This window comes from Pseudoliparis swirei, chromosome 4 (genome assembly GCF_029220125.1).
Source record: "Pseudoliparis swirei isolate HS2019 ecotype Mariana Trench chromosome 4, NWPU_hadal_v1, whole genome shotgun sequence".
Taxonomy (NCBI): domain Eukaryota; kingdom Metazoa; phylum Chordata; class Actinopteri; order Perciformes; family Liparidae; genus Pseudoliparis; species Pseudoliparis swirei.
The window spans coordinates 15,215,031-15,331,107 of NC_079391.1; the positions used below are offsets into that span (position 1 = coordinate 15,215,031).

The following is a 116,077-nucleotide window of genomic DNA, read 5'->3' on the forward strand; positions in this document are numbered from 1 at the left end:
TGCGAGAGAGAAAATGTGCGACAGATCGCTGCATGGGGAGAGCCGGGGGAGGGGGGATGAAAGGAAAAGATCTGCAGCGGGCAAATTTCCATTCTCCCAAAGTCTGGATTAAAAAATAGACAAGAGACAAACATCACCCTGCCCAACAGTTACATCACAATGACCCTCATAACATAATTCGCTCGCAGGACTCTGCGTCTCTTATTAGATCGTTCTCATCACGATGACCAGCGTCCTCTACACTATAATCTATCGAGAAATATTGTTTTTTTGTTTACATCTCGCGTCCGATTATGTCAAATGTAGTCGGTATCTAATGGTCAGGAGTTGGTCACTGAACAGGTATGTGAAATAAACTTGGGACTACATGTTCAACAGTAAAAGATGAAAGGGCACCCTCTGGTGTTGAAAATACGGGCTTCTCAAGAAGCTCACAGACTCATCGCCAAACATTTATTTAGGCTAAATGACAGCGTAATCCTTGATTCAACTATTAAATAAGTCAACAAATGACACCTGAACTCAAAATGTTCACCAAACTATTTGCAGGTGCAAATCAAAACGTTATCCAGTGAGAAAGGGACTAATCATTTTTGTGTGAATGTGTTCTGTGTGTCAACTTCCCTTTCCCTAAACAGTCAAGTTCAGGTTAATTATCCAATGTTTTATAGAAATGAATGAATTAAATACTACATACAGCGCGTTCATTTTAACCAAAAATCTTCCACCTCGTTCCAAACAACACAATAAGAGACAGTTGTGAATGCAGTAAACAAAGTGCTGCTACATTTTAATATTTAATCCATTTCACAAATGAAAATACCACATGACTGTTTTTAATTTGTAAGTTTCAGTTCCAGCTTTGTTTAATCCGTCACTAGAAAAGTTTTAGGTAAACAAAATCCTGATTTCTCCCTTCAAGAACTTTTAGGAATCACAAAATGCGTGAAGGTCGATAGACTCTCGACCTCTGATATTCAGCACAAGTGGCATTTTTCGTGCACACATTTTGACAGTTATCCCATTCAAATGCGCGGTATAAATAAAACCTGTTCTTCTTACATTCGCTTTACAGTTTAGATTTATTTATGTAAGTAAGTCTTGCGTTCAGAGACCAGGAAGGGACAAGGCTGTGTTTTTAAATTGCAGACCAATTTAGACCTACTAAACTCCTGATTTAACACCAGTGTTTACATTATGAATACTTCAGATGTAATAAGTTGTTGCAGCACGTCCACAGCATTTAGCAGCACTGATTTAATGTCCTTATAACGGAGACCAATCTCAACATAACATTTTATGAACCTCGCAGACTGGTCTGCTCCATAATTGAGATCCTTTGTTTTTTTACTTAACATTTTTTGCAAGGATCTCACAAAACTACTGCAAGTCTTCCTGGGCTCCGTCCTTCTGATTTTGCACCGTTTTCTCTAATAAATTCTGTCAGCATACTAAGCATCCCCAACTCTATTCACAACTGAAAGGTAGCGGAGGTCTGTGACATTGCGTTGTAAATGAAAGTGTTGTTGAAGGGCACAAACTGGTGGCTGATGATCTTGATGGCCTCTTGAGCAGCAGATCCTACAGAAAACATTGAAACAGAACATATTAACATCAACATCTCAGATTCAGGAGCACTGTTTAGGTGAGACATGCTGTGTCTTAGGTTCATTCATTTATGAAGAGAGATACAATACTACCTCCCAAAAATGCTGCAACTGTGTGTGGCTCTGCTGCACCATATCGACAGCTGCAGATGGGGTAATACAAAATATGGTCATTATTATATGTCAGAGTCTTAATCCCTCTAACCAGTAAATCCAACAGCGGCTGTAACTCACAACTCATGAATGTAATCATCTTTGATGTTGACGTTGAGGCTGTACTCCTGCAGGAAGCTGTTCACACAGAGCTTCAGTTTGCTGATGTCGTCCTCCACCTGGTAGTTATAAACTCCTGGTAAGAGAGGACATGTGGTGAAAGGTGAAAGATGGGGGGGGGAGGGGGGGGAGAGAATTTAGTCCAATTAAATAATTGTGTTTCTGTATCGTGGCATTAGGAGGAATGACCTACAGTAAAACAGACATTCATTAAAACGTGTTTGGAGTTTCCTATATGCCTTTGGGCAAACTCCAAACATGTTTCTCTTTTGTGGAGCAACACTTTTCCCATTTTAGGCAAACATGAATCCAATGGTGCTCTGTGGGATGTTCAAAGTGTCTGGTATCTTGAACCCAACCCTGATCTGCATTTCTCAAGAACTTTGTCCCTGCGCTGTTTGGAGAGCTCCTTGGTCTTCATGGTGCCGCTTGCTGAGAGCTGTTCACTCTTTTACAGCCGCAGCACGTGTACCGAGATCACGCGACAATTCGATGGCACACAGGTGGACTTCATTAGAACTAATTCCGTGACTTCAGATTATGTTTAGGGCCATCATAGCAAAGGGGGTGAATACATAGTCAATCTTACAATTTTGGGAGCGTGAGTACTTTAGCAAGGAACCACACACAAATTGCAGGATAAATTTAGACTGATATTTAGAATTTTTTTAAGAAAGATGTGTATAAACCTTGGCTTTACCTGGGTAGCGGGAGTGCTGCTGATAGAAGCGATCCACAGAGCGGAGCATGAGGTAGAAGACCATCTCGCTATCTGGATTGTCCATGCTTGAGGCTGAGGACACACAACCATTGTTAATAGGCAAATCATTTAGTGAATAAACTAAACTAAACTGTTTAATAAGAGAGTAAATAAACATCCAACTTACTGATTTCATCTTTATTTACTGAATCCACACTATATTCTTCAGCCAGAGATCTGCAGCGCACCACTCTCAGAAAGGATGAATTCTTACCTAGACACCGACACCGACAGTTAGCAATGTCCTTATTGGAGGAGCAGCAATAGAGCATATTATGTTCTACTTGTATGCAGAGTGAGTCATCTTGAGTCCAGAAGGGACATACGGCGACAGGATCGCACGCCTTAAACTCTCCATGTTTGGAGAAATTAAAACATTGACATGACAGGCACGGTGCTTTGAAGAGCTGCTAAAGTCGTAACGCACGCGGGAGGCAGTTGTGATTCACGCAGTATACCAAATTGTGTACACACGTTTGTCTAAAAAATAAATCCTCAGTGGGTCCGTTTATATGCATACACCAATTACCATGAATAATTGGCTCAGGCGGTGTACTTAAAGCCTGCATTATTTGAAGTAGAGATTTATTTTCCCCAATGTACCCAAGTACTCTGCATCTCAATATCAAATATGTCTAAAAAGCACTCGTATGTCGTATAGAGAGCATATTGCATTAATCAGGTGGAGATCATATTTGTGTGCATGTAAATAAACCCGCTAAATAATAACAACATATATACTTTTTAATACTTACAGAACATTTTGATGTCCTTCTCAGAGATGCTCTCTGGTGGCTGGTGGAAAGTAAAAGTAAGTTCAGTGGAACTCCCTTTTACTCAAATACATTGTGTCAGTACCACAAGGCCGTGAACAGAGTATTTCAGGGCAAAATGGAAAAATGCTATCATAATGTAATATGACCACGGCTGCATGCTGGACACAAAGAACTGCAATAATAGCCAGTTGCGTTGTAGGGGCAGGTTTTTCAAGCATTTTCTCTTGACCACCATTTGATGGATATATGTCCATATATTAACCCTCCAACAGTAATATGGTCACATTGTTGAACAAAAAAATGTTGAGTAGACATTAATTGATTGAAATAAGCCCTGTATTGTTTCACACCAACTTAAACTTTATTCAGCGACAGGGGAATAACTTACCTTTCCAATAGACTGCAATAGACATTCTACATGTTTAGAAACAGCTGATGCATCCTGCATGGCCTTTTCCCTGTAACTGAAATAAAACACAGAAATGAACAACAAAACAAAAACACAAACCTACATTATCAAATCATGAGCTGTTCGAAGGGCACTGAATCATATCAGAGAATTTGTCGGTGTACTTTTCTGTTGCTTATGTGCATTTTGCAAATCCATCTCCAGTTAGCGGCCATATGTTTCACACTTACACGTTCTGAAGGTTGATGAACTTCTGAGAGTCTGCGATCATATCTGGGATGGTTCCCCGTACAGGGAGGCTACCATTGCCTTGGTTGAGAGTAAACTCCTTGACAGCTCGCAGCATCACCCAGAAGGACGGGGTCTGGTTAACACACACAAACAAACACAAGACTCCACAATTCAAAATAGTTTCAAAAACTACAATGTGTGTATTGTGATTTAAAGTCGACAAGAAAAAGTAAAAACCTGGGATGTGATGTCGTTACACTCCTCACTATTGAAGAGGTCTTCAACAGTACTAGGAATCTGCGGAAAACAAGAGACGTTACACGAGAGGAGTCTCACTAGACTCGACTGTCAACGGTTACACGCTAGAAAACGGACTGATTGGGGCATGAAAGGTGAGATGTGTTGAATGGGACACAACCAAGAGTATTTAAGATGTGGTACCTTGGTTGGATTTAAAGCAGTATTGACATTCTTGATGGCTTCTTCAAAGTTTTCCTCATCCTCTGGACCACCGTTCTCCTTCTTCCGGATGCCTGAAGGAACACGCATCACACAGTCACATCCCACAGCCAAGTCCCTGAGCTTATAGGCAAATACAATCCGGAGGTTCACAGATACCGTCACGGATTAACTGTCTGAAGGCCTCTTTTTCCTTGTAATTTTTCGGTGGTTGGCGGTTGTGCTACAATGACAAAAAATAGTGACATTTTATTTTACAGCAACACATACAAAAGCAGTGTGGTAATCAGTGATTGAGTATTTGGCAGACATCGTGGCACTGGGGAGGCCAAATAAAACGTGCTGTACCTCACTGAGCCATCTGTCCAGGTGCTTGGCAACAATGATGATCCACGGTGTGTGACTGTGATCCTGCAGATTAAATAAAGCATGAAGTACTATCAGTTGTGTGAAATGAAGTTTAAACAGACTCAATTCTATGAAACAAATGAGCTGAACGTAAAGTACTCGCCTTCTTGTCCATGCTGTCGAGGTCGTAGGACTGAATGTGGTTCTTTAATTCGGCAAAAGGCTGGTGTAACCTCAGGTCCTCCAAGGCATTGTCTGGATGGGATTCAATCACTGAAGAGAAAAGCATTTATTGTTGCTGTTGTTAAGGCTTTAAGTATCTTTATTGCTTCTATTATAGTGCTTATTAGTTTTGCTTTTAAAAACGTAAATGTTGTGATGAAAAGAAAAAGAAAATAAGTTTATTTCTGTTTCCTGTTCTTCGTGATGTTCTTTCATTTTTTTACTTCTAATTTTACATATCAACTATGAGCCAAAGTGAAATGACCAGGAACCAAAAAGTATGGACGATGTGAATACTTTGTTAGACTACACAGGGTAACTTATGACATGTTATTTATCACAGTAATGCATTTGCAATTTCATGAGTCCATGCTAAAACTGTGAACTGAAAGCATTAACCCTGTATCAATTATACCAGTTAAAAAAAGTATTGAATGTGTTACAGTGTCATAATATGAGAAGTGATACCAAGTGAATTGCTGTTGAACTAACCTGAATGCTCCTGCACCACCAGTCTCATGTAGCCGATCAGGCCGTAGCTTTTACACACTAGGAAAGGTACAGAGGCACTCCACAGAACGGAGTCCAGTCTCAAACATATGCTGTTGGATGTCAGAGAAAATATGACAAGTTTATTAGACTGAAGAGAAAGCAATAACAAACTAAGCCAATTTAACAGTAGAAAAAAAATTCTTGACTAACATTAGTTGAACTTATACATGCATCTTATTTGTAAATTTCTGCCAATTAATCCCCCTAAATCCTAGACACTGTTCCTTTAACATCAAACTCAGCCAAAGTGCTTAAGACTCCATCCATGATGGACATTAAGATATTTCTTTGAAATTATACTAAACATTTTAATTCAGCATACTAAAGGTTCTGACAATAAAAGTTGAGTGAAGACCTTACCTTTCTGGCAACTGGACCCCAATGACTATAGTAAACCTGTTGAAAAACTCTGGATTGTTGTCCAGAAGCTTGTTTGGACTCTGCGGATGGGACACAAGATACAGAGGGATCCATGACTATCAGAGCAGTGACACTGATCAATTCATTTACATATTTACACAACACATGCAGTATTCAGAGGCTGCACGTTGGTGTGGTCCCACAGTCCAAAGACATGCAGCTTAGATTAATTGATGACTCTAAATTGCCTGTCTGTGTGAATGTGTGTGAGAATAGTCGTCTGTCTCTCCATGTCAGCCCTGAGATAGTCTGGCGACCTGTCCAAGGTGAACCCTGCCTTCGCTTAATGTCAGCATTAAAGATAATGGCTGGATGGATGTAGTATTCATAGATCTACTTTTAAGTAATGAAAAATAACCCTGTTTGTGCTCTCTTAGAGTTGTACAGATTATACACTCGGTTGAATATTGAATACCATTTTAACATGTGTTTAATATTGTCATTGGTATGATATTTAAAAAAAAGTGTGTTTTCAGTTCATACTGAAACATTAAAACATCATGCCAAACCTTAAACAATACCAACCTCCTCAACAAAGTTTCCAGAGACATCACTGTTAAGTTCTTGAAGCAGCTCAGTGGCAGCCTGCGCTCTGTTCTGCAACATTAAAACAGGTCAAAGGCGGCTTCATGAATAACCAACGAGGAGAGATGCAAGATGGACAATAGGACGGGTATTTGTGCATCTGGGTGGGCACTAACGCAATATAATTTACTTCAGCAAAACATACCTTTCCAATGCTCTTGTTGCTCAGGAAAAAACTGCAAGACAAAATCAATAGGGTCAACCATCAACACACAACATATTAAAATTCAAGTTTAGGTCAACTTTTAAAAAAACAATACTGTCTTACTTGTTTCCCACATCTTCCCCAGAAACGGTGTGTCCATCGACTATGGTGAATGCTCCAATACCTGGCAAAGAGATTCATGAATTAAATCAGAAGGATGCTTTTCACCAGCTCCTGCAGCAGCATCACAGCCACATCTGTATCACCTGGAAGTACTAGATTCTTCAGTATTTCCGTCCCAGTCGCAGTGGCATTGATGAGACACACGTGTGCACTCTCCAATGATTCTTGACCATGGTCACCCCACAGTCTGAAACACAACAAGGACATGTGTTGCCACCTAGTGATACAATTCACCCTGAACCGCTGTAAACACACCTAGCAAGGTGCACTGCATAGAGCTTCTACAGCATTAGACTACCAGTGTTACACGTGTAGAACTATCCAACACAGCGAGTGGAGGGTCGCAGCATGTCATGGCACACGCTGGCAAGCGAGCGACCACCAAACTAAAGTTAATTGCATTCGCCTGCCAGCTAACGTGCTAGCTCACCGATGCTGTATTCTAAATAACGCAAGGAGCGAGCTAATGCTGGCTAACGTCGGCACTCGTGAATGTCGCTACCGGGACCTCTCAAATGGAAAGCCGCAGGACATTTTGATAAAGGAAAAATAAACCTACGATTAAGTTTCAATGTACCTGAGTTGCCTGTCGTATTTCTGCTCTTTGGAGGCTTTGGTAGCTGCCATGGTATATGTTCAATGAGTGGAGTCTACGGATGCATTTTAACTTCCTCAATGGCAGATTCGACACAAACATACCAGTGTTAAAATCCGGATGCGCACTTTCGACACAAATTCTCATCCATATTTGGAGACTTTGACTGGCATTCAAGTTCAATTAGAATATAAACATTGTGTTAATAAAAAGGGAAGAGAAACAGCAAATCCTGACATTGAAAAGTTAGATCCAGAGACTTTTACAACCATTTAGCCTTCACATCCTCCCAGGAGTACAGGTTGTCCCATTTGAGAACCACTGTTTTCAAGGGTAGGCTACGATCAAAGATTTAAAACAGCCGCACAAAACAACGACGAAAATAATATAATTATGAATAAATAGTATTAAAGCAGATACTGTTCGGTTATATGACCATTAAACGTGTATTTGGTTGTTTTGTGTCATTTTTCTCTATAAACCTGTAGGCTATCTCTAATCCGTGATATGATGATTGTGTCTAATTAGTAGCTGATCAAATATTGAATTCTGATTTTAGTACAGACAATACATTATAAAATATCATAATTGTAATTATCCTTAAAGGGCTGACCTAATGCAGATACACTTTAAAACCTCAGACAGGTATACCTGTGTGTGCGTGTGTGCGTGTGTCCGTGCGTGTGCGTGTGTGAGTGTGCGCGTCTGTGTGAAGGGGCGTGTCACAAAAGGGATAATTGGTGTTCCCTTCGGCTACTACATAAACTCCATTCATAGCTGCATGGTCTGATATCCCAGTCCCCCCTCCACCTGCGCACCGGAGCGCAGAAGTCCATCGCTGTTGGTCAGAATCCGCTTCCAGGGACAATGACAGGGAATCTGTGGGGATATGGAAAAGAGGACGGTAAGATCTCTCAGCATGCTTGTTTCTTGACTGCTTACCCATAGATCTATAGGGGAGGTAATTATTCCCCTTCTATCCAACAATAACATACACGATTACTGGAGATTATTTTCGTTGCGGGCCATAGAGGAGCAACGCTGTTAATGCGAGATTATAGCCACAAGCTTAAAGGGATGCCTCCTTTTCAATGAATCTCTCTGGAGCTACCTGCTGTCACTTTAACTACTTTAAACTGGCTTTCCAGCCGATTCGCACGGAATGCTGAGGGCGAGACATTGCGTTGCATCAGTGTCAAGGCCAATGTAAGGCGAGTTGCTCCACTTGCCGTGGCAGGTCATTGTTTGGTGTGGAAGAGTCTCGAGTCAATTGATCACAGACTTATATTTTTTTATTTTTTGTAGTCTTCATTTTTTCCTACCGGCAATTTATTGCTCTAGAAACGGATCTTGATCAGTTGGTGCATGGTTTACAAACTATTTTAAAGAGCTGTGTGAGCTTAGAAAACAAAATGGTACTCTATTATATGCTTCCAAATTAATTTCATTTTTGTATCTTTGGGACTCAGTAAATCTGTGTTTAAAGAAAACAAATGGACCTGATCTTTACAAGTAAGCTGAAGTGTGTAATTGTGGTTGTAAAAATGATCTGTTTTCTCATGCTGGTCATATTTCTTGATAAGGTCCTTCTGTGTGGCACAAAAACTACCCCGTCGCCCAGGGGGACCGGCAGTCTCCCATTGACATTGTACCCAATCAGACTTCACATGACCCCAGTCTGGGTCCTGTCGTCCTGAACTACGACCATTGTACCTCCATCAAAATCGCCAACAATGGACACTCTGTTGTTGTGGACTTTGAGGACTCGGATGACCGCTCAGGTGAGACAAATCTGGTCTTTAACAATTATTTTTCTCTTCTAAGAAAGCAGAAATCCCACCAACAAAATGCAACTAATCCGCTCCAATGCACTCTGCTTTTAGAGCTGCATGCACAATCTCCAGAGGTCACTCTTGGGTCTGAATGTGGTGAACAAATTAAATGACAATAAAAACAGAAATGTGAATGGTTAGTAACATATTGGCAGAGTTTGATATGACCTATATCTGCATTACAAAATGTACTGTAATATTTACATATAACACTCAAAGGGATAATCTGGTATCTGTTGTCTGTCACATGCGGTGCAAATCTGCACTAAACAAACCTACTTGAAATGTAGGCTTAGCTTGGTTCTTTAAAAAAAAGTGCAAACCATGTGCATAACTTACCATAATCAAAGGTTACAAATAAACCCCTGATTATGCTGCAGGGAAATGCAGCCAGCAGTTAACTGTATGAGCATCTGTCTGCTGGACAAGAGATAATAACCTCAGGTGATCTCAATGGTTATTATGACCCCTTTTGCTTTTATCACTGGGTGGATCCATGTTAACCACCCCGTTATTAACATGAAAGATAAGCTCAGAAATGTTGGGCTGTTTGGCTCAGACGGTTTCCTCAGAGTAAGCAAGTCACTAACGCCGAAAGTAATTAATGAAGGTGGAGACCTGGAGGGAAAGTAATGCCTGTCTCAGCACTTCTCCGTTTCTTGAAATGAGGAGACCAAATCCCCTAAACCTGCAGTTGCCAGTCTGGGTCAACACGCGCATGTATTCACATGGGACTGTCACTGTTCTTTTGGTAAGAAAAGGAGGATCAAATAAAATGATAAAAAGTCTCCAAACTGTATATTTGTATAAAGTGTATTAATATATTATGTTGCAAGCTCAAAGATTTGTCTCAATGTTAGAATAACAAATATCACAAAGGTGATTTATAATTAAATGCATTTCTCTCAGATATTAATGTTGGCTTTTACAATAATCCAAAATGTAAAGCTAAAAGTAGATTTAACCTTGCCTTATTTATCATAGGATCGTCTATTTGTGTCCAACTAAAGCTTGTGCCACAGAGCTCTGATGATGGATTTGTTGGTGAAGCAGGTGGTCTTTCTGTCTCAGCTTGGAGTTATAATTTGACTGAAGTCTGCTGGGTTGACTCATCCTGCAGTCGTACCAAGCTCACACGGGATGCTCTGTGGAGCTTTTAGCTGGAAAGCATTTTGTCTAACACCCACATACAGTAGAGGTGTGTGTGGGTGAATGCTGAACCTTTAAACATTTTTTTTTAAATTTTCATCTCATCTCCTACAGTGATCCGGGGAGGCCCTCTTGACAACCCCTACAGGCTGAAACAGTTTCACTTCCACTGGGGCGTAAAGGGCTGCCACGGCTCTGAGCACACTGTCGCAGGAAATAGCTATGCTTCTGAGGTTGGTGTCCTTATACGTCACTGTCATTTAATCACAGAAATGAGGTATATGTGGTAACATATTTTGGTATAAAAGAAATGCTATATGTGACTTGATTTAATATATTTAATTATAAAAGTTCCGTTTATGTCTCTTATTTGTCCCTCTAGCTTCATTTAGTCCACTGGAATGCTGTCAAGTACACAACGTGTGGGGAGGCGGCAACAGCTCCTGATGGCCTCGCTGTCCTCGGCATCTTTTTACAAGTACGATCTTTCACTTAAGTGCCATCCAATTTTCTATTCATATGCCCCTTCCCACAACATTTTGTATTCGTGTAGCCATTTTAGTTTATTTTTTAGGTCATGGCAATTTGAACAGTCAAAGGCAATATGATGTGTTGTCGAGCAACTCCTCTATTCAGAATTTATTTCCTAACTTTTCACCATTACCTTTTTTTTGCACCGATTACTCTGCTGCCATGCTGTTCGCATAAATAATGCATAAGTGCGAACAGCATGGCAGCATAGTAATCGGATTAAATTACCATTTTCCCGTACTCCACATCTTAAATTGCTGACAACTCTCTCAGATGTGGCAGGTGTTTTCATAAGGTTGTAGGTCATGAGAAGTTATCAGTCACAATGCTGCGTTCAGCTGTAGTGCTCTTATTATCAGTGTTGTGGTGCTGCAACCTATGTTTTAGATGCGTTTCAGGTTCGACAGAAATGAAGAGTTGTGATTTTATTATATACATCTAAATATGTTGTATTGATTCCTTCTGAATGTCACAAATTCAATTCTAAAGCCATCTCGGTTGTTACGTAAGACAGGTGACGACCATAGATGGCTCAACATGATGACAGACGCTCTGTACACGGTGAAGTTTAAGGTGAGCACTACACTAGATTTTATTAATTGTAATTAATGTGTGGTTTATGACCTGCTCTCAGCGTCATGGCTGCTCTCTAAAAGCTGTTGTCTTTTTATTTCTGTTACAGGGCAGTGCTGCAGATTTCAAAGGTTTCAACCCCAAGTGCCTCCTGCCGAGCAGCCTCCACTATTGGACCTACCTGGGATCCCTGACCACACCCCCCCTGCACGAGAGCGTCATTTGGATCGTTGTGAAGGATCCAATCACAGTGTCGGAAAAACAGGTGTGTATGGGTTGCAAGCATGTTCCTTAATTAAATAATTGGCAGAGTCTCAGAGTGTAGTACTCACTGTAGTAGTTTATATTTCAGGTCATGTGACTCAGTCATTCATACACAAGATTAACCACAATCCAGTAGCGGGGAAACCCCTCTGGCACAAGCTCTATTTCCTTGTCTACAAGTTTCTAAAAGTTCTATACAAGTTTAAAACATCTCTTTTTTTAAAAATGACTGATAATGACCTAATTTTATCTTAATACCTCTTTCGAGTATTTATTTTATTTTAGTTGTAGCCAATAATCTGCACCCATATTTCTCTAATTTTCTCTTCAAATGTTCAGTTTTTAAATGTATAAGGCAGAAGTTTGTACCTGAAGACGTGTACTGTTTGTTAGAGGTTGCTACAGTTGATCAGCCAGTTGTGACATTCTTGTTTCCTGGCCTGCATAATGTTTGGCTCTGCGCCACTCGGCTGGAAGCATCCACTGCCTCTTGTCTGTCAAGCCAAAATTGAGCATCGGTATGCTGTGTTTGACTAGTTGTGGGGGTGGGTTTCCCTCTATGCTGTAGCCTATCCAGATATTTACTAAGCATGATGCTTTATTTAGAGACAGGAGCTAGTGTCATTCATGAGGGATGTCGTGTGTAGGGTTGATTTGTTTTTATCCTCCTGTCTTTTGCACTGCATTTAATCATAAAGTTTAGGTCTGGTAACTCCAGGTTGACTCGTTAAGCTGACTAACCGGATATCTGCAGCACATGCCTCCCAGGTCACTGAGCTGGCCCTGGGGTGACTGCTGCCAGCCTTTGGCTTATACTCACACACATTTTAAACTCAAGGACTGTACATGAGGAATCGTAAGTTTTAATGAAGGTGTCCCCTAGGGTGTAGCCATGAGCGCTCTGTCTGGAAACTAATGTCTGTAGCATAGCTGGGGGTGAGGCTTAAGCAACTGGCCTCACAACCTATGACTCCAGTCTCAAGCTTTTGATCCCCTCCAGCGGATTATCCTGATGGATGGAGGGCTGGATGTGTGCAGGGCTTTCATTAAGAAATGCTTGCATGGAGACCCAGCAGGGAAAATCCCTTGCATAACAGGGTATTTTGTTTTTAATTTCCCCTCATAGAGCTGAAAAGGCAAAGGAGGCTTAATGTGGGGCTAGTTTTTAAATTTTAAAAGGGGCATAAAGAATATATCTGATAATATTCAATGAAGGTATGGTACCAATAAATGTGTTTTACATTTTGTTATTTTAATGGGATTTGTTGATAATAAGGTACAGTCTCACCAGTGTCTGTTAGGTGGTAATGTTTTCCACAACAAATGTAATTATTTGCAAAAATATTTGTCTGTCTCTCCACTATAGCTGGGCAAGTTAAGAACTCTTCTGTTCACCGGAGAGGAAGAGGATCAGAGGACACGCATGGAAAACAACTTCAGGCCTCCCCAGCTTCTCAAAGGCAGGCGTGTGCGTTCCTCCAATTAATGTGACCTCGAGAGATCTGATGTCGTAGGCGACAAAGGTTTTTCTTATTTTTAACTGTAAATGAATTGATTTGATTGTATTTTATTATCTCATGGTAGCTTGTCTTGATTTCTGATCTACTTTGCACAGAAGTGTAATTCTCATTGTTGCCAGCACATTGACACACGTGTCCCTCTTCTGGTCAGACGCTTCAGTGACATATGTTTTTAGGGAAACAAAAGAGATGTCATGAAGCAATGTAAAATTATCTCTTTGAAAGGTTTGTTATTTGACTGTTCTGTTTTATTTGGTGATATTTTCACATTATGACGCGCTATATGTTAATACAGATTTGAATGTGTTACAAAAGCAAGCTCTTGTAAGCTGCTACCATATGTAACTATTGTATTGCAGAGTAGTATCATACCACTCTGCCTCGGCCTCCTCACCGATCCTGATTGAGCCTCTGTTGATGCAGCCCATTTTACTGGTGGCTTTCCAGTCCCTGGGGTCGTAGATCCCTTGTAGTCCAACAATCCCAACTGAAGGTGCTCCGTTTGGCCATGACTTAGGGTGTGAAAGTCTCTGGTCCTTTAGAGCTCAAGAGACTTGAGATATCTGTCTCTGGGAGATAATTATTTTTTTTGTTAAATATGGAGAGCTTGCTAAAATAATGTGTTCAAAGCGATTTCTCATTTGGGATTTATTATTTATCTCTTTCAGCTTTAATGAGATACCATGTGAATTCAATATTTGAATCAAACTTGAAATCTTTGGCTTCAAACTGCATCTTGCAGATGCGCTGCATTCCCCCGTGCTGTGTTTCTACTACAAAGGATATGAGGCGATTCACATAGTTATCAACAGCTAACCTCTGGAGCTGCTCTTGTAAGAGAAAGGCATGCCTATTCCAGGATGTAACTGCTTGGTGTCTCTTGTGAGACTTGTGGCAACTTTGTCTAAAGGCAGGTCTTTATTCAGATATAGATCTAGATTTTATTAATGTACACATAAACGTGTTCACATACAATAGCTGACCCTTGTCCCTGTTATCTACAATAGGATTTGAACCAATGAGTCATTCAAGCAAATGTTTAAACTCACTAATCAGAAGTAGCCATACTGGGCTCAAGGTAATTAGTAGCCAGGTTTTAGCCCAGGGGGATGAGGGGCGAAGAGATGGAACATGGACTGTTCAGTCAATTATTTACTAACTATTTCAATTGAGCTGGTTTTATCTATCCCTTTCAGAATGCTAGGGTGTTCTATAGTTTATAATATCAAGAGACTAAAATTATCATGAATGCAAATGGCTTTGGCTGTAATGTGGAGGGAGGCCATTACACCCATTTGATCCTCTTCCTATGCTTCTATCTTGGTTTTCTGAATGGGGCAAAAGGAGAAAGAATGTCCTTGTATCAATAAAGTGTCTTATATGATATTGCAATAAATAATATGTTGATTATCATTTATCTCTGACCCACTTAAATAAGATACTTAAATGAACAACTTTGTGTCAATGAATATGCCAATGTAATTGTATTTATTCTCAGTTTCCCCATGAACAAATAATAATGAATTGAAGTCTGTGGTTACAATATGTGTCCAGCTGATGGCCACATGGTCTATTTGCAAACTAAAATCCTAGATATATATTTGTATCCATGTTTTGAATGATAATTGTTAGAAAATATGAATGGTTAATAAATTTACATCAACTATCAATCTGAACTAGCCTGAGTTTTCAAAAATGTAGGCCAGATCTAACTCAAATAAACCTCAGAATACAGACTTGTGCATAAAACCTAGTAACACACCATATATGCAATTACATTTTGAACACATTTTATTAGAAAACAGGTGAGTTTACGACCACCTGTGTTATCCTGACACTTTAATATTTACTGTCTTTTACAGACACATTTTAAATGCAAATTAAAATCGGATTGATTTGTGTCGATAGCACACTCCTCCTGTAGGTGGCGCCATCTGCTGTGACACATGCAGCGGGAAATCTGCTCTCTCTGTTATCAGACACATGGATGACATTTTATTTTTTTTAAAGCAAAAAATAAACCACAGGCATCTTGGATGCATGGAAATAGCTTAATGTGGAAATGATGTATTTGGTAGAAAATGGCTGACACACAGCTTACATCCAAAGAGAGGTCATATGATTTGCTATCAGTAACACTTGACCTTGCATTTGTCTGTCCTTCCTGCAACTATGTAAGTTTTGTCTGGATCAAGAGCTTGCATTACTCCGTCTGGTTTCATTATAGCTGATGGCTGTAGAAAAAAAATCTGTTTCCGGTTAATGAATGTAAGTGGGTGTGAGTGAAGTATATTTAACACATATTTTCAAATAATCCTTCCAAAATAGCATCGGGGAGCTTTATTGGGACTGAGAATACCGGAGCGGGCACATCATCCTCAGCCACAATCGATGTGCCATGAAATATAATATCAGTCAGGCCTCAGAAATAGTCAGTCACGTGTATTTTTAGCATCAGGATATCTACTTGCTTGTTGTAGTGATTTTCCCTAGACACAGTAACATTTGAGCAACTATGAAATATAGACCTGCAGGACAATCGAGCTGCAGAGAAAGTGACTGGTCAGACAGAAGAATGCCGGTTTTGAGATAATGGCAAGATGATCAATGTGTTTTTTTTTTAAATATCAGGGCTTAGCTCACATGAAGTAACGAAGTAAAACATTTGGACCTCTGCTGCTTCGTGTGGACCCCTAACCATATGGCGGGGGAACAATGAAATTCTCTAGAGCTCTTTTTAAGTGACGCTAAATTCTAATTAGATTTTATTTGACAGTCATGAATCTGGAAATACCCAAACTCCATGTTCCACTAATACCACACTCACTCCTTTGTCTGAACCAGTATCTAACCTTCTAATCTCACACTTTTTATGACGCCACCGTCTGCACAGACTCCGTCACTTCTTCCGGTTTTTCAAAAATGGGACTCTCTGCTCCTACATCTTTTTAAGTTTTCCAATATTGTCAAGGACAGAGGCTCTATCTGGCAATCAAGGGACAAGAACAACGATGCAGTTGCCATGGATACAAACAGCCCATGTAGCACAACACAATTGTTGGCCAGCTCATATCTCCCCTACTTGTCTATGAGCCGGTGATCCATCGCCATCACCCTGTCAGAAAATATAACCATACTACAAATATATCTGACCTTTTTTCCCCCTAAACACCTCCCTGGTGACAAGTGTGTTTCTCTATTCATTAGGCGGCTTTTTTTAGCAGCAGGTAATCTATTTTTCAGTGAACATACCTGTGATGTCCAACTAATTATATCAAAACACGCGCACACACACACCACATGTCTTTCCTAGATGCTGATGTTTTGCCTTCACCCAGGATCATGGTCGGGTTTTAAGGTTCAATTGTAACAACTATATACATCTTTTATGGGTCATGTATATACACCAAATACCATTAAGGGTGTCGGGCAGTGGCCTTGGTTCAGAGTGGATTATAAATCACAGCAGAGGAGAAGAGATGAGGTCCTTCTCTTGGGCACTCTGTTGGCGGTCTGTTATGATAATCAAAGAAAACAGAGCCTCTCGGCCGTGGGAGAGGAGTCGTGATCTATACACTTGGCTGTCAACTCATATATTATAAAGGCTTTGATCTATGGACTATTTTTTCAGCCATATCTGTAAGCTCCCTCTGGCCTTGGTTTTGGATGTTTGGCCTTATCTGTAATACACTTGTAAACGTTGACTGAGACGCTGACGTTCAGTTTGTGAGGTACGACAGTCATACCCTGACCCCTGACATCTGATCTTGACAGTGTGGGTTTACAGCATTGAGTCATGATATATTCTGAGTGGGCAACAGACACCTATAAGGTCTTCGGGGAAATCGTGTGACTTTACACGGTGACTCTTTAAGTCCCTTGAGTCAATCCAAGACCTCACTGTTTGCAGGGTGTCTATAGCAACACACACAGTCGCTGCATCACGGCTCAACCCCTGTTTATTTCATACACCTCTGGTTAAAATCACTGCCTGACACATTTGGCTTGCTGAATAGATACATAATACTAACTGCAGTTAGTGATTTATATCCAGGCTGATGAGAGTTGATATGAACCAATGTTCACAGATATACAAGAGTTGAAATTGGTTAGCTAGCCGGTCGCTTGGCAAACCGTTTCCAGTACTGAGTCGATTAGATTTAGATTGGATTAGATTTGACTTTATTTATCCCCAGGGGAAAATTTCTTGAAGCAGTAGCAAACATGTTTACATTTTTAAGGGATCTTTTTATGTCACCATTGTATGTAGATTAGTTTTAATGGTGTATACCATCAAGTTGACACATTGTTTAAACGTCATTACAATGCCACCGTCAACCATTTATTGTGAATGACTGTTGATCATTAGACAGTAGGTTTTAATAAGTGGGACATCTCAGAGAATTTTTAATAACTATAAGCCAGTGAGGCTGATTTACGCACAGTGATGCTTTGAGCTAAATCTTTGCACGTTAAAGTAATCATAGTGACATTGCCAAGATGCTCATGTTTTGTGGGTAACATTCACCAGATTCATCATATTACTTTTTAGCATGCCAACATTTGATAATGAGAGCTGAACACAGACCACAGCTTAGGCTGATGAAGTTATCATTATCTTTTGCATATATCATGAACCAAATAATTTGACAAATTGAAATGTTGACCTAATGGTGGTGCTAGAGGAAAAGTTATGGGACTAATTAATTAGTATGACTAAGTCATCCTGAGGGGAAGATGAATGGGTGCACCAGATTCCGGCAATACATCTTCCGAGGACCATTTATATCTTTACAAAATTTGGCCATTCATCCAAGTTTTTGAGGTATTCCAGTCTGAAGCAAAAGTGAGAGACAGACCGACATTGTGATTCATAGAGTCGTACTGCAAGCTTGGCTAATGATACATGTTTCAATTCTTCAAACACTGCTTCAATATAACAAAGAAAGTAGAAAAGGACACATTAGTTTAATGTGAGAGCTTTTTTATTTCTGGTTTATGTCATAAATGTTCAAGTTAAATGAAGTCAAGTGTATGTATTTGTTCCATGAAATTCAGAACAAGAATCATTTATTTAAGTTCAATTGAAGTGAAGCTATTCAAGTGAACGTGTCCAAAGCTTTTTTTAAATGTACTCCCCAGACAGACTGATTAAAGAGTGATCTGACAAATTAATGGGTCTGACTGGGATACACCCTTGTGATCATCACTCTGGATTGTCTCCAAAAACATCACAAGCCTTTGGCAGGTTTGATCCATCCCGCATCTGCTATCTCCTACAATTCCCACGACCAACCACCACCGACACATTCAAGTCAAAGGGGTCAGCCATGCACCCAGAAGCGTCACAAGTTTCCAAGATCCCTATCCCCAAGTCCACTGGGTCAGAAATAGTCCCTGTTAGCCTTTTATAAATCAGAGTGTTTCTATAAATAGCCTTTGGCTGACCATAAACCTGGGCTGAAGCCACATCACCCTATCTTTAGCTTTATTTATGTCCTGGTGTTGACAGCGCCACTTGCAAAGCTTTCCAGTCACCGTTCAATCGGCCACATGTGTGCCGAGCCCTCGGCCCGATGTTGGAAAGCACCGTGGAGTAAAAACGGTAATCAGTGGGCCTACAGTCCCGGCCGGCCTGAATCCCTTACAGAAACAAACCGCCTAACAGCTGCTGAGTTAACGGCTTGATGATTCTTGCCCTCAGATTCTTTCCATCCACTTAGTGTTTATGGAGCTCTCATCTGATGACAGATAAGCATGTCCACTATTGTGAAATGATGATTCGCTCTCTGTCACATGAGAAGAACTATTGTTACATGAGGGGTGCATACAATAGAAGGACCTATAACTGTGGTTTTCTTTGACTAATGTTACTTACTTACTTATCTCTTTGATCCATTGCATACAAACTCATACTCATACTCTTCCATTGAGAGCCCAGTCCGTCATGGGGATAACGTGACTGACTGAGGCACGTTATAGCTTAGTTATAGCTTAGTTTATTTCACAAAATAAGACGTGACAAGAGGAATGGATGAATCAGACAAAAATGAAATGCAGAGGAGTCCAGGGAGAGAACAAAGGACCTGAAGTAGACAATAACACACAGTTTAAGTGAATGGAAAAATGATATTCCAAATGTTAAACAAGGTAGTTAGATGAGTCATTCATTGTCTTTCACTTTTTTTTCTTGGTATTATTTAGTCAATTAAGCCCCGAGTTCCCTGTGGCCATGAAAACTATAACGAACAACGACTGCAGTGCATAAAAGGCAGAAAAACACGCTGTACAATCTACAGAATATATTAGAATGGACACAATGCCACAAAGTAACGCATATGAAGTATGACCTCGACAACCTGGCAGAGATGTCAGTTCATGGCAACATCCTGATGTTCAATACAGACAAACAAATTAAATTTTATTTCATTATTTAAATAATAAATGGAAGAATGCATTGCATTTGTGGTGCTAGCTCTTAAACATAACAACTTAATATTGTATGCCTCACCTGTATATCCACAGACAACATTAATGTGGTAATGAAAGACATAATCCTACTGCAAGAAACAAAACAATATTGTTAATTGGCCAGCAAACATATTTTAGGACTAGTAGACTGGGCTTAATGAGTCTGATAAGCATATCGGGTTTGTTCTAAGCTCCATCATGTTTTGGGTTGGATGGATGGAATGATGGCTATTGAATTTGTTTTGTGAAGTCAGTATCCTAAATATTTATATATGTAGATGCTGCATTCGTGGCATGGAGTAAAGAAATAAGTACGTTCGGAAATATTTAATAACTAGGGATGTTTCTCCAAAAATATTTTTATTAAAGTTGGAGGGGAGGAAAAAAGAGCGAAGCTAAGAACTAAAGATTACGATCTTCCCTCAAAAGTGCTGGACAAACACATAATTAAGATGCACCTGTAAACAAACTGCTCAAACTCTTTTGGGAGTCTGGAATCCATCATCTCTGTTCTGTGCACCTCACACGAAAGGAAACTGAGGAAGACTGTGTGTGTGTCACCTCTCCTCCTCAACCTTTCCTCTTCTTCCTCTCTCTTCCTAACCCCTCTCTCATGTGTTTTGGCGAGAATACTTCAGAGCAGTGTTTGCCCACACAAGGACAGCAAGGTTTCATACCACTCAAGTTTTAGTTCATGACTGATGGCTGAGGCCACATTCAGAGTGAACAGAGACAGTGTAGGTGGAAACTGTGTGTGTGTGTGTGTGTGTCACCTTGTCTTTTGTCTGTGTGCTTGATAATCTCTTCACAAGACCACAGCCATGTTACACTAAAAGCTAAGAGCCTCAAAATGCGGGGGCTGCATGTCTTAATGTACGAAGAGTGGCTGTTGCCTTTTTTCGGCGTCTCCGTGAAATCATTATTTTAGCCCATGCGGTGAATCACTGGTCATTCTTTCTATTTATAATCCCTTAATGAATAAGGCATTGTAACTGCGTGGAGTCTGAGGGACGCAATCATGCAGATGGAGACGTGTCAGAGCTGGTAGATGATGTGCGTGGGATGAGTGATTGGAAAATGTTTTGATGTAGTTGTGTTGTGTTTCTGCTGCTGCCACTATCAGGAGATATGTGTGGGGATAATCTGCCGTGGCTTTCCTCTTTATTACAAGTCTTGCTCTTGAGGTGAGACTCAGTTTCCAATGTCAAGAATGAACAGACAACATGGACGAGACGGGGAACAAATCTCCATCTGCTGATGAAGATCATGTGGTCCGCCAGAAAGCTCAAGAATAGCTACTGACTGGATTTTTAAATGTTTTTATTAAATATGCAATGTTCATCAGTAGAATATTCAGCATCAAGTGACATTTAAATATTATAAAGTGGAATTTTACCAAAGTGAAAAGATACACAACGACCGCATATGTTACCATAGAAACGGGTAGCTGGGTAATTCAATCAAGAAGAGGGAGAGAAATAGAGGATGAGGAAAAGAAAGATAATTTTCATCTCCTTTGTTTCCTTTTCATGTCAGACTCTTTAACATTATCCTCAACATGTAGAGCGTGTTAGAAGAGTTTGTCATGATGCTTTCATCAGCACCTTTTGGATATATCATTCACCTCTGTACTGATCCCTGAAACAAACCTTTTGTGAGCCTCTCTTTCACGGTCCTCTCCAGTTATAGAGCACACTTTGCTCTGTGCCTCCATCACTTCCACATGGCTTTTTCACAAGTGTGGTGTGGAATATATTAAAGCAATAATAATACATAATGTTTTTGTTCTGTTGTCACGCAGTTTCATGAATTGAGTTGTCATAAATTCGTTAAAGGACAAGTCTGGGGATATGATATATTTTTTCAATGGTCACCAAATCACAGGAAATGTATCAAACTGAAAATTAACTGATCCAAGAGTAGCCAAGGTCTGGTTAAGGGGAGCTGCTTTATGGGTACTACATGGAAGGTAGAGCAACTCATCTATTAATCTGAAAATGGGGGGTTTGATCCTCCAGTCAAGGTGTCCTTGGGCAAGAGGTTGTATTCCAAACTGAGATTATTTGCAATCGGTGAATGTGTGTGCGCTTTGAGGGGTCGGAAGACTAGAGAGGCGCTATCTATAGGAAGTTTATAAATATCTTTATATATATATATATCTCTATATATATATAGAGATATATATATACAGTATATATGTATATATATATATATACATATATTGTTGAGCTATTGCTATAAATAATCCCCACCAAATCCTGAGCTGAAAATAGTCCACTTTATTATTCCTGTCTGAGAGAGTTTGCTAAAAACTACAGGGCCAGGCTATTTTAGGAACTATAAATGAACGTATATACAGTATTAATGAGTAATTCTTAGAAGAATAACAAAAGTTTAGATTAGTGACAATATTAAAATTGAAGCACCTGCATATGCATACTATGGTCAAACTCACCATGTAAACACATATGCAGGTATATTCTTTTTTAAATAGAGTCAATAATCACAGATCAGAAATGATGATGATTTCGCATGTTACTGATGTGTTTATTAGTCAGTGTAGTCATGTTATGTCAATTCTCTGAGAGGAATTGTTACAGAGTGGGAGATTTCATTAGTACAACTGATTAATATACTATCGATAATTGAAGATGGAAGGGAGGGGAGGCAGTGGGGTGCAGATGGGGTTGAATTATTCATGTGTTTGTGGTTAAATAAAGAAAATTATTACATTACATATTTTGGAAGAAATTAGTTGAAACAAATCCAATTAAATCATTTCTAAACTGTTTGTGTGAACACCTAATTCCTCATGAATTAATGAAACTATCAAAGAACTTTAATGAAGCATGAATAATAGTTCTGCAAACCATGATGATTGACTGTACTACTGACCCATCAATGAGCACCTTTGAAACCCCACATGTTAGGGGGCGAGAGCAGTGTTTTCACAGTGCAGCGTGACAGTCTGGTATGCTTTCATGTGTGTATATTCCAGCTGCTTCTGCAAATTGTTCATTTCCAGCTTCCTGTCTTGATGGCCTGACATGTAAAAGGGATTGCAGTCTCTGAAATGCCATAAATAGAAAGAATGACGCAAATACTCTGTCAAATGTCCATTTTATGTGACAAGCAGTTTTAACTCTTTTCCTGTCCAGGATATCAAATTACTGCATTGAACGAATAATAGAAAATAAGAGACATAACTGTAACCCTGGTTTTTTAAAGGGCTTTATCTCTAGACATTTCAATTATCATGTGTCCCAACAAGCAGTTCTGCCGCAAACAAAACCTTTGTTGTAACGTTAAACATCATTATTATGCTTTTTACAAGGGACACTGTCAAAATAGAGCATATCATCTTGCAAATGTTTAACATTTTAAGAGGATATAAAGGAGTTAAGAATCAAGATGTATAGATATATATATGTTTTATTTAAAGGTGCAATCTGGGATTAGAGTACAACAATAATTTGTTCAATTTCAGATAATATTTCTTCAGGATACCCAATAGTTGTCCGTTCCGTGTGTGCGCTGAAAAGAAAATCTTGTGTTTATACATGGATCTGGGTCTGTAAATTAGAAAAACAAACGATATAATAAAACTCCATTACAAGCAAATGTAACTTCGGTAACATGATGTAAGAATAGATAGCTAAAAGTCCTTTAAGTATCAAAAGTACAAATCCTTATAAAATGCCTGAGCATGTTGCGTGAATCTCAAAGTTTCTCCCAGATTGACTGTTAAATGATGTTCCCGTAAATGTGGACAGCTGGAGCACATCAGTCACAATGATGCAACATAACGCATGCCTGACTTTTGTCGCTGTTATGCAGAGCCAGTGAATCAGTTTATGATACAAATGGAAAGCCCTAACAGCCGCTGAACTTTCCCTACTGCCAGTAATTGCAGGTCGTTTTTATTAGCCAAACATAATTTACCGAAAGAGCAGGAGATGCTGGAACAACTAAGAGCGAGTGCATGCTGTAGATCTTTTTTTGCAGCATTTCTTGAGATCATTTCAAAGGGAGAATGTCCAAGATTAGTCCCCTAATAACAGGAAACAGACATCCTCAATGCTCCTCTGCCTTTTCAGTGTGCGTTTGTATTACACACATTGTATGCTCATAACACCCTCACTGGCATGAAAAAAGATAATGAAAAGATTATTGCCTCCAAATTAATTGTGATCAAAGATGTTGCAATCAAAATTCCCTTGAGCACTGTATATTCTATACTCTGTACCTCTGTGATGTATGGACATATGACAAATCACTCTCTGACAGACAATGAACAGGTCTCTGACAGAGACCTTGTCCTCGGCCTCTGATTAGATTTGTATCGTGACAAATACAAATAGGAATGTTGTGCCAAAACTCTTCCAAACCCACAAGACATGATGCCCAACCTGATTAAATATGTATCACAGTGGGCCAGTTTCTAATGTTTGTTGTTATGTAACCTACAGTGGACTTCTGCCTGATGAACAAAGGAAAAAAAACAAATAGAGGTTAAGTTGTTGCAGCTTTTAGGCATTAATTGTGGGGGCTCGCTGTGCTGATATTAAGCATCAAGTTGTCACTTTTATGTACCAGGTGATTGTGGATGGAAGTCCTTCAAGGTATTACAATGTCTACTCTATTGTATCTTTCCAGTGATTTGGCAGCAGGAGCTGTTGAGTGTTTTTTTGTCTACCCAAAACAAAACATTGTGATCCACTTTTGGGCCGAAAAAGCTATTTCTGGTGGTGTCTTTTGGTTACAGCTTAGTAAGTATGCATATATATTTATCTAAACCACATTCATGTCTGCACACTATAAATGAAGCTGGAGTCAGCAGCTGGTTAGCTTCGCATTAAGACCCAGAGTGAAGATAAAAAATAGCCCAGTGCAAAAAACCACAAGTAGTAAACAATGATTAACCAAACAAGACACAATGTGTTAATTGTGGAGAATTAGCTAGTAATGGACATGGATTTTCTCCTATTTGGAGACAAAGACTAGCTATTTCCCCTTTTTTCCAATCTTTGTACGAAGCTACCCTGCTGCTGGCATTAGCTTCATAATTAACGTACCGATAGAAGAGTGGTAGCGTGTATGAAACTTCTCGCGACGTGACAGCAAATACATTTCCCCCACTTGCTAAGGAAAGAAAAAGCTGGAAACCCAAGACTGGAATATCAACACCTGATGAAGCTAGATGGTTTGTAAACAATTGTCAATTTTTATATCCAGCAGGTAATAACATTTAGCAGTCAGTTGGAGTCCATGTGAGCCCATATGCAAGTGAAGGGGCGAGAACACATTTGCAGCATTCATAAAGAGTTGTAATTTGGTGAACTTTCAGCACCATGCCGGCCCCACAGGCGATGCCTTTGTGCGACCTTCCCTTTGTGTGTCATATTTAGTGTCCTGCAGCTGTTCCTACACACAGCAAGCCCTTGACAGCGGTAAATGGGAAAACTGTCAAATTTGGAGACAAAGTGAAACTACACGATCTTAAAAACAAGCTAAAAATAGACAACGCTGTGGGGAAACTCGGAAAACAGAGAATAGGGATTAGGAAAAATACTTGTCTGTGCCGGTAACCAAGTAATGGAAAACCGGCCAGTCGCTTGGGGAGAACCGCAACTGCTTCCTTGTTCCTGTCCCTGAGCGGCCGTCCATATCTGGTGAATTATCTCTCATTTCCAAAGCTACTTGGAGTGATTGGAAACCTCGCCCCATGTCTCTCTGTGGCCCTGCACCCCAAATCGGTCATCTGAACTATCTCTGTCCTAGATCCCAAATGTAACGCTTGACCCCATGTCACAAGCTAATCCCTTCCCTTCTGCTCGCTCAGCTCCTTAGTCTGCTTTTCGGATTCTTGGAGCTGTGTTGCATTGATTGGAACAGCTCGTCGGAGATATAAATAGCCACATATAAATAGGCAATGGGTGTGTATCATACCATCAGCATTGTGTGTATATTTAGTGAGTCATTGTACATACACATGTATTTGTAACAGTGAATATGTAAATGTAGTTATTTTTAGATAGTTACACCTCATTTCAGCTCCATTATAAGCAACTGAACATGTGGTTGTTTGTGGTCTACAAACCTAGGAGATACAAAATGAAATACAGTTATATAAAAATAAAAAGACAGCTGCTAACCTTCACACAGATGAGGCCTGCTCCTGTGTATGTCATCGTCTTTTGAAATCTGTGATTCTTTACTATATTAAAAAATAATACCTGACCATATGTTTGCTAATCTATTACACATTATACAGTACAATATCTACATTTAAATTATGGTGATAGCTAATTACATAACATTAATATAGTTGTAGGTATTCAGTTTGGGTTAATGGGCCTTTTTCATAGAAAACTGAACCGTGACATGTCATAGTAGGAAAAGCATATTCATGAGCTGAATAATGGTTCTCTTTTAGGGGGAGAAGGATTAATATGCAGTCATGTCAGTCAGCATTTGTTGTATCCGGTAACTAAGAGCAACAGAAACTGGACCAAATGTAGACAGAAGAGGAGGCAGCAGGAGGATTTTGGTGATTTATTAAAGAATGTGGTTTACAAACTGGAAGTCCACAGGTGGTTAGACAATGGCAGTCAAGTAACAAGTAGGCTAGTGGGTCACAGGTAGGACAACAGGGAAATCCAAAAGACTGGCAGCAGGGAATAAACTAGCAGTGCAGAGTACTGGGAGAACTTGAAACAAGGACGTTGCTTACTGGGTCAGACTCTGACAACCTGACACTGAGACAAGGGAAACACACTCACTAAATACACAAGGAATCGAATGCAGGTGTGGAGGAAAATGTGCAGGTAAGAAAGAAAGATAGGAAGTCAAACAAGAAAAGACACGAGAGGAGAGGACTTTCCAACAAAAACAGAAAACAAACTATAGCAAAAATCCGAGGACCTTGAAAGATTTGAGTTTATGTTCAAGTGTCGGTTAATTAAAGGGCTGTCATATTGCCTTTAGAGCTACATTGACAGTGCTGTTGCATAATCATCTTATCTAGTTAATTTGTTTGTATACAGTAAACATCCAGCAGAAATGGATCAATGTTTCTGTCCAACATGTACACATCCTTCGTCTCCAGCGACTCCGGAGATAAACACCTTACTTAGTCTTTATTCTTCTTTTTTTTCTTCCTTGGGAACTATGAATTAAAATATTACATCTATATACTTTTCACAAAGAATATTGAATTATTAACTATAAATGTTGGATTAATTTAAATAAAAGGAAACATAATGTAAAAAAAGTGTTTAGCCTCCGATTTATTGGTCTCACAGTCATGATTTGATTTGACTGCACCTTTTCTTCTCCAAAAAGCCGATGTATCAAAAAATATCGATCAAAAGGGATGAGCACTTATTTAAAATTAACTAAACTTTTGTCACTGCAAGCTAATGGATGACTATGTAACATCTATTCAATTTGTGAAGCTTTGTCTATTGTGAATGAGTCGTGATTAGTTCATTGGACACGGCCGGGTCGTATTTATAGCAACACTTTGGTCTGAATATAGCTTGGCCTGCCTGTGAGGTCGTCTAGGTCAGCAATTATAAAGCCTTAATCACAGAGACTGGAGCGCTCTGCTCATGCAATTACAAACACAGGACCATTTCAGGCTGTCTCATTAGATTAAAAGACTTGTTTGGTTTGTATTGTGGAAGCTGGTAGAAAACAATGTGAAGTGAATGAATGGAGCCATTGCTGCAGCACAGTTTATTGACACTTACAGTATACTTGGATGCAAGGATAAAAGAAGCGAAGTATAGATATGAAGTTCAATTTAATTATGCAGTTATCGGGCTTGCAACATGTTTGCATTGTTAATGTTGGTGGCAAATTAGATTAAACCCATTTACAGGTATATTTCTTCTGATTTATGCTTTTACAATAATATTTTTGAAACAATTCATCCTAATTAGGGATCAAGGCGATGCAATCATATTTAAATGACCAGTTGTGTTTCACATATAAGTATAACAGAAACATGGAGTTTAAATGTTGTATTTATATTTGGGCCAAGATTAGAGAAATAGGGATTTTGAGAATAAAGTTAAAATATTCAGGTTACAAAATTGAAAAACAATGTACTGACTCATCACTTATGACCAACGAGAAGTGTGTGGCCATGTTTAAGTATGCAGAGATTCTTCCCTCTGCTTCTAATGTCTTATTGTTGTTGTTTTCGGGCTTCAACCTTGATAAACATTTAGCAATCAGGTTCAAAAATATTAGGACTTTCTTTTACAAAAAATGTTACTTGATTTGCCAAATACAGCAACTTTTCTTCCAGTAATATTATGCTTTTATTCTCACAATCTAAATCTGAAACATCATCCTACTCTGTTGTAGTGAAAAGGTAGCATTTGAAACAAATGAACAGGTCTACAGCAATAAAAAAATGACAAACTTTAAACACAAGTCAACTTCATTTCCCAGGCACAGGCCTAAGCACTAAACATGCATTCCAATAATCTGAACAATATCTCGTAATTTTGCTGAGTGTACAACTGAACTTTGATCCAATAACTGAAATATACATTCATTTTCAGACATCGTTACATGGGTCCAGTTGGCTGAGATCGTGATTCTATCATCCCAGTTAGATTTACATCTTCAGGGGAATTTGCTCCTGGTTAGTTTTGCTCGGCCGTTTGGGGTTCTGGTAGGAGAGTCTCAAAAACACAACGATGAGAATAGTCCCTGGAATTGAAAACAAAAAAACACAAAGACAATCAACAGAATTGCAATGTTATTGTACAATTGCCCTGTAGAGTCCAACAGATATGCCTGAACACACATGAATGATATGTCTCAGAGGCAGTAAACCCTCTCTGCTTACCGATGACTCCAAAGGTGCCGAGCAGAATTCCCACTGCAGACTGAATCGTTGGCATGCCCTGCAACTGCTTGGCAGCGATTTTGCAGTTCCCTCGTACGTTGCAGGGACACACTGTCACTAACAGGTGAGGAACATGGGGAAACAAAAACAACTCACAGATCAAGTTTTTTTTTAACATCACACAACATATTAGTTGTGACTACACAGAAAAAGAGGAAATGTTGCGTTGTGTTTATGGTTGATGTTCGGCTCAGGAGCTATAAACAATTTGACTGCAATAAACACTGCTCAACTTAGGATATATTTGAGAATGATTAGAATTATTCATATACATGTTGCAGTGGACAGGTGAAAGGTGTTGACGGTTTATCTGCCCATACATACACTACTGTTCAAAAGTTTGGGGTCATCCAGACAATTTCGTGTCTTCCATGAAAACTCACTTTTATTTATCAAATGAATTGAAAATTGAATAGAAAATATAGTCAAGACATTGACAAGGTTAGAAATAATGATTAATATTTGAAGTATTAATTTTGTTCTTCAAACTTCAAGCTCAAAGGAAGGCCAGTTGTATAGCTTATATCACCAGCATAACTGTTTTCAGCTGTGCTAACATAATTGCACAAGGGTTTTCTAATCAGATATTAGTCATCTAAGGCGATTAGCAAACACAATGTACCATTATAACACTGGAGTGATAGTTGATGGAAATGGGCCTCTATACACCTATGGAGATATTTCATTAGAAACCAGACGTTTCCACCTAGAATAGTCATTTACCACATTAACAATGTATAGTGTGTATTTTTGATTAATGTTATCTTTATTGAGAAAACAGTTCTTTTCTTTGAAAAATAAAGACATTTCTAAGTGACCCCAAACTTTTGAACGGTAGTGTATATGTCTTGTTACTTCCAGTGCCAGAGGCCCAACGGTCCCTGGTTCCCCCTAATGCGTCAACGGCCTCAGTTGGGACAGAGTTGCTCCGATATTCACAACATTTGGTGTCCACATTGCTCTCATCATTTTGGATATATTTCACTCAGCTTTCCTCAATTCTACCAAATCGGCTCAATCGAACATTTTCAATTTTGTTTGCAACATGTTCATTTTGTTCAAACTTCTCCTTGAAGATTCATCAGATTTGTTTCAAATTTGGTTACTATAACCAAATGTCTAAAAAGAGAATATTGTATTCAGGAACTGTGTCCGTGGTTATTGAAACCCTTTGTTTCAGCTCATTTTCTCTCTCTGTTAATGTCCTTGTTGGGCAGTGAATGCATGTGTTAGGATTCTGGTGGATTGATCATGTTGGGCTCTTAGATTGTTTACTTTATGTGCTATAATTTTGGATTTGAGTGGTTACATTCGCTCAAAAGAGTTGTGCTTTGTCTTGTAGTGGCACTTCACATTTCCACATCTGATAATTGCCTCGGACATATGAGACATACTGGTCCTGAACTGCCCAAAGGAAGAATGAACATATAAGAGTCGGTTCATTCTTGTTTACGGCTCTGGTTTTGCTGTCCACATTTCTCTTTTTGGAGAACGCCATGTGAAATAACTTCTCTGAGTCTGACGTACGTACTTCTCCAACTATTTGGTCTCTCGCCTTGTCTATCCAGTCCACTCAAGTCGTGACACACAGAATACACATATTTTAATTTGCAAGTAAGATGATATACAATGGATGAAACTGGTCGGTGTGTTTCCTGGACTGCTGAACGAGTGCGGCAAAGGCTAGAAAAGCTACGAATGTTCAAATAGAACGATCATCAAAATGTAATAATTCTCAATTATCTATTGGTTTTAGGTCCGGATCCGGATACAGTGACCTCTGTCATAGATCCTGTGACGATACGCCATTTTAGACACTTTGCAAGTCAGCTTTTGTGTGTTTGAGGAACAGCGTTGTCATGGTGAGGCGGGCAATTGGCTCGGCCATGTCCAATCTGCACCAAAGCCCTGACGACATCTACATGGCCATGTTCAGGAAATCAGCCTTAAGTGAAATAGGAAGTGGTTAAAATGTGTAATACACAGTGTTTGAAGGTCATGAACATGCACAGCTGCGTTAACCAGCACCCTGCAATTACTCTGCATGTGCACAGAGGTTCACAGGCATACGATTCTTTGCTGCTTACTGCTTTATTATATACGACAGGATTTCATATTGAAGGTGAGTGACAACCGAAGCTGAATTGAATGGCAAAACAAAAGGAAAACTACATGAGTTTACTCTGCACACTTACACCCATTATTCCCTTCACCACATATGTGTTGTTTTGTGCTATGTATATCAGGTGTCAGCTGACTGGACCGGGCAGAGCCCAGTCTTAAGAGAGCTGTGTAATCACAAGCCTGGAAAAATCATTGTACAGCTCCATTGCATCATTATAAAACCATAACAGTGCTAGCACAAGCTGGCACACACAAGGGTTGATTCGTATTGATTGTTCCAATGCTCTTGTCCCATAACCTCCCTGTATTTGCATTAGCTTATCAGCAGGAGAGTCGACATTACCTGGCAAGTTTATGAAGGTGCTCCTGGGAGGAGAGCTGCTGTCAGAGATGGTAAAGGGCACAGTGTAGACCTCAGGGGCCAGGTACTGTATGTTTAAGGACAGGTTGGTGTGAGTATCTGAAAGACAAAACACAAAAAATATTTCCTATAAAAAATGAACTTCAGATAAAACATTGTCCCATTTTTCTTGAATGACGAAGTAAAGGTTGTCAAAGGTCATGTCTAAATAATTTCCTTTTTAAAACATTTTTATTACATTTAATTATCAGCTAATTTAACTTCCAAAAGTCTCCAAATTCACAACTTCAATCTGTTGTACTTTTTGTTGACGGATAAATAAATAAGTGCATCCTCCCTGGTAGATTGAGAAACATGCACTCTGTAACAATATTGTTCAATATTTTTCTGCACATAAGGTGAAAAAGCATCCCTTCCTGTGCAGCAAGACAATTGAGTACCACTTCTGCTGCAGTTCACAGATCAGTCAATCCTGAAAAGGTTTAATATAAGCTTACATCCGATATGCATTGATTAACACTATTTTACCATTTCTACTCGCACAAAAACCAAGCAAAACAGCATACAACTACAACACAGTGAACCAGAGAGACCGATGGCTGAGTGGTCTGGAGTGTATAAGTCTTTATCTTATCTCTAGATCTGTTTAAAATACACATCTGGCTGCATGACGCAAATGCCCTGTCCCTGAAAGAGAAATGTTGTATCAAGTTGTTTGAACCCTTATCTGGGGGTCCTAAACTACACACTGGCACCTCACCATCGTTCCCCTTCATGTTCCATTTGTCAGTCAGGGGAAATCAAGTTGTGCAGGCTGTTAATTGATTCTCTATCTGCACTTCTTCTCCTCTGCTCTGACATGTTCACAGGTCCAATCAGTGACCAGCTACCTAACCAGAACTATTTTCGGTGATAGTGATACCAAAAAGGTATTTTCACATTATCGTGCTATCAAATGCGATACTTTAAGACTCCATGTTTCACAGTTCTCTCTTTGCAGCTGTGAAGAGCTATTACGAGGGGAGGTAAGTGGAATAAAAGCATGCTGCCTCTTTAACTGAATTCTGCATTGAAAAGAACTGCCAATTATTTAAACATGGTACATTAGAGTCTCTGAAAGACTTTAGATGAATGGCCATGACACACTCACACACAACCTTGTACTTCTATCTTTGTGAGGACACTGACTATGTTTACATTCAGCAAATATTCCGACATTATTCCTACTAAGCTAATGAAAATTAATATTCCAACAATCTTCTTGTTAATATGCAGCCACATATACTCCATAATGTAAACACTGTTCGACTGTGCTAACACAGTCACTCTCTTTCATTCCTTCCACAACCTATTTCAAAAGGTTGACATTTTTTCATGTGTACATATCCAAAAACCTGTTAATATCCAAGTCTTTCGTAATGTTTAAAAGTCGGTGTGTTTCTCATTCGGACCCAAAATGTGAGCTTTTCCTTTTGGCATGCAAACTGTTGGAAGTTGGTTTGTGTACTGTACACAGACAGAGCTGACCTTAAACAGGCAATTACAGTAAAAACTCCCATTCAGATGCATATTCCGAATGTGCTGTCCAAAGAATGTTCCTAAAAACTGCATATTATCAACATATCCCACATGTTTTAATCGTAAAAAGTAAAATTCCCTTGACATGACCCATAACTAATACTATCATATTTGTAATGACATTATAATATCGATGTGCATGAAGACAAAGTCTTTCAAAGTGGTCTGCAAAGAATTGACCTAAACATTTTTTTTTGCATTTTAGCCGTTCTGGTTCCTCGTATCCAAGTCAATATTTCAAATGTATTTCTCTTTTGATGCCTGAAATAAGGTCTGTGGTACACACAAAGTAAAGAGATTCCTTTACATTAAATATATCAGTAGATAACCCTCTTCTGACCCCTTGGCAGTTGCTAACTATTGGCTGAATGAGACGACTAAAGGTCATCCTGCCATACGCAAATCCACCTAGAGCTTATAGTGTTGATGTGAAGTCATGCAACCATGGTGGAGTTCATTTATAGCCTCACGTTTGTTTTGTACTTCTGCCGATAGCATTCATGCTTCAAAGAGTGCGGTGTTCATTTGTCAGCATTATATCGCTGAACAAAATCTGTCAGTATCATTAACTTGTTTTTGCCACATAAATTATGTTCTGCAATAATCCAACGTCCAAAGAAAAAATCCCATTGCCTTATTGTCGAGGGAACCGGTGTGATGCTAACCCTAGGGTTGGCCTACAAAAACACATCATCCGTGCAGCATTCTGTTGCCATAATGCATTCCCGAGCCTCTCAGCCGAACCTTCACCATTCCAATTAAATACATGACCGCATCCCTTTCCCCAACCAACCACACACAAGTTCTTCTTCGCATGAGAGGTTGTGGTTGTCTCACGCAAACTCTGCACCTCGACAGCAGACATCACACTGGCACAAGTACACACTTTATTGGTACGACCATTACTGGCTGCGACCAGGTGCAGAGCTTTCTAGGAGATTCTTCTTATAGCCTCCATTAGCTGGCAGGAACCCAGCGATGACGGCAAAGAAATTACACAGAAGATATAATTACAGCTCGGCTCAATCAATACTAACAGGAACAGGGGAGTGAAAGAGGGAGATTACAAAAAACCTGAGAGGGAAGTGGCTGAGCTGTTTGAATGACTGAAAGAAAGACGCCATTGCAGTAAGTAGTTGGCATTAAATGAGTACCAGCGGTTTACAACAGCAAAATAAGTATAATTACATTCCACCTTCCTTCCCAGATCGGACCGGCGAAATTATCCAGGGAGAAACCGGAACAGAGCAATTTGCACATCTTCAGAACTATCTTCCCTCATTGATGCGATATTGCCTATTTTAAGTCAGTAACTCAAACATGTAGCACATTGTGACAAACTCAGTGTCCACAGGCCTCTGTTGCCTGGTGACATCAACCTGTCCTCTCCAATAAATGAACTTCCTTACTCACAAGGCCCTTTTTTTTAAACAGGCGGATTATTAGCAAAATGGAGATGACAGTTTACTTGTTCCATACCAGAAGACACCATTTTCACATGTCCAACTTAAACCATCTCAAACTACAAGATAATCTAAAAAGGTTTCTTCATATTGTCGTAATAACATGATTTGATGGAGTATTTGTACTAGATTTTAAGATTCTATGATTTTGGCTGATACTTACTATTAGGCAGCAGGCTTGAAGCCGGCTGTCTTTGTGGCCGTGTTGGCACCCAGAATTAGAGTACTTGGGCATAACTGATGCTTGAAACACCCAAATGATAATTGAAACACATTATCATAAAAGCATACACTTTGAATAATGACTACAAATACATCTCAGCTTGTTTACCCACCAAATCAATAGCTTAGGATAGTCTCTTCTAACAATGCCACCTAATGACTAACACTGCGTGCCGTGGGGCGGCCATGTTCAACAAGTCTACATTCGGCTCACCATTAATAGGTGTAAGCTTCCAGTTACGACGGACTGTGGCATCGCTGCGCAGGGAGAAGTTCAGTCGTCCTCCATGCTGTGGCCCATCACTGTCCCGTGAGGCCAGCACCAGAGCTTGGTCCTCCCAGCGAGGCGTACACAGGTACTTCCAGGAATAGTCTCCCACCAGTACTGGACTGTTGTCGTTCACATCCAGGATTTGGACCGTCACCAGGGTGGACGCAGACAAGGATGAGTTTCCTGAGAGGAACACCAGAGATGTGGAAAAGATGTGAGCCCAAACAAATATATATGAGGGGCTGCAACTTGACTGCTAGTAGTCTTGTGTTTTATTTTGGGGATAGTAGGACACCAGCTCAGTACATTTTAACCTTCCTTGCTTGTTGTTTGGGTCATTTTTCGGTTCTATTGCACTCAGTGCTTTCTCTTGATCTCACTCTTTAGCAACTATGTCTCTTCTTTTACATCTGTATTCTAAAGACTGTAAGATTATTCAATAGAAAAAAGAATAAATCGGGACTAATGGCCTTTTCACATTTAAGATAACATCTAGCTGAATTGTTAATTAATTTGAAATGAAGTATTCATGAAACACTTGTGTGGCATTTATAATCATGAAAACCAACTTACGGCCATCCACTGCAATGACCTCCATGGTGTACGTGCTGTTCTCCTCTCTGTCCAAGGCCTGCACAGTCTTTAGTTCACCAGAATACTTTCCTATTGAGAAATATTTCTTGGTGTCCCCTTGAAGAGAATATCTGCAAAAGAAACATGTGCAACTCTGTAAAATTAGAACTGTGAAAGTAGATCATTTTTCCGACAGCATTGATCAGTTAAGGCTTACCTGATTGGGTGAGAATCAGGGTCGTAGCCTCTGATGGTGGCGATAACCCGTCCTGGTTCCTCGCCCTCTCTGACAGTCACATCATAATGGCTTTGAGACAAGATAGGGCCTTCATTCACATCGTCGACATAGATGGAGACTGTTGCCGTGGATGCTGGGCCGTAACGACCACGGACCAGAGCCACTGGGTTCTGAGCACTGATCACGAGGATATACTCACTCTCACGCTCAAAGTCCAAGACCTGTGGAACCATACGTACACACACACACACACACACACACACACACACACACACACACACACACAGACACATATATGCACACGCGCACACTTCTTATCTTACTTCCAAGCAAACTTGTTTTACTGCCAAAGTATGTTCTGCATTTACAATAAGAGACAGAAACTGGTCACAGAAATATGAGCTTATTAATTCTCTGTGTCACGAATGAAACATTTTCCATGACGATGGACTTAAAACAACTGCTACTGTGTGTGACAATAAAATAAAGAACACAGGTTATGGTCAATACACTGTTCGGAAGATTTGGATGAACATAGAAGATAAATAAAATCATGTTTACATTGCAAGGTATTCAATATATACATTATTGATTGTAAAAGAAACACACATAATATAAACTAATATTTAACAATAAAACACAATCATCAATATTTGAGGCCAGTGTTTTGAAGCACAATTGGAGTAGCAGATTCCATGTGATAGGATTACTTTAATCTGGACACCAACAATAATAAGTGTGAACTGTTGACTTTGTTTAAGGATTAAACATGTGTGTTTTCACAGTGGAGACAGAGAAAGATGAACTGCAATTAAAATAGTGTTGACATTGCAGTGAGCTATTTTAATACTTGTAATACATTTAAAGATTTTACAGATTCTAAGAGCAAATAAATACCAAAAAAAATGGCAAAGAGATCATTAATTTCTAATGTATTTGATTATATGAATGCTTTTTTTTTTAATACTGCTGTCAGATTTGACCAATAAATGGGTTCAGTCTGCTCATGAAACAAAATGTTATTAAACCAGCGCTGCGCGACATCACGCTGCAGGCAGGAGTGCGTCTCTGTTGCCAGGGAGAAGAAAGGCAGACCTTGGAGGGTGTTTGAGTACATGCGGTTGATTGGAAATGATGCATCAAACTACTCAGCGCACCAGAACATGTGCGTGGACTCACTCGAGGCCAAATCTGAGCCATTATATTACCCATTGTCTTCACATGGTGATACTATTTTTAACTTGTTCATATTTTACCTCAAAATACAGTGGACACACTGTTATCAACCTTCCCTCACCTGTACGGCACTCAATATTTTCAGAAAGTAACTCTAATTGTTTTGTTTTAAGTATTATTCGGATTGTTCTTATATTTGTACTGATCATTATTGTACTCTTTTTTTTTCTTCAAACTGCAATAAAAGATTGTTTTGGCTAGTCGGGGGAAGCAAAAACAAGCTGTGAACACAAATCTGCCTTCTCATCACGTTTTAAGTTAAAACTTGTTGCATATTTAAACTGTGTATGGAGCATTTATGATTAACGAGACATGTTTCTGGACACCTGGTGGTGAGAGTGAACCAAAACAATAGAATTGTGGTTTAGAAAATCAAAACAATGTACCGAACCTCCATAAACTTCAGTTGATAACAACCCCAATACATCCTTTATTTTTGAATTTCTGCAGTTTTCTTACATTACAGCAAAATATTTCACTTTAAACTGATGACTCACAACTGTAGTTAGTAATGGATGAATATGTATTAGGATTTTTTCTCGTAATAACTTTGAATTTACTAATCACTGGTATATAATACATTAACCTGATTAATTAAACTTCTACAATGAGCTCCATTTAATTTTAACTTCAAATAATTAGTATTTTCTTGAACAAAATGGTTTTATATTTCACGTAAGGTGCTGTTCTCCTCATACTTCTCTTCCACCGGTTCATGATGCATTCACCTCAATCGGCAGCCTCTAGCCTGTGTGGTAAACCTTCATTAGTGGCTGCTCACAGTCTAATTATCCAATTGGGCTGTGAACAGTCTGTAATTCCTAATAATGAAATGTTTCAGGACCTGACTTCACGCTGAAGCTCAAGTGCATTTTAATCCACTGGAGCTTTTATTTGTGCTGGAATTTAAGCTTCTTCTTTTTCAAAAGAAAGCTAAATAAACAACATTATCCTTGAGTTAGTTGAGATGACTCACAAGATCTTTAAACCCAGCTGCTCAAAGAGACGCAGCTGAATCTGTCTAAATAATAAAAACAAAAATAAAAGTCCTTGTGTGTTAGTTAATCTGAAATAAAACATGAACCATTTTTAGCTTTTAGATATCTCCTGCTTGATCTCAGCAGAGCATGTGCAGCTCAGCTCAATCACATTTGTCAACTCCCACAGAAAGGTTGAAAATAATAGACTGTCTCCTGCTTGGCCCACTTACAGAGAGCGGACCATAAGTACACACGCACGCACACAAACACACACACACACAAACACACACACACACACACACTCAAACATACACACACCCCACACACACACAGAGATAGGCACACGCTCTTTCCCTCGTGAATCCCAAAACATTTTCTTCTAGATCATGCGGGGCGGGCGAAGGCTGATTCACATTACATTACATGACATGTCATTTAGCAGACGCTTTGATCCAAAGTGACTTACAATAAGTGCATTCAACCATGAGGACAAACTCAGAACAACTAGAATCAGGAAAGTAACATTTCTTCAAGAAAGCCAAACTACACAAATACTATAAGTAATACCATAAGCAATACCATAAATAATACCATAAGTAAGTGCCATTCAAGTGCCACTGAAGTGCTAATCGGATTTTATTCCAGGTATAGTTGGAAAAGATGTGTTTTTAGTTTGCGGCGTAAGATGTAGAGACTTCCTGCTGTCCTGATGTCAGTGGGGAGCTATACCCCCATCACTGAGGAGCCAGGACAGCAAACAGTCTGGAATTTGTCGATTGGTTAGCTCGGAATGACGAAGTCACAAGTCGATTTGGTGTTGCCGAGCGGAGTGAACGTGATGGGGTGGAAGGCTTGACCACGTCCTGGATGTAGACGGAGTAGTGTGGGTGAATTTAGGCTGAAGACCAGTCGAGCTGCTGCATTCTGGATGAGCTGCAGAGGTCGGATGGCCTTAGCGGGTAGACCAGCCAGGAGGAAGTTACAGTCGTCTAGGCGTGAAATGGCCAGAGGCTGGACCAGAACCTGTGTCGCCTTCTGAGTAAGAAGAGGACGTATTCTCCTGATGTTGTGCAGCATGTACCTACAGGAACGTGTTGTCGCAGTGATGTTGGCAGTCAGGAGAGTTGACTGTTGAGGGTCACCCCGAGGTTCCTGGCAGTCAGGGTAGGGGCCAACACAGAGTTGTTGAAAGTGGTCGTGAGGTTATGGATGGGAGAGCCTCACACGAGGACAGGAGAGACTATTGGGCCAAAACATTCCACTGTCATCTGGACTCTTTTTTAAATTTGAGGCATGTCAGGCTGAAGTATTGACGCATTGGAATATTATTTTCCAACCTTTCTGTCGGTGCCTCACACATACGGACTGTGATATTAAAACTGTCCTCGAAAACATGACTTGAGTTAAATGTAACAGGTATTTTGACACACCTAGCTACTGAAGGATCTCTTAGGACCGCATAAACACCGTGGACAACCACAGACCATTGTTCCAAAAATCACACCCCAAACAGGATAAAGAAAACAATTAACATATGTTTAATTTGGACCTGATGTGAGTGTTAAGCTGATGTTTGAATATGTGTAAATAATCAATGAGGTGGTCAATTGTGTGGGTTTAGAAGTCGGCGTGTGGTCTGTGTTGAGTACCTTTGAAAGGATGAGGGAAACCTCATTGGTCTGCTTGTCTGTCATCAATGTAAAGACCTCCTCTTCGTTTCCAGACTCTAACTGGTAGTCCACCTGCCAGCTGTCTCCTCCTCGGACATCTGCATCCCCAGCCAGCACAGCTGTTACAGTGGTGCCCACTGCAGCGTCCTCTGGAATGTGAAAGGGCCCATACTGGTGGGGAGGAGACCGGACATATATGATTACCCAGAAGACACCATTCATTTGTGACACTGTTAAAATCCACTGAAGAGGGCAAATGTATAGTCATAATGTATAATACAATTGAATAAACTTGGCAAAATTGAGATGTAAACTCAAATCAAACCTCTATGAGAGGCAACTCCTCAAGGAAAATCAAATGGAAAAAATAAGGTGAGGAAACAGGAATATTTCATTATCATGTTAATAAAGCAAATCACAAAGTTCCATCATCATCACTATTCATAATACTGTGATTGATCTTTGATCTTTGTTGTAATCATCATAGTCATTCTTATGAAACATACATTATTGGTTTATTGCAACCTACCTATGCTGACTTTCTGGCACAATATTGATCCAGATATAATGATTTTGTTTTAAATATGATGAGAAAATATATAAAAATATTCCTTTCCAATCCATAAACACACCATTTTTTTTAGTTAAACACACTGATATATACTGGAGGCAGGTTTAAAGTTAAACAAGACACAATTTATTCTTAACTGGCTCTGCATTAACAGTGGTATTAAATATTTGATCATCAAAATAAATGAATCAATAAATGTAAATGCTGCCAGAGTTCCATTGATGATGTTGCATTGTTGTGGTCGCCGTTAAAAGTAATAGCTGACCAAATATGTCGTGACAGTATATGTGACTAGTATAGTATATATATAGTATATAGTATATATATATAGTATATAGTAGTAGTATATAACCCCCACCTTTGGGGTGGAGGTGGGGAGGGGAGAGGGGGGAGTGGCAGCTCTGTATGTTAATGACAGCTCTGTATGTTAATGTGTGTGTGTGTGTATGTTTTGGGTGCTCATGCACGCGCTTTAGTTTGCAGGGTGTGGGGGCTGTTTGGGGCTGCCTTTATTTACACCGTTGAAATATCTAATAATAGTGTGCCTACTCCTAGTTAAGTGATAAAAACCTTGTATTCCCTTTTCTATTATTTTACACTGTTGAAATATCTAATAATAGTGTGCCTACTCCTAACTAGGCAATAAAAAACCATGTATTCCCTTTTCTATTATTTTACACAATTGAGGAAAAAAAAGGCCATGGGAAAAAAACCTTAATTTTGTTATTTATTTTTAAAATGTAAACATATTAAGCGGTTATATGCAGTTAAGACACCAATGCATGTAGTCCATGCAATGTTTTTAGTGAATTAACTTAATAAAATGAACAGTATGTGGTTTGTATGTGTTGTTTTAGGCTTTTATAAGTCCTTTTCCTGGGCTTTTATTATCGATATAGGGGTGTTTTTTCGAGGGAGGAGGAGGAGGTGTAGGAGGGGAGGGGATATTAAATAAGTATATATAATAAAAGTGTTAAAAGGGGTATGTTATTTGAATGGGCTGTTGTTTTAGGCTTTTATAAGTCCTTTTCCTGTGCCTTTATTATCGATATATGGCTGTTTTTGAGAATTAGTAGCAGGGTGGCCTAAACCTTGGGGGGAAAGACAGTGGTCTGGCCTAACAAACCCTGTAAAGGAACAAGTTTGTTAATAAAATCACGTTTTATACATAATGACATTTATCCAGTTGGTGGGTTGACATTTGTCAACTCCAGCTGATGCCTTAGAAATCATTTTATTTTAATTTAAATGATTCAGTGACACTTTTAAGTATTTAAATATCTAATAATAGTGTGCAGAGTGTCTCCTTCTCTAGAGTGTCCCTTCTGTTGTTTGGATCACTGTCTATTCTCTGTCTTCTTTTTCTTTGCTCCTCCACTGACAGTTTGCATCTAGCCATGTCTGCCTACAGTACAGATAAAAGCAATACATATAAATTAACATTTGTGTTGATCATTTATTTTATGCCAGTCAGTCAGTTTTGTATAAGTAGTATGCCGCTTTATATATTCGGTTACATTTTATAAAGACATGCAATTCATTTCATAATGATATTTATTTATTTATTACATTTTTAATGACTTTTCTTTGCAATTAGAGCCTATGAGCTCTTGCAGAGGACATGTTAATTTGCATGTACTTTCTAGGGCAATGCATGCACTTGGTCAGAGGGCTATGAACATATATAAATATAGAAAAAACAAACTACATTGGTGTAGTTACGTTTTTCATGTTGATCTTTTAAAGTCTATTTCAATTCATTTATTTCTGGATATTCAAGACAAGCTTTGTATTTCAGTGAAATGTATGGCCAGTGTGTGTGTGTGTGTTTGTGGTATTTTCTTCCTGAACTTTGGAAAATATTTTAAACTTTAAAACCTTGTTTATCCTTCCTCAATAAAAATAACATTGCATGTGGTTGCTGACGCCATCTGATCAGTTTAAAAGTTGGAAGAATGTTGGCTTTTAAACATGTACACTTGCAGACACTAGCCCCTTCAAACAGGCTGACGGGGCTGACAGGCACATTAGAAAAGTGAAGGCCTGGAATGCCACATTTTCCTCAGATGTCACTAGAGATAATACGACTCGCTTGCTGTCCCCCTCTCTTCCAATAGTTACACCCCTTAGATAGAAGGGATGTCCGATGGCTGCTATAGGTTTCGCAATGTGCTGGTTGTCCTCTTGTAAAGGGGTCCCTAAAAAATGCTGCGATAGTCACACCCTCGTCTCTGATAGGCCTGGTGCTTGCTTTTGTAGCCAATCAAAACACTCCCTCTTTAACGATTACTTCTGACACCATCAAACAGGATAAGAAACATTCTCATCTAAAAAACTAGACAGTTTTAAAGAAGGTTCGCGTGGTATACAATAAACGTCGGGTATTACGCGATTACACCCACTCTCCCATATGGCTACTGATATAGCGCAGGGTTTTGACGCTCGTTTTCAACATCCCTTCAGTTTGGTCGTTAGTGGCCCTTCAAATTGTGGAAAGACATTTTTTGTCAAGGATATTATTGCCAACGCTGAGAGGGTTATTTCACATCATTTTGAAAACGTTGTTTACATCTACTCCTGTTGGCAGCCTCTATATGATCAACTCCTGCAGATACGAAACATCAACTTTGTAAATGGCTTACCAGAGTCTCTGTGCGATGACGTATTACTACCACCAGCCAAAAACAACCTACTCATTATAGACGATTTGATGAATGATGCAAGTAATAACATCGAGGTTCAAAATGTTTTTACTAAATATGTACATCATAGAAATCTCAGTTGTATATATTTAGTGCAAAATTTATTTATTCAGGGTAAGGTTAGTCGAACTATTAGTTTAAACACCAACTATCTTGTTTTGTTTAAAAATCCGCTGGATAAATGTCAGATTCTGTTATTGGCCAGACAAATGTTTCTAGGTAATACAAAACATTTTTTAGAGGCGTTTAATGATGCGACACACCCGGCCTACGGTTATCTACTCATAGATTATAAAGCCATGACCCCTGAACACTTGAGACTCAGAACGTCTGTGTTGTCAGAACAACCGGTTGTGTATATCGCTAAAAAGCAAAAGAGATAATGTCTCAGCGCATGCAGAGGAATCTAGCACTGCTCGAGTTGATATATGAATCACCACCTAAGGTGCGGAGAGTCATTCAGTGTCCGATCCAGTTGATACTGAGATCGGGTCTGACTGAAATAATATCGGCATTATAATTATTATAACTGAACATCTCTGGACGAGCAGACAGAATTTATGCTTAATGTATTGAAGAAAATACTAAAGTTCATGGTTCTTTCTCGAAATGTTGATGTTTGGTGGTGGTGAAGATCGGATATGACTGAGTAATGCCAACGCTGATTTTGTCAACGCCCTTTGTGAGATCACCCTCAATGTGTTGAGAGGTAATATCCCCCTGACTAACAAACAATACACTCTCTCTTGAAGAAGAAGAACCTTATTAGACTGGTGGCCGCCAAAAAGGATAAACTCACAAACAAGAAAAAGACGTTCAATCAGACCGGCGGCTTTTTATTCCCTCTGTTAGGGGCTGCTATTCCTTTTATAATTAGCCTTATTAACAGGGGCAAGTGAGTAAAACCCAAAAGATGGACCATACCCAGAAAATTTTTCTGGTGCCACAGCATCAAATGGACTCTTTAAAACCCTCTCTGCATGACCAGCGACCTGGCTCTATAAGACAATCTGTGGAAAACGACCTTGATAGAGCCATGAGTGATGTATTAAAACAACCCGATACAGACATGTATGAGAAAGCTAAAAAATATTCAGGTATTTTACAAAGATACTTGGCGGTTGTGAGACAAGGGGAACGAGAGAAGAATGTCTTGACGCTGTCATTACCTCTGGGCGAGAGTCATGAAGGCTCGAGTCTCATCGTCTCAAAAGAGGCACAGGATACTTATGCCGATGCCCCTAAAAAGGATCTGATTTTGGGGCATGTTATAAAGCACATGCCTAAAAATAGTAAAAAACATGCTGAATGTATTTTGGATACTTTAACCAACTCAAACACTGCTGTATCCTGGACAGATAGGGGAGAGCTTATCATCAATAAGCAACTGGTTAGAGGTTCACACCTGTATGATTTGGTGAGAAGTGTCACTGCAGCCCATAATGTTTTAGACAGTTCTAGACCACCTGGGTGGTCGGTTTTTTAAAAAACACTCGCATGATTAAATGTGCCACTATCGGCCATCCCCAACACGCTGGTCCGCAAGGCTGTTGCAGAAAATAAGATGTATGGTTCTGCTGACTTTAAGGCCATTGCTACAGACACCCGTACACCCACAAAGCAGAGAGGAGTTGTAGATAGTAAACACTTTAAGACCCCCAAATCCTCAAAGTCTTAAACCCATAGGATTGTTAATCCGTGGATGACCTTTTAAGTTTTTTTCTCATAACCATAACCGTCTTTTCTAACCCTTCTTTTTGTTTAATTTTTAACTCTTGTTCTTTTTTACTATTTTATTTTGTATTCTTTTTTACTCTGAATGTATAACTGTGACCAACTGAATGTATTTCTATGAACTCATTAATGATGCCTGTACTTTTATGACTACATGAAGGTATTTCTCTGACCCCAGTAGTACCTCTGTTGTTTTTTACCATGCTACATCATTAAATGTTGTCAATTGTTTTATCATGAACTGCCTTACCCCATGTTGTGAATAAACTGATAATCATTTTTGAAACAAAACTGATATCCATTCTCATTTTTTAAATTAAAAAAAAAAAGTATATCATCGTACATTACAACTGCTTACGAACACTGTACACATGAAAAAGAATCGCCACAACACTCTGTAGGCCTGATTTTGTTAACAACGACTGCTGGACAATATTTTCTGTTGAATAATGTGCACGTTTAATTTGATAATTGAGAGCTGATGACCTCTCTGTGTGACATCCCAGATGGCTTTGATTCCCATCAAGCTGCTCACTCAAAGAGTTGAGAGCTTATGACCTCACAAATGGATTTGATTCCATCAAAGTCACAGAGTTTATTGCTCCTCCTATTTGATTTAGAGGTCACTGAGCCTTTGACTAAAACTCATTGGTTGAGAGCTGATGACCTCGCTGTATGACATCACAGATGCGGCTTTGATCCCTTCAAACTGCTCACTAAAAGAGAGCTGATGTCATTAGTGACATCACACTACTCACTCTCAGAGTGTGTAAATAGACCCAAATCATCAGGTTCAGAGAGCAGGACGAGAGACGCCCAACGCAGGGACAGACGATCGCTTCAACGTCAAGGCCGGCATTATTGTGGCTTGTCACGCAACGGTCAAACTAGCATTGGCTGCAACGTTCTTTTTCCCTTTCGTTTCAGTGTTGAGAGCAGGACGAATGACTCTCCTTGCAGAGACTGGACGCGGTCTGCATTTTGTCCCTTTCATTTCAGGTTCTGATAGAGCATGCATGGACGAGCGACGCCCAACGCAGGGACAGAAGATCACTCAACACTAATAAGTAGATCAAGCAAGATGTTTTCTTGTCAAATATATCAAGTTACTACATGTTATAATACTTTTGTTAGGAAAATTATGTTTTTAGTTCCAGGAAAAGCCATTCAATTATCAAAGTGAACATGCACATTATTCAACAGAAAATATTGTCCAGCAGTCGTTGTTAACAAAATCAGGCCTACAGAGTGTTGTGGCGATTCTTTTTCATGTGTACAGTGTTCGTAAGCAGTTGTAATGTACTATGATATACTTTTTTTTTTTAAATTTAAAAAATGAGAATGGATATCAGTTTTGTTTCAAAAATGATTATCAGTTTATTCACAACATGGGGTAAGGCAGTTCATGATAAAACATTTGACAACATTTAATGATGTAGCATGGTAAAAAACAACAGAGGTACTACTGGGGTCATAGAAATACCTTCATGTAGTCATAAAAGTACAGGCATCATTAATGAGTTCATAGAAATACATTCAGTTGTTCACAGTTATACATTCAGAGTAAAAAAGAATACAAAATAAAATAGTAAAAAAGAACAAGAGTTAAAAATTAAACAAAAAGAAGGGTTAGAAAAGACGGTTATGGTTATGAGAAAAAAACTTAAAAGGTCATCCACGGATTAACAATCCTATGGGCTTTAGACTTTGAGGATTTGGGGGTCTTAAAGTGTTTACTATCTACAACTCCTCTCTGCTTTGTGGGTGTACGGGTGTCTGTAGCAATGGCCTTAAAGTCAGCAGAACCATACATCTTATTTTCTGCAACAGCCTTGCGGACCAGCGTGTTGGGGATGGCCGATAGAGGCACATTTAATCCTGCGAGTGTTTTTTTTTTAACCGACCACCCAGGTGGTCTAGAACTGTCTAAAACATTATGGGCTGCAGTGACACTTCTCACCAAATCATACAGGTGTGAACCTCTAACCAGTTGCTTATTGATGATAAGCTCTCCCCTATCTGTCCAGGATACAGCATTGTTTGAGTTGGTTAAAGTATCCAAAATACATTCAGCAAGTTTTTTACTATTTTTAGGCATGTGCTTTATAACATGCCCCAAAATCAGATCCTTTTTAGGGGCATCAGCATAAGTATCCTGTGCCTCTTTTGAGACGATGAGACTCGAGCCTTCATGACTCTCGCCCGGAGGTTAAAAACATTGCATGGACTACATGCATTGGTGTCTTAACTGCATATAACCGCTTAATATGTTTACATTTTAAAAATAAATAACAAAATTAAGGTTTTTTCCCATCGCCTTTTTTCCCCTCAATTGTGTAAAATAATAGAAAAGGGAATACATGGTTTTTTATTGCCTAGTTAGGAGTAGGCACACTATTATTAGATATTTCAATGGTGTAAAATAATAGAAAAGGGAATACAAGGTTTTTATCACTTAACTTGGAGTAGGCACACTATTATTAGATATTTCAACGGTGTAAATAAAGGCAGCCCCCACACCCTGCAAACTAAAGCGCATGCATGAGCACCCAAAACACACACACACACGCACACACACACAGACATTAACATACAGAGCTGCCACCCCCTCCCCCCACTCCCCCCTCTCCCCTCCCCACCTCCCCGCCCTCCCCACCTCCCCCCCCAAAGGTGGGGGTTATATACTACTTATAGTATATATGTATATATTATAGAAATATAGTATATAGTATGTGAGTGTATTGTTCACCCCCTCTTGCCCTCTTGGTCTTAGCTAACCTTTATTCACACACTATGTGTGTTTAGACAGCCGTGTAATCTGCCACTCACAGATGTCCTCGAGTAAAGCAGCCATTCCTCTGATCTGGCTGCCCCATCCACAGAGTCGCTGAACCGAGCCCTATCACCACTCGCCTCCCACAACACTGCCCCCCCCCCCTCCCCCACACACACACACCCCAATCCACCCACACCACTCCTTGTGCCGCTGCCTTAACATCACCATGGAAAAAGCTGCACTTCTCAGGCGTGACCTGCTCAAGAGCATTTTCCACCTCTCTCTGGGTGTATGTGGTTGTGTATATGTGTATATGTGTGTGTGTGTGTGTGTGTGTGGCCATTATCTGAGCGAGTGCATACATTTGTTACAGCTTGAAATTAGCTTTCAGCTTTCATGCTTGAACTATATTTGTTAAAATCTTAAAATGTCCAATTCTACCAGAAAGATGTTATACAGATGAAATATATTTGCTGTATCAATCTGTATTCAACACGACTGTCTCCTGTGATTGGTCCGTATAATATATGCCAAAGCTCTACAGGCAATTTAAAATGTTAAATTGAAAGGTGATACCTTTTCTCCCTGCTGAAAATATAATGTTCCGTCACAGCTCACAATGTCTGAGCAGCCTTTCATGTCAACGTGGTTCTGAGAGAACAGCCAGAGACGGGTTCCCCATTATCACAGTGTGATGGCTCTCCCACGTAACTCCCAACCCTCGGGACTTTTTTCTCTTCCATTATGGGGCACGTGTGGGTGGAAAATGAGGGGATTGTACTTCCTATCTTTAGAACATGTGTCATTCATTCCAGCAGCTACGTTAAAACGAGGGACACCACTGCCACATTTCAAGCATGAAGCACAGATATTGGCGGAATTCCCGAAGAGGATATAGTATTGCAAATAAAATAATGAAATATAAATGGATGCAAACCAAAACCTAAGTAATTAATTATTGTATTAACATAATTGATAATCTTTCTTTTGTTGTTATTTATGCATGCTAATATTGTATTAGATGACTGAATGTAGAGAGAAATAAGACATGAGGGCATGAGAGACAGCTTGGGGAAATGGCAAAAGAGAGAGAGAGAGAGAAGGACATGGAGCACATGTCCCTGTCCAAAAGTCAACGAGGGATTTTGGACTGTGGTTAGCGCCACACAAGAACCCCTCTATCTTAAACACCCAAAGTCAATTTGGGTGGGGGTAAAGACTCAACTCATGAATAGGGTTCAAAGGTCACTACAGCTGCTGTTTTTTGGATTGAAAAAAACCTTCTCTAGTGACTTTTAAAGCAGAAAGTGTATGTTCATTTCTTTTTATATATTTGGCCACGTTAAGTACAGTAAGATGCTGAAATAGCTGTGATGCTGACACATTATTGACATTTAGCAGTGTTGTGGCGTCATGATGTAGTGTGACTATATTCTAAACCAATGAGTGGAAACTCCTTTCAAAAGAAAGCTCAATCATATTAAACTCAGAACACAGTCCACGTTGAGTACAAAGAACTGAATAAAACTCCTCCAATAACATGATGGTGCCATTGCTATAAACCTGAGATTAGAGGGCATATCTAGTTCCCCGCCAGGAAGATTAGATCAGTGACCAGCAGAGCGGATTCACAGTCACCAGTCCAATAGCCACTTACGATGGCCTGTGATGTTTGGCCTGTCTTTTAAAAAAAAGTGTTGTTCACCGTGTTTTGAGCAGACGGTTGCACCAGAACAGTTTCTGTCTAAACATGTGTTCTCGTACCTCGTGTTGGGAGAAGAGTGGTGGGTTGTTGTTCTCATCCTGTACCGTCACGACCAGGGTGCATGAACTGTTTAGACCTGTCAGGGACATCACCACAGCTTGTCAGTGACTCAGGGACAGCACATCACACACATAAATAAGAAATGCTCAAGGAACAGCCAGAACCTCATCTTGCCTCCATCACCACCTGACCATCTGTCACCCCAGAGGCCAGCATACATGCATCTCTGGGAAAAAACTAAACTAAAAACTAATAGCCTTTGTTTGATAACAGTTATGAAAGCTGCACCGTTTACACATCTGTATATTATGTTACTCCCCAAAGTGACTGCTTTATTTGTTTTTTTTATCACTGATTTGTTTTCTCTCTCTTCTCTTAACTGTCACCGCAAAGTCCTGTCGGCATGTAGTTAGAGCTTCCTCAGCTTCTAGACTGTGACGTATTCCCCAGTACAACAGAATATTTGAGCGTTGTACATTTACAAGAGGGGTTTAAATGAAACCCTTTACATTTGATTGCACTCCGAAAAAGGGGGCGGGTGGGATTTGAATAAACTGCTCCACACACAACTCCCTTGTCATTAAAAGTTGAGATGGATGTCGTAATATAATTGGTTGTTATTAACTACTAATTGTACTACTTGTCTTAGAAGAAGAAAATATTGTATTTTAATGTAAAGATACAAAGAAATAGTTTTCTTTCATTTTTTGCATGTATTGTTAAAAAAGTGCACACAATGAGCGTCAATGTGATCTAAAATGGTCAAAGAGGCACTTTTCATTTAATTTAAACTTTAAGGATAATGTTCTCTGAAATATTTTGCTGCTAAATTGGCAAGTATTTCTTTATTGTGATATGATTTAATGGGTACTGTGATTGGCAATGTAGTCTTTGCCAACAGTTAATTACAGGGATTATGATGGGAAATATGTCTCTGTAATCTCCCAACATGATATCCTACCTCAGCAACAGGAAAGTCAGTTGAAATGGCATGTAAGCCTTTCTGTGAGACTCATTGAGGTTGCAAGAAGAAAAATCACAACAAGAAGAAGGCTGTATTTTGCATTGCTCTAAAGTCACCTTTAGCATCCTCAGCAGTGATGGTGAGAGTGTATTGAGGCGCCGTTCCCTCCATACTGTCTGCTTGGACAGAGATGACACCTGAGTCACGGTCCACTCGGAAGAGGGCGCGAGGACTCTCTGGAATTTGACCGACTAAACGGTAGAATATCCGCACGTTGTCCGTCTTGGGATCGTCGTTATCGGCCGCCTGCACTGTCAGGATTTCAGTCCCTGGGGAAACAAACACCAGTAAAGAACAGCCCCGAAAGACAAGTGTATCGATACGATTCAGAGCCATCAGATCTCTTCAGACGCAATCATACCATACAGTTTTCTTTTAAATGTTTAATAACTTCACATTCTAATTTAGCCTCTCGTAGTTTCTGTAATGCAGCCGTAGAACGTACAATGTTTTTTCTCTCTGCAATAAGTTACGCACTGAATGGGGATAAGAAGAATATAAAGCTAGTATTCTCATTTAATCCTCACTTGGTATTTCTATTTAGATTAACAGATTGTCTTGTCAATTCTTTTTCCCAGAATCAAGCGTAAAGCATGAACAAAAAAGCTTTCATGCCGGGCGGGGCCTGATATGTCAAAACACACCATGTGCCTTTTATGAGCGAGGGTGCTTTCCCCGCTGTCCTGGCAAAAATCCCAATCTCCTTTCCTAAAAGGTATCTGGCACTCTCACCTCGTCCATCACTACAATGTCCCTTCCAGCCAGTGTTTCCTCTACCTTGTTGTGAACCAAGATTCCCACTACGGAGTAAATGTAACCAAGGATTATTCTGAGGTCTCATTGTGTTATTTTCTAATGATCCCTACCTTCATCAGGACTTGTAAATATGAAAAAACAATAGTGAAACTATGTTGAGTAGTATTATATGATGAGTATATCGAGGGGACCACAGTATTTATACAAGGAAACATTTTGACTATTGACATGTTAGTTTTGCTTTGGGTTTTAGCTTGAACTCCTCTGTAATACATATACACCTGTAGCACATGTGAGAGAAAAATAGACTGTTTACGAAACATTTTCCAAATACTCTTTGAGACTACTAAATTATAGATAGAAAAAGCTAAACATATCTGTTACCTCGAGTGGACAGTTCCTTTACCACAGTATGGTACTGTGCCTGTGGGAAGGTGGGTCTGTTATCATTGGCGTCGCCCACCATCACCCTCAATTCCACAGGCTTGGCAATTTCTCTGCCATCTGGACGCTCAACCACAATGCTGATCTGGAACTGACAAGGCAAAAAGAGACACAATGTCTGCCTCTAACTATCAAAGAAACAAAGTGGTTAGACATATCTGCCTTTTAACCAGTGCACGGTGCTCCCCTCCTCATTGCATGATGGGATAGGATCCTGCAATGGAGGAAAGCCCCCCTGCTGCCAGAAGTGCAGAATGATGGGCACAACGCTTACGATGTGAAAAGGCACCATCAGCAGTATCACTCATGAAGAATACAGCCTGAGTGATGGAGCTGTATTCAGAAAAGATAAGTTTGGCAGCTCTTTAATACCTCCACAGACTATCAATCAAGTATGCATCTGAAACCTCTATAATGTCTGCACTTTTCAATTAAGTGGTCTCTCAAGAAGACAGATGATGCATGTGTCAAAACACCAATCACGTCCACCGATGAAGCTCAGCCTCTCTTGAGTCCAGTGAGCTATTCAAAGCCCTCAGGAGAGGAAGTTGTAAGCAAAACTCTAAAAAATGCAAACAATTTATGCTATTTCATTTGTAATAAATATATTGTGGTTGGCTTTAGTTCATGGGGAGAGTGGTGGTCCTGTAACCACGAGGCAGCTGGTTCAACCCCCGCTCTCCCCATTGTCGCATGTTGAAGTGTCCTTGAGCAAGACACTTTTGAGCAAGATTTGAGTAGTTTGCTTTATTACCTTTGTCTGTTTTAAAAATGTTCAGTGCTCAGCTTTATTGCAATAATTAGTACCAGCTTACCTTTAATTATAAAATCATTAGTAATATGAGATCATTTAAATAGGATGAAATAGTTAGTGCCATTGAATCTGTCACTTTGTATTGTTCTTCTTCAGCACTTTGAATTCACTAAAATTCACTGAAAATAATAAAAAAGGAAAATTAAATCGACATAAAATGATTTAAAAATAATAACAGATCAGGTGTGAATCTGATGGTTTTCATAGTGAGGACTTTGTGAGAGCCAGAAAATAACGAACTTTTAATTTAGAGCAAACTGTATATTGAGATTATAGTACAAACACAATGTGTGTGAGTTAAAATATAGAATTAAACCTGCGTGTGTCTCTCTTAAAGGAACAGTGTAGCACCTGCAGCCCTAATGTTTTGACGCTTTAACCAATAACCATAAACTGCCATGTATTATTATGCTGGATATGTTTAGCTTGCAGTTATACAGACCTGGTCCTGTGTCTCTCTGTCCAGAGGAGCGTTGAGATAAATGACTCCTCCTCTGCTGATGGTGAAGAGCATCTCTGGAAACTCCCCCTCCAGACTGTACTCTGCCTGGCTCCCACTCCATTTGACCTACATACACACACAGACACAACAACAAAAAATCTGAGTATATTTTTTTATTTAATTTGAATATATATAAACTTGGTAAAATATATAAAATATATATTTTTTCTTCCAAGCCGGGGACAGCCTCGGTCGGAAGCCTTAAGTTGCCCGGTCTATTCTCGGAAACCTGATATCTCAGGAACGCCTTGATTAGATTCTGGTGGTCAAAACACGTTTTTGGAAATGCTTCAAGAATTATGCCAAATAAACACAAATGTCTAATAGGATGAAATGACAAAGTGTTGGCGTTTTGGACACACTGGATGTAAACTGCAACTTTACTAGACAGCAATTCTACAATAACGATCTCTAAAGTGTACGTAAATGCCGTATGAACCCTAAAGAGCAATTCAGCACGGGCCTGCATGATGTATATGTACAAAGCAAAGCTACGTTTGTTTACATGATAAGAAGCCAAGCGAATGCACTGACAATGATGTGGAACAGAGAGCACAGCAAAAACTAACTATGCAGGCTGAAGGGGATTTTCCACTCTGCTTTACAGCCCTTGACACAGGGCTGTGCAGTGGGCCTGAAAGGGCCCTAGTAGCCATCAAACAGCACCCAAGAAGGAGAGGAGCCCATTTGCAGCACAGCTGATGGACACCCAGGGCATGTGTATCTCCTCAACTCACTGTCACACACTCCTCCCTTGTTTTGGAGATGGCTGCCCAAACACTATGCTTCTGTATACACGAAGCGGCTTCACACAGCTGGCTGCCTCTCAGCGTGTTTCTAGACCTTAGAACTTTAAAGAGATATGTTTCAAGAGCTGATGGATCACCAACTGCTCGTGATAAAGTTATATTCAAAACATCTATGAAGTCATCAGTGTTTGCCTCCGTCAGTGTTTGAGTTTGCAGAGCACGTTCTGTCTCTACCGCTAGCTTGTGTTTAGCTGCGTCAAGAGCTGCGTGTGCTTTCCTCCAACACACTGTGGACGGGACAGTACTCAGCTGCTGAATCACAGCTCAGAATATCGTGCCAGTGCGCAGTCCTAAAAGAAATACTAAAATATCACAGCTGATGCTAGATTGTTAATCTACACTATATAACTATACTATATTATAACTATTTTGAAGTCAATTATCAAGCAAAAATGCAAAACAATTCCTGGTTGCATCTCCTCTAATGTGAGGATCTTGCTGCTGTTCTTTGTCATTAATCGCAGGTGTTCGTTGGACAGACGAACAATTTAAATATGCCACCGTGTGTTCTGAGAAACTATTTATTTTAAAAAACAGTTAATAGATTGAGTAATAGAATAATCTGCAGATGATCAATGATGAAAATAATTATTAGTTGTAGCCTTTTAAAACATTGTTATGATGTCTGCCACATACAAGATACAAAGTGGATATCTCTGAAGGGACACGGCCTTTTTATTGCCTGTGAGATCACCAGTTTCCAAATCTAGCAATAACAGCTGGTCTTGACTTTAGCTCCGACAGACAACACTACAGTTTGAGCTCGAAGGCAGAACACAAATATAGTGTTGAATATAAATAGAGTTGTCTTGTTTTCGTAATTCGAAACATTAAACCTGCAATAACAGATAAATAGCAACAGATATTTGTTGGGCTACTTGGCAGCAGCAAAAAACAGTTGTAAACAGAACACTGACATATTATGACCTCATTTAGTTGAGATGGCAGATCGATTTTTGACAGCAGATACTCAGCAACATTAACATTTATTGTGATCAAATGTGAACGATATATTTTGGTCATAGCAGCTTTAATATTGGTGTTATTCACACCAACATGAGATCACCTGTGATGACTAATGTTAGCTGAAGCACCACCTTCATACAACTATCATTTGTAATATTGAACAGTGATTAAGGGGCCACGACGAAGGTTTAGTGTGGCTCAAACTCAATCTGCAACAAATAATCAGATTTCATTCAACTTTGAGGAACTGACAATTCAATGCAGCCTTGACTCATACATTCACAGGCTCTGAGGGATCTCTTCCACTACAAAGTCTCAACAGATTGCATTACAGAGTTTAAGTAGTTTTACACTGATTGCATTACGTAATCAAAGTTTTCGTCAGGCAATCAGAAACATGTAATACACAACCGATTTAAATTAACCTCCCTAGCCTTAGTGATGCAAAATTACCGATAATAAATGCCTGGATTTCATATTTAAAATGACAGCCAGAGCTAATTTTCATCTGATTGCAGAATTAGTCAAATTGATCACAACAACGCTATCGGCTTAGTTTTATAACAGAATAATAATAAAATAAATATGATGGCAGAAATGCATAAAGTAGTACACTAGACAAGAAAAATACCACATTTGTACAGATGAGTGGATGAGAACATCACTGCTCCATATATCTGAGACTGAAGGGGAGGTGAGATTTATCTCTGTATGTGTCATAACAGCGGTTAGTCTCACCACCGACTGAGCACAGCGGCACAATCACTCAGCGTGGGCTAAAGGAGGCTTCCCCCAAGTAAACATCCATTTCGAAATAACCCAGTTTTGTGTGCTTTCGATTCTGGATGTAATTCAATCGATCTCAAGTGGACGCCGGTTCAGTGAAGAAACAATGAAGGTTTCATTTCTCACTCTCCTAACACATTTTTTATTTGAAATTAAAGCGGACACACTGAGGGAATCTGTTCAGTAAAATAATTCCACATAGTCTCGTTTACATAAAGAGGCACAGATGCTATTCGATGCTATAACATTTTTTAACAATTACTTATCATTTCAATGTCACGAAGCTGGGTGTAATCGCATTGGCAATTAGATTTTTACAACTAAGCCACAATAAGATATATTACTATTGTAGATTTGAATTGGCCTTTGAAAGCTATGAATAAAAAAAATTCAAATACGCCTACACTTGTGAATCCACACGTTTTCTGTGGGTGGAAGGGGCTGTTAGAACAGGAGAGATGAGAGGCTGAGGGCAAGTGTGGGGGAGGTGGGAGAAAACAGGAGGAGGGGGAGGTACTGTGATGTACCTACTGGCCACAGCGACTCACAAGCTGCACAATGCATTGCATTTAGCACCGGAATCAGCACCACAAGCCTCTTTGTTTTCACAGTTCTTCACAGAATTAATCGTTATTTATTTTTGTATTGTTGCAACATTTCCTTTCTGCCACTGGACGATTTTAGTTTCCATGTGTTGGAAAACCTCTAAGGGCTTTTGAGTTATTTATAGACATGTGGCTGATATGACTAATATTATAACAACGAACAGGTTACACAAGACCAGGGGCAGACACAGCAATACGTGAGGAGAACCTGAGGGGCCGTTAAACAGAATTTACATTACGGTCCTAGATGACTGTGCTTTAAATGTTTACAATCTCCGTGACGACTTTTGGAATCAGTCCAGAATAATATATGACTATTTTGGATGTGAGTGTTTGTTCGATGGATTTCCATCTATAAATCTGAAAATGTGCCAATATTCTCTCAAATCACCATGGTTACCTAAGTAGCTCTTACATTATTCAGTTCCAAATTTGTATTTCAGCAAACGTCATTGGCTGGAACCAACAATAATTGTTATCATCAATGGATCTGGTGGATTATTTCCTTGGTTAGTAGATTATTCTGCTGGTTTATAAACTACCAGACAATAGCAGAAATGCTCATTTCAGGTTTCCACAGTCCTTGATGATGTCTGTATGTCTTATTCTCTTATTTTAAGTCCAAAATATTCCCTTTACAATGATGTAAAGGATGTAGAGGAGCAGCAGATCCTCACGACTGAGAGGCCAGAACCAGAGAGTGTTTTGCATCTTTGTATGAAAAATTACTTCATTTATTGATTGATAACCAAAACAGCTGCCGATTAATATTATGTTAAAGACTTTGCCAAAGCAGACTTTGAGGTTACATAATAGTTCAGATATAAAGTAGATATGTATGCCAACAAAAATAAATAATGACTGTGTATGAGTTGGTCCAGGACTATTTTTCTAGATATCATAAAATATTAGTACAATATGATTAAAACAAGTTATCTGCAAAGTATATTTTAGGGTGTATTCAGCCTTTAATATGTTAGATTTGTGTAATACCTCTCAGAGTGGTGGTGGTGGTGGGTGGTGGGTGGGAGTATGTGAGTAAAGTGACTCAGTCAGGAGGTAGCTGAAATGATCCATGGCATTTGAACAGCATCAATAATTCAGTATTTGGTCACTTAGGAGGACCCAAGAGCCACTAAAAACAGCAACTGGTAATATGATGCCACTTTACTCGACCCAGGCTGTTGGCAGAGTTTGTTTTATTGTAACATGATATAACACTTGGAGCTGCATAAACAATAAAGTCAGCACTTATTCTCTCATGTTGTTCTCCATGATTTATGGTAAAGATCAAATAAGTAAAAGTGGTTTAAATGGAGATGAGTGAAAACACTTTCTGCGCTAAGGTTGTGGATGTGTGTTTCTCAGTGAACACATATTGACCGGGGGGGTTGCGGTCCCACCTGTGAGATGGGGATCGGGTAGGGGCCTGGGAGGTTCTCCTGGAGTCGGACAGGGTCGGGCGATGCCCAGGTGTTTCCCGTCACCTCGACGGTAACGATGCCGCTGGAGAAGAAAGCGTTCGCCTTCCCCGCCATGTCCTTCACCATCACTGAGAGCTTGTACCGGCCGCACATGTCCGGGTCAAGAGTGGAGGATCCTGGTGGTGACAGTGGGACAGAAGATACGAGAGCACCTTCGATGAGTCTTTCATTTTCATTTCTAAACTAACATGCTCTGCAGTGAGTAGATAAGGAACCGAAGGAAATTGACAGATGTAAGGAGACATTAAAAAAGGAAACAAAATACATACAAACATTTGATTATTTGATGGTTTATGAACCACACAATCTATAACAGACTATATCTTGCCTTTGATTACTGAGATGTTACACAAACTGCTCTCTACTTATCACTTCATTTTCAATGTCCTGCTCAAATGGAGAATAAATACCATGAATAACTGAGGAGGTAATCATAACCATCAGTTATAGCTAACCTGAAAATAAAGTAGAAAATCAAAAGGGTGATTTTCAATTTTCACTGCTGAAGCTGTGAGGAAACCAGCCGCAGCCGTGTGGGCCGGAAGGGAGCGGCGAGCGTGAAAGTCATCCAGCTCCTGCCGAGCCGTGACACAGGGCAACACCAGAATACAGGACTTTACTGCATCTGGTGTAATTACAATATGTTTGCCTATGTATGTGTATGTGTCTGTTGGCCAAAGAAGTATTATTGGCCAACATAATTGCATCGGTTTTGTCCACAGCTTAATTTGTATTTTATTTCACATATAGAATGCAATCAGGCTGAATGTCAAGTAACTCAAACCCAACAAAAATGTATGTTTGTTTTAAAAATGTCTCATGTTGGCTTTTACAGGCTGTATCTGTGAACCCTTATATTTTTCATAAATTCAAGCTTTTCTCTCATGTTGATGATATTTCAAAAACTGCAACAAGTATAACCAACAAAGACTAAGATGTTTTAAGGACAGGGGTCACATCTCTGTGTAGCTTCTCTGTGAGACTATTATTACAAACTTTATTCAATCCAGACCTTGTTCCAAATTAGATTTATTTCTAGATCCCAACCAGTTGTTTTTTTAGGCTCATATACACAACAATTTATCGGCTGATGATCGTATGCATTTCTCTGCTGCCATTTCTTGTTATTATCTGATAAATGTTTGTTGTTTGTGGAAATGTTAGTTAAAACTAATGGACTAACAAAACAAGAATCATGGTTCCATAACAAAGTGGTTTGTCCAAATTGTAACATGCAAAAAAGAGCATTCTTGAGTATGGAGAGAAAAGGCGTCTGAAGTTGCAGGAAGTTGACTCTCAACTGGACATTGTGAGCTCCCTGAACAAAAACATTGTGTGTGTCCCCTCTGGATACTTCCCCTACAGTCACGAGTTGGGACTGACCTTCCGCGGTGAGGGAAACTTCTCCAGTGATGGAGTTGATGAAGAACATTTGGCTGGAGGGAATCCTGGGTGTCTGTTCCATGAGGATGAACCGCAGCTCGGCGTGGGCGGTGATGCGGTCATCCCGATCCAGTGCCTCCACCTGCATGAATGGGATTCCTGAGAGACACAGGTGGTGCAGGGTCAGATATATGAATTTTTCTTTTACACTTCTCTTACCACTACACATTCAAGACAGATTCCCTCTCTCAGGATAGAACATGGTTTTTCCCAATCTGCAGACACCAAACCAAAAGCATTTGTTGTATGTGGTTTATTTTAATATTGGATTTTAGTATATTGGTACCAAGTAGTTCAATAAAAAAAAACCTGACTTGCAAATAGGACAATGTAATTGTAAAATATCTGAAGCCCTTACTGGAGGAAGTGACCCTGTAGGTCAGGGGTCAGAAACCTTTTTGACGGGAGAGCCATAAAAGCCAAATATTTCTAAATATATTTCATTGAGAGCCATATAGTATTTTTAACGTATAATAAATTAAATATGTCTTGCTTTTAATGCGACTTCTGGTGCTGCATGATGCTACGGGGGAAGGGGGGGCAGGCGACTTTTTCTTTGCTCCGCCCCGATGCGCGCACACACGCCGGCATCGGCGCTCTGCGCCGCGCGAGACGGCGAGCAGAGAAGTGTTAACGCGACACGTAGAGACAGAATGACATGCTGCTGTGGAGACGATCAATAACAGACGTTTAGTTTAATAAAAGAACAAAGACGTCTTTAAGAAAGGGAACTTAAATTACTTCTGCTGTGATCTGGCCCGATGGAGAAAATTACAGAGTGGCGGGCGGAGATATTTTTTTTTAAAACTCAAACTCAGAAGAGCCATATGCCGTCACCGGAAGAGGCATATATGGCTCGCGAGCCATAGGTTCCCGACCCTTGCTGTAGGTGCATGGGCCCTTGTAGCTACTGTATTTCTTAAGGGATAAGTAACACATACAAACAGCTTAAACAAGCATGCAGTACAATAGTTTACATTTATGCAACTTATCTTCCAGTCAGATAATACTTCTCTTTTTTAAATGAGCTATAGGGCCTACAGTAATTGTGTGGGTGTTATTCTCCATCTGTCAAGGTACAGAGGAAACCAAGGAATTCAGATCAAATACATCTGTAGTATCGTGTCTGAGCCGATGTGATTGCAAGTCATGTGACAGTTTGAAGTCAAGTTGTTTTTAGTGTATGCCACGTCATTGATTCTATTAATACAAAAGATAGAGGATACAATTGCATTTTTTAGGGACACATTTTCCAATGTTAGGAGGCAATGAGTTTTGAAAGAGTTATTGTAGTCCATGTAGCGGAGCGGGACTGATAAATGTGTCCCGGACTAAAAGAGGTTGTGCGACGCGATGACCTTGGGGCTCAAGGTTCTCGTACCTTTGAGAAGCCCGAGCTGCACGCTGCCTCTCATGCTCTCCTCTATGAAAGTGGGCACGTTGTCGTTCTTGTCGATGACACACACTTCGACAGTGAAGCTCTGGCGGTGCTCTGACGTTCTGAAGGACACCTGCATCACACACACACGTGCGCGCGCACACACATGCACACACACACACACACACACACACACACACACACACACACACACACACACACAGTCTGTAGGTATCTTTAAATAACACACACTGGTGAGAATCTAATGATCTACGAGTAATTCATTCTTCACACACGATTGAACATTAGCATTTGAACTTCACATGATGAACCATAATAGGAAAAAAAACTAAATGTATTCGTTATGTGAATTTGATGCATCTTGAATGAGGGAATGTGTAACAACTATTCAGTATCTATGTGTAGAACATCACTACTATATGACACAATGCTGACATGCTACCTGCAGGGAGTAAGACGGCTGTTTCTCTCTGTCCAGCGGTTTTAGAGCGTAGAGAAACTGAGCGTCGACTCCGAATATCCCCTCAACATCCCCTGTGACCACCAGGTCGCTGTAATTACCTGGCAGGCTATGGAGCTGTACACAACAAAACAAAATGAACTGACATCAGTTAGTGCTCCTGTTTAAAGTGAAGCCATATACAAGGATAATAAAGTGTAGGATGAGGAGCAGCAAGGAACAGGAACAGGTTGACTAATCGCAGCTCATGAAGCATAATTAAAAGAAGGTGAGAAACACTTTTTGCTTTAAGGATACCTATTTGTGTGGTTTTCTGGTGAAAAGTAACATGTTCATGATAAAATGATAAGTCTGATGATAATTTTATAGATTTCTTACTGTCAATAAATCCATTAAAAGACCAAAAGCAACCATGAATTGATCCAACTAATGTATTCTTCTGGTCCACAGACCACTATTGCTCTCCAAAATGATTTACAGCACATTAATGAGCCACACCACTGCGTTTGGTGACATGTTTCCAAATTACCATGAACATGGTAGTTTATTCTGAGTCAGTTCCACATACACCATCCTGTTGTTATAATCTATAGCGCACTGTATTACTCCGCTGCTGAAAATAGTCCACAACAAATACACTACTTAATGTTATTTGAATAATGTTTGCTAAAAATTACAGTGCCCAAATATTTTGGGAAAGTATTGAACTCTTTATGAATGAAACTACAGTTTAAAGAGTTAATAAAGCGTTCGGTCTTCAGTGGGAACAAATGGGCTTGGGAATGAGTGTTAATGTCTCAAGAGTGCAATGCATCTTTTCTCTTCGGAGACTAATGTTTTTTTGTACGTTGTCCCTGAAATAAACTTCTAAAATAAATAAATAAATAAGAGATGCACAAACACATTTAAGTTTGTCGTCCTTTTAAAGGATTTGATGAGAATACAAGAAATATCGAATAATATCCACTTTATCCTTTACAATTTTCTTTTGCCAGCATCCTGCCACTAAATTGGTCTGATGACCAAATTATTGTTATAACAATCGTACAACTATGTAATACTTTAAAGAAGGCTCAGCTCGATACGTATATGTTCAGGTATATTGCATTCCCTGAATGATGGTCCTTTTAAAGCAAATATATCTCAGCACACAAATGTCTACATTTAGAGACGGTGTTGTGTTGGGGCTCGTCCTTCACAGAAGCCTCCAAAATCATTAACATTGTGCTGTCGTCTGCTGCAAGAAGAGCTTTTACTTTGAACTAATCAGGAGCAATTATGATGTCCTTTGCAACAAAAAGCGGTTATCCAACTCCTAAATCCGGACCTTTTAACATGCTTTTTGAAGTGTGTTAATAACTCCCAGTCCGACGACATAAATTATGAATTTTGTTCGGAGAAAGATGAGGCGATGTCACAATACAACCAATCAAAACGGCAGATACTAATGTGGCTGCACAATCAGATGATGTCTGAGTGACATACATGAACAAAAGAGCCGGCTTGCCATGCAGCTGGACTGAATGCAGAGGCTGATGCCTGAGCGGCGCTGTGAACACTCCAATTATAGTCTAGTGATGACGGCAGCATGTTCATACGTCTTCAACCAGAAGTGAAGTTTGGACAAAAGAGGCTGACGCAATTGCAACTTACTATGCCTTCATCTTCTGCCCACTTCTGTGGTCTTTTAACCACTTTCATCAGCACTAAAAGATGATCAAACTCAAACGACTGGCAGGAGATGTGCTCATCACCCTATTCTAATCTTCAGAAAATGCAGACATGCAATGTTGAGGACAGTGAAGTTTAGCATCAAATCAAATTAAATATTGAAAGATCACTCTTTTCATCGTCATCAAGTAAGCAGAAAGGCCTTACCTTGGACAGATACCATGGGAAAATGCCATCGTAGTTTTCAGGGACACCAATTTTAACATTTGCCCCAGAGCATGGTGCAAATGTGTAAAGTACCACCAACTGCAAAACAAGATACCGAGTGTGTCTCAGAGACATTGTTCATGCAGTAATTAGTTTTTGGAAATAAATAAAGTATTCCAGTTAGGAGTGATTTAAAATAAAACAACATCTTACTAGGGTGCGCATTGTCGTAGCTCCTCTGTCAGCCATGGGTGCCTGTAAATGTGGCACATTCACAGCGTTTTAGACCACATGGCCTCAGCCCAACAATCAACACAGTCTGTGATGTTACTGATTCACCACCGCTGTTATCTTTCATATACACAGATGTCACTGTTTTTACATGTCAGAGGGCCTGCATTTAAATGTACAACCACATACAAAGCCATTTACAGCCGCCACTATTACATAGCACGGAAGACCAAGAGAGCTACGTTGGCTTTGGAAGTGAAACATTTGTGAAAAAATATCCAGTTGGCTGAAAAGATTATGTAATCTCACTGGATCCCTAATGTCTGGCACATATCTTTAAGATTTGTTGCTTTTTTAGCAATAGCAAACCACACGCTGCGTCACCGTGTACAAGTGACAGTAATGCCTGATTTACTCCATTCACTCAAACTCAAGCCAACAAACTCAAGTTACAACAAACTTTTGATATACTGTAGCTCAACAACAAGGTGATTGAAATGATCACGGTGGCAAAAACAAAACGTAAAAAAAGTAGCTAAACATATTCAATTCTCTTCCAATTTTAGACAAAGGGTTCTGAATCTTACCTTGTCCAAATGTTATGTGTGTTGCCTCTGAGAGGTGTGTGAGGAGTTTAAATTGGGTGGAAACATTGCGCATTTGTACTCCTTCGGTGGATTAATGGTTAACACCTTCAGATAAAGATGCTTAACTACCTTGTTTCCTTCCTGTAAAACTAATGGCCAGTGAGGTTCCATTCCACTGATACCATCAATTTATATTCATGAGGATGTAAATCGCCTGAACAACATCTCCCTCTTTTCTGTTGCAGTCTGCTGGACACTTTGATGAAGGAATAATGACACAGAAGATTTTATCTTTTCATTTTTGTTATTTTATTGAAAAAGGAAATCAATGTATTTCCAAACAATGTCAAGGTTCACAAGACATATATAACTTATTGCTTTACTCATACATTCACATCCTGAATTCAATGTTATGGAACAACATAGAATTTTGTTTTCTCATATATTGACAAGTCCGCAATAACTTGGCAGAGGCACGAACCTGCGTACCACGTTTCAAGTAAATATGACTCCAGATGACCAAGAATTATGATTCTTTACCATGTCTTTTGGGATAATGAGATGTATGTTGCATTCAGCATTATTCATGTTTTAGTATTTACATCAATCTCCTCTAATAAAGGAACACAACAATAACCCAACAGCAAGGCAATCTGTGCAACTCATGACAAAAAACAAGCCTTTGTGGATTTTCCATACATACATAGCGACATGTTTAAAACAGAACAAAAAATAATAACAAAATAAAAAGAACATTTGCAAAGCTTCATGAAGGTTATTACCATGTACACTACCGTTCAAAAGTTTGGGGTCATCCAGACAATTTCGTGTCTTCCATGAAAACTCACTTTTATTTATCAAATGAATTGAAAATTGAAAGAAAATATAGTCAAGACATTGAGAAGGTTAGAAATAATGATTTATATTTGAAGTATTAATTTTGTTCTTCAAACTTCAAGCTCAAAGGAAGGCCAGTTGAATAGCTTATATCACCAGCATAACTGTTTTCAGCTGTGCTAACATAATTGCACAAGGGTTTTCTAATCAGACATTAGTCTTCTAAGGCGATTAGCAAACACAATGTACCATTAGAACACTGGAGTGATAGTTGATGGAAATGGGCCTCTATACACCTTTGGAGATATTTCATTAGAAACCAGACGTTTCCACCTAGAATAGTCATTTACCACATTAACAATGTATAGTGTGTATTTTTGATTAATGTTATCTTTATTGAAAAAACAATGCTTTTTGTTGAAAAATAAAGACATTTCTAAGTGACCCCAAACTTTTGAACGGTAGTGTACATGATATGACTTGAATAGTGTCATTTGTATTAAGTCCGCTCTTTGCATTTGTTTGGTGTCTAAAAAGTAAAAATATATTTCTGTACAGCTCTGTTAGTCCTTTAGGGTTAGTGTTAAAACACACACAGCATCTGGTCTTCAGAGGCCAAAGAAAAAATGTCCGTCCATCCCGCCGGCTCCTCAGAGGACTGTTAGGTCATGGCAGGACTTTGACTTCTGCCGAAACGCCATCTTCTTGTTCTTGCGTGCAACCATGCGGCCCAGAAACCGCTTGGCCTTCTTGCCGATGCTCTCTCTGCGCCTGCAGTTGGCCATGCGTCGTGCATTCTCCTCCTTGCTGTCTTTCCTCAAGCGGATCTGTCTGACGATGCCCTCGAATAGATCATGCACATTGTGGTGAAGCGACGCAGACGTCTCGATGAACTTGCAGTCAAATACCACTGCACAGGCACTTCCCTCTGCGATAAAGAACACATGGAGAAAACAACTTTGAGTAGATGCACATAGGACAGGAGCACGAGTAGATTGAGGCTTAGAGGTAGAAAAGGAACCCTGAAGTGATAACAGTGTTAACATTTTGGCTTTAGTTTTAGGGGTATTTGAAAGTAGGCCTGGCCTGAACCTGAGCAGTCAAGTGAAACATGTGGCCAGCTGTATCACAGGCAAGCCCAAACACTACTGTCAGATTTGATAACAAATAGCTTTTAAGCTCTAAATGATCAATATTATATTTCTATTTTGGCAACAAAATGTCCTTAACCACTTCCCTGAGTTTAAAAGTGATATTATCTTAACACATCACATATCTGTGTCACATTTTAGGTTCCAAGGTTAGTTAATCATTGTGACTTACCATCGACAGACACCTCTCTGGACCGCACCAGGTCACTCTTGTTGCCCACAAGGATTATGGGAATGTTCTCGGACTGCCTGGCCCGGCGGAGCTGAATACGCAGCTCTGACGCCTTCTCAAAGCTTGACTTGTCTGTCACTGAATACACGATGATGTAGGCATCTCCCATCCTCATGCACTGATCCTGCAGCCACAGGCTGTTGTCCTTTAGGAGAGAAACACATCCCAGGTTTAGCAACAAAGCTGAGTCGGTCTTTTCCTAATGTAATATCCATAAATTATTACAAGCAAATGTTGCATAAATAATATATAACTCACTTGTTCCCAGATGTCATACAACACAATGGAGGACTCTTCTTCATCCACCACGATAGATCTGTCATAAGTGTTTCCTGAGGAAGAAAACAATTAAATATTATACACACTGACAGAGAGGGGAAAATGCATCTCTTATATAAAAAAGACATGTTTGTTGTTTCTTTTCTTCACACTGATGTGAGCACAATTTTTCTTTTGTAGTCTTCACATTGAAACAGAAAGTTGATCACAGCCTGTGATCATTCATCACCAGCCGTTGATATTTTTCCTTCACATTATGCTATTGGATGTGATTCTGACAGCTGTGCTACTGAGGGCTGGTGCCTCACTAGATGGAAATAGCAATACTCAATGCATGTACATTCTTGCATGCAAAATGTTATGTTTTTTTCTAATCCATCAACTAAACTGTATGACTGTTCTCATACATTATTCAGAAGGATTTTTTTTAAATCCACACCTTCATACTTGAGTGGTGTTGCTTCTTTTTGACATTAGGGTACAATTATTCAAAAAGTAAAACGTGGCCTCCAAAGTTTGAATGCTTAATATCTCAGAACATTCATTCAATAAACAGTGCATCTCCAAGCATAACTAGTTGCATTGCGTGTTGTTTAGTATTATGTTGACTAAAGCGTCGTTGACGTTGTATACCTAAAATCGCTATAGAAGTTATACATTATTATTACTAAATGAACCTTTGACAGATGCATCTCCAAAGACTCTGTTGTCTTCGGAGATGCATCTGTAACCATGCAATAGGGTTTATGACTCATCCTCGGCATCTCCATTTACCTGCTTCATCCCAGTCGTGACAAGCATCCTCGACTCCTCCAAAGACGCGCGCGAGGCTCGACTTGCCGACGCCGTGCTCCCCGAGGAGAACCACCTTGTACACCGGGGACTCCGCCTCGCTGCCGGTGGAGATGACGGAGTCGGAGGAGTCCGACGCGCAGCTGCCGCGGTGCTGCTCGTTCGGGGAATAGGACGTGCAGCGCAGGAGGTTGGACAGCTCGGCGTTCTGCCCAGTCTGTGGAATCGTGGCGCGCAGGTCGCGGTCGTCCACCGGCATGCTTCTCCGGTGTAGGTTCGGTAGATTCATGGGGAACGGCACGCTTCCTCGTCTCCTGTCCATGTTCCGCAATTTGTCTCCTTTGTTTAAAGTCATTGTGCTTTGTATCTGTGGATAAGTGTGACGTGTAAATCCGTGCTCTTATGTACAATCATATTTAAATAGGTCTAAAAGGGGGGACACAGTCAAATAAAATCGATATAGAGAAATAGTGATGGATAATACCACACGTTTAAGTCATGTTGTGACATTAAACATGTAGGCCTATGTGGCTGTGTAGACAATTTGACTTGACCACTTTCATCAACTCTACTCAACATAAAACACATAGCCTACAAAAAAAGTTTAAATATATCATAGGGAATAAAGATACTTACTGGCAATTAAATACAGCGAGGGAAATCCAATAATCCTTGGTTTGAAGAGTTGTAGCGGAAAAAGAGGTTTGTTTTAGTCTGATCAGAGGCGCTGCTCGGGATATTTATGTAGGTCTGGGAGTGACGTAGGCAGGGATTCGCCCCAGAAAGTCACGTCTCCGTTTATTATAGTGGTGCGTAACAGCACCATCATACAGAGGAGGGGGTGTATAACTGGAAGAGCTGAGGAATCTCCCTTCCGCCTCGCCAAATGGAGAGCTACCTCTGAGGGGGCGGCCAGAGATGAGTCCGTGAAGAGGAAAAGCCCACTTAAAGCTAAAGTGATATGAATATGTAATGCTAATTTGACGGATACATTTAGAGACGGTAGAAGTATATCCACATGATGCAATACGTTAATATAGCACAATGATCATTTTTACGAAATGGGATGGCTTGTCTTGCTCAGTAGCCTATACAATCTGTTTCAGAGCCTCGTGGTCGCTGCAAGGTGGAGGAGGTCAATTCTACAAATATACAGTATCATGGGCATTTTATTGAATTTGGGGGAGTGCACGTGAAACATGCGAAATCTTTGGTAGATCACGCTTGAATTAATGCATGTGCATATAAGCAAACAAATGTAATCATCTTCATGCCAATGCAATGTGCACATACACATTCTGTAATACGGTGGCATGTATTTATCATGCGCGTCTATCTTTTCACCCACAACCTTGCTGTCTGAAATCTGAAAGGAAATGAAGGCTTCAGCCATAAATCCATGCTGTGCGTGTGCCGTTGAAATTATCCAGTGATGCCCTATGTGAATAACTCAAATATGCTTTCAGTTTTAAACCTCAAGGCTGTGTAGTACATGTATTGAGGAAAATCTCGTTGTGCTTTCATAAAGGAGCTCAAATCATTTAAGATCTGTTTCCTTTTTGTTTTCACCTCTGCATGTGTTTTGTATGCAGCATCGTTCTTTCATATATTTTCTTCCACACGTCATGACATTTTCCAGGTGGCAAAGACTCTGCATAGTGTGTTGCTGCCCTCTTGTGGTTTCAGGTCTTATACGTGACTAGAGTTGAACCTTTTAATCTCATGTCTTAAAAACAGGACTTCTATCGATACTTGTAGATGCGACACTGTGAATACGAAGATGAAAAATATGACAGAGTTCCTATCTGATAGAACTGTTTAGGACAGTATATAACTCAGAAATATACAGCATTGCATGTATATATAAATGTCTGTTGAATTTCCAAACACATTATACCTCTTACGACCTCTTATATTCAAACGAAATGGGAGAAGGAGGGAGGAATAACTATGTATGGGGAAGAATGGACAGTAATATGTAAAGCTCAATGGAAGTGCACCAGTTCGCAGATATGGAGAGAGTTTGGAAACACGTGATACTATATTGTATTACACTCTCAGAAACGCCACTATGATCGTAACCCTCCTGTCTGCTGGAAAAGGTTGTGGAAATTAAAATGCAAACCATTATCATATTTTTGGGGATTGCCCTGTGATCACATATTATTGGAGGGATATACACCGCCCTACAAAACATGTTTAAGGATGAAATACCTTTGGAAAGACCATGTATTTGGGATATTTACCTAAAATACTGTCAAAAAGAGTATTTAATAAATGTGGCCGGCAAAAAGACTTTTACCAGGAAATAGTTATCACAGGGAAGTCCTACTCTGAATACATGGATGGACATTTCCAACATGGAGAAGATAACTACAAACTGGAAAAATGTTTGGCATATTGGGAAAAATGGTTTACATACGTAACACACACGTCCTCTGTGAAACTGCAAAAGCCAAAACATATTAATACTATAAATGCAGATGTTATCCATGCGAGGCCAGATGATATAGGAACCTTCTGCATGAATTATATACATTCAACATTTTATAATACAGAACATACCACAGAATGCTATGGTATGGATTCTAGGCACCCACTTATGAACAGTACATTGACTGATTTAAATATTTCCCTCTTCTGCTGCCAGACAGAGGGATAGTGCAGGATGTATCAGTTACAGGTTACAGGAGATCTGTGGGCAGTGAGCTTCTCCTTCCTGGTTTATAGTCCTAAGAGACGCCTATCAGAGGGTGAAGGATTGGAGAGTGGTGGTGGCTGGGTTCAGGAGGTGTGGCCTCTACCCTCCTGACCCAATGGCCATTGACTGGCTGACGGGGTCATTCCGACCGGGCTGCAGCGTGGGACCTCCTCACTACCTCCGCCAACCCAATCGCCATTTTCCTGGGCTGCGGTGGAGGTATGCCTTCCAACATGCCCCTTTCCCCATCCCCAGAAACAACCTCCTCCTCCCAATCCTTATATCCACCATCCCCTGGTAACCTCAGGCTGCGCTTAACAATGGACTTGGCCCACCTCCTGGCCGAAATCCACGACAACTGTAACGCAATCAATGAGGACATGTATAGCCGGATGTCGTCAATCAACCGCTGGCTGTCGAGGTGGTGCCCAGCGAACGATGTGGGCTACGTAGATAACTGGAAGACTTTCTGGGGGAAACCTGATCTGATGAGGAGAGACGGCATTCATCCCACTTTGGATGGAGCATGTCTCATTTCTGCAAACATGACCAAGTTGATCAACGTACAGCCATGTCTGTGACAACGCAGGGTTCATGTCAGAAAGCAGGAACAGAGTAGCCCCACGCCTCTCCCACCATTTCACCCAGTCCCCCCATAGCACATCCCCCCGCTCCATAGAGACTGTCTGTCCCACGGCCACTTAAACTTTAATTAATTAATTAAAAAATAACCAGAAGAGGAGTCATCCAAAATAACCTCATAAAAGTTAACACCACTAATTCAGCACTGCAACACAACAGGAGAATTAAATATGGACTCCTAAATATTAGATCTCTGTCATCTAAAGCTGTATAAGTAAATGATTTAATATCAGATAATCACATACATGTATGTTGTCTTACTGAAACCTGGCTGAGTCATGAAGAATATGTCAGCCTAAATGAATCGACTCCTCCAAGTCCAAGGAGTAGCAGCCATCTTTGACTCGAGCCTATTAATAAATCCTAAACACAAATTAAACTACAACTCATTTGAAAGCCTTGTTCTTAGTCTTTCACATCCAACCTGGAAAACATTACAGCCAATTCTATTTGTGATTCTGTACCGGCCACCAGGTCCATATTCAGAGTTTCTATCTGAACTTTCAAAGTTTATATCAAGTTTAGTCCTTAAAACTGCTAACGTTATTATTGTAGGAGATTTTAATATTCATGTGGATGTTGATAATGATTGCCTTCATCTCATTGTTGGACTTGAATATTCAGTTCAGATAATTCTCTTTGAATAGTGCTGATGTCGTCTTGTCTTGTAGGATGTTGCTAGGATTCTGTATTTTAACAGATTTTTTAGCCACCTTAGTTAAGGCTTTCGAGCACTCGTAAATATTGTCAGAGTGAAGTAGAAGCTCTTTTGTTTTTTCTTTCTGCAATTATTTTCCTTTTTCCATCCCTTCGTTGAGGCTCTTTAAACTGTTCTGCTTGTTGGACAACGCTAGAGTCATCTGTCTGCTCTGCCTCTGCTACTTGTTCTACAAGTGATCCCTCATATTGACTCTCTTTACTTATTTGTGACATTTTAAATTATTTGAAAGTATAACTGTCCACAATCAAGTTGTATTAAATAAGCAGTGCAGTTTACAACAACTAATTTACAAAAATACTCAAGAGAATAGGATATGCCATGTTAGGTAACTATCCTTTAAATTAACCCTTCAAATAAAATACAGAATTGAAACTTCACTCCAAATAGCAGCTTTCATAAATGCACACAAACCAAAAATTCTCTTTTCGGAACGAAATAAATTAACTATTTTTAATGAAATAATGAATGATCAATATCACTAAATAACTTACATAGTGATGTCTTAATATCTTGATAAAACACTGTTATGTTACTTGGCTACACACAGCCCTTTGTAGTCCATTATACTTGTTCCATCCTTGTGTCGCCTTTCAGAACGGTCCGTGTACGTTTTGTTAGTTTTTTTTTTTATTTCATTCCAAATACGGAATACGGAAATCACGTGGTTTTTTCGTTTTCCGTCTGAAACCAAAAACGGAAAAACGGAATACCACCTCCGTATTTCGTTTCTGCCGTCTGAAACCAAAAACGACAGAACGGAAGTGCTTAAAATGAAAGTCAAAATAAAAGCCAGTGATACATATTCGTATTAACGTTAGAAGAATATTAATGAATCAATATAAAGAATACATAATTAAACGGGGATATTTTAACGATGCAAACACATAGCAGGGTAACGTTAGAAGAATGTTTATTAGTCAATATAAATAATAAATAATTAAACCTGGATATTTTAGCGACAGTGGTGACTACAGGAAGTTTAATATTCATTCATTTTCTTTTTTGGCTCTCTTCGCTTTCGCATTTTCTCCTCTCCTCCCATGACCTTCCCTTCCCTGCTTGGCTTCTCTCGTCATGTCTTGTCTTGTTTTATACTTGAGAGACTCTCTCCTCATCGCTCTTCGAACTAAAAACCATGGACCGATCAACTGATCATCTGATCAACTGGTCTCTCAACGCACTGACACCGTCTTCTCGACGAGAAGCTTGGGTTGGGGAACCTGCCCGTCCTGCCGGACGTTGCAGCTGGTTACGATGGACGTGTCGTGTGCCTAGCAGCCTTTCCGTGGAGGACGATGACATCTACCTATTCGGAACTATGATTACAGGATTTCTGCTGTTTGGATTTGGCGTTGCCCTGGTTTATCGGAAAATTAAGGAAACGGTGACAGCCGTTAAAGCCCCCTAAGGCTGCCCGACGAAATTGGATCGATTTGAAAAATGGGAGGAAAGTGGTGGAATAGTAGGTGCGCAAATTGGATGTAGCTGCTGGAAGACCAAACAATCCCAATCTTATCTGCTTGGCTCCCTCAACCAGAACGGGCCTTGGCCAAGGCCGTTACTGGAACAACAACTCCTGAAGATCGCTGAAGTGAGAACCTCTCTCATTCCTTCCCCTATCCACAGACACCTGTGGTTGTTTTCTCCCAGGACCTTTCAAGGCTATCTCCATGGCAACGACCATCTTGCGGACTGAGAACTCTGTCTGTTGTGGCCTGGGGGAGGACGACATACCAGAACACGCACACGAACTTTCAATAATACTGATTGCATTCACTACCCCTCCCCCATCCCACGCCTTCGCCTGCTTTTTACCCCAGTGTGACCGGACGGGCTGTGGCTGGCGCTGCTGTGTTGGCGCCCGGACTGGCTGGCTGCTTGTCGGTGCTGGTTACCTTCTGCCCCAATGGATGGGCTTAGATCACCCAGTTGTTGGATTACCTCCCTCCCCTTCCTACTCGTTGCAAGTCATGTCTAAAATGTATGTGCTTATGTGCTAGGTGTTTTCCTGCTCCACACTGTACCTCTCGGGCATAGTCGGGGTTGGTGTTTTTTCTCGCCTTCTTCCCTCATGTTATGCTGTAATCTTTCATCCACCCTTTCTTGTAATTTCGATGCTTTTGTACCTGTACTCTGGCAAACGACAAATAAATATATCTATCTATCTATCTATCTATATCACAGCAAGAATCAACTTGTCACTTAATCGTTGCATTGTTTAATGCAACACAGTTCCTAATATAGATTAATCAAAGTAATGTGTCTGTGTAGTGTTGTTGCTGTTATCACATTTATATTTCCACCTCATTCTGCTGCTTCTTGGGCCAACACTGCAGAGCCTGTGTGAGGATACGCAGAGTAAAGGGTTCACCTTTATACCACTAGATGGTAGTATACCTGTATGTAATACTAGGTTCTTGATACATATGTATTTAATGCCGTTTATTTCCTCTGATATTTAATGTTCATGGTTAACTTCCAGCATAGTTGTATAAATCATGTATTTACTTGTTTTATTTGTTTCATTTTGGAACTAAACATTCCTACATGGATGAGTGAGGATATGATGATTACCAGGCAATACATATTGCCAATTGAAAAATATAGAGACAGTTGATTTATTCTTATTAAGCAGCCTTCAGTTAGCACCCAGTCACAATACCACCTGTGCTTCACCTGTAACCTTCATTACTACTGTCATCATCATCATGTGACCTGTTCTGTTGTGACTCTGCTGTCAGTGTCTTACCACATCACATCATCATAATGTAGTACTTTGGTCTCCAGAAGGATGGAGCTCTGTGTCGTGTGTGAACACTGTTTTGAAGAGTTGACTACATGAGTTATTGAATCAGACTGAAACATGGAGAGCACAGCTACTCTCACATTTCTAAGATGACAAGTTAATGCAACGATTAAGTGACAAGTTTATTCTTGCTGTGTCCATGAATATTTAACTTCCTGTAGTCACCACTGTCGCTAACATATCCAGGTTTATTTATTTATTATTTATATTGATTAATTAATATTCTTCTAACGTTACCCTGCTATGTGTTTGCATCATATCCATCCATCCATTCTCATCTGCTTATTCCGGGTCGGGTCATGGGGCAGCAGACCCAGCAGGTTGACCCAGACCTCCTCTCGCCCACAACATTTTCCAGCTCATTCTGGGGATCGAGGCGTTCCCAGGCCAGCCGGGAGATGTAATCCGTCCAGCGTGTCCTGGGTCTTCCCCGGGGTCTCCTCCCAGTTGGACGTGCCTGGAAAACCTCTAACGGGAGGCGTCCAGGAGGCATCCGAATCAGATGCCCGACCCACCTCAGCTGACTCCTTTCGATGCGGAGGAGTAGCGGCTCGACTCCAAGCTCCCTCCTGATGTCCGAGCTCCTTACCCTATCTCTAAGGCTGAGCCCGGCCACCCTACGGAGGAAACTCATTTCGGCCGCTTGTATTCGCGACCTCGTTCTTTCGGTCACTACCCAAAGTTTGTGACCATAGGTGAGGATTCGAACGTAGACCGACCAGTAAATTGAGAGCGGCTCAGCTCTCTCTTCACCAAGATGGACCGGTACAGCGCCTGTTTTACTGCTGCAGCTGCACCGATCCGCCTGTCGATCTCCCGCTCCAATACCCTCACTCGTGAACAAGACCCCGAGATACTTGAACTCCTTCGCTTGGGGCAGGCACTCTGTTCCCACCTGGAGGGAGCAATCCACAAGTTTCCGGCAAAGCACCATGGCCTCACTCACCTGTCGGCCGCTTCCACAATAGAGCCTTTGAACATGGTCCACTCGGATTGCATGTCCCCAACCTCCCTCGGGATGTGTGAGAAGTTCATCCGGTGGTGGGAGTTGAAGACCTCCCGGACAGGGTCCTCGACCAGACGTTCCCAGTTCACCCGCACTACACGTTTGGGCTTGCCAGGTCTTTCTGGCCGACTCCCCTGCCATCTGATCCAACTCGCCACCAGGTGGTGATCAGTTGACAGCTCTGCTCCTCTCTTCACCCGAGTGTCCAAGACATACAGCCGCAGATCAGATGATACGATTATAAAGTCGATCATTGATCTCCGGCCTAAGGTGTTCTGGTACCAAGTACACTTATGAGCCACCTTATGTTCGAACTAGTGCTGTGAAAAATAACGCGTTAACTCAGTTAATTCAATTACAGGTTTAACTAGTTTTTTTTTTACGCATTTAACGCATGCGCAGAATGAGCTTCCAATCCGTCTGTTGTTGGTCGTCGGGACGAAAAAAAAGTCACTTGCAAAATGAGCTTCCAATACACCACTTCAATCTGAACTATGTCCGCTCTCATGCAGACGGTCTGTTCATCGGTAATGATCCTTCCGCAGGTTCACCTACGGAAACCTTGTTTCGACTTTTACTTCCTGTAGATCAGGGTCTCAACACGTCGATCGCGACCTGCCAGTCGATCGCGGCGTAGTGTTGGTAGATCGCATGACATTAAAAAGATTGGCCCGCCCCCTAACATGTTCTCTATAGCACGTCTTTGTTCTTTTATTAAACTAAACGTCTGTTGTTGATCGTATCTCCACAGCAGCATGTCATTTCTGTCTCTTCGCGTTGCGTTAACACTTATCGATCTCCGTCTCGCGCGCCACAGAGCTCCGTGCGCGCGCATCGGGGCCGAGAAAAAAAAAAGTCACTTTTCAATCTGTCCACCTGTCCGTGTCCGGGCCGGTGAGGTTTCAGCTTTGCAGCGGTGTCCCCGCCGTCCCTTTCATCACGGCCCAGTTCATGAAGAAAACCCACACAGTCAGTTTGCCTCAGCAGCTGCTAGAGGAAGACTAGAGGCCTTTAGATTGTATCATGGTGGAGTTAATGGTTGACAAACAAGAGAAACATGTTCTGTTTAACCCTCCTGTTACCTTTACATTTACTACCATATTTTACCCTCGGGGTCAATTTGACCCCAGCAATTAAAACCTCCAGAAAATAATTAGAATTAATATTGCTTCCCAAGTTTAAGTGTGAGGTACTTTATGTTTGTTTGTTGACTACCTAAATAGCCCTTTAAATAAATAAAAAAGTTGATATTTCTTATATGTTTGACACAGTGAAAAACAGCCTGGGGTCAAATTGACCCCAAAGAACACCGACATTAAACATTGAATGGGGTCAAATTGACCCGAAAGGTAACAGGAGGGTTAAACATTCTGTTTAGGATGAAGATGTATTAATGTTCCATATGGAAGAAAACTGCTAAATAACTGCTGAGTTGCAGCACCATTGTATAGAAGAATGTATAAATGTATATATCCGTCTTTTGTCATAAATCTCTATGTTCTCACAAAATATACCGAGAATATCGGTAATATGTGATTAATCATGATTAATCCACAAAAACCTGTGATTAACCCGATTACAAATGTTAATCGTTTCACAGCCCTAGTTTGAACATGGTGTTCGTTATAGACAAGCCGTGGCTAGCACAGAAGTCCAATAACAGAACACCGCTCGGGTTCAGATCGGGCAAGCCGTTCCTCCCAATCACTCCCCGCCAGGTTTCTCTGTCATTGCCCACGTGAGCGTTGAAGTCTCCCAGGAGAACTATGGAGTCGGCAGGCGGTGCCCTCTCCAGGACCCCTCCCACCGACTCCAAGAAGGCCGGATACTCTGAACTGCAGTTTGGTGCATAAGCACAAACCGCAGTCAGAGCCTTACTCCCCGCAACCCGTAGGTGCAGGGAGGTGACCCTCTCGTTCTCCGGGGCAAACTCCAACACAGCAGCGCTCAGCCGGGGGCTTGTGAGTATCCCCACTCCCGCCCGGCGCCTCTCACCCTGGGCAACTCCAGAAAAGAAGAAAGTCCAACCCTTCTCCAGGAGCTTGGTTCCAGAGCCAGCGCTGTGCGTGGAGGTGAGCCCAACTAGATCTAGTTGGTACTGCTCCACCTCCCGCACCAGCTCTGGCTCCTTCCCCGATAGCGAGGTGACGTTCCACGTCCCTAGAGCTAGTCTATGCCGCCGGCGATCGGCTCGCCCAGGGTTGTTGAACCGCTCTTAGTCTGGACTCTCACCCGAGACCTGTTTGCCTTGGGAGACCCTACCAGGGTCTAATGCCCCGGACAACATAGCTCCCGGGATCACTGAGCCTCTCAAACTCCTCCACCACGTTAAGGTGGCGATCCACGGAGGAGTTTGCATCATAGACCACTGTAAATACGCCCTTCCTTTCCACAACATCAGCTCTCTTTGGAGTGAGCAGTTTGATGGGATCAAAGCCGCATCTGTGATGTCACACAGTGAGGTCATCAGCTCTCAATTATCAAATTGAACGTGCACATTATTCAACAGAAAATATTTTCCAGAAGTTTAACATATTTTCGATTGAATAATGTGCACGTTCAATTTGATAATTTAATGACTTTTCCTGTAACTAAAAACATAATTTTTCTAACAAAGGTATATTATAACATGTAGTAACTTGATATATTTGACAAAATACATTTTGCTTGATACTTATTAGTGTTGAGTGATCTTCTGTCCCTCGTTGGGCGTCTCGTCCATGCATGCTCTATCAGATCCTGAAACGAAAGGGACAAAATGCAGACAGCGTCCAGTCTCTGCAAGGAGAGTCATTCGTCCTGCTCTCAACACTGAAACGAAAGGGAAAAAGAACGTTGCAGTCAATGCTAGTTTGACCGTTGCGTGACAAGCCACAATAATGCCGGCCTTGACGTTGATGCGATCTTCTGTCCCTGCGTTGGGCGTCTCTCGTCCTGCTCTCTGAACCTGATGATGTGGGTCCTACTTACACACTCTGAGAGTGAGTAGTGTGATGTCACTAACGACATCAGCTCTCTTTGGAGTGAGCAGTTTGATGGGATCAAAGCCACATCTGTGATGTCACACAGTGAGGTCATCAGCTCTCAATTATCAAATTGAACGTGCACATTATTCAACAGAAAATATTTTTGAGACGTTTAACATATTTTCAATTGAATAATGTGCCCGTTCAATTTGATAATTTAATGACTTTTCCTGTAACTAAAAACATAATTTTCTAGCAAGGGTATATTATATCATGTAGTAACTTGATATATTTGACAAAATACATTTTGCTTGATACTTATTAGTGTTGAGTGATCTTCTGTCCCTGCGTTGGTCTCTCGTCATGCATGCTCTATCAGATCCTGAAACGAAAGGGACAAAATGCAGACAGCGTCCAGTCTCTGCAAGGAGAGTCATTCGTCCTGCTCTCAACACTGAAACGAAAGGGAAAAAGAACGTTGCAGTCAATGCTAGTTTGACCGTTGCGTGACAAGCCACAATAATGCCGGCCTTGACGTTGATGCGATCTTCTGTCCCTGCGTTGGGCGTCTCTCGTCCTGCTCTCTGAACCTGATGATGTGGGTCCTACTTACACACTCTGAGAGTGAGTAGTGTGATGTCACTAACGACGTCAGCTCTCTTTGAAGTGAGCAGTTTGATGGGATCAAAGCCACATCTGTGATGTCACACAGTGAGGTCATCAGCTCTCAACCAATTAGTTTTAGTTGGACTTTCTTCTTTTCTGGAGTTGCCCAGGGTGAGGCGCCGGGCGGGAGTGGGGATACTCACAAGCCCCCGGCTGAGCGCTGCTGTGTTGGAGTTTGCCCCGGAGAACGAGAGGGTCACCTCCCTGCACCTACGGGTTGCGGGGAGTAAGGCTCTGACTGCGGTTTGTGCTTATGCACCAAACTGCAGTTCAGAGTATCCGGCCTTCTTGGAGTCGGTGGGAGGGGTCCTGGAGAGGGCACCGCCTGCCGACTCCATAGTTCTCCTGGGAGACTTCAACGCTCACGTGATGACAGAGAAACCTGGCGGGAGTGATTGTGAGGAAGGGCTTGCCCGATCTGAACCAAGCGGTGTTCTGTTATTGGACTTCTGTGCTACGGCTTGTCTATAACGAACACCATGTTCAAACTAGGGCTGTGAAACGATTAACATTTGTAATCGGGTTAATCACAGGTTTTTGTGGATTAATCATGATTAATCACATATTACCGATATTCTCGGTATATTGTGAGAACATAGAGATTTATGACAAAAGACGGATATATACATTTATACATTCTTCTATACAATGGTGCTGCAACTCAGCAGTTATTTAGCAGTTTTCTTCCATATGGAACATTAATACATCTTCATCCTAAACAGAATGTTTAACCCTCCTGTTACCTTTCGGGTCAATTTGACCCCATTCAATGTTTAATGTCGGTGTTCTTTGGGGTCAATTTGACCCAGGCTGTTTTCACTGTGTCAAACATATAAGAAATATCAACTTTTTTATTTATTTAAAGGGCTATTTAGGTAGTCAACAAACAAACATAAAGTACCTCACACTTAAACTTGGGAAGCAATATTAATTCTAATTATTTTCTGAGGTTTTAATTGCTGGGGTCAAATTGACCCGAGGGTAAAATATGGTAGTAAATGTAAAGGTAACAGGAGGGTTAAACAGAACATGTTTCTCTTGTTTGTCAACCATTAACTCCACCATGATACAATCTAAAGGCCTCTAGTCTTCCTCTAGCAGCTGCTGAGGCAAACTGACTGTGGGTTTTCTTCATGAACTGGGCGTGATGAAAGGGACGGGGACACCGCTGCAAAGCTGAAACCTCACCGCCCGGACACGGACAGGTGGACAGATTGAAAGTGACTTTTTTTTTCTCGGCGATGCGCGCACGGAGCTCTGTGGCGCGAGACGGAGATCGATAAGTGTTAACGCAACGCGAAGAGACAGAAATGACATGCTGCTGTGGAGATACGATCAACAACAGACGTTTGGTTTAATAAAAGAACAAAGGCGTGCTATAAAGAACATGTCAGGGGCGGGCCAATCTTTTAATGTCATGCGATCTACCAACACTACGCCGCGATCGACTGGCAGGTCGCGATCGACGTGTTGAGACCCTGATCTACAGGAAGTAAAAGTCGTAACAAGGTTTCCGTAGGTGAACCTGCGGAAGGATCATTACCGATGAACAGACCGTCTGCATGAGAGCGGACAGAGTTCAGATTGAAGTGGTCTATTGGAAGCTCATTTTGCAAGTTACTTTTTTTTCGTCCCGACGACCAACAACAGACGGATTGGAAGCTCATTCTGCGCATGCGTTAAATGCGTTAATAAAAAAAAACTAGTTCAACCTGTAATTGAATTAACTGAGTTAACGCGTTATTTTTCACAGCACTAGTTCGAACATAAGGTGGCTCATAAGTGTACTTGGTACCAGAACACCTTAGGCCGGAGATCAATGATCGACTTTATAATCGTATCATCTGATCTGCGGCTGTATGTCTTGGACACTCGGGTGAAGAGAGGAGCAGAGCTGTCGACTGATCACCACCTGGTGGCGAGTTGGATCAGATGGCAGGGGAGTCGGCCAGAAAGACCTGGCAAGCCCAAACGTGTAGTGCGGGTGAACTGGGAACGTCTGGTCGAGGACCCTGTCCGGGAGGTCTTCAACTCCCACCACAGGATGAACTTCTCACACATCCCGAGGGAGGTTGGGGACATGCAATCCGAGTGGACCATTGTTAAGAATATATATTCTAGTTTAGCATAGCTTAGTATTGTTTGCATATAGATTATGTGTAAGATGGAAAACACTGAATGAGAGTTGAATACCTCGGCAGGGCAATCTGGTGTCTGACAGATCTAAAGAAAGATAGCAGTGTCACCTAAGGAATGTTGATGTAAACCCCCCTTGTGCACCAGCACTCATCGGAGGTGATCACTAGACAAAGAGCTCTCTATACTCTCATAGACAACTGAGGGTCCAGATGCGGCCATTATTCTCCTTTTAGACACTCAAGGCCAGCCACTGACCTCGGACCTGACACACACACACATGTCCTTCCTCTGACCCACACACACACACATGGGAAGAGGCCCCCCCCTCCCCTTTTGAAATAGACAGCCTTCGGAGAAGACCCAGACCCATCCCTGCTCAAACAAGGCGCCTTCCTGTCTTCCCCCACCTTTTCAATACATGTGCACTCATTGGCAGACGAGAACATCCAATGAAGGGACGGCAGAGGCGGGAGCTGGCAACAAGAGCCAATGAGAAGACACCGCCCCCTTATCTCCTGACGAATCAGAGCTGTTCCTTTCGGCTATTTAAAATGGCCGCTCACACTGAGACGGAGTCTTTTTCTCCAGCGCCGAGGCCATCGGTCAGAGCTCTGGAGAAGGGTCCACAAATGATTGTCCACCTGTATCCTGATTTCTGAATAAAACGCTAATAGATGTAACGTAGAAGTCTACCGCTCTTTCTTCCAGTGAGTCCTGTCCAGGTGGTGTGATGTTGTCCAACTCCAACAAATGGTAGCAAGAGAATGGTTGTGAAATCCGGTCCAGAGACCTGAGGAGGACGAGCACGAGAGACCCCCGGACGGACCACTGCGTTCAAGGCCCACTCCAAGAACCCTGATCAAAACACCGGTGTACAACAAAAGGTAAAGACTGAACCTATTGATTTTAAATCAGTCAGATTGAATACTCTAAATTTGATCAGGAGTATTGGAAGTGAGTATTGAAACTGCATAAATTTTTGACTTGATTTAAATAAATAGAATAAAGCGTAAAAAGGGAAATCACGATACAGTTTGACACAAAAGCCCTCTAACACAAGTGAGGCCAGCGATTAAAGACTGGAAGGTAGACCTTTAATGCAATTAAGGCCGCGTTAGTCAAGCCCTCTAACACAAGTGAGGCCAGCGATTAAAGACTGGAAGGTAGACCTTTAATGCAATTAAGGCCGCGTTAGTCAAGCCCTCTAACACACGTGAGGCCAGCGATTAAAGCTGGAAGGTAGACCTCTAAGGAAACTGAGGCCGCGTAGGAATTAAACACATGTGTATGCATAAACTGTGAATGAATGTTGAATACCGGTGGTGAATAAATGTTGTCAAGGTGAATAAAAGTTGTCAAAGTGGGATCAACAGAGCAGAGTCGAAACCTCACGGTGTCAACGCAAGCTCTAGTCTGTTGAATTTCACGAGTGACAAATAAGGATTTATTGTTTTGAAAGGCACGCTGCCGAGTAAAGAACACCCATATGGCGATTGTGTACTATGTGTAAGAGCAGTTACGAGTTTGAGATTGAGGAGGTTACTGCGAAACAACGAGGAAACTCAGCTTAAACACTGCAATAAGGCAAGAGCAGAAACGTAAACACAGAAGGGAGAGAACAGCTGTAAGAGGCTGCAGCGGATCACCGCGCGGAGCACGCGCCGTCACAGACAGAGCCGCCCGCCCCTACCCACTTAGCTGCGCGCGCCGCTCCTGTAGGCTCTCTGAGCGAGAGAAGTTGAGAGAGGACAGTGACAAAGAATCCCTTTTGAAGATAAGATATAGTGTTGGGTTTACTATTGATTTTAAGAAACAATAGTGGTTATTATTACAGTAATGCCGTCCGGCGTACGAGTAATTGATTTCCCATCACTGTTTTAGTACTGAGTTTTTATTTGTTTATCTGTTTTGATTGACAGTTTTAGAGAATAGTGTTGGGTTTACTGTTTTTTGGAAAAATAGTGGTTATTATTACAGTAATGCCGTTAGGCGTACGAGTAATTGATTTCTCATCACCGTTTTCAAACTGAGGTTTTTATTTTAGTCGGTTTCAAAGGATAGTTTTGGGTTTACTGTTTTTTGGAAAAATAGTGGTTATTATTACAGTCGTCCGTTGGATGTACGAGTAATCGATTTCTCATGAGCTGTTAAGAAACTGACACCTGTTTATGCGATGTGCAAATGTTTTGTTTTTTCCCCATAAACTGATAGAGTGTGTGAACATCACCTTTCTTTCTGAAACATAGTTTTTAATAAGTACGTATTTTTAATATTAATAGAAAACGGACATTTGCAGATACCCAGATAAAGATAAAAGAACACAACAACACATAATGACGAGCCCACCCAAAGGAGAGATGACAGTGCGAGATTGGTTGAAAGAACGAGTGAAGGACAGAGCAGGCCTGAAGTGGGCAGAAGTAAGCAACGTATTCAAAAGAGTAGAAGGAAGTTGGATACAAAGGGGATGGTTAAGACCAAACAATTCTCTCCCCAACGAGGAAGAAAGAGAAAGCATGAGGAAAAGCATAGACAAGGATGTAGAAGATGCAAAAGACAGATATGACCAGATAAAAAAGGGTTTGAGTACAATTTCAACCCGTAAAAAGGCTAGAGTAGGAATAACAGAGGCGGAAGAAGAGAAGCAGGTCAAACAATGGGCCCTTGAGGAACTGGAACGTAAAACAAAATCGATAAGAGACGGCAGGGTAGAAAGCTCAGCAGCAGGACAGCAGTTTATACCCAAACCTAAAGAACACTAATCTAAAAATAGACAGCAGAGCAGGCCCGACAGCGCCTCCATCATATCATTCAAGCAACCCATTCATACAGATGCCGGTAATAGAAGTGGAAGATGGAGGAATAAAGGCCTCCATCTCAGGCATCGTTACACTTAATGCAGTACAGGGACAGGTGAATGCAGACTTTAAATCCAGAACCACAGATGACGAAGAGAGACTAAGCAACTTGTCAGGGACAACAGAAGGACGGAAGAATTCCTTTTGAAGATAACTATTAATTAGTAGAGTGTGCGACCATCTTTTACTTTTTGAAATGATGCTTTAAAGAAATGCATTGTTTTGCCAAAGTTTTAATTTTTCTTTAAATTAACTGATAAATTGCCTGGCTAGCTCAGTCAGTAGAGAATGAGACTTCTAATTCAAAGGTTGGAGGGTATTCAGTTTTAAATTGATCCCCTTTATTATTTTATATAGTCATCTATTTTATATTCCTCAGTCTCTCTTAAAGATTTGACCCCTTTCAAGCATAACTGAAGTTTTTCCCAGCCACAAGGCACCTCTCTTAGCAGTTCACATTAAAACTAATAAAAAAACTGAGAAAAAAGGTTGATGGTTCTAAGATAATGATGATGCCACCATTTGATGGTGAGGGATGAGCAGCTTATTTAGATAGAATCAGAGAGTTGTAGAATGACAAACTAGGGAAAGATTTCCTTGAATATAGCATGACTGAACAGTTTTTAGGTTATCAATAGAATCATCAGTGACTGTGACCATACAGACCGAACTGAAAGGGATAGTAGGACTAAAGTACATGAACTTCTATGACTTAGAAGCTCAGGTCAGACGACAAACAGATAAAAATAAACAGCAGAGAAAAGATGACCTGACCAAAGCAGAAGTAAATGGCACAAGCCACGGTGCAGCAGACTGCAGCACAACTACATGGACCTTAAGTCCTGTATAGTCTGTATCCAGCTCCTCCTCCAAATCCATAAGCACTGATCTATCAACAGCCACAGCAAGCCACGTTTGCACCGCTTCAAGTTTAGTTCCTCAAACCTTATGTCCCGCAACAGGTGGGTCAGCAGCCCATAGATGGGGCCCCATAACAGAGAGATAATATGCATAAAAGAAGCCCGCTCAGGAGTAAGAGGAGTAACTACTGGGGCAACGGAGGCTTTAGACGAGCATTAATAATTTTTAATTATAGTCAGGCTGGACATTGGGCTAATTTTTGTCCTTATCCACCACAGGGTTAAGCAGTCTCAGTCAGAACCACTTCAGTACTCCCATAATGTCTAACCCCGCCATAACAAGCACCCAACACATAGCCACAGCCACAAGGCAATAGTGATCCACGGCACCAGGCGGACCAGAGACACAAAATTAGGCGTGCCCAGATCCAACAGCTGACAGCGAACTGTACTCACTGAACAGAAATGTGCCACACCCACTAGTCACCCAATGATTCAACTGGAGACTAAAGAGACACTGAACAGGAAGCAAAGTGTCCGGTGGGACAGAGTAGATGATGATGACATCACACCTGCATGACAACAGCCTGCAGTGGAGACTTTGGTTCAAAGTCCTGCATCCCTACTCGCCACCAGGGACCAAAGACATTGTGCCCTTAACTCCTCCTTGATACAAGATGAGATCTGAATTCCTGAGGGACTGCCTGCAACACGAGATTGAGGTTCGTGAAGACCCAGCTGAGGAGGCTTGGAGATCTATGCACTGAACAAGGAGTAGCAGCGGCCGGTGAATGAACACCAGAGTTGCAGATTGAATGCAATCGTTGACACCGCAGCTCCACGTCACAGTGTTTGTCCAGAGTGGAGGCACAGAGAAGAACAATGGTGAAAGCAGAGGCTGATGCTACGGACTGAGTGCACAAAAACAAATTAAACGCTGGCATTACTCCACATTTGAGAAACATTAAAGAACTGCACACACATCGGAGGTCCAGTTATTATTAAGAGACACATGTTTAGACACATGCTTAGCCACACACATAGTAGAGAGAACACTGATCATGGGGACACTGACAACATGCTTAACTTATTTTTCAGACATTTTTAGGACTGAAGGGTGAACTGATGTGTGACTGATTCTGATAGCTCCCATAGAGGTAGAGTTAAAACTGCGTGCGATTCTAATTTAATCATCACCAGCATCCCTTAAGGATGGAACAGACTAGATATATTTTTTAAATCATAGAATGGTTGTTATAGGCAGGTGTACTGGAGAGGACGAGGCGCCCTGGAATACATTAATTACTTAATTTCCTAAACCTGGAAAATGGGCCTTGATATGGGGCCAATAAATAAATGTGTAACCCGTTCTTTAATAATTAGGCCGACTTATTATGACATTCCTTACCCAAGCACAATGATGACGCTGTGAGTTCAGACAAGACATGGTTCTCCTGCATTGATTGACAGACGCAAGCATTTTTATTTTATTTCTCTTTTCTTCTAGAAGTTGACTGTTTATTAAGATTATTATTATTGAAAAGGACGGATTTAGGAATTCCATCCTATTTCAAAAGAGGGATAGAAGCACACAACAATCTATGTTGAGGACAGACTATTAAGAGGAGGGCCAGACAAGTACAGACTAATAGATCAGATAGCAGCAGGTTTAGAATCAGTGACCCCAGAGAATCATAAAAAATAATTTTTTGAAATCATAAATATGCTTGATAAATGAAAAGATGTAATCTTATTTGTGTTCCTTCCATAGTTGTGGTGATAGTAGATGGGGTTCAACGTCGACTGATTCGAAGAAGAGCCGCCACTCCTGTACACATAACTTGCAAGTGTTTGATCACACCCATATAGTGCACACAGGCACACACTCAAGGTACAGAGTTACAAGACGCATCAGGTCCGACAACGGAACACATTTTAACAACAAACTGCTGGGGAAAGTTGATATGCACTGGGCATAACCTACAAGTTTGGGTCTATATATCACCCTCAGTCTCAAGGATTGGTCGAGAGAGCCAATCAAATGATTAAAAGGAAAATGTGCGGCGCTTCCACTAGGTACTGATGACCATGAGAGCAGTACCAGGGGGGAAGACGTCAACAAGTGAGTTGTTAACAGGAAGAAGTATGCCAGAGCCACCCAGAGATGGAGGTTATATGCCACCTCTGGATGTCTGTAAAATTGAAATGTCAGAATACATAAAAGCTCTAATTTCTCTCTCACCAAAAGCTCTCAAACCAGGTTGTTCGAGCCCAGACGATCGATCAGGAGGCAGCAGAGCCAACCAAAGTAAAAGTAGGTGACTGGGTCAGGGTCAGGGTTCACAAGAGGAAGTGGACTGAGCCTAGGGGGACTGGTCTGTACGAAGTGAAGGAGGTTACTTCACACATGGTCCAGGTCAAGGGTAAGGCAGAGGCACCTTGACACCACCTGACACATTGTGCCCCAGCCACCTGTCCAACAGGGACATTGACAGAAACACAATCAGATCGAAAAATGTTGATGCCACAGAGGTCGTTCCGTAGGTGTATCGGGGATCCTGATAGCCCTGCTAGAAGGCCCCCCCGCAAACCACTATAGGAACAGCTGGAAGTCAGACAAACTGTTCTAATGGTCATGGGACTGACCCTTGCCACTATCGTAAGATTATTCATTTGAGGTTTAGAGAAGAACCTGCCAAAAAAAGACAAAATAGAAAAGATTAGGGAGAATATGGTTATTAATGTATGTTGCCTGAGAGTGACTATGTTAATATTATAGATTGAAGCCAGTTGAATTACATGAAGGAAAAGAAAGGTTGGAAAGAAAGGAGACAGAAAGGAGACAAGAAGGAGACACAGAGAGACAAATGAGAGAAGAATTAGACAGAAAAGAGAGAGAAATCGCAAGAAAAGAAGACTTATTGTGAAAATACTTGGTTAAGCGACTTGACCGGAAGTCAAACCAACACCTACAAGAAGTTGAGAAATATTTCTAGAGAGCACATTCACACGGAGCAGTCTATTGCCCAATCACAGGTGATAGTCGCGAGAGCTAATCAACAATTGAAGCAATTGAGACAATGATGGCTAAATTATCCTCAGGGGAGGGAGAACATTTCTCTCCCATGAGTTATTGACATGAAGACCCATGCGGGGTCTACAAAGAGTTAGGAGACAGTCCTAGACTTGACATATTTCAGAGAAAATTCTGGGGAAAAAATAATAACTGACCAGATCTAAGTTTTTCTCCAAATAGGTTGCTGAAGCCCAATAGGAGCCAGCTGATGAGTCATCAGTGGAACCAGGTGACTGGGTAAGACTCGAGGTTCACATGGGAAGTGGACTGAGCCCAGGTGGACAGGGTGTTTTGAAGTCATAGGACTTCACAGCGCCCTCCAGGTGAGAGGCTTCACCAAGAGAGGAGCACCGTATAACACATTGTACATTTGCAGATCAGCCGGCCGAAGAATCACAACCAGCCGCTGAATAGTTGCCTCATCAGGGTAATTCTGACTAACAGATGTGAGGTCACTTCCACACATTTCTGCCTAAGCGCAGGAGCGAGAGTTAAGACTACAACACAGGAAGATGTGTGCAGACAACATCGACTCTCACTGCTCACCGTCTCCTGTCATTTAATGGCACCTCGATGTGCAAATGTTTTGTTTTTCCCCATAAGCTGTTTTAGGGTTCGAGCACGAGAGAGGAGGGTGCTGGACGAATACCTGCCTGCTATCAGATCCTAGTAGGATTTGAATATTTCTATGCCCTAGTCAAGGGCCCCAGATAGGATCAATTACGTTTATCATAACCAGTAAAGATAAATAAAGTTAGATTGGATTGGATAAGTAATTGAGACTCTGTTGGACGACGGATGGCCATTTAATAGATGATTCCTCCCACACGGGGTGAGAAGCTGTTCCTCCGACTCAGTTAAAGATTGCGAATTCAAGCCTAGAAAGTATTAGATACTTATTAAATATAGAAATTAAAATGCAATTTTTCATAGTCAAGTGTCACATTCTGTATAGAGCCGGCCTAGTGGCTGTTGTGTTGTGTTTTCTCATTCTACGTGAAGTGACTTAGAATAACAAAGACAGGACGTTTATGATGAAAATGATTTTAATGCGGACAATAACAAAGACGAGACTCTTATTTTGAAAATACTTGGTTAGTGACTTGACCGGAAGTGACGTTTTGACCGTGGGTTAGTGACATTTGACCCCTCCATTGTTCTAGCGGAACTTTGAACTAATCACTAGGTGTTAAAGCCTGGACTCACCTTTGAGTGAGGATTGGCTGATTTTGAGTCTAAGACTCTGGGGATTAGAGATAGCGGGGTCTCATCAACAGATATCTCAACGCCGGAAGGCTGAGGAAGCAGAGACTGAGGAGCCAATGAAGAGCACGCTCTACCACCCACGATGCTGCCCATGAGAGTCATGTCGAATCCAGGGCCCATGCGACACCAGTGGAAGAACAACAACAAGCCTGACCAGGACAATCCAAACGAAATCCAGTTCAAGACAGCCAGATAAAGACCCCATCGACAGCCGGAGGAGACGCTGACGCTGCAGCGGAGCAGAGGAGCAGCGGAGCAGAGGACCAGAAGGACGATACAGAGGAGACCAGACCAGGTAGAAGCAGATGAGTTGCAGCGGGGACCGGATCGTCAACTGGTTATCAGGATGCCAACCTGCTACTCACCAGCCGCTAGGATGCAAGACCCCCCCCCCTGCCTGACCACTCTCAATTTCACCTCTTTCCTTCGACACCTGCATAATACAGATTTAACGCACACAGACCTACTGACTTCCCTAGGATGGAAGATCTAAGAGTGTGGATCGGAGTGCCACATGACAGAAACCACGCCCCTATTCCCATCCCTAACAGAGAGAGACTCTCTCCCCGAGAAATAGGTATCTTACAGGTCTTATGGGACCTTAATCTAGGCAACGAAAGATTATATTTCAGGAGACTCATTCACGTCAAATGACAGAGCTAAGATAGGACGAGGAGACCAGGACACATAGCCACTTAGGGAGCCCAGGCCATGACAAGATCTGGCATAAAGAGGGAAATAAATATTCCCAGAGGAAGGGTTCACATCCAGCGGATGTGAAAAGAGGGATTTGTTAAGAATATATATTCTAGTTTAGCATAGCTTAGTATTGTTTGCATATAGATTATGTGTAAGATGGAAAACACTGAATGAGAGTTGAATACCTCGGCAGGGCAATCTGGTGTCTGACAGATCTAAAGAAAGATAGCAGTGTCACCTAAGGAATGTTGATGTAAACCCCCCTTGTGCACCAGCACTCATCGGAGGTGATCACTAGACAAAGAGCTCTCTATACTCTCATAGACAACTGAGGGTCCAGATGCGGCCATTATTCTCCTTTTAGACACTCAAGGCCAGCCACTGACCTCGGACCTGACACACACACACACATGTCCTTCCTCTGACCCACACACACACACATGGGAAGAGGCCCCCCCCTCCCCTTTTGAAATAGACAGCCTTCGGAGAAGACCCAGACCCATCCCTGCTCAAACAAGGCGCCTTCCTGTCTTCCCCCACCTTTTCAATACATGTGCACTCATTGGCAGACGAGAACATCCAATGAAGGGACGGCAGAGGCGGGAGCTGGCAACAAGAGCCAATGAGAAGACACCGCCCCCTTATCTCCTGACGAATCAGAGCTGTTCCTTTCGGCTATTTAAAATGGCCGCTCACACTGAGACGGAGTCTTTTTCTCCAGCGCCGAGGCCATCGGTCAGAGCTCTGGAGAAGGGTCCACAAATGATTGTCCACCTGTATCCTGATTTCTGAATAAAACGCTAATAGATGTAACGTAGAAGTCTACCGCTCTTTCTTCCAGTGAGTCCTGTCCAGGTGGTGTGATGTTGTCCAACTCCAACACCATGTTCAAAGGCTCTATTGTGGAAGCGGCCGACAGGTGAGTGAGGCCATGGTGCTTTGCCGGAAACTTGTGGATTGCTCCCTCCAGGTGGGAACAGAGTGCCTGCCCCAAGCGAAGGAGTTCAAGTATCTCGGGGTCTTGTTCACGAGTGAGGGTATTGGAGCGGGAGATCGACAGGCGGATCGGTGCAGCTGCAGCAGTAAAACAGGCGCTGTACCGGTCCATCTTGGTGAAGAGAGAGCTGAGCCGAAAGGCGAAGCTCTCAATTTACTGGTCGGTCTACGTTCCAATCCTCACCTATGGTCACAAACTTTGGGTAGTGACCGAAAGAACGAGGTCGCGAATACAAGCGGCCGAAATGAGTTTCCTCCGTAGGGTGGCCGGGCTCAGCCTTAGAGATAGGGTAAGGAGCTCGGACATCAGGAGGGAGCTTGGAGTCGAGCCGCTACTCCTCCGCATCGAAAGGAGTCAGCTGAGGTGGGTCGGGCATCTGATTCGGATGCCTCCTGGACGCCTCCCGTTAGAGGTTTTCCAGGCACGTCCAACTGGGAGGAGACCCCGGGGAAGACCCAGGACACGCTGGACGGATTACATCTCCCGGCTGGCCTGGGAACGCCTCGATCCCCCAGAATGAGCTGGAAAATGTTGTGGGCGAGAGGGAGGTCTGGGTCAACCTGCTGGGTCTGCTGCCCCCGCGACCCGACCCCGGAATAAGCAGATGAGAATGGATGGATGGATATGATGCAAACACATAGCAGGGTAACGTTAGAAGAATATTAATTAATCAATATAAATAATAAATAAATAAACCTGGATATGTTAGCGACAGTGGTGACTACAGGAAGTTAAATATTCATGGACACAGCAAGAATAAACTTGTCACTTAATCGTTGCATTAACTTGTCATCTTAGAAATGTGAGAGTAGCTGTGCTCTCCATGTTTCAGTCTGATTCAATAACTCATGTAGTCAACTCTTCAAAACAGTGTTCACACACACAGAGCTCCATCCTTCTGGAGACCAAAGTACTACATTATGATGATGTGATGTGGTAAGACACTGACAGCAGAGTCACAACAGAACAGGTCACATGATGATGATGACAGTAGTAATGAAGGTTACAGGTGAAGCACAGGTGGTATTGTGACTGGGTGCTAACTGAAGGCTGCTTAATAAGAATAAATCAACTGTCTCTATATTTTTCAATTGGCAATATGTATTGCCTGGTAATCATCATATCCTCACTCATCCATGTAGGAATGTTTAGTTCCAAAATGAAACAAATAAAACAAGTAAATACATGATTTATACAACTATGCTGGAAGTTAACCATGAACATTAAATATCAGAGGAAATAAACGGCATTAAATACATATGTATCAAGAACCTAGTATTACATACAGGTATACTACCATCTAGTGGTATAAAGGTGAACCCTTTACTCTGCGTATCCTCACACAGGCTCTGCAGTGTTGGCCCAAGAAGCAGCAGAATGAGGTGGAAATATAAATGTGATAACAGCAACAACACTACACAGACACATTACTTTGATTAATCTATATTAGGAACTGTGTTGCATTAAACAATGCAACGATTAAGTGACAAGTTGATTCTTGCTGTGATATAGATAGATAGATAGATAGATATATTTATTTGTCGTTTGCCAGAGTACAGGTACAAAAGCATCGAAATTACAAGAAAGGGTGGATGAAAGATTACAGCATAACATGAGGGAAGAAGGCGAGAAAAAACACCAACCCCCCGACTATGCCCCGAGAGGGGTACAGTGTGGGAGCAGGAAAAAAACACCTAGCACATAAGCACATACATTTTAGACATGACTTGCAACGAGTAGGAAGGGGGGAGGGGAGGTAATCCAACAACTGGGTGATCTAAGCCCATCCATTGGGGGCAGAAGGTAACCAGCACCGACAAGCAGCCAGCCAGTCCGGCGCCAACACAGCAGCGCCAGCCACAGCCCCGTCCGGTCACACTGGGGGTAAAAAGCAGGCGAAGGCGTGGGATGGGGGGAGGGGGGTAGTGAATGCAATCAGTATTATTGAAAGTTCGTGTGTGCGTGTTCTGGTATGTCGTCCTCCCCCAGGCCACAACAGACAGAGTTCTCAGTCCGCAAGATGGTCGTTGCCATGGAGATAGCCTTGAAAGGTCCTGGGAGAAAACAACCACAGGTGTCTGTGGATAGGGGGAAGGGAATGAGAGGTTCTCACTTCAGCGATCTTCAGGAGTTGTTGTTCCAGTAACGGCCTTGGCCAAGGCCCGTTCTGGTTGAGGGAGCAAAGCAGATAAGATTGGGATTGTTTGGTCTTCCAGCAGCTACATCCAATTTGCGCACCTACTATTCCACCACTTTCCTCCCATTTCAAATCGATCCAATTTCGTCGGGCAGCCTTAGGGGCTTTTAACGGCTGTCACCGTTTCCTTAATTTTCCGATAAACCAGGGCAACGCCAAATCCAAACAGCAGAAATCCTGTAATCATAGTTCCGAATAGGTAGATGTCATCTACGTCCTCCACGGAAAGGCTGCTAGGCACACGACACGTCCATCGTGTAACCAGCTGCAACGTCCCGGCAGGACGGGCAGGTTCCCCAACCCAAGCTTCTCGTCGAGAAGACGGTGTCAATTGCGTTGAGAGACCAGTTGATCAGATGATCAGTTGATCGGTCCATGGTTTTTAGTTCGAAGAGCGATGAGGAGAGAGTCTCTCAAGTATAAAACAAGACAAGACATGACGAGAGAAGCCAAGCAGGGAAGGGAAGGTCATGGGGAGGAGAGGGAGAGAAAATGCGACCGCCTTCGAAGAGAGCCAAAAAAGAAAATGAATGAATATTAAACTTCCTGTAGTCACCACTGTCGCTAAAATATCCAGGTTTAATTATTTATTATTTATATTGACTAATAAACATTCTTCTAACGTTACCCTGCTATGTGTTTGCATCGTTAAAATATCCCCGTTTAATTATGTATTCTTTATATTGATTCATTAATATTCTTCTAACGTTAATACGAATATGTATCACTGGCTTTTATTTTGACTTTCATTTTAAGCACTTCCGTTCTGTCGTTTTTGGTTTCAGACGGCAGAAACGAAATACGGAGGTGGTATTCCGTTTTTCCGTTTTTGGTTTCAGACGGAAAACGAAAAAACCACGTGATTTCCGTATTCCGTATTTGGAATGAAATAAAAAAACAAACTAACAAAACGTACACGGACCGAGGTGGTATTCCGTTTTTCCGTTTTTGGTTTCAGACGGAAAACGAAAAAACCACGTGATTTCCGTATTCCGTATTTGGAATGAAATAAAAAAACAAACTAACAAAACGTACACGGACCGACCACGGACCTTTCCGTATTCCGTATTTGGAATGAAACGAAAAAACGAAATAACATTACGGACCGAGTTCGACTATCACTCCCTCCAGGAAATACACACCACCGTCGTTCTTGGGTTACTGATAGATTTATTGGATTCACGCGCACTTCAGTCAACCACCGTTTCAATCCACCTTCACAATCCACCGTCGAGCTGTACAAATACATTTAACAAAGGTTGGCGTTCACATTACACAAAAACAGTTTGGACAGAAATATGCGCGACGAAAACAGCAAAATATAATTTTATTATAAATGACATAAATAATATATATGGCAGTTAAAATAAGTATTGCAGATCATGTCATATTGACAACTCATTAGAGCTGCACTGAATTGAAACAACACTGATACATATGAAATAGTAATATAACTAATAAAATAAAATATAAGAATGTCTTAAAAGTCGCTGGATATCTGCGGTATGTGTTAACAATTAGTGTAGCGGATTGAAAACACTGTTATTTCATTTAGAGAGTATCAAATATGACGGATTTTACCTTGACATTTCTGAAATGGCGCCTGAGCGGCTTGTTCTAAATTCTAATTCTTAATTCTGAAATAGAATCGTGCACCAGTGTGACGTCATCGCACCAGGTGTGTTAGAGGCCATCTGATTGCGACAATGAGTTGGTTTGTTTTGACTGTTGAAATGTGACTTATTCAACAAACATCTGCTCCTTTTACCAAATAATATCCAATACATTATTTCTCTAACATTTAACCCTCCTGTCGTGTTCGTTTCTCCCCCCTTACTTTAGTGTTTCCGGTCAAATCTGTTTTAACTGTTCTGACACAAAAAACATTAATCATCACCACATTTTTGTTTAACACATCATGTAATATTTCATGTCATGAGGAATCCTGTTTAAATGTTTCCCTGCAGCTGGTGGAGACTTCGCTGGAGCTCTATCCCTTTGTTGAGGCTCCCTTTAAACTTACAATTACATTACACTGTTTAAAGTACTGTTATTTGTCATGCACTTTATTTTATATTCTACTGTAAATGCAATATGTTACAATTATTGCACTGTGTTGATTGTTGAATGTTTAATGTTATTGTTCAATGTTGCACCACCTGCCATGACACATTCCTTGTATGTGAAAACATACTTGGCAATAGATAGATAGATAGATAGATAGATAGATAGATGAACATGGTTATACTGTTTGACCAGCATTTCTTGCAGAGATTCGGTTGGCTGTTATAGCAAGGCAGCCACTCTTACTCGTACTGCTTCTTCCATCCAGTGGACCATTAATGACCCAACCAACTCTGGTTCTCACTGCATAATGTCCTTCATCCTGGCTGTTTATCAGCTCCCAAGGCTCCATCACTTTTGAAGCATCAGTTCCAATTAGTAGCTCAACATCTGCATCAATGCCATGGAGCTTAACAGCCTTGAGATAGGACCATTGATCAAGATCCTCCTGTCGCGGGACATTCAGTGTAGAAACAGGTCTTTTGAGTTAAAACATCAGGTAACTCAATGAAATCATTTGCACCAATGCCAGACACTTCAAGACCTGACACACTATGTGCATTTACAATCTTCTTTTGACCCATTGTTCTCAATAGAACACTTGTTCTTATACAACTCAAGTTCAATGTTCTTGCCAAGTTGTCTGTACAGAATGTGCCTGAACTTCCTGGGTCCAAAAAGGCATATGTCTGCACCATGTTGTTGCTCCTCTGGCTCTTGAATTTGACTGCAACAATAGAAAAGATGGAATTATCTTCATCACCAGCCCCAATATGGCCACAACCAACCAAAACAAATACCCTGTTCCTTGATAAAATGTATCTTATCACGATGTCCTTTCATTTTAAACTGTGGGCATTTATCAATCGTGTGACAACTTTGTAAACAAAACAGACAGTTGTGAGTAGAGAAAGACTTGGTCTTGTTTTCTGTACATGGAGTAATGACTCCTCCTTTTACTGCAGTAACATTGGTAGCAAAGCTGCTTCCCTTTTTCCTTTGTACTAAATGACCAATGTTAGAGGCTTTCAAGTTGGTGGATTGTGAGTCCTGAATGTTTCCAAAAAGTGGATCTGAGGCAATTCTGACCTGCTTCTCAATGAATACAACAAGATCAGTAAACAGTGCTCTCCGGCCACTTCGGTCCTGCAGATCACAAGCAACATTTCTCCACATTTCCCTTAATTTGTAAGGGAGTTTCAAGATGATGCTCCTCATAATGGATGATAAGTCCAGTTCCTTCATATGCATCATTTGCTCTGTTAGATTCGAGCATCCTCGAAGAAAGAGAGAGAATGACTTTAATGCTTTGAGATCTTCACTTTTAACAGGTGTCCAGTTGATCATTTTTTTCCATATAGGCAAATGCAATTGTGTACTCGTTTCCAAAGTGTTCTGCTCGAAGACTGTTGGCTCTTTGGTATCCTTGTTCTGAAGGTAAATGTTGACAACTGCACACTAGGTCTCTTGGCTTCCCCCTGGTGTATCGATCGAGAAAGTGTAAACAGTCGATCCTATTAGTTGTCTTCTTCTCCACTCCATTTTCAAAAGCTCTGATGATGACCTGTATTGCTGCTTTTGGGTCCACGTGTTGCCCTCACCCCACAACACTCTTTTTTGTTGTTTTATGTGTATACCTAAAATGAGCATCATCTAAAAATCTGCACATGCAATGTCAATTGTCTGAAAGACATCTGTAAATGTCTACTATCAAAAAATAGAGGGAAACAAACAAATGCATGTCTGGTAAACATGAAAAATCAACATTGTTCTCTGATGGAAGAAGTACGTCATATATTGATATGTAATTAAATATTCTTACTGACCCTTGCTGCATTACCAATAGAACAGCATAGAGTACATTACCTTCGTAAAGCTGACACACTATTTGTTGGGACTTTACCAAACGTGTATACTGACTGAACATTTGGGAAGCTATACTTTCTCGTTGTGGTATAATGGATTTAATTATATTATGTGAGGGTATATGAGGGTCTACATACCATACTGTATGGTATTATAATAATGTGTTCAAATGGTATCTAGGGTAGTAAATAACAAGCAGCTGTTGTTGTTAATCTGCTGGTGGAAAATGCATCTCTTTGCAGCCAGTAAACGATGTATGTGGGCAGTCCTGGTTTACCTAATTGAAAAGGCATTTAAACATGCTCTACTATGACGATGCAGCATCTGCACTGATCGTGTGTGTTCTTACGGCCACTGTATGAGATCAGGAAACCGGAAGACAACCCTTTAACGTGACTGTGCGCATGCGCTTGTTTCTCGTGTCCTCGACCTCTACTACAAACCGGTAAGAGCTAACCTCCTGTCACGAGCTGTGTGAGTTAAACATTTAAACGCATCGCTCGCGTTTAGCTCTATATTTCCGTAGCTCTACCAACCGCAGCACTGATCAGTTCTTCTGATTTCAAAGCCAGCCTTTGTTTTAGCGACATTGTTCGGTTTGCAGCTAATTTTGACGTGTGTGTGTGTGTGTGTTTAGCTACAACGTAACTTTGCACTTTCTCACCCAGCACACTAGTTCCTAGTTGCTGCGTCTCCTAAACGTGTCTCTTTCTGTCGACAGCAGACTGAATCCTCGCCAGCTCCTTCGTTGACCTGACCACTACGTCCCGTCGTCATGTATGCCTGCGCTAAGTTCGTCTCCACGCCCTCTCTGGTGAGTCACTCTGCTTAAACGAATGGAGGTAAACGGGCTCTTTTTATTCTGCCCGTGTGTTTGATCGTGCCTGTGAGCAAGAAGCTGCCAGTCATGGTGCATTCAGGGCTCACTACACCTTCAGCTTGCTTAACGTTAGCCTCGAGCTGCAGGGCCCCGTCTTTGACCCTCTGCTAAAGTCAGCTCACAGTCAGCGTTCACACCCGCAAGGACGTCCTTGTTTTGAACACGACCCAGGCGAAGCTCAGCCTCACGGGGCAGCCTTACTCCTTCTGGAGCTCATGTCAATCATCGATAGATGTAATTTGGTTAATTGAGAAGCAGTTCTAGTTGAAAACGGACTGTAATAGGTCACTGTTGGAGTTACACGTTTACCACAATAAATGGTGTTAATGCTTATTCTCAAGTAACGTCATTGCACTTATGCACATACTGTACTTAGCTTTAGTATTTAATTTTTAAAGGTACTTTTTACTCTGACTTCACTATAATTTAGATTGACATATTGTGCTTATTTCTTTTATTTAAGAGATGTTACTTTTCTAATTTTACATACAGAACATTATCAATTAATGATGGGTTGTGTTTATAATGTTGTTTTGCTAACTGTAACTGAGTGAATGAACACTTCTTGCATTCTGACCATATTTACTACAGGCTGAATGTACTGTCAATGTATCAGCATGTCATACGCAGAGTAGACGTATTCTCAACTAGTTTGAAGCTATACAGACAGATGTTGACATGACAATCTGATTGAGCATCTTATCAGTGCACGACTGCCCACTAAATGTCTTTTCTTCATACAGGTCCGTGCTGGATCTCGGGTACTGTACAGACCACTCTCAGCAGCAGTAGTTTCCGATGCCAGGAAAGCCGAGGTAGGCAGCGGTTTGTGCTGGAATTATAACTGATTTATTGACTTAAAGTGTTCAAGAAGGAAGGGCACTACAAAGCTATCACAACTTTATCAGTCTCCTTTGCTATTTCCATTAACTTGTTTCTCACATGCATACAGTGACTAAACAAATACAAATAAAAACAAGCCTTTTAGTGCAGGTTAATTTAACAGTACAATAGTATGTATTTGAGAAACTTCATTTAAATGAATTTAAAAATTGTGATTTAATATCTTTCTTCTTTTCTTTTTTTTACCCATCGCTATTACAGCACTGAGGATGCAAGGCTGCATATTATTAAATTGTTTAATGTAAATTGTACGCAAGCATGTTTTTAACAACTATGACAACAGACTGGTGAGGTGATTATATCAGAAGCTATATGTAGCATGTCCCGTTTCCTATTGAAGAAAAACATTGTATTTTGTTGTCAGCAAATGCAATACTGACATTTGCATCAAAAGTCAACTTTGGCCTGCTGTCTGTTGGGGCTAACATAGGTTGCTACCATTTTAACAAATGCAATACCAATGCTGCAATATTTCCTTTATCTTTTATTTAAGCTGCACTTTGGTTCATGTGAGTTTTTAAAGGACTCCAGCAGCTAATGACAAAAGTTACTGACATTGAGCAGCAAAACTTGCACACCCCTGGAGTTATTTTCTTCAAAGAGAAGCCTAGAAAATATCCGTAAGCTTTCAAATATTGCAGAAATAAAAATACGTGCTGCCCTACTCACTTTATCTGTGTGCGTTTCAGTCTGCTTCACTCCTGGCACCACAGAGCATTGCAGCCTCCCAGCTGCAGGTGGCAGTGCGGGGTTTCCAGACTAGTGCTGTGACCCGTGATATCGACACTGCTGCAAAGTTCATTGGAGCAGGAGCTGCCACAGTGGGAGTGGCTGGATCTGGAGCTGGAATTGGAACTGTGTTCGGTAGCCTTATTATCGGTTATGCCAGGTAAATTAAACATGGCTGTTGTCTTGCGACATCTTCACTGACTGACATTAGATTGTTGTTTATTTTCTAGTAATATTTATGAAACTATACAAGGTGTACTTTATTCCAAATTGTTTACATAGTGTAAACATTCATTTAATTAAAATTGAGGGTCAAAGTAAAGTCAACATCGTCAATGATCGTTGATAGCATTATTGTGTACCTCCTTCATGGGGAGCCTTGCAACACACTGGCATTGTCTGCTCACTGAAATGACATGGCAGATGTATTTTTAACACTTTGTGCCTTAAATTGATCTCAGCTCTCTCTCTCTCTCTCTCTCTCTCTCGACAGGAATCCCTCTCTGAAGCAGCAGCTGTTCTCTTACGCCATCTTGGGCTTTGCTCTCTCCGAAGCTATGGGTCTTTTCTGTCTGATGGTTGCATTCCTTATTCTGTTTGCCATGTAAACCAGTTTGGCATTTGCTGCAAAGGATGCATCACAATGTTAATAAGAATTAGCTGTTTGAGATGCCCTTGAATAGTACGATTTTGTCAGCTTATCGTGTTCGTTGCTGTTTCTTAAGACAAAAGATTGTGAACCCACTGATGTAAGAAACTGGCAGACTCAAACAATTTCAACATAGTTTTGCCATTGTATATTTAATCAAATGTTTTTGTTAAACATGCATCTAATTACAGAAGTAAAATGTTAAATTCATCATGTCTGCTTTTGTACTTCAGTAAATAGAGGGGTTGTTTATATATTTTTTCACTTTGATTAAAATTCGCAGTCAGGGGGCAGCTGTCGTATTCTCCAGAGATCTGGATTTCTAAATGAAGAGTTTTCTAGCTTAATTCATCTCCACCGTGTCTGTATGTACATGAGCAGCACAACGTGTCCAACAGTGACTTGGACAGCATACTTGCGATACCCTTTCATCTTCATGAGCTCGTTGAAGGCCTTCCAAGGCTTGTCTGAAGTTGTCCTTCTTCCAGCAAATGCTGAGACTGCATCATCCTGTAAGTGTGCCAAAAAATGTGGGGTCACAGGTGCTTGGATCTAGCTCCTTGGCAACATTATGAACCCCAGTGTGTTTGAAGCTGGCGCCTGTTCCAATAGAGAACCACATGTTGTCTGGCTTGATCCTCCTAAATGTGGCCTTAGCCAGAACAACGTCAGTGTTTACAGTATGAGTTGTTCTCGCAGCTTCCTGCAACCTTTCCGAACAGCATCTGACACGAGCGGGAGAACGACTGACCCACCTGACCAAGCACACCTTCAGACACAATGTCATGTTTATCAGAACGGCAATGCAATCCAGGCAAAGTATGCATGTTTTTTATGGTGAGGCAAACACTCAAACTGGAAAAATGAAAGTTCAAATACAAATTGCCTCCATGGGTGAAAAGTTACATTTTGGACTCTGGGACCACACACATATTCTAAAGTTACTGAATAACTGGTGAAGAAATATCTAAGGTTGCAAATTAGAGAAATTGCTAATTTCTAGTAAACACCTCATGAATTCAGTGATTTAAAGAGGCATTAACAAAGAATAGTTGTTAAACACCAACCAGCACGACCTAGCTAAACGAAAATGGTGCTCGTTGACAGGTGGAACTACAGAAGGACTGTCAGTGTTGAGGGAGGACGGCTTAGAGAGACGTACCCATGTGTACCCGAGGTTTATGCATGGGTGTATTAGGAAAGCGACATATTCGGCCATGTCAGTTAGGCAGTTATGATAATGTCTACATATCTGATCTCAATGCGTCAGTCGTCCAGTGCGTGGAGGAGTGTCATCCCTCAGAAGCGACCGCCATCCCCTCCGTGGGGGTCGTGGGCGGTTCACCGTCACACGGGTCCGGAGGGGGTTTTACAGCGAGCAGGAGCACTCGAGAACCAGGTGAACAGACACCAGGGGGTTGTTTGAAGATGCTCCAAACTATCAGCTGACTTCCGTCTGGTTTCAATAACCTCACTAGTTAATAATGAACTCATTGCCTCGATGAGGGAACTCGTATTGTGGTTTTAGTTATGCTGTTCAGGGAATTTCACTCAACATGTATTCGCTGAACTGATAAACATATTTAGATACTATTCAGCTCGCTAAGTTATTCACAGTATTGACCGTTTTGGTGTTTATATCGTATATAGATTACGGAACCCTCGTGTACAATTCGCCATGTACACTACATTTACATTTACACATGTTATATACCTGGAGTCGTGACAAACAGAATGTACACTGTATTGCCACCAGGGGTCCTCAGAGTACAAGACAAAAGACAGGAGCATGTCCACCTGTTGCTCCTCCAGTGGTTTTGTAACAGTACTATCAGTCAAATGGGAAATTAGAATATGAAGATTGATTATTCAAACAGGAGATACTTTCTTTTTATTCGGCCATTTGATGTGTCCTCTTGTTATTTAGGTCCAAGCGAATTTTACACAGTTATGGCTTTGCCCGCTTTGAATCAGAAATTATCCAATTGAAAGTGACTGCTGTCAGAGTTCACTTTGAGGATGCTGCCTCATGTCGTGCTCCTCTTGGATTCATCTATATAACATTGTCACTACTGTCTGTTACAGGTAACAAAAAGGTGCAGAAAAGTAAGATCTTCCTGTCAGTCAGTTCTGTCCTGCTTTGACCAGCAGTACAGTCAGGAGCTTGGAGACCTGTGGGCATCTGCAAGGTTCATTTTTTAATTAATTTTTTCTGAATTGCAGCATACACACAGAAATGGTTTGTACTTATCCTTCATCAGGGTTTCTTTTCTCCTGCAGAGCAGTGCTCCTGGACCCTAACTCTTGGCAGTACGGGGTCATGCTCAACCGCTTCAGCGCTGTGACAGGCGTCGCACAGGTCCTCCAATCACAGGGCTTTTCCACATTGCTGCTAGGAACAGGTGTCTCCAAGTTGCTTGGTAACGGCCCCTCAACAGTGTCCCTTTCAAAATACCAAGCAGGAAAAGACTCTCTGTTGCCTCGTGACTCCGACTACATCTCCAAGTGCCCGCCTGATGACTCCCGTCTCCAACCGGACAGCACCTCTCATGCGCTCGGTCAAGACCTTCAACCAGAGCCGTCGCTCAGCTCGTGCCGTCCTACACTACAGTGTTACATCCATCCACGTCCACTGCGGTTCCCCTCTCAGGCTCACCGGCCTGGCCAGCTGAAGCAGTACTACCTCCTGAATGCTGCCTCCCTGCTTCCAGTGCTGGCTTTGAAAGTCAGAGATGGGGAGAAGGTTTTGGATCTTTGTTCTGCCCCCGGGGGCAAAGCCGTAGCCATAATGCAATGTGCCACCCCAGGTACAACAAGCACTTTTAAAGGACTTTGCCAACTTTGATTTCATTTTTTAAATTCTCATACACATATTAATGGCTGGCTGTACTTGAGATTAAAATGGTACATACATGACTGTTTCTAAAGGGATGCCTACTGCAGACCAAATCATTTCTTTCCAGGAGGTTTTGGTAATTGCAAGTATATAATATTATTTTTGCATTGATTGCTGGTGACAAATAATGCTGCCATGCTTGTGTTGCAGCACTTCTCTGCTGTAATGAACCAGACCCTCACAGACGGGACTGGCTGGCCAAAACCCTGGAGTCCTTCTTGTCTCCGTCGCTCACCAGCAGAGTGGTTGTGTCCGCACAGGATGGACGCTCTTTTGGGAAAAGTGAAGCAGGAACGTATGACAAGGTGGGGGCCGGTGACGTCATGTTTATGTCAGCCTGTGGCTGTATTTTGCTCCAGTGTTCAACAAAAGGAGTTTTTTTCGAAGCTGTGCTTTGGAAATTAATGAGAAGAGCAAGCCTTTGAACAGAAGCCATGAAGCCCAGCAGATGAGAAGAAATCAGTTTACTAAAGTTAGGAGGCCGACAAATGGTCGGGAGGTTTGAAAGAGCTCAAAGTGACTAAAAATAGACTTAATTATTGAAAATAAGGAAAGCACAGAATGAAAAGGTTAGTAAGACACAGTGTGAACAAAGGCTGACAGGCATTAGAGTCGTACAAACAGACTGTGCCCCTTCAAGCTGTATTGTGACATAGAGGACAGGTGTTTTGGAAGATTTTCAGCTGAGGCACAAAGTTTCAGAGTTTGGTGGAAATATAACTCGTAGTTATTTTTTTACAGACCTCCAGCATTTGTCTTTTGGTCGGCTGTTACCATCATGGACTATATCGCTCTTCTTCTTGGATCCTTCCTGTCTCTCTTGAGCTCTCCGACTCTTGCTCCCATGTCTGTCTCTGATGCAGGTTTTAGTCGACGCTCCATGTTCGAACGACCGGAGCTGGTTGTATTGTGGCAGCCAGCAGGGGGAACAGAGACTGAAGGAAAGAGCCAAGCTGCCGGCGCTCCAGGCTCAACTGCTTAGGTAAGTCCAATCCCCAACAGAGAAGAGTGTTTGCTTGTGGTACCTTTTCATCTTCCTCCACGTTCTTACTCAGAATGTGTGATATAACCCGTGAGTGTCCGAGGGTGGACTGAAACACAACAATGGTTTGGTTCAGATGAGCAGTTGTGTATCATTTCCCTGCACTGTACAGTTGCACACAGAGTGATATCCAAGCAACGGAAAACCACTCCGAGTTCCCTGGAGGCATGTGAAATTGCAAATGTATTAGTCAAAAAGTTAGAGAAACATAACATATACAGTATATTGAGGGTTACAAGTTGTACACAATCTAATTACAGTACAGAACTGAAGATATCATCTTTTTTTTTGTTTCCGTTCGTTCTTCTTACTCCTTCTTCCTTCTTCTTGCCTTTCAAAACCCAATGCCTACATTAACCACAATGCAACTCGACAGTGTAGTCAGAGATTTAGACGTGGAAAACCATTTGCGATGAATGTAGCCTCGAGCCGCTCGCCTCACCCAGAGATCCGGAGCAGGCTTCAGAGGTCTGATGACTTCCCTTCTTTCTAACTTCACATCACCCGATTTCTTTCAATGTTCAAACTTGTAGTCTTCTCACCCAACCGAAGCTGACCTCGAGTGACGTCACTCGAGGTCATTTATCAGCCGTGGCACAGCTCCCACTGAAGCCCCCAAGTCGTGTGAGGAGACTTCGCTGTGTAAAAGAGGTGGAGGTCTCTCCTGAAGTCCCTTTTCATGAAGTGCAGTACTTGTCTGTTTTACAGGTCTGCGCTGTCAGCCGTGCGTCCAGGAGGCGTCGTGGTCTACTCCACCTGCACTCTGTCCAGCTTTGAGAACTGTGCGGTGGTTGAAGCGGTGCTGAATGAGTGTCCTGAGGCCGAACCCGAAGACCTGTGGGAGGAGATAGCCGTCCCTTTATCAACATACTTTACATTTCGGACTGCTCACCCTGCCCGTGGCCAGCCGCCCGTGCAGCCACAGAATGGCTCTTATCACCACAGACTCGGCCTTTTAGTTGTTCCTCAGCCGGGCAAGACCTGGGGACCCATGTTTTTGTCTCGGATTAGAAGGAGGAGATAGTGTGCATCCTCAAAGATATGTGGAATGAAATGGCTCACGCACACATTTCCTTTTGTGTGAGCTTGTATTACCTGCGGGTTTGAAGTACCTCCTGGAACTGGCTTGTAACTCAGTCACACACACTGACAAACATCCTAATTTGATATAGAGATCTTGTGTTCACAGCTTTTTCGAGTACCCCCAAATGGCCCAAACAATCAGTAATTGCAGATTGAATAGTTTTCTTATAGCTTTTGCAGTACAACCTCTTTTTATTTATTATTATTATGATTGATTGTAACTTCTGACACTGCAGACGTACAATTAGATGATATCGACCAACCATGTTTTTTTAAGTGCTTCCCATTAATAACGGTGTCCACGTTGTGTAATAACATTGATCATACGGTAAGCCGAATGTGAAATTGTTATATATAAAAAAATAATTCACAGTGCATTCTATTAGGAGTGAGGGCTTATGGTGTGAATATAATGTTCTAGTCAGAGAAGGAGCGAGAACATTAAAAGCACATAAACTCACATTGAGAATCTCCTTCCTCCAAGCTTTAAGTCACTAAATCAAGTTGCATCCATTCCATTTTCATTGCTTCTTGAATTGTGTCCTAAAAAAAAAGGTTCCTTTTTGCAAATTTATGACTGATGTTTATTGGCTCATGTTTGTTTTTAGACTTCCAAGTGTCATTGCACTATTGCAAATGTCAACACATGGATATTACAGACTCGACAGGAGGCTTAAAGTTTCCTGTCGGCAAGATTAGTTTAATAACCAGGAAGAGCCGTAATGATACAATTAACACCGCTTCTTCCTGTTATTACCTCCTGCATTGTCCTCCCTCTGTATTAAGCCATGCTTCAGGTCTCAGGAGCAACGATCGTCCACCTGTCGTCATACCTCCCCTCAGTGTGATTCCATCCCACAGTGGCTCATCACGTGACTGCTCATGTTGGGCTGGAGTGAAAACTAGACTCTTTCATCGCGGTGCTGCAGCTGTTCATCAGGTTGTGATTGCACAGACGAGAAGCAGAAGGGTTTTTTGAAAACTGGTGCCGACTACGACACACAATAATTCATATATTGTATCCCTGTCCAGCATAACAGACGGATAAAAGCACTCTGTTGCAAAGGCAGTTGTGCGAGGTGAAAGCCCTTATTTCCTCCTCCCCGATATATAAGGCTCTGGTACGCCGTCTCGGATGTGATTGCCGAGATAGGAAAGAGGTGTCTTGCGCCTGTTTCAACTGACTACGCTGCATGGCTGGAGACACAACATCTTTGTGGGTGCGCTTATATGGCTATTTCGATTGGTGTTAGAGGTACGGCACTCGAGTGGTTTGAAAGTTATCTTCGTGGTCGAAAACAATATGTGAAATACAAGGGGTTCAAATCAAAATCATATGATATAACTTGTGGAGTACAACAGGGTTCTGTATTAGGACCCCTGCTATTTATATTGTACACAAATGACCTTCCAAAAGTCTTACAACGTGTTAAAAGCATCCTCTTTGCTGACGACACAACTATATATTTCATCGAAGGACCACAATAACTTATATCAAACTGCAAATGAAGAGCTAAAAATCGTATCGGATTGGTTCAAAGCGAATAAGTTATCTCTAAATCCACAGAAAACTAATTATATGATAATAAATAAATCAAATAATCTCCCAGATCAAGATTTTAGGCTTGAGATTGACGAGGCTAATGTCGAAAAAGTCCAGTGCACCAAGTTCCTTGGTGTCTATATTGACAACAATTTGCACTGGCATCAACATATTGACAGTTGTCGGAAGCGTATACGAAGCGGCACATTTGCCCTGCGCTCCGCAAAAAATATACTCTCAACAGAAAATCTGCGTTTGTTGTACCACAGCCTTGTCCATCCGCACCTCTTGTATTGTAATATGCTCTGGGGATCCGCAGCTAAAACTCAGGTCAAATGTATCGAGATTTTACAAAAAAGGGCTGTGCGGATCATCTGCAACGTGAAGAATAATGAACACACTGAGCCGCTTTTTAAGAGATTGGGCATTCTGAGATTTACAGATCTACATTTGTGTCAGACAGGAATTTTTATGTACAGATTTATGAATAATAATCTGCCACATAATCTCTTACGTATGTTCACAAGGAACACAAATGTCTACGACCACAACACGCGGCTGCGTGGTGGCATACATATAAATAAACATACAGTCGACATTGTATTTAAAAGCTTCACCTGTAGAGGTCCAAAGCTCTGGAGACAAATTCCGGACGAGGTCAAATCGGCATCCACCACCAAGGCATTTGGTTCTCGCCTTAAACGCCATCTCACTTCATTTTGAAAGTTTTTAATATTCATATACAGCCTGGCGGCACAGTACAATAGAGGGAAAATATTTAAAATAAAATGTATATCCATAATTTGATGTTCGTGATATTATTATTTATTTTTTTCTAAGTTATCAGTAGTTCACATTTGTCTTTTATTATTATTTTTACTATTTCTTTTGGTTTTCTTTTCTTTTTCCTGTTCTGGTTTTTTGTTGTTGTTGCTTGTACGACATTTTATGTTTTCATCCATATGTGTGTGTACTGTCTGTGTGCCTGTAGTAGTTGGGAGGGGCGGGGCTAAAGGGTTAGGGGAGGGGCCGTCCAACTCCTCATCTCAGAGGAGCCTACAGACCTCGGTCTTTGGACGGTCCTCCATTCGTACATTTTTTCTGTTGTTAATGTCTGTCAGTATGTACACGTTATGTATGTACTTATGGAAAATAAATTACTTACTTACTTTCGCTCCTCTCCTTGTCTTTGAAAATGTAGCTTCGGTCTGGGATGCGAGTGCATCATTATGCCACCAGGACTTCAATGTGGCTTTAAAGTAGCGAGCTGTGGAGTTGAAGTGGGCCTTCATTGAGGTTAACCATGTCGCTGACCTTTGCGTGAACCCCGGTTGGTTGATGTTCCCCCATAGTGGAGTGTTTCCTCCAGGGGAGAAACTCTCAGCAGCTTCCCCTCCACTTCAAAGATGGAGCATGTCGGCCTGCTTTGCATAATCAGGTGGAGAACAGCTTTTTGCCACAGAGGCAGGAATTAATTTGTGGCACCGCCAGATGTAATCATTATAACCCTCGTCATTGACAATAAAGGGAGGAGGTCGGATTTGTGCAACAATATATAGAGAAAGAGATGTAGAGCCCTGAATGCAAGAGGACAGGTGAGCTAAGCAGGCTAAAGTGGCTTTAGCCTTGGTGATCCCAAACGGCTTTTCATTCAATGTTGAAACGCTCAGCTCGTTCTGTGTTGCATGTGACATTCCTATTTTACTGGTTTCCACCGTGATGACAACACATTAGGAGCACCGGTGTTTAGGCATCTATATATGGAAGTCATTTAGCATCATGTGGAGGCTTTAAAGCGCCACTCAGCCTGGAAATGCACTGGCTCAGTCTCACTGCTCCTAGAACCCGGTTTTGTTTTCAGCAACAACAACAATAACAAAAAGCTCTCAAACCCACTGCACTTGGCACCAAGCAGCAGGCAGACTAAGTTAGACGAGCTACGTAGTGACTTTTTGGGTACAATGTTCTACACATTGTGATCTATTCATATACAGGAAACTATATGGATTCAGGAAATTAATTATTTGTGTGAGTCAATCCACAATAATCACCCCGTCAACCTGACATTTCCCTCCTCGTGACGAATGTTTGACTTGAAGCGTTTGACACTCAATGTGCCAGACAGTTCACAAGTGGGTCTATAGATTTAGCACCTTTTGGGGCATCCATCACTCATATCAAACGTCAACATTTGTCAATATTCCATTAGTGGAAGTGAGAGACCAGGATTGCTGCTCTTGATTGATTGTCACACTAGGCTAGTACTAATCTTTAGGGGGGAAATAAAGTCGACAATGAATGAATAGTTACAGAGGTCAAGTCAAAGTGTTTGTCCAAAACGCAGGAGTTTTGGTAATTAGGCTGCAGCTTAATACCAAAAATAAGCATATTACAGAAAACAAGGACAAGCACACACTCAAGAGATGAACAAGTCCGCCAAGAAAACCTGAGGTTGGCCGTCTTGGAGCTCTTTCACACAGAGAAAGTGCCGGCGTTGTGGTTGTACAGGGGCCCGTGGGATGAGGGGCCCCATAGAAATAGAGGGCCCTTCAACAATTTGAGCAGAAAGTTGGCCAATGTCATCCGTGTTCAAAGAACTGCATAAAATTCATAATGGTTCCAATTAATTTGCTACGCATGCCCTCAAAAGGCAAAGTCATCTCCATCAAAAAGTCATTTAGTTTCTATAACAAAAGTATATTGCTGTTAATTCTACTATAACTAGAACATTTAATACATTCTACTCAAATGAATTATTTCTTATTTTCTGTGGTACTTTAGTAATGTTCAGATATGCAACGATTGCTGGATAATATTTCCGTTGATATTGTCCAATGTCAAGTTGATCATGTGATGAGACTTTACGATACATATTTAAGGCACAACACCTGTCACGGCTGTCAAGCTGAGCACCTCTACTCGCCGTCATGCCTTTTAAACATAATTAGGACAGTTAGTAAGTACAGGGCCGTTATGACCACCTTACGGCACTGCATTATGGACGAGGAGGAACAATAAAAGCTTCTCAGGTTGTCATCTTGCCAATTCTGGCACGATATTATTATGATGAACTATATAGCAGCCATTGTGAACCAGCACCTTGTGACACTTCAATGAAACACAAAACAATTGTATATGTGTAATGTGTAATGTGTAATGAAACAAATGCAATACATAACAGAATGTTTTTTTAGATGTTTGTATGTAAAGACAGACTGAAAGAAAACGTCCTGGCAGAGGAAAATTAATCGAAGGGAAAGTCAGAGGGTAACTGAAACAACTCTTTCATCCTTTTCATTGTGGCATAGACTGACTACTCATGCAAAAGAAACTCCGAAGAGGAGTAAACGTGATTGTTTTGTTTGTGTCTTTGTTTAAGCAACAGAACAACAACACTTGGGTAACACCAGTGTGGTTGTATTGCAGTTGGATAATATATAATATTGTTCAAAGCCACATAAGATGGTTGATATTTGTTCATACTATTTGTCTTTAAATGTATTTTTCTGCAAACTTTTTTTAATTTAAAAGTGACTCAAGAGCAAAAGAAAAGTCCTTCGAGCACCATGAGCACCTCAGGACTAACAGCAGGCCGCTGATGAAACACCAAGAACAGATGTGTGCGGTTGTTCGTGCGTGAGCCGCTGCAGCTGCGAGGATGATGGAGACATAACAGCTGCACAAGAAGACAAAGCACAGGCTCCACAGTCTGAGGGCAGGACAGATTACCCTCGACCGGACATCCATTCATCCTTCAAATGGAAAGACAGAATTGATCATGAGATATAAAAACTATATAATAGCTTTGGACAGACTTGCAGCGAAATGGGATTTAAACGAGAAAACTAACAGTTTTTTATCTTCAAGTCATCGATTTTACACAAATGAAAAGAAAATCTGAAGAGTTGATAATTGTGACGGAGTGATTACGGCCATTTACAATGTTAACCAGTTACTATTCCTACAGTATAGTTCACACTATGTTCCACTTGTGATCTCTGCAAAAGCAACTTAAGACCATTTAGTATTACAAAAGAAAACAATGAGATGAAAAATATGATTTAAAGGCATGTATAGTAGTGCTACATATGTTTTTCCACTTCATGAAATATATCACGACCAGCCCAAATAATCTTGTTGAGGTTGAGATATGAGTTACTGACCTCTAATGTTCTTTACAGAACTCAACTCGTAGATTTTAGTTTCCAGAGCGTAGTTTTGTTTTTAATGGAAATGTTTGTATTTTGAGAGCATTGTTTTTTAATTTGAGAGCAGAAATTTAGGTTTTTAATTTAAGAGCAGACATTTGCTTTCAAAACCTTTGTTTTGTTTGCGTAATTAATATTATGGAGGTAGATTTTAGAAACTACGTCTTGAGTTTGCAAATAGTGGGCGGGGCTTACGCTGCTGAATGAGTGAGGAGTTTCTATTGGTGGGTTTGACTTGCTGTTGGCTTGCTGCGCTAACGGGAGGTTAGGTGAGGAGGACATGTCATGGAGCCATATATTTAAAATACTTTTGACAGTTTTGTCAAAAGTATTTTAAAACAGCAATATGACCATTTTCAGAGCAAATGTTCTTAATTTGAGAGCAAATATCTTTAATTTGCAGCAAACAATTCTAGTTTCATAAGCAAAACTAACAATTGATTTACATTACATTTCTTTCAACTTGTTTTTATTTGCGTAATAAAGACACAAATCTACCTTCATAGTACTTCTAACGCAACTAGACTCAAAGTATTGCAGCAGTCAAGCCACAGATATAAGCCCCGCCCATCGAAGGCGGGAATGAAGCTCGTGTGATTGGTTGAAAATGAGGACGGCACATTGATTGGCTACAGATAGGTCTATGTTTAAAAAAAGGCAATTACGAGTTGAGTCATGGCAGGGGACACAGCTACAGGGTGTAATTCAGGGTTAAGTGGCTTGCTCAAGGTCACATCGACTAGGGCGGGGATTGAACCGCCCACTCCCTGATAGAAAGACGGACCTGCTAACCACTGACCCACAGTCGCCAACATACACACTAAAGCCCCTTTGACCTCTGCATGGATCCCTGTGGTACGTGATCTCCAAGAATAAAATGTTCATCCAGTGGACGTCTAGCCAGATTGTGTTGCCTCCTCTCAATTTTCACTTCACTTCTGTTAAACTTCCCAACTTCAAACCTTGTTGAAGTGGACAGTCCCAGAGTGAAGCAGAAGCATGAATAATAGATTATTCAGCCAAAGGGGATTTTTTTTTTTTAAAGGGGAAAGGAAGTCAGAGGGGGAGAGGTATGAAGGGGCTGATTAAAACTGATAGATTTCACCCCAATGCTTTCAATTTCAGACTTCATGAAAACATATTACTGGGGGATTTTATTCAAGCCATCAAAGGAACAGCAGTTCCTCAAATTAGTAACACTTGTAACAAGAACAGTTTTACAGAAATAACGAGGTAATTCAGAAATAATGGTGCTCCCCCAGAACCTCCATTTAAAATGCTATTCATCAAATGTTATATAAGCACTTAAGCACTTAAATAATACATGTATTATTCATTTTCAGCAGGTCGTAGTGTAATATGTGTTAGGTAATAGGTGTTGCAGGATGGTATCTCTCTCCCCTCAATTCTTTTCAAACCATTTGGTTCTAGTTTGATAAAAGCTTGGGCAGTTTGCCTTTGAAATCGGGCACGGATAAAACAACACTGATTACTTGTGCTACTTTGGCACGGTCGACCTACCACAGTGATACAGGTCGGTATTTGTTTTCCTACAAAACAATATCAATTGCTTCAGACTTTCCAAAAAGTGTAATATGACATGTAAGAAAATTGCTGCCACCATTGCTACTTGGAGTTTTTACCACGTTTACCTTATTAGTTTAGCATGAAAGTTGACCTCTTGGTGATGACATGCCAGATGTTCACCTGCGTTTTTAGAGTTCACCCTGTAGACTAGAGGGATATGATTCCCCCCCCCCCCACACACACACACACCGACTGACATCACCACTGATAGCCTTGGTGTGGTCATTGGTGCAAAGAGAATGCTGCTTCCCACTGCAGGCATATTTCCAATTAAAATGACTCAGTAGTCAGTGTGCTGACCAGACAGGTTGAATGACTGCCTTGTTCCAAGGGTTTCACAAGGCATACAAGAGGTGACGCCGAGGTCAATGCAGCGCATAATATGAAGTCAGCAGTAAGGCAAGTGGCAGAAGGGAAATGTCTCCTATTAATCCTACCGGTTGATTTGTCCTTACCTGCCTCCCTGTCTCCTCTCTGCCTTCACAACTTTCTGTTCTCTCGGTCTCCTTGTCGATGGATGACTTTTTCCTCTTCCTTCCTCTGTCTCTATCTGGCTGTCTGTCTCTAACCCCCTCTTCTCTCTCTCTCTCTCTCTCAGAGGCAGCCTTTGATCTTGCCAGCCTGAGCGCACAGGTAGACAGCGATGCTGTATAGCTTTTCTCTGCCTATTAATGTCTTAACTTTTGCTCTGCCTTTTGCAGGAGGCCCATCATTTACCCACACCACACGGCGTGGACACCCTTAATCACAATTATACAGTGTGGGTGTGTGTCTGAGGAATAAGTTAAATTCAAATGCATGTGAAAGTGAGGAGCAGGTTTAAAATCCATATAAGCTAAAATAAATGCGATCAGAGCAATAAATAGCACCTCAGTTTCCTTCTGGCAAACACACTAACATGTAGCCTATACGGTTTGTTTCTATAAGTAATACACAGCACACTCGGGTCTGTTGTGATCTGATGCAATTCATTATTTTGTAGCAGAACAAAATATGATATAAAATAAAATGAAACTGAAATGAAAAACGTGGGCTACGTAGACAACTGGAAGACTTTCTGGGGAAAACCTGATCTGATGAGGAGAGACGGCATTCATCCCACGTTGGACGGAGCGCGTCTCATTTCTGCGAATATGACCAAGTTGATCACCGGACTTAATCTATGACAACCCAGGGTTCAGATCAGGAACCGGGAGCAGAGTTGTAGTTTAACACCCTTCTCTGCTCTTCCATTCGAGCAGTTACCCACCCTTGACTTTAGAGTAGAGACTGTGTCTGTCCCACGGCCACTTCAATTAAATAAATCAAAAGTAAGCAGAAGAGAGTCGTACACAATAACCTTATACAAGTTAACACAATTATTTCAGCAGTGCAACAAAATAGGTCTATTAAATGTGGTCTCCTAAATATTCGATCTCTGTCATCTAAAGCTGTGTTACTGAATGATTTAATATCAGATAATCACATTGATTTATGTTGCCTAACTGAAACCTGGCTGAGCCATGAAGAATATGTCTGCCTGAATGAATCGACTCCTCCAAGTCATATTAATACTCACATTCCTCGAGGCACCGGTCGAGGAGGTGGAGTAGCAGCCATCTTTGAATCGAGCCTATTAATTAATCCTCAACCAAAATTACACTACACCTCATTTGAAAGCCTTGTTCTTAGTCTTTCACATCCAACCTGGAAAACACTACAGCCAATTCGATTTGTGATTCTGTACCGGCCACCAGGTCCATATTCAGAGTTTATATCTGAATTCTCAGAATTTATATCAAGTTTGGTTCTTAAAACCGATAAAGTTATTATTGTTGGAGATTTTAATATCCATGTGGATGTTGATAATGATTGCCTTAGTGCTGCATTCATCTCCTTGTTGGACTCGATTGGCTTCTGTCAGAGTACAGAAACCCACTCACAGCTTTGGCCACATGCTTGATCTTGTTCTTACTTATGGCGTTGACATTGAGCATTTGAACGTCTTCCCACAGAATCCTCTTCTGTCAGACCACAACCTCATAACTTTTGAATTTATACTACGGGAGTGTACTCCGTTAGTCAAAAGTTTCTACACTAGATGTCTAACTGATAGTGCTGTAGCTAAATTTAAAGCGATTCCTTCTGTATTTGATTCGATACCACGTCTCAATATAACAGAGGACTCCTGGTCTAACTTTAGTCCGTCCCAGATTGATCATCTTGTTGACAGTGCCATAGGCTCTCTGAGAATGACACTGGACTCGATAGCCCTCTGAAGAAGAAGACAGTGAGGAAGAGGAGGTTTGCTCCTGGTATAACCCTCAGACCCGCTAACTGTAGCAAACGTCACGAAAGCTTGGACGCATATGGCGTTCAACTAATCTCGAAGAATCCCGCTTAGTTTGGCGAGATAGTCTTAAAACATATAAGAAGGCCCTCCGTAATGCCAGAGCAGCCTATTACTCATCAATAATAGAAAAAATAAAAACAACCCCAGGTTTCTCTTCAGCACTGTAGCCAGGCTGACAGAGAGTCACAGCTCTGTGGAGCCGAGCATTCCTATAAACCTTAGTGGTAATGACTTTATGAACTTCTTTAATGAAAAGATTTTAACTATTAGGGACAAGATTTATAATCTCTTGCCCATAACCAGTGCCAATCTGTTCTCAAGTGGAATGGCCTTGGAAACCGCTGTATGCCCTGGTGTATATTTGGAGGGATTTTCTCCTATCAACCGTGACCAATTATTTTCAACGGTTTCTACTTGGAACACGTCTACCTGTCTCTTGGACCCCATCCCGACGAGGCTGCTTAAAGACGTTTTGCCTTTAATTGGCGGCTCTCTATTAGATATTATCAATGTGTCTCTGCTAACAGGCCACGTACCACACTCCTTCAAGGTGGCTGTTATTAAACCTCTCCTGAAGAAGCCCACTCTGGATCCAGAGGTATTGGCTAACTACAGACCGATCTCTAACCTCCCTTCCTCTCCAAGATCCTTGAGAAAGTGGTCGCAAATCAGTTGTGCGACTTTCTACATCATAATAGTTTATTTGAGAAATTTCAATCAGGATTTAGAAAACACCACAGCACCGAGCGGGCACTGGTGAAAATTACAAATGACCTCTTAATGGCAGCAGATAAAGGACTCCTCTCTGTCCTGGTCTTGTTAGACCTTAGTGCTGCATTCGACACCATTGACCATGACATCCTGTTACAGAGACTGGAGCAGTCGATTGGCATTTCAGGCACGGCACTAATTTGGTTTAAATCCTATTTATCAGATCGATCTCAGTTTGTATTTGTAAACGATGACGCCTCGATAACCACCAACGTTAATCACGGAGTTCCACAAGGTTCTGTGCTTGGACCAATTTTATTTACCTTATACATGCTTCCTTTGGGCAATATTATCAGGAAACACTCCATAAACTTTCATTGTTATGCAGATGACACTCAACTATATTTATCGATAAAACCAGAGGAGAGCAACCAACTCTGTAAAATTCAAGCATGTCTTAAAGACATAAAACATGGATGACCTGCAACTTCTTGATGTTAAACTCAGACAAAACCGAAGTAATTTTAATCGGCCCTGAGCACCTCAGAGATCAATTATCTGGTGATGTGGATTCTGTAGACGGCATTGCCCTGGCATCCAACACCACTGTAAAGAATCTTGGCGTTATCTTTGATCGGGACTTGTCCTTTAACTCCCACGTAAAGCAAATCTCAAGGACTGCATTCTTTCATCTATGTAATATTTCAAAAATCAGACACATCTTGTCTCAAAAGATGCAGAAAAATTGGTTCAGCGTTCGTTACTTGAGACTGGATTACTGCAACTCCTTATTAGCAGGCTGCTCTAATAAATCTCTTAGGTCCCTCCAGTTGATCCAGAATGCTGCAGCTCGTGTTCTCACTAAAACTAAGAGAAGAGATCACATCACTCCTGCACTAGCTGCTCTGCACTGGCTCCCAGTAAAATCAAGAATCACTTTTAAAATTCTTCTCTTAACCTACAAAGCCTTGATTGGTGATGCTCCATCATATCTTAAGGAGCTTGTCGTACCATATTGCCCCACTAGAGAGCTACGCTCACTAAATACGGGACTACTTGTAGTTCCTAGAGTCTTAAAAAGTAGAATGGGAGCCAGAGCCTTTAGTTATCAAGCTCCTCTTTTATGGAACCAGCTTCCAATTTCAGTCCGGGAGGCAGACACAGTCACCTCGTTTAAGAGTAGACTTAAGACCTTCCTCTTTGACAGAGCTTATAGTTAGGGCTGAATCAGGTTTGCCCTGGTCCAGCCCCTTGATATGCTGCTATAGGCTTATAGCTGCCGGGGACGTTTTAGGATGCACTGAGTACCTATCTCCTCTTTTTCTCTCCTTAAGGATGAATTTTCATCTCTCAATCACACGTTACTAACTCTGCTTTCTCCCCGGAAGTCCTTTTGACTTTACGTCTCAT

General features: G+C 41.1%; 6 protein-coding genes across 18 annotated transcripts; 3 read left to right on the top strand and 3 right to left on the bottom strand.

The window, feature by feature from the left end:
- Window positions 1-757: 757 nt before the first annotated feature.
- On the bottom strand, window positions 758-7,614 carry nae1 (nedd8 activating enzyme E1 subunit 1). The gene is made up of 20 exons (XM_056412528.1): window positions 7,548-7,614; window positions 7,054-7,157; window positions 6,911-6,971; window positions 6,788-6,818; window positions 6,583-6,654; window positions 5,998-6,077; window positions 5,578-5,687; window positions 5,027-5,136; window positions 4,864-4,926; window positions 4,675-4,738; window positions 4,498-4,589; window positions 4,294-4,353; window positions 4,056-4,189; window positions 3,805-3,880; window positions 3,396-3,435; window positions 2,768-2,854; window positions 2,581-2,673; window positions 1,842-1,956; window positions 1,701-1,750; window positions 758-1,581 (listed from the first exon to the last, which is right to left on the bottom strand). Exons 1-20 carry the CDS (start codon window positions 7,595-7,597, stop codon window positions 1,472-1,474), a joined length of 1,602 nt encoding a protein of 533 aa, XP_056268503.1. The 5' UTR covers window positions 7,598-7,614; the 3' UTR covers window positions 758-1,471.
- A 769-nt stretch (window positions 7,615-8,383) lies between these two features.
- Window positions 8,384-45,767, top strand: ca7 (carbonic anhydrase VII). Of its 7 annotated transcripts, XM_056412315.1 has the most exons (10): window positions 8,384-8,469; window positions 9,149-9,346; window positions 10,661-10,779; window positions 10,929-11,024; window positions 11,588-11,650; window positions 11,760-11,915; window positions 13,281-13,382; window positions 32,186-32,245; window positions 32,317-32,341; window positions 34,102-34,142. In XM_056412315.1, exons 1-9 carry the CDS (start codon window positions 8,433-8,435, stop codon window positions 32,320-32,322), a joined length of 837 nt encoding a protein of 278 aa, XP_056268290.1. In that variant the 5' UTR covers window positions 8,384-8,432; the 3' UTR covers window positions 32,323-32,341; window positions 34,102-34,142. The 7 variants fall into 7 exon arrangements, 6 of the variants coding, with proteins under 6 accessions (XP_056268290.1, XP_056268292.1, XP_056268295.1 ...); XR_008831377.1 differs by lacking the exons at window positions 13,281-13,382; window positions 32,186-32,245; window positions 32,317-32,341; window positions 34,102-34,142 and adding exons at window positions 24,562-24,674; window positions 25,053-26,130; XM_056412317.1 differs by lacking the exons at window positions 32,186-32,245; window positions 32,317-32,341; window positions 34,102-34,142 and adding an exon at window positions 45,482-45,767.
- On the bottom strand, window positions 26,446-60,628 carry cdh16 (cadherin 16, KSP-cadherin). Its single transcript, XM_056412314.1, has 14 exons — window positions 60,110-60,628; window positions 58,669-58,827; window positions 57,205-57,401; window positions 52,576-52,701; window positions 51,260-51,410; window positions 50,176-50,388; window positions 49,095-49,171; window positions 39,527-39,718; window positions 35,641-35,882; window positions 35,424-35,554; window positions 34,794-35,033; window positions 31,299-31,415; window positions 28,772-28,888; window positions 26,446-28,632 (listed from the first exon to the last, which is right to left on the bottom strand). Exons 1-14 carry the CDS (start codon window positions 60,243-60,245, stop codon window positions 28,538-28,540), a joined length of 2,193 nt encoding a protein of 730 aa, XP_056268289.1. The 5' UTR covers window positions 60,246-60,628; the 3' UTR covers window positions 26,446-28,537.
- Window positions 60,629-63,568: 2,940 nt separating this feature from the next.
- Window positions 63,569-67,990, bottom strand: rrad (Ras-related associated with diabetes). The gene is made up of 5 exons (XM_056412720.1): window positions 67,211-67,990; window positions 66,557-66,941; window positions 65,762-65,835; window positions 65,444-65,648; window positions 63,569-65,048 (listed from the first exon to the last, which is right to left on the bottom strand). The coding sequence occupies exons 2-5, from the start codon at window positions 66,927-66,929 to the stop codon at window positions 64,771-64,773; spliced, it is 930 nt and encodes a 309-aa protein (XP_056268695.1). The 5' UTR covers window positions 66,930-66,941; window positions 67,211-67,990; the 3' UTR covers window positions 63,569-64,770.
- Window positions 67,991-96,473: 28,483 nt separating this feature from the next.
- On the top strand, window positions 96,474-99,475 carry LOC130192632 (ATP synthase F(0) complex subunit C3, mitochondrial-like). 3 transcript variants are annotated; one of them, XM_056412729.1, is made up of 5 exons: window positions 96,474-96,549; window positions 96,826-96,918; window positions 97,728-97,799; window positions 98,577-98,776; window positions 99,110-99,475. In XM_056412729.1, the coding sequence occupies exons 2-5, from the start codon at window positions 96,880-96,882 to the stop codon at window positions 99,222-99,224; spliced, it is 426 nt and encodes a 141-aa protein (XP_056268704.1). In that variant the 5' UTR covers window positions 96,474-96,549; window positions 96,826-96,879; the 3' UTR covers window positions 99,225-99,475. The 3 variants fall into 3 exon arrangements, with proteins under 3 accessions (XP_056268704.1, XP_056268706.1, XP_056268705.1); XM_056412731.1 differs by having other exon boundaries at window positions 96,532-96,549; window positions 96,829-96,918; XM_056412730.1 differs by lacking the exon at window positions 96,474-96,549 and adding an exon at window positions 96,561-96,578.
- Window positions 99,476-99,564: 89 nt separating this feature from the next.
- nsun3 (NOP2/Sun RNA methyltransferase 3) lies at window positions 99,565-104,748 on the top strand. 5 transcript variants are annotated; one of them, XM_056412723.1, is made up of 6 exons: window positions 99,565-100,664; window positions 101,351-101,454; window positions 101,546-102,072; window positions 102,312-102,466; window positions 103,025-103,143; window positions 103,912-104,748. In XM_056412723.1, the coding sequence occupies exons 1-6, from the start codon at window positions 100,500-100,502 to the stop codon at window positions 104,225-104,227; spliced, it is 1,386 nt and encodes a 461-aa protein (XP_056268698.1). In that variant the 5' UTR covers window positions 99,565-100,499; the 3' UTR covers window positions 104,228-104,748. The 5 variants fall into 5 exon arrangements, with proteins under 5 accessions (XP_056268698.1, XP_056268699.1, XP_056268700.1 ...); XM_056412724.1 differs by having other exon boundaries at window positions 99,565-100,102; XM_056412725.1 differs by having other exon boundaries at window positions 99,565-100,084.
- Window positions 104,749-116,077: the final 11,329 nt, after the last annotated feature.

What these genes read in the sequence shown, in the direction of transcription:
- nae1 (XM_056412528.1), bottom strand. Translation starts at nt 7,597, where the DNA reads ATGGCAGCTACCAAAGCCTCCAAAGAGCAGAAATACGACAGGCAACTC. An exon ending in GGGGTCCAGTTGCCAGAAAG is followed by an intron (nt 5,688 to 5,997) that starts GTAAGGTCTTCA and finishes GACATCCAACAG; the next exon opens with CATATGTTTGAGACTGGACT. An exon ending in GTAACGACATCACATCCCAG is followed by an intron (nt 4,190 to 4,293) that starts GTTTTTACTTTT and finishes TGTGTTAACCAG; the next exon opens with ACCCCGTCCTTCTGGGTGAT.
- ca7 (XM_056412315.1), top strand. Translation starts at nt 8,433, where the DNA reads ATGACAGGGAATCTGTGGGGATATGGAAAAGAGGACG. An exon ending in GGACTCGGATGACCGCTCAG is followed by an intron (nt 9,347 to 10,660) that starts GTGAGACAAATC and finishes CATCTCCTACAG; the next exon opens with TGATCCGGGGAGGCCCTCTT. An exon ending in AGCTTCTCAAAGGCAGGCGT is followed by an intron (nt 13,383 to 32,185) that starts GTGCGTTCCTCC and finishes ACATGTTCACAG; the next exon opens with GTCCAATCAGTGACCAGCTA.
- cdh16 (XM_056412314.1), bottom strand. Translation starts at nt 60,245, where the DNA reads ATGCAGGTGTCCTTCAGAACGTCAGAGCACCGCCAGAGCTTCACTGTC. An exon ending in AGTTTCCCTCACCGCGGAAG is followed by an intron (nt 57,402 to 58,668) that starts GTCAGTCCCAAC and finishes TGTCACCACCAG; the next exon opens with GATCCTCCACTCTTGACCCG. An exon ending in AAAGGAACTGTCCACTCGAG is followed by an intron (nt 50,389 to 51,259) that starts GTAACAGATATG and finishes TTGTTTCCCCAG; the next exon opens with GGACTGAAATCCTGACAGTG.
- rrad (XM_056412720.1), bottom strand. Translation starts at nt 66,929, where the DNA reads ATGACTTTAAACAAAGGAGACAAATTGCGGAACATGGACAGGAGACGA. An exon ending in TCACGACTGGGATGAAGCAG is followed by an intron (nt 65,836 to 66,556) that starts GTAAATGGAGAT and finishes TTTCTTCCTCAG; the next exon opens with GAAACACTTATGACAGATCT. An exon ending in CAGAGAGGTGTCTGTCGATG is followed by an intron (nt 65,049 to 65,443) that starts GTAAGTCACAAT and finishes TCTTTATCGCAG; the next exon opens with AGGGAAGTGCCTGTGCAGTG.
- LOC130192632 (XM_056412729.1), top strand. Translation starts at nt 96,880, where the DNA reads ATGTATGCCTGCGCTAAGTTCGTCTCCACGCCCTCTCTG. An exon ending in CCGATGCCAGGAAAGCCGAG is followed by an intron (nt 97,800 to 98,576) that starts GTAGGCAGCGGT and finishes TGTGCGTTTCAG; the next exon opens with TCTGCTTCACTCCTGGCACC. An exon ending in CTTATTATCGGTTATGCCAG is followed by an intron (nt 98,777 to 99,109) that starts GTAAATTAAACA and finishes CTCTCTCGACAG; the next exon opens with GAATCCCTCTCTGAAGCAGC.
- nsun3 (XM_056412723.1), top strand. Translation starts at nt 100,500, where the DNA reads ATGATAATGTCTACATATCTGATCTCAATGCGTCAGTCGTCCAGTGCG. An exon ending in AAGCAGGAACGTATGACAAG is followed by an intron (nt 102,467 to 103,024) that starts GTGGGGGCCGGT and finishes TCTCTGATGCAG; the next exon opens with GTTTTAGTCGACGCTCCATG. An exon ending in CTCCAGGCTCAACTGCTTAG is followed by an intron (nt 103,144 to 103,911) that starts GTAAGTCCAATC and finishes TCTGTTTTACAG; the next exon opens with GTCTGCGCTGTCAGCCGTGC.